This window comes from Leptosomus discolor, chromosome 1 (genome assembly GCF_034619465.1).
Source record: "Leptosomus discolor isolate bLepDis1 chromosome 1, bLepDis1.hap2, whole genome shotgun sequence".
NCBI classification, from domain to species: Eukaryota; Metazoa; Chordata; class Aves; order Leptosomiformes; family Leptosomidae; genus Leptosomus; species Leptosomus discolor.
In genome coordinates, this window is record NC_141391.1 from 163,612,501 (window position 1) to 163,750,353 (window position 137,853).

Consider the following 137,853-nt stretch of genomic DNA (forward strand, 5'->3'; position numbering starts at 1 on the left):
CTGTTTCACCAGGATCTGTTGGGTTGTGAGGGTTTGTGGGTTTTTTTTTTAAACAAACATGGCTGGTCTGCACATGTTTGTCACATTTGTATTACATGAGGGACCCAGGAACAAGTTTTCCCCTGTCACCTGGGAGGACCAGCGTCTGCCATCTCAGCAAGGAGCTCTGCTGCCAACGCAGCAGATACCGCTCTATCAGAACACCTCAACCCAAATCCCCAGCGTTTCTTGCTCTTCTTGTCCTACTTCAGGGAGCCTTACAAAGGCTCCTTTCTCCTCCGCTACAGTCGTGTCTGCGCTCATCTCGGCGCGGCACAGTTTTGCTGGCACACGTGCCCCATCCCTTGCTGTTCTGTCCTGGCCTCACGCAGGTCTGGCAGTGCGAGGTTTGACCTTTTGCTGGAGTGCAGGTTTTGCGGGTATCTCTACCTACTTTTTCAGAAGAGAGAATAGTTCCTGACCCTGTCCCTTTTCTGATGGCAGGGGAAGAAATAGCCTTGATATCACACACAGAGGTAGAAGTGAGACACTGTTGGTGTTGGCAAGGTGATCACTCTGGGTGCTTTTGTATATAGTAACGGTAAGGTTAAATAGGGGCAGGGGTTCAGGGGAATAGTAGGCTGAATACTGGGAGAACATGGGAGATGGAGAGAAGTGGACTTTGACAGAGTCATCTCAGATACATCTCCCTTCAGCCTGATCCACAGCCCCCCAAAACCAGCTGGGTGAGCAGCAGCTCTGCGAGACCTCGCTTCGTACTGCCTTGTGTCTTACGGTTGGGTCTTTGGTGTCTGGTAAAGCGCAGGCACCAAGCAAGCTCTTCGAGGGTGGGGACGTGCAGAATCTCTCTCTCCTGTATCGGCAGTATGATCGTCAACCAGGGCTGAATGCTGCAGGCTGTTCCTCAGGAACGTGACAGGATTCCTGTCCTCCACACAGCTCTGTATTTTGGTGAAGGTTGCAGGTACTTCGATACGACTCTGGAGAAACTGAATTGAAACGTGTAGAGAGAAAGCTGGCGATGGCAGTGTCGGATGAGCTTCATTGCCTTAGATACCAGGTTACGAACACCACCAGAGCTGAGCCTCAGCCTCCACCAGTAACACTGGAGGCTGTGGGAAATGATTTCCAGTCTCACCCTCTGCAGGTAACCTTCCACCGGGATCCCACGTGCTGCATGCCTGGGCCTTCGTACACGTGATGGATGTTGCCCTGTTGCCGCTGAGGTTCTCTCCCGGGAGGAATTCCGTATTTCATAAGCACCATCTCCAACGTAAAAATATAAACGCTGCCCTGTAAAACATGAGTGTTGTCTCAACTCAGCTATTGATAGTGCTCAGAGTTACGCTGTATTTAATGCTGCAGCTAAGGAGTCTTGGTGTTGGAGATTGTGTGAACAGCCTCATTTTGCCGAGTGGTCTCTTTTTGTTCCAGTAGTACTGACACAATGAATACCCACAAATCTGCAGCACCTGTACACGCATTTTCATACATAACCATAAAATCTCTAGAGTCTTTCTCAGCAGTATTGGAGCTTTTCTGACATTCAGGAGCATGCTTCTCGGTTGCTGGGTTTTTTGGAAGCTTCAGCTGCTGGAATCCAGGGATTACACAAGGGTCTTTCTGTCAGTCAGGGAAAATCCCAGAAATTTCTCTTTCTCATGATTGTACAGGAGAACTGGAAAATACTATTTGAAGTTACCTGAAGGCTCAGAAACTGGGAGGAAAATTGAAGTAATCCCCAAATAATTTTGTTTAAGATCTCCTCTGCCCCCACATCCCCATGGCTGTTGGGGAAAACTGGCTGGGGGATGTTGGAGGAGGTGAGTGGTAATTTGCATTTAGACTGTTTTGGCCCTCCTTTAACTGACTCCAAAGGAATTATGTATCTTCTCACGTACAAAGTCCTCCACGCTCCTGCCTTTGCTTCTGTCTCTGCAGGCAACTCCAGCACCCCCACTCCCACTCTCTGTTTGATCAAAGCTTCCCCTCTTCTCCTTTTATCACGTCTGCGTGCTTTAGACTCTCTGCCTCCTCTGCTGCAGCGCATGCCCAGAGCCACCTTCCAGTCAAACCTTCACTGAGTTCCCCACACCTTTTCCAGCAAGAGCCTTTAGTGACTATGTGGGAGCGTCAGGTTCTGACGCTCGTCTCCTCTGTTCGGTTTATATTGTTTAACACGTGCAGCTGGGCACACGGCTCACCCTGGTGTACCACGAATCCGGCAGGGAAGTACAGGTATTGATATCCAATGTACAAATGTTAAATGAATGCCCGGGGAAGAAGAGGGCATGCCTGTACCGCACGTCCCCAGCACTCTTCTGGCCTCCAGCTGTTTCCAGCTCAAGGCCCTCCTGGTCTGGATGTGTAAAGCTGTCCCTCAGGAGAGGATGGGCCATCTCAGGAGAAACTCAGTGTGAAGACTGAGAGCTGGCTGGGTTTTTCCTCGCCTTCTTTTGCAAGGTTTTGAAGGGTAGACTGCAGAGATGAGCCTTGCGGTGTCTGTAGGTGATGAGTGGGGCTCCTGTTTTGTCACGGAAAACTGCTAAACTGCTTGAAAAGCCACAAGCAGAGTGTGATGGACAATGGCAGAACCCACCGGCACTTGGGGTTTCTGTGCTTCTCGGCGGTCTTGCCATGGGCTGGTCTCTTCTGTCTATGGAGCCTTTTGCTGCACTATAGTTCATTGACAGGAGAGAAACAACTGCTTTGTGATCTGGTCCCTCTGCCCTGGGGCAGCCACGGATCAACACCCAGCTACCGGGATGGATGGATACAGCCAGGCGGAGCAGTCATGACCCTGTCTCCCAACTCTGCACCGTGCCTCACGGCTTCCCACACAACTTGTACGCCATCCTGCAGCCCCAGGGGACCATTGGTGGAACAGGTGTGGTTGGCAGCATCGTGTCCAGCCGCCTCAAAGAGAAAGGAGTCAAGGAAAGGGTCATGTTTAAGAAACCAAAACCAACCCACAACCACGCTGCGTCACAACACGCCTGTGACAGCTTCTTACAGCACTCACACTGTGCCATGTTTGTTTGGGTTTCTTGTAAATTTTATTCCAGGATCACAGGGACCTGCTTGGTCAGGTGCCAGCGTGGTCCTTCCTTCTGCTCCAAAATGAGGCCAGTATCATCTAAATTCCCCCCCAAAGGATGTCTACCCAGCCTGTTCTTAAAAACCTCCAGTGATGGAGACTCCGGTGCTTCCCCAGGCAATCTACTTGAGTAATTAACTCTCTGTTCTGTTAGAAAGTGTTTCCTAATGTCTAGCATCAATCTTGCTCCTTGCAGTTGAAACCCCATTACTCCTCACCCTATTCCCCAGCGGACAGAGCAGATGATTGTTTCCTGTCCTCAGCGCGTTGCCCTGCGCGCCCCCCCAAGAGAGAAAGTCTCGGGCCAATTTATGGCGTTGCCTCTGCCCGCGGAGATGGCTCTCCTGAGCACGGTCACGCTGGCACAGGGGAAAACAGAAAAGAAAGATCTTTTGGGGCTGGGGAGTTGGCATAGTGCGCTGCTAGAAATGAGACCCTTTTAGAAAGCACCTGGGTTTGTGATGGCTGTGACCCCAGAGCAGGGGAGCGGGGTGGTAGGGTGGATTTGTGGCATGTGCCCACCGTGCTCCCCTGCTGTGCTGGGGGTGCCCATGGCACCCGTGGGCGCTGGGTGGGGGGCTGCAGGCTTGGGCAGGCGGGGAGAGTGCCTGCAGCGGCACCAGTGGGACTCGGGGTGACAGGGGAGATGTTTGACCTGTCGCAGGGGACCCGTCCTGGTCCAGACCTGGCCTCCTGGCCCCATCCCCTGCTCCGGTGCCTTCCAACCCCCCTGTCCTGCTGTTCCTGCAGCCTGTGGGGCTGCCCCATTGCGTCCGGCCGGGCCACCGACGCGCGTCGCTTTGCGTAAGCGGAGCGATGCAGCCCCCCTCATCCCCTCCGTCCCCCCAGACAGACTTGCTCCTTTAAGCTTAGCTCAGAAATGACCAGGCTGATCCCACCCACCTGCCCGCTCCCCCTGGCCTGGCCCTGACGTCAGGGGAAGGCGTGCGGATGCGTTTGTGTGTGTGTGTGCGAGGCGCACATCATACACACATCAGATACCGCAGATCCATCAGGCAGGCAGCCGGCAGGCAGGCAGGCAGGCAGGCAGAGAAACACCCCTCCCAGAGCCGGGCTGCAGGCGAGACCACTGCTCCTCGCAAGGTAGCGGAGGAGCGTTCGGCCCCGCCGAGCACCGATGCTCTGCAGAGCGCAGCTCCAGGGAGCCCGTCGCTGCTAAGGAGGTGAGTGAGGGGAGGCACAATGGCCATCCCGCTTGCCCGGGTTATTGTAGCTGGAGGTTAAACTTCGCGCACCGCCTTTTTCTTTCAAAGCTCTTTTTTTTTCCCTTTCGACGACGGGCGAGGTGCGAGGGTGAAGCGCGACTTCCCTCCTCCGGTTTGGTTATTCCCCACCAGCCTGAGGAACAATAACTCCTCTGGGGGTGGCGGCGGTGGTGTCGCACGCTTGCTTTGGCTGGGGGGCAAATAGCCGGGGCTTTGCCAGGGAGGGCCGAGATCAGCTGGGACCCAGCTCTCAGATTGCCGGGGGGGGGGGGTGGGGGGGGGTGGGGTGTGATTTATAAAAAATCTGTCTTATTAAAGCAGGCTGGTAATGATGGGGGCTTGAACTGGGGTTTCTTTGGGACTGGCTGCACTATTCATTCCTGCAGACGGCAAGTTAGATCCACAAAGGAGGGAGGAAGGACGCAGACGAGGACATTTGCACCAAGTCTTTGAACAGACACTGTTCTAATTTAAAAAAACCCCAACCATAACGAAACAATGAAACCCTACAAACTTGCTATTTGGGAGTGATGGTTATGCATATATGCTTAAAAGGTAAATCAAGCCTCCATGATGGCTTCCCCCTTTGCTTCCCCTTTGCATCTGGCAGCCTGCTTGCTCTCCCCCATGGCCTCCCTGAGAATTGGGCAGGCCAGCACTGACTAAGGGAGCTTTTTATAATCAATCCATAAAGGTGACATTCATATTTTAGCGCTAAGCAGGCTGTATCGTAGGCGAGACTGTCTCAGCAAAGATCCCTGGAGTTGTGAGCGTGATTGGCTTAGCTGGGGAGGGGACGCTGTCAGTGTGTATTCCCCAAAAACCGCCTAGTTTATTTTTCCTATAGTAATTTGTCTCAGCAAAGGGGTTTTTAACATGCAGGGTGGGCAAGAAAATTGCTTTCCTTGGTTTTTAACTCTTAATGGCATGATCTGGTAACCAAAAAGGGAGCCGGGGGGGGGGGGGGGGCGGCTGAGAAGTCTTTCATTAGCATCGGACAGAGACAGCATTTATAAAAACCTGCCAGACGCTGAGGTTGTGAGCCTCCTCTGAGGAAGGGAGGATGGAGAAACGTAGCCCAGCGAGTGCAGCGGTGGCTTTGCTTGCGGTAACCCTTGCCTGGAGCCATCCTGGTTCCCCAGATGGTTCCTGCCCTTCATGGCACCCCCCCGGGAGATGCTGATTTGGGATCTCTGCTGGGCACTGCGCTGTTGGTGGGTCGCTCAGCACGTGAATGTGCCAAGCAGCTGAAAAATGGGATTTTTGTTTTTGCATTGAGCTCTGGGGACACGCTCACGCATCTGAAGGGGTGTAGCTCTTCTCTGTTTCAGCCCATGTCTAGACAGGCTGGGTCTGGGGGGGCATCAGCCTCCCCGAGGATGGCGGCGGGCCAGAACATCGCTTTCCCTGCTCCGTGGGGTGAGGAGATGGCTGCCAGCAGCCGGCTGCGGAGATGGGGTGTCTTTTTGACATACAGAGACCTTTGTGCTACTGGGGTGGCAGGAGCGGTGAGGTAAACCTGACTTCTAAACCGGGGCCACTGGCAGTCACGAGGGATGGAGAAAACGTGACGGCAAGTGGCAGGGAAGAGCCCATGCGGGAACTCGCTGGAGAAGGCAGCAGGGTGAAAATAACCTCCAGCTCCTCGCCTGGGGCAGGGGGAGCACTCAGGAGACCCGAGCGTGGTGGCAGACAGCACCGAAGCCAGGGATTTGCAAAGGGACGCAGTGGCGTGAAAGGAAACGGCCCGTAAGGGTGATGGCAGGCCAGCCGAAGGGTCACGTCCAGAGCCGGAGCGTGACAGCCGCCAGCAGAGCGGCCACCCGTCCATCCGTCCGTCCTGGGCAGCCCGGGGGTTCTGGTGGATGGGAATGAGCACAAAGAAGCGCCGTGCGGGAGGGCTGACTCGCTGAGGGTGATTAAGCCAATTAAATATGTATTTCCCCCCGCCTGGCTGAGGAACGTGTGAGGGGTTTTTCTTCGATGCCGCTAATGAACGGGGAGTGGCAGGCAGAGGCTGGTGCCTCTTCAAAAGGCTCCTTCCCCCCTTCTTGGGGACCTTGAAAGGCTGTTTAGTTAAACAAGGTCACAGCCAGCACCCAAGTCAATGTGTTTGGCTTTAAAGAGAGGGAGAGAGACAGTGATTTTATTTGATAAACCGCAGACCTTTCAGTCGCTGGTGATGAATGGGGTACTTGGATCTCGAGATAAAAGCTGATGTGTCTACTGCCTGTCTGCCTTAATTGGCCTGGGTTTCCTGCGTTCGCTTGCGAGCGCTCCCAACTGTCAGCTTGGCTCGGAAGCCTGCCCTCCGAAAAATATAAAAACAAAGCTGGCTGCTGCCGCCGAAGGAAGCCCTGGCACCAGAGGGCTCTGGGGTTTCTCTCTGAGATGGTTTCTTTGGGTGGGGGGAAGACGAGCAGGGTGAGGGGTGTGTTTTACAAAGAGCATCCTTCCAGGGAATACCGGGCTCGGTGCCTCTGATGTACATCCTTGGTTTGGAGGACTGTCACCACGGGGGACCCTCGGAGCAAAGCCACCGAGGGGAGACAAGGAGGAGCGAGGTGGAGGTCCAGCAGTGGTGGTGAAGGGGTGGTTATGCTGGAATGGGTTTCTGTGCCCCGTGGCAGAGCTGGGCTGCTGCTGCCTCTGCTTGCCTCAAGTGACCCAGATTTCGTCCCTGCACCGTCGGTGTGCCTGGGGTGGACACGATGTCGTGAGTGGTGTCTGCAAGGCCGGGAGAGACCTGGGGTGGGGAGAGATGCTCTCGGCCCCAGTGGAGGTTAGCACAACCCCTGGTGATGGAGGAGAGGGGGGAAATGCCTCCTGTGCCCCAGGTGCCCCCTCCTTGTCACCTTCTGGAGCTGCAGAATGGAGAAAGGGCTGGGGAGAGGATGGTGGGGTGGAGCACAGGGAGGGAAGGAGAAGGACAGGAGAGGGCTTCCCTGCTCTCTGGCTGGTCTGGAAGGGGAGGAGATGCCAGCGAGGACATGCTCATGTCACCACTTTTCTCTCAGCCCACTTTTGCCGTGAGGTTAATTTCCTTGGTCCCTTTGTTTGCTGTGGGGATTTAAATGAGGTGGGAGGCAGGATACTGCCCCAGACCCCCCTCCCTGTCATGCCAAAGCTCCCACTCGGCCTCAGCTGCACCGGCAAAGCCAGGCATTCAGCTGCCGGCCCCCAAGCCTGACCCACAAATTTGGGGTACTTAAGCTGAGCACTGGAGAGGGGCAGAGCACTGCTGGCTGTGGGAGCCGGCCTTGGCATGGCCGCAGGATGGGGGGTCTCTGCACCAGCCCCGGCTCCAAGCAGGAGTTGGGTGCAATGCCTCAGTCAGAGCAGGCTGCTCAGGGATGTGTCCGGGGGGGTGGGGGGGTGTGTGTGCATACCCCCGAGGACAGAGATCCCACAGCCTCGCTGTGCCCTGTCCCCGTGCTCATCCCGGTGAGCTGCCGCCCCGCTCCAGGGCTCTCCCCCACGTCACCATGGGCCAGCCAGAGCCCCCCAAAGTGCCTGCGGGTGATTGTGCCTGGCTTGTTCACCCACGTGGGGCAAGCTCAGCTCGTGGGGGCAAACGGCAGCCCCAGGAGGGCTGTCTGCCTCCTCTCCCCCAGCAATGCCCACCATGCTCCTGCTTCCCACCACTGCTGGTCCCACAGGCGAACCTGGGGCAAACCCTCTCTCAGTTGCCACTTCATCTGCCCACACCATTTTGTCCCTGCAAGGCTCCTCCTCTTGCCCACCCCTTCCTCTTCGCCTCTTATTTTTCTTTTGCCTCTGGGAAACTTCCATTTTTCCAGCCCCTTGTGGACCCGTCAGAGGAAGCTCTTTCTCCTGGTGCCAACCAACCCCCTCAGCATACTAATAGTTTGCTCCAAGCATCATTATTCAGGTTAAATACCCTCCATTGTCTCTAATCTGGTGGGGGAACCAAAAGGCCTCGTCAGCGAAAGCGTGAACAGAGGAGGCGCGCCGTGGTGAAGCCATTTTCATACTGGCGGCTCCACGATGTGGCGGAGAATGGAGGGCCGCTTCCCCCAAATCGTCGCACTTGTCCAGCCCTGACACCTCCTGGGAAGGTGCTGGATCCTGCAGCAACGCTTGGGGACCATTCCATTTTTTACTGCCCAAAAGTGGCCAGGCTGCTCACCAGCACAGGCAGGGTGGTCAGGCTGGGCTGGGAGGCTGGAGCAGACAAGCAGCTTGGTGGCTGCCCCAGCTTTTGGGTGGGTTGCTTGAGTGCTTCCTGAGCCTCTCTGAGCTCCTTGGGCATGGGGGAAGGAGATAGTGAGCCTGGGAACGGGAGAAGGAGGTGCTGAGCCTGGGCGTGGAGGCAGGAGATGCTGAGCCCGGCAGGCGGGGAGCCGAGCAGCCCCGGTGTGGGGTGGGCCGTGGAGCAGAAAGCAGGCGTGCGTGCTCCAGTTGCTTCATGGCAGAGAGGAGCCGCTGAAGCGCAATGAAGGGTTTGGTGCGGGGGCGGATGGGAAGCCAGCGGGAGGAAAGATGTTTCAGAGGGGTTTGCGGCCACAGCTGGAAGTTGTCTCGGAGGGCAGGAGGAAAGTGGTGGCTTCTGCCTTGGAGTGGGACTCTAGCGTGGCCTTGGCTGCCTGCAGCTCGGGGTGGAGCTCTGCAGGGCTGAGAGGGGGCAGCTGTTAGGACACCAGCTGAGGCGTGGATGGGAGCCAAAGCTGGACTGACAGCAGTCAGGATCCAGTGGCAGGCAGACCCCCTGGCAGGGGAAGCAAGTGGAGGTGGGTGAGGGGAACAGGAGTCACCTGGTCCCTCCACAAAGCTTCAGCTGCTCTAGAAAACTTTTCCCATGTCCTTGGTGCCTGCTAATTTCAGAGCGGAGGTGACCCCCTTTCACATGTCCCCCCAGGGCCTCAGCATCTCAAGGGGCTGCAGATGATTCAGAAACCAAATTAAATATTCTCTGGGTTTCCCGGTGTGTGCAGATGTCATCCCAAAAGATGCCGCATGCCCCAGCGGGGCAGGAAGGGATGGAGGGTGTGGCGGGGAAGGGGACAGTAACTCCATGGGATATGGAGCTCCTCAGCTCCAGGCAATGGGGGGGAAACCCCTGAGCCTGAGGGGTGATGGAGATGGAGGAGCCCCACACTGTGCCCCCAAAGAGCGGTGCCCCCAAGCAGCTGCTGGCATAGGGCACCCCAAGGCAGAGGCACCCGGCATCAGATGCAGCAACTGATGGGAATAGAAATCAGCAGAGCAAAGGCTTTCTGAGCAAGCAGCCGCAGTGCTGATCGTGCACCAGAGCACCTCTCTGGGAGGCTTAAAAATGGACAGCCCCCAGATTTCATGCTTGGGGTGATTTGGCGAGGACAGCCGTACCCATGCTTGCTCTGGGTCCTGCTCGTCAGCAGGTGACCTGCCTGTCAGGCCAAGTCTTGCACATCTTCCAGCAGCCAAAGGTTGTGGGGTTTCTGCGCCTTGGGGCTTTGACTCCTTGCAAACCGCGTGATGCCAGCCAAAAACTGGAGCACGATGACCGCAGCGGCAGGAGGTTGTACTTGTGTCATGGCTCGTCTGAGGTGCCCGAGGGGTGTGCGTGCTGCCGGCGGCACCTCAGTAGCCTCCTGGTGTCCCTTCCCCATAGGAGTGTGCCTGGGTGGGCAGCAAGCCACTGGCTGCGGCTGAGATTGGGTCCTAAATCCCTTAGTGCTGAGGCAACCTCCAGCAGTGAGGAGACCTCAGACTCCTGACCTTGACCTACCTGTTGTCTCAGCCTTTTTCCTTCCCCTTTTTAGCAGAAATCTTGGGCTGGGGGGAGATCTCAGAGGCTGGGACTGGGGGCCCAGGCGTGCTGGCACTGCATGAGCATCCTTCCCAAAATGGTCCCTGCCCGTGGCAGCCCACGCTCAGCTACTCCTTCTCCCAGGGCATGCTTTTTAGCAACTTCATCTTTAATAATTGGGATTATCCTGGAAAATGAAAGACAAAGCCACAAACCAGGCTCTTTCCTTCCCTTGGGATTGATTTGCTGGAACATCCCGGGTTGCTCCAAGCCAGGACGGGTTTCCCAGGGCGATTCCCAGTGCCAGGGGTTGGTGCCCAGTACCGAAGGCCAGTGGCATGCTGCCTGCCCCCACAGATGTGGGGCCAGTAGTAGAGGGGGCAATTCCTGACAGCAAACTGCCCCTCCAAAAGACACCCCCTGGAGAGCCTGTAACCACCTCCCTCTCTCCTCCCCAGGTTGCAGGCAGCAGACCCGCTCACCCGGGTGCTCTTTCTCCAGCCACCTGCCCGCCCATCCCCAAAACGGAGGAGCCCGCCGGCCCCACCATGTCGTCGGACCCCAGCGCCCCACCGGCAGTGCCACCCCTGCACTCCCCCAAGTCGCCGGTGTGGCCCACCTTCCCCTTCCAGCGGGAGGGCAGCCGCATCTGGGAGAGGGGCAACCTCCTGCTGCGGGACCTGCCCAGCCCCCTCCCCACCAAGAGGACCAGGACCTACTCGGCGTAAGTACCCGGCACGCGGCGAGCGGGCTTGGGACTGTCCGGCTGAGCCGAGCAGGGACCGCGGTCACCAGCAGCACCTGCAGAACCAGTTACGCCTGGTGCACGTCGCCATTGTGGTGCCCAGCATCACCTCACCCACCTGCCTGGGGTGCTGCGGGTGGGTGCCACGTGCTTTCCCGGGGAATGCCATGTTTTTGTAGCAAACCTTTTCCCGTGCTGCCCCCTGGGTGAGTGCCACTGGTGAGACATCTCCGTCACTTTCCTCCCTCAGGACAGCGCGCGCCTCCGCCGGCCCCATCTTCAAGGGTGTCTGCAAGCAGTTCTCTCGCTCCCAGGGCCACGGGTTCATCACCCCTGAGAACGGCACAGAGGACATTTTCGTCCATGTGTCTGAGTAAGTCCAAGGGTTGCACGGTGCCGGGACACCCTGGCGGAGTTATGCCATCAGCACGGGGCTGGAGACCCGTGGGCAGGGGTGGGAATGTCTCCATGGGGTGGGGATGGGGCTCTACCTGTCCTCTCCACACATACCCCCCCTTGTCACTGGGTTTTCTTTCCCAAGGCACATCTGGTGCGTCCGGTACCTTGGTGCTGGGGGGTCCAGGGCAGAGGTCCGGCTCTTGGCCCCAGCCCCACCACCTCTCCTCTCCTCTCCCACAGCATCGAAGGGGAGTATGTCCCGGTGGAGGGGGACGAGGTGACGTACAAGGTCTGCCCCATCCCTCCCAAGAACCAGAAGTTCCAGGCGGTGGAGGTGGTCCTTACCAACCTGGCACCCCACACGAAGCATGAGACGTGGTCCGGCCAGATCATCGGCTCCTAGGCGCCCAGGGGGGGCCGCCAGCTGCTCAGCCCCACAGAGCAAACCTGCCTGGCCGCTTGCAGGGGGCATGGGGGGAGCTGAGGTGGCAAGAGGGCTGGGGCTGCCCCCAAACATGCAGGCGTTTGCATTCGGTGTCTTTTATAAGGTTACGGTTTCCTTTCTCTGTGTGTGTTTGTAAGTGTTTGTCGAGGGGGGCGGGGGAAGCAGAGCCCTTCCCTGCTGCCCCCCAGCTCCGGGGGCAGTGCCGAGCCCCGTGTCCCCTTCCTTGTCCCTGATGCCATGGGGAGCAGGGGAACCAGTCCTACCCCGCAGCTGCCCCAGGCTGAAGCAGGTGCTGAGAGCAGGAGGGAGCCAGGGGGAGGCTGGAGGGGCTTGGCTTGTCCTCCTGAACCCCGCTCCGGCAAGATGGGCACCCTGCTTGGTCCCGCTACCCACAGCACGGCAGCAGCGGGGCATGCCAAGGGGCTGGGGGGGGGGGAAAGGGGCGGTGCGGGGCGGCGTATCACTGTGCGGGGACTGGGTGGCCGAGACCCATCCCCATCGCTGGCAGCTCACGGCACCTGCCCGAGCCACGTCCCTCCATCAAAAGATCTCAGGTCAGCGGTGCCACGGGGAGGTGACTGGCTTACAGAAAAAAAAAAAAAAAAAGTTTAGTTTTAAGGGCCAAACGGCTGCTGGCAGGGTGTTGGGTGCCTGGGAGCTGTGCCTGGGCGTGAGGCAGGGGTGCGCTTGGCATCTCTGTGCTCCCCACCGCCGCCGAGCCAGTAATGCACTTTTCTTGGCTCGGCGCTGACGTGGTTTTGGGGAGACGGCCGCCTTCTCCTCCTCCTCCTCCTCCTCCCCTTGTCCCCCCAGCCCCCTGGGGACCCTCCCCCCCCCTTCCCATGCGCGCGCGCGCGTGTGTGTGTGCGTGTGTGTGTGCACGTCTGTAGCTTGCCGACGGGGCAAGGGGCTGAGGGGTTTGAGTAGCCTCGGCCATGGGGCGAGCACAGCCACCTCCTCCCCAGCCCCTCGGTGTAGGCAGGGTCTCGTATACAAAGCACAAACTTCGTTTTTGGTCTTCCCCACCGTACCCTGGCCAGGTGGGCTCCCACAGCCCCAGGGAGGGACAGGGCAGAGGGCAGCAGGATGGGGACAGTGTGCACCAGGCTGGGCCTGAGCTGACCCCAGGGGAATGGTGTCTGCACCGACACTCTGGGAATTATCAGCACCTTAAAGGGTTTATTTGGAAGCGGGGTTGGGGACAGCGGAGTGCCAGCAGCCCCCCGAGCAGGGCAGGAGGTGAAAGCCAGCTCCCCAGGCACCCACTCAGCAGGAGCTGCCGGCGCTGGCGGTCCTCAGCACTGATGGAGATGGGTATTTTCCACCTCTCTTGCCGATGCTGTTGTGGTGGGGACAGGGGGTCTGCGGTACATGGGGAGGGGAGGGGGGCAAGGCTGGTGCCACGTGGGACAGCTGCAGCCCTGGGGACTCGGGAGGACCACCATGTGCTGCCCCAGCCCAGGCTGGCATGGGGACTGCCCCAGGACCCTGCAGCCCATCTCACTGCCAGCCCAAAGCCCAGCTTGCCCAGGGGCTGTGGCAACATTGGCTCAGGCCCCAGCTGTCCCCGGGACATGCAGTCAGCTTGGCCAAGGCAAACTTTGTTTGATTCTTCTTTTTTTTTTCTCTCTCTTTTTTTTTGGAAATAGACTAAAACCCTAGACTTGTTGGTGTTTTTACAACTCCGGTGTGGTTCCTGCCTGTCTGACCGTGTGTCGACCTTTGTAACATTGGCAATAAACCATTAAAGGTGACTTTCCCATGAGCCCTGCCTGTCCTGGCTCTTTGTCCTGTGTGCATGTGTGTGTGTGTGGCAGTAGTGATGCTGGTGGCTCTCCCGGTTAAAGGACCTTGAGCACTCAGGATTTATCCAGATGGCATGGCAGGATGGACTCAGCCACCTCTGTACAGCATGTCCTGGGGGATCCTGGGGTGCTCCAGCCTTGCTTGGGGCAGGGAGCAGACCCTGAGCCTGGGATGGGAGGCTGCTGCCCACCAGGAGGGGTGACCAGAACCAGGGCTGGTCCCCCACTGCTGTGGGGATGTCCAAATGCGGTCGCCTGCCATCTAGCTGTGTTTCACCCCAGCAGAGCCCAGCACAAAGCACACGCTGCCTCCAACCGCTGCATATTGTAGCTTTAGTATGATTTATTTTTATTTTCTTTAATATACATATATATGTATTTAAATATATTTGTTATTTAACAGTTGGTATCAGCCAGACAGGAGCTGCCCATCTCGGACAGGTACGGAGCTATAGGGCAAGATGGTCCCTGACGTGGGGCCTGCCACATCTGCTCGCTCATGCATACACGGGGAGAAACCCCCACTTACTCCGTGGGCACCCACCAGGAGAGGAGCATCAGGGCAAAGGGGTCTCAGGGACAGGCGTGTGCCATCCCCTAGGTGTAGGGCTCCCACTCCAGCGTTGTGCCTCATCCCTGCCTGCAAACACACAGGGCAGGCAGCCAGGGCTCTCCATGTCCCTGCTAGAGCAAAGGGGGTTGGACCAGATGACCTCCAGAGGTCCCTCCAACCTCAACCATTCTGTGTCTCTTGAGATCCATTCTGGGGCTGCCCCAGGTACTTCTGGGCAGGGCAGGGTCTCCTGGTGGGAGGTGCCCTCAACTAGCCCAGGCTCTATGTAAGACAAAGACAGGAACAAGGTTTCTGAACTTGATCTCACCCATGCGCATGTGAGCTCCTGAGCAGCGAAAGTGATGGCTGGTGCCTCAAAGGTCATCCCTGCCTCTGCCCTGCTCACCCTGCAACTCCCCCCACCCTGAGCAAGGGACATGCTGCCATCAGGAGCAGCCTTAGACAGAGCCTGCCCTTCCCTTCAAATATGCAAGGCATCTCAGCCCTCAAGGCTGCCACCACGGTGCCTCATTCCTTCAGGGTCAGGCCCTGCTCTTCACTCGCCACCAAGCTCTCTAGAGATCCTGCTGACTTTGTATAGACTTACAGGAAAAATAAACCCCCAAGACCCACACATAACCTGATCCACAGTGAAACAGAGAAGAAGGAACCACGAAACAGAAGATTCCTCCATAAAGGTTGCAGTAGAGGGCCAAAATGAGTGGCCTGTGGAATGGGTACCCTGCATCCAGGCTTCCCCAACAGGTCCTCTTCTCCCACACAGAAATTTTCTCTGGGTAGAAAGAGGAATTTGTGCATTTGTTGGGGATTTCTGGGTGCTGGGCAGACTGCTGCGCTCATGCAAATGTGATGCATTACAGACCTGATGTGTTGTAGAGTTAAGAGGTGCAGTCAGGTGGAGGAGACAGCACCCTGACAGTGCTGGTCACGCAGCACCCCTGCTCCTGCGCCTGTGGCCAGGCTGCAGTGCCAAGGTCCACTCTGGACTCCGCCCATGGCAACCCTGCCCTGTGTCTAAAAGCACCAACTTATCTCGCCTGAGGAACTTAACCCCTTGGTTAAGTGGCAGTAGCCAGCTGAGAAACTTCTCTCTGCAGTCCAGCTGCTAGGCGGGAGATGGAGAGCAACAGCGAGGAAAGCCAGAACAGGAGATAAAGAGGAGAGAAAACAAGACCAAGAGATGGGGCAGTGCCATATCAGCAGGGACGTGCTGAGAAAGGCTCTCAGGAAGCAATGTGGGGAGCTTTTGCAGGAACCTCTGGCACCTTCCAGGTCCACAAACACCAGACACGTGTGCCCTGGAAAGCTATAAGCAGGACATCTCCCTGGGGGGGATTCCTGAGCTCCTCTTGAGCACCGAGCTGTGACTAGCCTCACTGGTGTGGTCGCACACCTCAGCATAACGGCCAGGAATAAAGGGGCAATGTGAAGGAGGAGGTCAAGGGCCAAAGGAGAGACGTGGTTTTGCAACCCACGAAGACCCAGGAGAAGAGAGGAGCAGGAGGACACGTCACAGCTGCACTGGAGAACTTGCGTCCCTAAAGGCGACCACATAAATCAAGCATGTGGGACGAGATGGGGTGGAAAAGCAAACTTGGAGAGGACTGCTGAGTGTGTACCTCCATCAGCACTAGAAACCAGGTCTGGCCTGTGTTGTCCCTCTCTGAAAATGCCTCTGGCAGCATACTGGCAAGCCAAGCACTGGGAAGGAAGGGGACTCGGGCTGTTATGAATGGCCTGGGTAAGGTTTTACACTGACACCTCTGCGATGCCTAATGGACAGGTGGGTGGGAAGACTGCTGGGAAGCCATCTGCCCCCAACCGCTCCACAGGGTGCTCTGTACACGCTGGGCACCCAGGGTCCTCCGGCCGTGCCAGGCAAGGTCTAATTTGACAACTTCTGCAGAACATGGAAAATAAACCCACGGTAGCCATTCTTTTTGTAAGCTGAAGAGAGAATTAGTTTCTTCATGCATCCGTGCACAGCTCCAAGCAGGAGTACTCATGTAAAAACTGTCATTCCCAGGTCACCTGTAGGGACTGGCACGGTGTGGCACCAAGGTGAAGGACATGGTGGTCCTCTGCATTAGGATGCACAATGCTGCAATGAGCTGAGGTCACTGCTACTCCTTCCTAGTGTGGGCTTGCAGCAAAAAGCCTTCCTGGCCTCTCACTTCGAAGCAGCTCTGGTGCGAATGCCTGGGGCTTCAGCAGCCCCATCCTCCCCAGCCAAGGTGCAAGGGGGAGGGAAAGGTGAGACCCATGTTCACTTGTGCAGAAACGTTACGAGAAACAGAGTGGAAAGGAAGAGGGGAGGGAGCACAGGGCAGACACACACTCTGTCATGACTGGCCCTTTCAAATGCTTTCTGACCAAGAAAGCATCTGCATCGCTGCCCACCACAGCCTGAACTGTCAAGACAGAAGTTTTTCTGGAGACAAGGAGGGTCTGGTCCTTCTGGCACACAAGGAGTGCCAAAGGGCTGCTCAGCGAAGGCCCCCTCCTGCACACCCACCCACACTCACGCATTGCATCCCAACCAGCTCTGCAAAGTGTTTTTTTTTCAGTCTACCCTGAGCAGATTCCTCAAAAGAAGGTGCTTTTCCTGGCAGGGGGAGAGGGTGGGGCTGGGGCAGGGCTGCAGGGACCTGGCAGTCAGCACTCGTTTGCTCTCTCTGGAAAGAAGATTTCACGGCATCGCTGGACTGTATCCTGGGGGGACTGGACGCTGTGTCCCACCGTGCGGGGATCGTCATAGATTTCATAATCGTTCCCTCCCTGCAGGGGAATAGATAATAAGGAAAGGATTAGCAGGGTCTTGCCAGAGCATCCTCATCTGTGAATCTGCATCTTGCTCTGTCCTGTGAGGAGCTGGGGTGGGAGCCAGCGGCTGGGCAGGCAAGGACCTGCTGGGAAGGCACTGTTGGGGCTTTGCTGGCCCAGCGAGGCAGAAGAAGCTGGGCTGGGAGCCCTGCTCCTTCCCTCTTGCCTCCCCTCTTCTGTGCCCAGGAGAGGAGCACAGAAAGGTTGGGGAAGGTCCCAGGCCAGCAAAGCTTGTCCAGGAGCCTGGGGTTAGGCCCTGCCCTTCCTGTAGAGGGGCTAGCAGAAGGTGGGATGGGCACATTTGGGGAGCAGAGGTTATAGTCATCTAGAAGGAGCTGAGTGGATGGCCAAGCTGGTCTACAGCAGCAAGGAAGCATCATCCTCCACCGCTCAAAAGGGAAGGGGAAGCTGTTCCTGCTGTTGAAAAGTCCTCTCCTAAGTGCTGGGGGCTTGTGTTTTGGGTTCCGTGGGCCGCAGGAGTGGCTGTCCCCCTCCCAAGGGTGCCAGGGGGAGGAAAGTGATGCTGAGGTAGACCTGCTCCCCAGCCCAGTGAAGCCAGGGTGATTTTTCCATGGCCCAGCGGGCCTGCCGCCGTCATGAGCCTGCTGCAAACCTGCTCCGTGTAGGCCTGCCGGGCCGAAGGGGGGAAAGTGGCCGTGTGGGTGGCGAGCAGGGCATACTCACAGGGGTCGTCTCGTTCCCAAAGAAGTGGATGGTGTCGAATCTCTCGTCGTCGAGCACGTTGAGGCAGTAGCGCTTGTCCCAGCCCTCCGGGAAGACGTCAAAGCTGATCATGCCACCTGCCAGCAGAAGGGAGGGCATTGGGCTATGCTGGTGGGAGCTGGCAGGATGTCCCCTGCCATGGGAAAGGCAGGAGGAGGGGAGCCCACCCCACCCAAACAGTAGCCAAGGATCAGCTCTGCTTTGGTGTGCCTCTCCAGCATGTGGCTAGGACAGTGGCAGATGCTGTTCCTATGACAACAGGCCGGAGTGACATCAGCATGGCTGGGGTGACATCAGCACAGCTCTCCTGACTGCAGGCAGGCAGGCAAGCAGGAACCATCGGGCTGCAGTGGGGGGTGCTGGGGTGAGAGTCCCAAGAGATGCTTCTGTTGGGGGAGATTTGGGGTCACGCCTTGCAGATAGCATCAGCCTGTTCTGTGTCCCAAGGGGACAATGCCCTCAGAGACCGGCACCACTCTCTCTCTCCTAGGTTCCTGTGTGGATATCACTGGCCCTTCCATAACCACTCCGATGCTCCTTAACCCACCAGGGACCAGGGGCTCCCAGCACCCTGCACACACAGAGCAAACCCCATGCACCACACAGCTCAGGGGTGCCAGCTGGTCACGCTGCAGGCCCCAAGCAGGCTCTGCATGCTGGCCAAGAACTGAGGACCTTGCCGTGGAGCCACCACAAACCCATCAACACAATTGGGGCAAGACCCTGGCCTGTCACCTCTTGCCACAAGAGTCAAGTGTGGGTTGCCAACACCTAGAGGGGCACCAACGCAGACGGGGCAAACGTACAGAGGCAAGGGAGCTTTCCCAGAGAGCATGCATGCACGTGCATATGGACACTTGCAGCCACCAAGGGTTAACAAACTTCCTAGCCCTTGCTCTTAGACCAGGCAGAATTTACCCCAGCATTGGTGCTGCCTTTTGGGGGTGCTTGGAGGCAGCACCTCCCCCATCCTCTTGAGCTGTCCCGTTGCATGCACAGGCTGCAGAGCCAGACCCTTGTCCCAGCACTGACATAGGTGACATGTTCCTCCCAAAGCCTGCAACTTAGGGCACATGTATGTTTGGGTCTCGCTCAGAGCTGGGAGGAACGGGGATTTGGTTTCAACAGGACCCCTTGCTTCTCCAGGCAATCTACTGGGCTACCAGCAATGCTGGAGGTTCACGCTCTCCTTCTTCATAAATCATAACCTCACGTCTCTTAGGAATGGGGGTGAGTAGACACGTACCCTCAGGGGATGGTCCTGGCTGGAGGAGAGGCACTGATCCCCTGAGCTCCAGCTGGAGGAGAGGCACTGATCCCACTGGCTGTTCAAACATGCATGTCCTGATGCCATGCTCCTCTCCTCCCTAGCTGCTTGAGGTGTCCCTGTTGGCTTGGGGATCCCAAAACCAGCCCTCCGTGAAGCCTGAGGAGCCTGAGGATGGAGCCTGTGTGTTCAACTTGGGGCAGAGGATTCACTGCTGGACAGGATGCCCCGGGCAGGGCCCTGTGATACTGACGGGAGCAAGTACCCTATGAGCTCAGGGATCGGGATGTCCACAAGCTCACAGCAGGAACCAGCATCGGAACAGGAGCTAAACTCAGTCGACCCCATTAAAATCCTTCCTGGTTTTGCATCTAAAGCCATTTACCTGTGAAAACCACTGCATTTCACTGCGTTCTGGCCTTTTAAACAGAGCTGGGCAGAAAGAAGCGGCTCCTGATTCCAGCTGGAGAGGGTAGGAAATCAAAGGGAGAAGAGGTGGTGTGGAGGACAGCCAGCACTGCCCCTTGCCTAGGCAGAGCATGGGTCTGGGGGGGCTGCAGGGAGATCTCCTACCACCTCTGGGGCTTGTGTCCTCCACAGCCTGGGACAAGGCACATAGAGACAGCTTGGCAGAAGAGCCCCGTTTCCGCATGTCCCTGGTTTTGGATGCCTGACCTGAGACACCCCGCGTTTTCTTTGTGGAGGAGCGGGGGGCCCACAGCTCCCCTTGTCTTCATGCTTTTACACAACAGGCCCCGGCTCTTCATGGCAGCTTCCCAAAGTCAGAGGAGAAAGGCCCATTGTTCTGCTCTTGTCCCCTGTGCCTGCGGGGACACGGCGGTGGGGACCTTGTCTTTCTCTGCTGCGACAAATGGTGTGTGTCAGTGCTGTGGGCAGCACAGGATGCCCCTGGTGGGACGCTGAAGGCAAGGGGATACTCTCAGGAGGAAAGCCCTTGGAGGACCAGACCCTCAGTACTGGCCCACACTGGGTGCAAGAGTGGGGTGTCCCCTGCCGCCTCCCAGACTTGTCACCCCCTTGTCTTTTGGCTAGGCTACCACATGGCATCTTCCTCTCTCATACATAGCCACCGCTCTGCTCCATCCCCATCACTTACCCGCCCTCATTTTCCTCCCTGTCCTGGCCAGAAGCTCAGGATTGCTCAAGCCCCTCCTTTGGTTCCTCGCCTTCGGTAAGCTGTAAGAGCCTACCTCCACCCCATGAAGTGGCCCTGCAGAAGACCATGGCATGGAGCTGCAAACTCCCTGACTCTTGGCAGCTCTTCCTCCATGAAGAAAGATGTTTACCTCGTGGCCAACCTTCCCAACAAAACCCCACAGCTGAGACACACATGAGGCTCCTTTCTCCCTTACACCACGGCATTCCCAGAGAGGACTGCATGTGCCTGGAGCTCTGCTGGCCACCTTGCTGCTGACACTTGAGCCAGGACAGACCTCCTGGCCAGGAATGGGCTCCAAAGAGCTGACTGGAATTAAGGCAAGGATAACGTCACAGGACAGAAACCCGCCTGTCTGGATGATTCCCAGGGAGGCAAATCTGCAACACGGTTTATTGTCTGCCGTCACCCTGCTGTGAATGCCAACGTGATGCCCCCACGGTGGCTCTCCAGGAACAGAAGCTCCTTGTGCTCTTACCGGGATCTACAGGCCTCCGGAGGGAACAGCCAGGATTCCCGCTCCCCTTCCCAGCTTTTTACGAGAAACACGATAAAGAGGCCAGGGCAAAGCCCTCTCCGCTCACCTCGAGAGAAACGCAGGCCTTTGCCAGCAAATTCCCTCTGCAAGGCTGCCACAAACTTCTCCCGGATCCGCTCTTTCTGCAGAGGAGAAGGAGGAAAGGGAAGGAAGGAGGGTTTGAATAATTGGGTGTTGAGAGTCTTCCAAAAGCCACCATATAGCTATCTGCTGGGCAACTCGGGCTTATCGCATTCCCCCTTCCCACCTTGACCCCAGTATAACGCCATTCATCCAGCTTTCACCCAGGGTCCTGCTCAGGGTCTGTGTAAAAAGCCAGCAGCTCAGGGCAGCTCCAGGAGACTCCTGGGAAAAGCAGATCCCAGCCCTTCCTTGCCAATGAAATGCAACTGCTTCAATTTCCCCAAAGCCCAGTTCATAACCCAAACTCTCCAGCTTTGCATAAAAAGTCTTGCAAAGTTTTGAAAAGTCTCTCAACCCCAAGACTCCCCTCTCTCAGGCAGAAACTGCCTGGGGGATGGGGCAAGTGCTCCAGAGATCTGCCCAGCAGATACGCTGTGGCCCTCCCAGTCTGGAAGGCCCATTAGTTCCAGCTCTGTTGGGGCCAGGGAGAGGGAAAGAGAAGACAGCTGCTGGGCTGGCCTGGAGGGTTTTCTGACCCCCAGTCCTGCCTCCACCTTGCTGCATGTGTTGGCCTGGTGCACAGCTTGGAGCTGGGCTCCTTTCCACTTGGGAAGGGGGGAAGCAGGTAAGACCCAGATCTGTGGTGGTGTAAAACCAGCAAAAGGGGAGAGCGAACCTCAGTCTGGCCTGTGTACCTTGTCCAGCTCGGAGAACTCGATTCGCTCCTCTGGGGTGCAGCTCCGTCCGATGGGGGAGATGTTCAGCATCCCGTTGCGAAACTCAATGAAGGTTCCTCTGTGGGTGGGCAAGGGCACAAGTTTACTGGGGCAGGGTAAGAAAAACAGACCTTTCCAGGGGAACGGCTGCTCAGTGAGGCATGAGTCTCTGCAGGGACACGCAGCAGGAGAGAAGCCATGCCCACTCATGGGTGCTTCATGCCAGGCAGAGACCAGGCATCAACAACTCTGCTCAAGGTCTCCAAGGGGCTCATAGTTTTATAAAAAGAGACCGTAAGAGAAGAGGAACAAACAGTTCCTGTGTGGCCTAGGGACAGGCTGGAAGCAATGAGCTTAGGTGAGATGTGAGATGATAGGAAATATTTTCTAATGTTGTAATAAATGCAAGGACAGGTATTTTCTGGACTGGACCAACCGCCTGACAAGACTGTGGCATCTCCACCCCTGGAGGCTTTTAAGAAACATTGGGTGGGTTGGGTGAAGCTGGCAGTACCTTGGGCAGGGGGATGGAATAGGTCAGTGTAACTCACTGCTGATGTCTGGCAGCAGGCTGATGAGCATCAGGACTTCCTCGTGGGACACTAATCAGGACCCGCAGGGCCTTTGTATCTCCCATTTGTCCCCTGCACCTTTGACTGCCACTCTTACCTAAGCCTGCATGGGCAGGACCCAGTTCCTGCTTGCCACCCCCACCTTGCACTGGGATCACTACTCTGCCGCTTCCTCGGTGGGCTGGTTCAAAGCACTAAGCTGTCAGAAAACTGCGCCCTTCTTTTCTCTTTGCTATAAGCCCAGCCAGTTCTGTTTGCTTATCACCTTGGAACAGCTCACTGAGGGGTCAGACAGGTACCAGCACTGGTGGGGCAGAAACAACAGGGGACAGCAGCACTGCCAATCTGAAAATAGATTGAAACTCTTGTGGAAACCTGGCTGGAACAGGGACATCCCCTTGCCTGTGCAGCTGAGAAGCCCTGAGCTCATCAACCCTCTGATGTCCCTCGCAGCCCTGCCCGCTGTTTCTCTGTGATATTTCCCCCGCTCTGAGTCTGGGGGAAATACTCTCCGCCTCCTGTCTTGTAACACAGTGAAGAACATCATGGGGAACAGACGCATGGGCAGTCATGCCTGCACCCTGGGAGCAGCATCTCTGCTGCACCAAGGGTTTGGTGGCTCACACCCCAGGCCAAGACTCGGGAGATGTGGGTTAAAGTCCTTGCTTTGCTGGAAATACCATAAGCCTAAATCCACAGAGGCACTTGGGAGCTGAAACTGTTGGGCAACCAGACAGCAATGAGGCAACCAAAGAGCCTTGAGGCTTCTGGGTCCCAGCCCACACTTTCGGGGGCACGTTCAGCTGGCAGTCCTGTCGCAAGGAGCCAGCCTGGCCCTTCTCATCAGTCCTCTTATTGCCATTAACAGTGACTCACATCAAGCAACCAATCTGGATCACAGCTTAGCAACTTTTACCAGATTAATTTCAAACAGACAGGTCGCCTGCTCAGGTTCGCTGTACAAACACAAGGGGAGAGCAGGAACAAACCAGCCGGGGCGAGGGAAGGGCAGAGCCGCTGCTGTCAACAGCACTGCTGGCTCACGCTGGCTTCAAGTGTTTGTAACAAACTTTGGTCTGAGGGGTAGTTTGACACTGCACCCAGGCTGGTTTAACTGCAGGCTGCCTCTGAAAGAGGTGCTCCTGCTCTCCTCTTCCACCTTCATGCCACCTGTTCCCTCACTCTCCTTTCTGTGGTATCAGGGCAAGCCGATCCAATGGAAAACCACCCTTTCCTTTCCTGGCAGTGGCCTAGTCTTCCTTCAGAGGAGGTGCACCAACCCAACTCACCCTGTGGCTGCTGGATCTCATGGGGGGGAAGCAGACAGGAACACATGCTCAGGGGCAGAGCAGGGCCAGCCCTATTACCAGCGGTGCCAAGTGACACTGGGTTAGAAACAGTGTGAAACTGTGTGCTCAGGCACTGGACTTCCCATCTTAAGAGCCATTGTTTTTCTGATTGGAAACTCATACGACCAATGATGCCTGATGCCCTGACCAGTAACAAGCTGGTACCATTGTCCCAAATGAGATGCACGCAGTGGCTGTACCCTGATGTACACAGTGGCTGTACCCTGCTTCCCAGGGAAGAAAATCCAAGGGGCAAAAGAGCAGGCATTATGCTAAAAAATAGTGCAGACTGTCTAGAACAAAGACCCTCTTCCATTATTTGCCCACAGTAACCAGCTCGGTGTGGCAGTGATCCTACACAGGGCCTCTAGATGCTAAGGTAAAACCTGGAGTAAGACAAGCTCAGTAGCTCAGCTATTCTTAGGAGAGCTCTGGAGCTCAAATCTCCCTAGAAATCAGTGATACAACTGCCATTTGCACAGGCTTGGGCTGTTACCGTTTCTTGGGCAGCTTCAGCAGCGCCATGTAGTTGAGACAGAAGTTGATGAGATCCTGCAGCAGCTCTTCCCCCAAGTGGTCCTGAATGGCCTGCGGGAGGACAAGGGGCAGTGAGGAAGAAGCTAGACCTCCCACGAAGCCCACCCAAGAACATGACCTGGAGGAGCGGGACATTCAGATCTGGCATTTAGGGAGGAGGGGCTACCCATCTGCCTAGGGCCAGGCGCTGCTCCCCACAGCACACAGGGCACAGGGGTTGCACAGGGACAGGGAAGAAGAACTGTGGCTGCAAGGGGAGCAGGACCTACCTGCTTGGAGACCAGCTGCCCATTCTTGTATTGCACTGTGCCGTTCTCTGCGAAGACGTAGTCAAACTTATCAATGACTGATGGGGAAGGAAACAAAAGAGTAAACATGAGTACTGCCTGGGAAAAGGGGCCAAAAGGACTGGCCTCAGGACTGAGTGAACCATCCTCCTGGTGCCTTAGTACTGGGCTTTCCACATCCCCCGTGCTCTGCAAAGGGCCATTGACACTCCTCGCTCTCCACAAAGCGGGCAAGGAGATTATCTTCTGCTCCCAGGTGGGGAACTGACGCACGACGCAGGAAACGACCTGACCGAGGTCACGGGCTGAATCAGTGGCAGGACAAAGATAAGGGCTCCAAAATGTCAGGCCTTCAACCACGTGCGTGTTACTCCTCTCTCTCTCTCCTCCTCTCCCCGCTGCCAGGGTGCTGGGGAGATGCAGTTACTGGTTACCTAACTCTAGCCTCTCCTGCAACCCGGACAGACAGCACTGGCGACCCTGCAATCGGCCTCAGCCGGGAATTTCTCAGCCTCCCTCTGCTAAGGAGGCAGAGCTCGGAGCCGTGCTTGGCATCCATGCCAGAGAAGGAAAACACAGTGGAGGGAGCGGGGGCTGCCCCCTCGCCCTCCTACTCCCTCCTCTACCCCATGTCTGCGTTTGGACACGATGAGGAACCCCCTGGAGACCCCACCATGGAGCAGCAGGGAGGGAAAATTCGCAAGGGGTTCCTGCCCGCTGTGGGTGGGGGTGGCGGTGGTGGTGGTGGTGGGCGCGATGGTTTGGCGGGGGGAGCTGTCAGGGCCCCGATGAAGCTCCTACAAACCTGACGGCGGAGCGGGCGGCGCGGGTTGGAGCATCCCTGCCTGCAGCGGGAGAAGGAGCCGAGCAGCGGCTCCCGCCTGGGCACGGCCAGGCACCCCCAGGGCGGGCTTGGGGTCGGATTTAGGACACGGGTGACCCCCCCGGGAGACCTCGTGGGCCGCGTCTCACCTTCATCCCCGTCCCCCAGCTGCTCGGCTATCTTGGCATAGTCGGAGCCTCCCACCACGCCGATGTGCACCCTCTCCCGCAGCTCCCGCAGGAACGCGTCCACCTCCGGCTCGATTTTCTGGAGGGGAAAGCAGCGGGTGGGGGGCCGCGGCCGGCGGGACAAGCTCCGCCATGCTGACCTCGGCCCCCCCCCCCCCCCCCCCCCCCAAACCCCAAACCCCAATCCCCCCCCCCGCCCGCCCCCGCCCGCCCCGTGCCTTGCTACCTGCCGAGCCGGCGTCAGGGTCCCGTCCACGTCGAAGAGGCACAGCACTCGACCCCGCGCTGCCGCCGCCGCCGCCGCCATCCCCGCCGCCGAACCCCGGCCTCTGCGGGCGGGAGGCGGGACCGCGCCCGGGCGGCGATGGCGGCCGCGCCGCCCTCCGCGGGCCGCTGCCGCACCGACGTGGAGCTGCTGCCCGGGGAGGCCACGGAGGACCCTTGTACCAACCCATCGCCTGTCCCCCCGTGTCTCCGAAGGCCCCCCACCCACCCAATGGAGCCTTAACGTGCAGGTCTATGGACGGCTGCGCCGCTTCAGCTCTTTGCCCTAAGCAGGACCTGGGAGTTTGGGGGCGGGGGGGTGGGGGGGTAGTGGTGGTGATGGTGATGTGTCTTCACATTTGCTGTTATTACTGCATTTAGGGGCTGGGGGTGTGGACTGGGCTACCAGGTAAGCTCAGCTCCTCTGGGGGCTCCTGTGTCCTAAGGAGGGGGACAGGAGCAGCCTGCATCCACCCGTGCCTCCACCTTGCGTTTCTAATAGGAAATTAGCTGTTAATAGCTAATATTTTCCTTGAAGAAGTTCAGTTTTCAGTCTCCACTCCTCTGCACAAAGCCAAATCTATTTCTTGCAGTAACTTGTGCTTTGACCCACTTAGCAGTTACCCCATGAGTCTTTTAGGATTTAATCAGACCATCTGGTCAGATCGTATTCACACAGCTCTGTATTATGGTGGCCTGACACGTAATAGCGGACGGCCTGCCCGGCTGCCATCTCCTACAATAATTCCTGAATTATTTTCCAACATCAAAAACAGCCTACGTGGAACATTCACTGCCTTTTGCTTGGCACTTAGCTTGCCTTATTTCCTCAGGCAATGCTCATGAGTGTGCTGAGCTAGGTTGGAACTGGGGGGGAGACTTTTTTTTATGGTCCAGTTGTTTTTTTCTCAGTCTTATTTACTTCCAGGCCATTGTGCGACCCCTTTCCCCAGTTCTCGACCAGATTCTGGTTTTTGCTCATGCTTTTGATTTTCCTGCTCCCACTCAATGCAAGGGGGATGTACAGAAACAATGTTAATAATTTACCTCTGTGCCATTGCCTTGGACAAAGTTTACCAAAACATCTTCAGCTGCTTGCTGGGGGAGGGACTCATTGAGTCCACCAGTTAATGTCACTGGGATAGCTATTTCCACAATGTTTCTGTGAGTTGTGTCCATAACGTAGTGAGTCAGGCAGCCTTGGATGGGTATTACAGTTGTGTTTGCTCTAGCACCGATACTCCTGCAGAATCACGGCCTCTGCGGCCTTCTGGATCAGACCCTGGTTACAAGCTCCCACCTCTGGAAAGCTGGACTCTTTTCTCAGATGCATTGAAGCTCTCAGAACGGTTCCTCAGCACCCAGCTGCTTAGAACGCAATTGGATGCTGAATTTTTAGTTCAGTGTAGGGTTATGCTCATTTATAGTGCTTGTCTAGGTGTGATTAGATGTATAGCTCACCACTTAATGTGGTGATGCTTACTCCAGAACATGAATACTTCAGAGTGTGTCTACCATGGCATGCTGAAGAGTGAGTAGAGATGTCTTCATGAGTTCAGGTTGCTTGACTACCAGAAACCAAAGAGCTGCTCTCCCACGCAGCAGAGCCATGAGCTAATGCCCAGGACTCCCAAAAGGCAGCCACGGGGTCAGAAACACAGTGAAATCCCAGGGGTTCAGGAATGCAAGCCTTTATTTTTCATAAGCCATGACATGACACTTCCCACATCTGGGTGGAAGAGGCGTGGAAAACCTGCCAGCTCACTCCCGTTGCAGACCCGGCATTGCAGCAGCATTTGGTTATTGCTGTAGCCCAAGGTGCCCTATGGTCTTGTCTCCTGGCTGCTCCTACCCGCAGCTTTCTTGTCTGGGAGAGATCTTCCTCCTTGCCTCTTGCATAGACAGTACTCTGGACATCCCAAAAGCTCTCCCTGGGCTCAGGTGCATCCCTGCGCTGCAAGGCAGCAGTGCCACCTCGGGGCACTTCCCAGAATTGGAAAGTCTGCTAAAACACGGGCCAGCGTTCATATTTTTGCACTCCTGCAGTGCCATCGAGAGAGCTTTCCAAAACTTGAACTACCTGCTGTGCTTTCTCCAGCGCATTTGACACGCTCCTTCAGAAACTCTATTCAAGCCAAAGCACCTCTCCCAGCGCCCTGACTGCCATTCGGTATCAGCCAGCAAGCACTTGTGCCATCTTGGCTTCTCCGAGAGCATGAGTCTGCCTTTTGGTGAAGCACACAGCTGCGTACAGCTGTGCTCATTCCTTCATCTGGGTTAGCCCCGAGAGCAGGGCCGCTGCGGCTGTTTTGGTTATTTATTACTTTGCTCTTAAACCTCTCTTGGTATGTTCCCTTGATTGCTGCTCAGACAGGCAGCAGCTGTCGTCATGAATAAAATCTCTGTTACTAGTAGCAAGGGCAAATATTTTGTTTGAAGTTTAGAAGGTAAGTGGCTGTGAGCGCTGGCTTACACTCCGTCTAGGGCTGCCATTAAGCTTCAGGTTTTCCCTTTATACGTGTTCCCAGGTATTTTACATGGAGCTAGTACTGGTACTTGATAGCAAACCAGCACCACATCTGAATAACACAGCCCAAAATAACCACAACCATGAATTTTTGTTCAAGCCCCCTTCTGTTACAAGCCCTCTCCTGTATTACACTGATATAGACTGTTATACAGTGAACTGTGTGGATGCCACTTGGATGCCATTGATAAGCATTCAGAAGGCTGAACCAAGCAGAATTAATTTCTTCCCCAGAGCCAGCTATTTCCCCTGCTCCTTTAGAGCCCACTGTCAGAGGCATGATGGGCAGTGCTATGTAATCCTCACAGACATCCCCTCCACAGCTCTAGAAGAACTCAGACTACTTCTTAAAGCTGCTTTTTTCCTTTTGAAAGTGGTAGTATCAAGACAATCAGGAAAAGCTTAGAGCCTTTTCCACTGTTTAAGCTCTCTTGGGCCTCTTCTTCAACAGTAGACATTAGATATTTCATTCTTGCACACTTGGATGAGCAAGGGCTGCACAAAACCCGTGCTGACAGAACATCTACAGTCTGGCCTCCATTCGCCTCATCCAAGCTGTATCAAGCCTCAGGAGAGTTGCCTTGGTAAGATACCACAGAGCTTACAGGAGGAAAATTTTCCCAAACTTCAATAAGAATACTCCCTGTGACCAGTTCTAGCAAAGGGCAGAAGCCGCCGCTACTTCCAGCAGCAGTACCTGGCACAAGCTGCTCAGACAGTTTCTCATCTTGCACCTTCCAGCTGGGGCCAGAGTGAAGAAGACAGCTTCTGGTCAGGTGCATTTGTTGGGCAACTGTGTAGATACACACATTCAAACAAGAAAACTTGCTGTATTTCTTTTTATTGTAATAGAAAAAACCACAATAAATCAAAACATCACTTTCTGCCTAAAGACGTTATCAACATTTTTAAAATGGCACAGGGGAACTCCAGCAATGCAAGACAGAATAGTAAGTGTGGGCAAAAGGGTTCTGCTCCCTTTCAGGAGTTCCGTTTCCCTGCCCCTTTGTCAATCAGCTGGCTGAAGTTCGTCATCTATATGTACTTACATAAACTTCTCGGTCTAGTCTATATTCCTATGAGTAAGTATGGCTGGGTGGAATGTTTGGGGCAGTCCTGCAATTTACACGTTACCATCTTTGGAGAAAATGGGATTCCTAAGAGGCCTACAAGGTACAGGGATCTTGTTACCCAGTAAGACCAAGCAAATGGGATTCCCTCCTACGGTTCTTTTGCCATGAAACACAGAATAGATCCTGAGCCCAGGAGCCCCTCTAAGAAGAGCTCCTTGGCTATTGCAAACAGCGTATGGCCGAGAGAAATTTTACGCAGTGACCTTAAAGTAGCAGCACTATCTCTGCAAAGGGGCTGCTCAGGAGGGGAAAAGGCAGATTGAAAAATGCATGGGGTGAACAGCTTCCTTTTCTTTCCTGCCTCCTGAGAGGATGTAAGAAGTCCTGAAGTAGGCAGCCAAGCAGAAACCAGGCTCAGGACCTCTGAAGTGGTGGACATAGAGCAGATAGCCTCATTGTGCAAGAGAGTGGGGCAGAAACCTTGGCACCAGTGCTTCCACCGCAGGCAGCGGCGCCTGAAGTGACAGTTTGCTGAAAGACAAGCAACCACAGCTGCGCTGCCTGCAGGTACCCAACTAGCACACCTAGACGTTGGGCTGCACTGTATCAGCTTGAGTACACCTGTTCAACTGGGAAAGCTCTGAGATCTCCAACATGCTACAGCATTCTGTGGCACAGTCAGATGTCTATTAAGATGAGAGACTGGTTACTTCTTGCACAATAGGTATGGGAAAAGACTGGAGAGGATGTACATACTAAACAGGAAAACTAAGCTACAGCTTAGCAGAAAACAACACTTACCAATCCTTCCTCCGGAAGCACTAAAAGGCATTCATAAATGATTTATTATAGCATGCTTTCTGCAAACAGGACATTTTGATGGGGAAAGATTGAAGCCTTTTGTATAATCCAATCTGTACTGCTACAGTTGTCTCCAAGCCCAGTCCCTCAAATGAAATGCTTAAGAAGTTGATGGCACAAGTAGAGAATGACAAGGAAAAAAAAAAAAAAAAGTCTGGGCTGCAAGGGCCAGTGCTGTGCACTGAAAGCAGGTACACTCAAAACTGCAAAATGGATTGACAGTACCCTATACCCACTTGTGTAGTGACTCCACAAGGTGCAGGGCAACACAGTATTCGACAGAGTGCCTAAACTGCACTTTTCCTCCATTCCATCCCCTCAGAAATACGAGCCATTACAATCCACACTGAGTAACTGTGTGAGAAACTTATCAAACTGTATTATTCTGGCAGAAAGAGCCCAGCAGAGGAAAACCACCTCCTTTAGGCATGCAGGAAGTTTCCAGTGCAGGAAGTTTGAGATGCAGGACTGAACTTGGCAGCAATACTTTTCACAACAAAGCACTGGACAAAGGGCTATACATTTGCATAGATGCTTTTTCAGCAGCATCTGGGATGTGTAATCCACATTTATGGAGCATCAGCAATGTTTTGGGGTTTGTCCAATGTCTTTCTTGTGTTCCCTCCTAAATATAAATGCTAAAAAAAAAAATCGTTCGGGAAAATAGCGTATATACACGCATGAAAAGAAATCAGTGTGCCTATCCTTTCATTCCCCTGATCTTTTTCCACTGCAAATAATTGCAAAGCTGTAAGAATCTTAAACTAGAAGATGTAGTATTGATACAATCTAATGTCAATCTAAGGACAGGACTGCTTCTGCAGGTATCCCAATATACTCACTTGTTCCATAGAAAAGCTTAATTTTACACTTCCTCTTTTTCTTTACATTTGGGGAGACTTACCACCTATTTCTCTCACACTTAGGCAGAGCACCTTCTGTGATGTGCTTGACTGCTTTCGAAAGGACAGCAATATCAAAGAAAGTTGGGACTCCTACTGTGTCTGCAACTAGATACTGAAGGCAGAATTGGTCCACCTTATATTATCATGCAGTTGCCATGCTACTCCTGCCTTACCGTACTGTAACTCTGGCTTGGTAAGGAAAAAAACCAAAACGCAACAGCTCTTATGCAAAGGTAAATAGTTAACAAGGTTCTGTCTATCTGCTGATAAGCTTACATGCGAGAAAAGGAAATAGTTAACTTCATTTTACTTTTGTTTCCACCACTTCTGCTTATGAGATTCTGTTCTTTCGGCTGGTTCTTTCCCATAACTCTTGGATGTAGCATTACAAGGCTCTTGGTAACCTTCAGTTCCAGCCTCCCTCCCACACACAACTCATCCCATTGAAATTTTCAACTTTCGAGTTGAAACTCTGACACACAGTTCAGCTTGATCACCTTTCCCACACAGCTGTGCCACTGCAAATATTCTCATCAGATGAGTTCAGCTTTTCCCCTGAGCAAATAACATAACGTCAATGAAATATGCAGAAGACTAATCCCGGGACACCTTCACGTCCTAGGCTACCAATACTTCCTTTGTCTTTTTGCTACAGACTTCAGCAAATAACCCCATAATATAGGCAGTGACAGGAGAAAGAGATGCAGGCCTGCAAGGGATGGCTAGGACATCTCCTTATTTACTCCAAATTGTGTAATGGGACCTTGAATGCTCATGGAATGAATTCCCACTTACCAGCACAGGAGTTACTTAGAAAGTGTCAGCCTACTCGGACAAGACAGCCTTTATAAATTAGTATAATACTATTAGAAATTATGGCAATCTTTTTGGTAGCATCATCTTACATGCACCCTGATAAATCCTCTCCCTAGGAAATTTTAAAACTTGTCTTGTAACTTCTGTAGAGTTAATCCTGATGGGAAATTATAAAATAGAAATCTTGTAGAATCATGTTTAAAAAGGAAGAGGCCTGGTGAGACTGGGCACACTGGGTCACTCCTGTTAGCTCTGTCCATTATGTCTGCTGAAGGTATTTCCTCCGAGTGGCTGGATCTGGATGGAGTCCAGGAGGGGCCTTAAAGCTTGTCCAAAAGGTCTGAGAAGGTAAAGAAATGAACATCTCAAATAGCTTACTTGATGAACAGCTTTTCCCATTTACTACCACCAAAGTGCACTCACTTCCTAGGCTGCAAGCAAACCAACACTGTAGAAGCAAATTTGAAGAACAGACTTTCACTACAAACTAAAGCAAACTAATTTAACCTATTAAAGAGAGCTTACTGTTCAATAACTGAGAATCTTAAACATGATTTTACATAAGCTAGTCCTGAGTCCTAGCATGCCCAGACTGCTAATGTGGTAATACTGTGTTCGAAACTAGCTTTTAGTAATTCACTCTACTTAAGCGTGCGAATGAAATCCCTGTTATGCAACTGCAGTGCTCCATTAAGTACCACATCAATATTAAAGACTGGTAGAACAATAGCCTCTAGCTCCCTTGTAAGACAATGGTTCAACACTCACCGAATAATTTCTGTTGCAATCTGTAGCACCTGGCTTATCTTTCAACATGACTCACTCTGTTACAGACTTTATCTGATTTTGAGAGATCTGAAGCAATAAGAGCCCAGGGTAGAGGACGCGTCTCCCAAATAATGTGGTATATCATTGCTACAAGAAATAAGACCTAAATGATGGAACACGAATCATCCCACTGGGATCCCCACTAGCTGAGAGTTTAAAAAAAAAAAAAAGTTGCTCTGAACTACCAGGCAGGAATTCTCATTTCCTTTTTTTCTTTTTTTTTTTTAATCTAGTCCTAGCTTTCAAACTGCAGCGTTAAATTTTAAAATTACATCTCCCCTGCCGCTTCACAAGCAAAGCTGACACCTCCACTGCAATTACCGTGCTTAGAGTAAGAGAAGTGACCTTTAACAGATCCTGGTTTCCTAAGACAAAAACACTTGCACCATTTTCTGAAGCCTTCTGTGCTTGTCTGGTCTCATATAAGAGACCATCACAAAATAACTAGTTTAAGTTTAACCTTCTTTTGTCTCGTTAATAATGCCAGTGCCAGTCAGCACTTGTCTTTCGCTGGTTCTCAGAGAAAGCCAGCAGAAACTGGTACTGCTGGCTCTGTTAAATGTTTAAGCGTTAGCATGAAGCAATACGCTAAAGAGAGAAGCGGCATGCCTACTCACGTGGCAAGAACTTCAGCTGGAAGGTCAGTAATGTAGGAAGGGATTTTTCTTCCTGTCAGGAACTGTGCCACTTCATTACTGAAGGTGTTGCAGTTATGTTCAAAAAGGTTATAAGACTCTCCTCTGTGCACAGGAAAGGAATTGAAACACAAAAAGACAGACTTAGCCAGAAGTTTAACAAGCAGAAAAACTCAGACCCCTAATGAGGAACACCTCCTTACACCAGCCCTTTTTTCCCCACAAAAAATTCTAAGGCAAATAGGTAAAATGCAGACATCAATTCACCTTCAAATTCAGTTGAATCAGGGTGGGAAATGACATCTCTCTGCATCACTGACTTTATACAATGTTTTTTTTGGAGGATAAGTGAGGTCAGGTTTCTTCAATTAAAACCAGAGATGGAACAAGGAGAAATCACAGGAATGATTGACATTTAAATATAGCCAGAACACCAAACACTACTGTTTCCTATTCTTGTGAGAAGCAGATTAGTCTCTTAACAGTCAAGACCTTGCTTTTACTCATCTGAAAGTTGGCAGCTTTACTACAACGCTTTACCTGTGACTCATGGGGCAAAACACTATTTACTGAAATATTTCATACAGTGCCTTCACTTTCCCTGGCAATTCCCTCAAAGGCATTTCAGGCCTTACTCCATTTTACAGAAAACACTATGAAAGACTTCCTGGCAGAATGCTTTCCCAGCCTAGCTCAGGGCTGGCACACCAGAGGATTGCCTAACTGGTAGCTCCTTGTGTATCGGTGCATTAGGTCCGCTCTCGTATTTGGAGTACCAAGTAGTACACTAAGCAGACAAAGCTGCGCAAGCAGGATTGGTTTCTTAACACCTTCCTCCATTCTGCACCCCTTCCCCCTCAAGGCTTTTTTTGTTATATGGATTTTATAATACAAGCTGCTACTTACCGGAACATAGATTCCCCCAAAGAGGAGAGATATTCCAGAAAAATTTCTTCTGTGACTTCAGTGTTCCCCAGGTCAACAACTGAGTCTGGGGGGCCAAGAAGTGTCCCTCCCTGTAAAAATTAACAGCCAGAAGACAATGTTAAATGGACAGACTGAATTCTTCTTGAGGACTCTAGTGAATAGAGATATCGTGGCTTGTCCAGGCACAAGAGGAGGAACTTCTGGTATGTCTGTCAAGCAAAAAGCCCTACTGCCCCCCCCCCCGTTCTGTGCTCAGAGAATGAGGAATAACATGCAACTTGTATACTTGGCTCTTTGTGCTGAAACCTCTAAGCTAAGGCAAAATTCTGCTTTAGAAGAATGGCCCATCAGTTTTGCCTCTCTAAGAATGGAAAGGTCTGACAAAGCATCATGATTTTTTTCTTTTTAATTTTAAAAAGGATGTCTTGAGTTGCCAAATCTGCGTGTAAAACGGATCGACACAAAATTAGACAAGGCGTCACTGTGGCAATGCAGCTGCAGGTGTCTTGGATAGATAGACTCTACCAGCAGAAGCAACTCCCAACCTGCATTTAGTGGGGCTTAAACCCACTGTCAGTGCTCCCTTTTCCTCAGATGCCTTAGGCAACCATGGCAAATAGCCACATCTGGCTGAATTTGGAAGCCTCTTCTAAAAGTCTATGACACAAGCAATTCTGATCAGGTAACCCTACCGCAAAATCATCTTATCAGAAAATTAAGTTTAACTTACAGGTGCGCAGCTGGAGATTCCTCCACTGCCATAGAAGAACTCATCCTTATGGACTATTATGGAGGTGTGCCTGAGACAGAGAACAAAAACCAGGTGAAACAAAGGAAATATTTCACCTAGCACGGAAATCACTGGTAAATTTACATGCTCGAGGACATCATGAAGTGATTAACTGAAAGAAAAGGTCAATGTGTTTCTGTGAGTAAGAACAGGCTCCGCTGGGACATGAATGGATATGGAAGCAATGATTATCAAGCCCACGATAACTCTGTAAGTGGCTGGGAAAGAACTGGCTTAGCTAGGTGCCCAAGCATGAAGGAACATAGGAAGAGAGGGACTTCCACACTAGCACGAGATCTCCAGCAGCCTCTTTCAGCTAAAGGGTTGAGGGGTGAAGTCACAGAGATAGAGACCAGAGCTAGCCCAGCTACCACACTGACAGATGGGCATGTCTGATAGACACTGACTGAGAAGAAGGTCAGACAACCACTGGAGATGGATCAACAGAGAGGAAAATGGACAGACAAAGGTTTGGGGGTTTTTTGCCCTTTTTTTTGTAATTTTTTTTTTTTTTTTTAATACGAGTTACAGCAAATTGTGGGTGTTTTGTAACCAAATGTAGCCACCACTCTTATGTGTCAGAAGGCCTGATTCTGTAATACCTTCTTCCCACCTACTCTTTTACTCTCATGTTTAGTCATGCCTGCAATTAGAAGACAAAGTGCTTGGGACAAGGACAACATCCTACCCTTGAAAAAGTGTACAAGTGCACTAAAATGCAACAACTACTACCAACATTTTTTTTTTTTTTACAGGGTCCACTGAGCTTTGAATGGACACGTTTAACCAGCACCTGACTGTACATCATCTTATGGCCAATCTGCATTAAGGAACAGAAAGTGTCTTGGTCTCTCCTCAGCTCCAAAATGTTCTTAAGATCTGAAGCATACATAATCTCATATTGAAAATACTTCCACCACCACACAGTGTTTAACACACATTATGCAATTTAAATCTAGTCACTTACCAGATGCCATCCAGCTGCTTCCCTGTATGCAGAGAAAAGAAGAGTTATTAGCAACATATTTTCTAGATTTCAGCCTATTTTCTGTCAGTCACTTCGGAACCATGCTTATTATTTCACCATGACAGTAATACCAAAGATTTAATCCCAGAGTTGATTCTAAAGAAACAGAATGTCGTTCTTTCAAATGATCTATTCCATCCACACGGCTGCTGCTCTTTTTTCCTCCCGCATGCAGAGGCGGCAATGCCATCCTATCCTGCCAGTGCTTATCTTCCTTGGGCTTTTGTCTACAGTCTAAGAAAAGAAACCTTTTCCTAAAATTTGAGTCTTCAGTCAGGATCAGAAGAGTTGAATTTTACACTGATTCCACATCTGCAGGCAGTTAGCCAGCACAGAGTATTCAGTTTTCTTTTTCAGTAACTGATGAGAGAGATCTGACTTGAACATATATATGACCTGTGGTGATAGTCTCTATAATCATTCCATGGTCTCCTCCTTTCTCTCCCTCCCCCTGCCTTTGAAAATTAACAGTTTAAGTGGGAGTTGGGGGGCAGAAGTGCAGGGTTGAAATTTATACAAGTCATAAAATTGTGTGTTTTGTAGAACACAGCAGCAAAGACCTGCTTCAGGCACTACTAAACTGATAATATTGTGTCTTAGGGAAAAAACGCCTTCTGAAATGCTTTTCCAGTTCCCCAGAAGTGGGAGACCTAAACCTCTCTGTGTTCATGCTAGGATCTCAAGATCAAACCTCTCTTCAAAGGGTCACTAGCTTTTACTGATCTAAGCTCAATTATTTTATCTATCATAACCTAAAGGCTTGGTCCCTGGTATCATATCCCTTTGTAAACTTGTAGGCAGCAACAGCATGCTATGACAGGTGTGCTACAACTTTACTTTGCCAAACAAGGTGAACAACACCCAGAAAAGTGGATTTAGAACAGAAAAGCTGTGTGCATAACAACATTTGGTATTCTCCTGAACCCAAACAGTAAACTGAGTGCTCCTCTGCTGTAGCTTTTGCTTGCTTGCAGCAGGGTCCTGACCCTTTTAGTCAGCTTCCATGTATAAGTGCTCTCCCCCAGCAGACCACTTCCCACACCACTATCTTTTATATCTAAGCAGCACCTCTTCCAAGGTGTTTTGTTGTTACTGTTCAACTTTTAGATACCAGAATGTGAGGATCTGCCAAAGTCATCTGCAGGTTTCCCAGTGCTAGATAAAACCCACTGTAGACGTGATTAAAAGCCACCTGAATACAAGAGGCTCTGTTCTAGTAAAAATTTGTTCAGAAAGCACTGATGGATTAACTTTTGGCCAACAGGCTTTGCTCTGGTTTGGAGACCATCTGTCTGCATCACACTAGCCTCAGGCCTCCCAAAGCTGGCCACAGACCTTCTTGTTTCCTGAATTCTCAGCCATTATGTCTAGATATTATCCTCTTCCTTTAAATGCAGCCTCAGAGCTGTGGTCTTTGTTTTAATGTTTTATTCAAATACTTACAACATTCAGGCTTTTCTTTGCTATCTTGAGGACCACTGTCTTACCTGATCTTAACTCAGGATTTGGTTGCATCCCTCACTGCAGTGTCAGCCTTGCCTATCCCTAGCAACTATTCCACTAGCCACCCTGCTTGTATTCCCACAGCTTATGATGCTGAAAGTGCACTGTGACTGCTTTTCAAAGGCTGGAATCAGATGCTCAGAATAACGATAAATTAGTCCACTCATTAAGAAAAAAAAGCTTGGTAAAAATGAACCTTGGCTCAGCTGCATTCCCAAAGAGGAGGCAGAACGTTACACACTGGGCCCCAGTTACTGTACCAGGGGCCTAAAGCTAAACGGTAGTTTGACAGAGCAGTATTTCACCCCTCAGCCTCCAGCATGCTGGCTTCTCTGATGAAACTTTAGGGGTCACTCTTCTGCTATCAGTGTCCAGCTTCTTCTAAGATGCCTGGTGCAGCAACAGTGATGGGGTACATTGTCCCAGTTCCACTTGTCCTATGGTAAGACGTTCTCCAACTGTCTGTACTTAGAGCAGTGCCACGGCATCAGTGACCTACAGGGAGGCAGAGGCATTGCCCTTCCCTTTCTATAGGCAGAGGGTCTTGGGGGTATTTACTCTTTCCTACTCCTCTGTCAGGGGTGCTTTGGTCTGTGAGTGCCAGGAGTGAATACACTACTTTGAAGCAGCAGCAGTGCTTTACGAGTTCTTTCACTTGGGCAAAACCAACTTTCTGTCATCATCAGGACTGGGTAAAACAGAAGAACAAAACTGATGAGGATAATCCTTCAAGAGTTCTGAGAAAAGGGTATTTATGTGTCCAAATAAGGAATAAACAAGCACTACCGTGTTTTTTCTGCTCAAGTCTGAAGCAAAACAGGCACAGGGGTAGATACCTGCTTCGGACAAGGGTCATATAAGACTGGAGGCAGGGAAAATGCTGTTGTGACAAAAGAGACACCAGTCAAAGCGAGCACACACAGCTTTGAAGTAGGTGGACTGATCTGTCACTACCATGGATCACAGCCAGGCAGCAAGCATATTCACTGTCAACCCGTTGCACAGAAACGTAGGCATGGCATAGGAGGAAGGCCAAAAGATAGTAGCAACGATGACAGAAGCAGAGCAGTGTGTTGCAACACCTCAGGAGCCTTTGTTGCCCCTTTAGCATGACCCATGCTATTGTGGTCCTCGATCCTCTGAGCCGTGTTCCCCATCGTCTTGTGCTCTAGAGCTGCCAGAAACCAACGACACTGCAGGCTCACCAGCAACGCGCGAGGTAGGGCATAGTGCACTGCCCTAACTTTAGCAGCTGGCCTACGATAGGTTCTACCACTTGGCTTTGCATGGTTAGCGTTCTGCATATCTTTTAATAAATTATTACACATTTGTTTACAATAAATCACTGCTTTCCACTAGAAACTCGAACTTTATCCTTCAGAGCAGAGAAACAGTTTCAAAGGCAGCACATACTAGAATTGTATCTGCACTTTTGCACGCTAAATCAAAAACCAACATCTTAATATTTACTTTCACACACAATTCCAGCAAACAACAATGAAAGGCTTTCCACAAAGTTGCCACTTCGCACCTAGATTCTGTGTACAGATGCTGCCAGGAATCTGCCTATGCAATTACAACACCCACTTGAAAAGATCATTGCAGCAAAGGCTACCACACATTGGGCTACTCTAGCAAGACTGCAGCCAGCAGCTCAAGGGAGGTGACTCTCTCCCCCATTCAACACTTGTGAGACCAGATCTGGAGTGCCGTGTCCACGTTCAGATGCCCCCAGTACAAAAGACACTGACATACTGGGCTGGAGCACTTGCTGTACTGAAGAGTAGCTGAAAGAACTGGTCTGTTCAGCCTCAAGAAGAGAAGGCCAAGAGTCCTTATTGCTGTCTACAACTATCTGATGGGTATGGAGTAAAGGGAGCCTTGTTCTACTCAGAGGTGCACAGTGAAAGGCAACAGGTGCTAGTTTGAAAATGGGAAATTCCCAATTCAGTAAAAGGAGAAAAAAAAGATTACAATGAAGGTGGTCAAACACTGAGGCAGGGGTCCAGAAAGCATGTGGGATTTCTGTCCTTGGAGATACTCAGAACTCAGCTGCCCAGGACCCTGAAGAATCTGCTCTCACCAGATCTACCAATGTAATTCTCTGATTGCATGAACAAAACCCAAACTGAATTCAGGAAAGGGACTTTGCATTGGACTGCAGTCCAACCCTAGGGGGCTCCTCTCTGGCTGTTACACACAAAATTTGTAGCCAACATTAGGCAGCAACTGCTAGGGCAATAACAGAACAACTCTTGGCACGTGAAGCTGCTTATCTTCACAAGGCAGGTCTGTCTGAGGCTGCTCAGCTAGGTCAGTTTGTGCCAACCACTGGTTCGATGGTCTTAATGAAGCTGCTGACCTGCTATTTTCACTTGGCTCCTGTAAGACATTAACCAGGCTGGCATTGTGGAAAACACATGCCAGATCTGCAGCTCTGATGACAATAATGCATCCATGGTAGCTCTCCAACTTGCTGCAGACAAAATAAAACCCCTTTCTGCCACTGGTGGACTATGCTTGGTCAGAGGCAGTGCAAGCCTCTCCAATGACAACACTGGTGGGGAACGCTGTGCTTAAGAAATCTGACATTGTTGGCTACATACATATCACCCACAGACATCCAAGACCAAGAACTTTTGGTGTGCTGCTGTAGTTTCCCATGCTGCACAGCTAGCTGTTGTCATCTCAACTCCAAACTGACTGACAGAGGAACAGGTCAACGGCCACCAGCTTCTGAGGAACTTGGGCAGCTCCCTTTCCTGCTGCTCAGCAAGAATCTCAATGTTGTTTGTCTGTTGCATCATGTAAGAGGTTCTGTACAGACCTTCATGGACACCATCATCTTCCTCCTGAAGTTTTGCCTCTGTTGGTGATCCTCCTCTATGCCGCCTCTTGCCCTTCTCTCAGACGCAGACATTGCACAGAACAGGTGACAGCTCACAACCACTGCCACTCCTGACAAGCTCACATAAAGCAATCGGGGCAGCCGGCACCAAGGAGTTACATCTTGCCTTCTGCTAGACAGTGTCCGCTACATACAAAAGACGTTGCTCGCAGCCTCTGAAGGCCTGAAACACATACCAGCCCCAACAGTACGATCAAGCAAGGATTGGCACTGCACTGTTTCCACAGCCAGCTGCCCAAGTGACAGCATGAGCACAGCATTGCTGTAGCAGTGCTAAGGCACGAGTTGTATCCAGGCCTTGCAGTGACACTTTCCAAAAAAGCTGCTTCTGGCAGTGCTGTCCAGCTTAAAAAACAGAATGTCAAGCTTGCCAGGGAGGATCCTCAGGTAATGCTACAGTGCAACAGAGCTTACATCCTGTAGTCAATTGAGTGATCTAGAAGGGATTGCAAACACCATCTGGGACACTGGCAGAGATCATCGCGTTTCATGCTCTTGCACTCCTTGCCACAACATTTCAAACTCCCGTGGCACATCGCAACGTGGGCAGAACTATACACTGGTACTGCCACCGAAAGCAATACATTTACTCATAACCTGAGGCTGTCTATAACTATATAAAAAGTCTGATTCCCCAATAATTTCCATTCGACCTGCAAAAGCCTTTAAATTGCAGACATTAGCCTCCACTCAACACCTACAGCAAAGCTAATCCAAATGATGCACATGCATGCAATGCAGAACAGGAATGTCCTGATGGGATGATACTCTTTTGGGCATCTACTGTTCACCGTAAAACAGAAACAGCAAAATGCCCAGAGTTTAAATATTCCAAGGGACAGAAGGCAGTTGAGCAGGAAAGGGTGTTGCAAATTTAGATGTACAGACTTAATCATACAATAATTAGTGCACATGGTCAAGTTACCAGGTATCAGCTGTCCCACAATAATTGCCTGTGTGCAAGCTCAGCCTGAAGTAAGTGTGAAGCAAATTCATCTTAATTCAATCTGCTTTCATTATTAGCTAATGCTTGTGGCATTTGTCACAGACCATGAACATGGACATGAAAGTTACTGTGTTATATCTGTGAGAGTTTAGGGTGATAGTTTGTCAGTCTTTGGAAACCTGATCACATACCTGATCTTTAAGACTTTTTTTTTTTTTAAAACTTGCTGAGGTGCTTATATGGATCTTTCCTGAAAATACTCACTAGACCTCAGAAGGGAATGCCAATTCAGCATAGATCTGTGTGCTTAAGCATGACAAATTCAAAGATTCAAGTTGTTTGAACGAGGCAGAATATCATCTGGCAAATAAACAAGTTGTTTTTATTTGCAGTTATTTTGCTTTATAATGTTCATAGCTCAAGTACTTTCATGGTGCTTACATAAGCCAGAAACCTATGAGAAAAACACAACATTCAAATGCATTATACAATTCCAGGACCATCAGGTTAGTCACAGGAACATGGAGAATGGTAGTTAGATTTGTTTGTTGTACAACTGATTCAGGAGACTGTCATTGTTAGGACACGAGGGTATTTTGAAAGAAGCAAGCAAGCCTGTGTAATTTTAGAACACAGTCAAACGGGATTACTTCCATGCTTGGATTTATCTGGAAGGCCAAGCAGAAGGGAGATTAGATGCCAGTCTACTTTACTGGCACAGTTAATTTGCTAATCTTGAGGGCCACGCGATGCAGTTTATTCCTGTGCATTTTAAATACTAAATGAAAGTGGCACTTGTATATCAATCCAAATTATTAGACTGAAGGGTAGAAGAGTTCTGGGACAGGAAGGACTTATATAAGGAGACGTGCACTTAGTTTACCTCATTCAGAGCTTAGGCCATCCAACCCTCAGCCCAAGAGCAACACCCGTTCCTCAACCATAAAGTAAAGACATAATAGAAAGCTCAGTATTTTTAACATGTCTATGCTCTGCAATGGCTATGCCAGCCCCAGAAGACCCTAAAAGACCCCCCCCAAAGTGGCGAATTGGTCTTCTGTGGAACTGGAAGCAATGTAATTTGGTCAATCAGTGTGAGTATTTCTAGCAGTGCATTGCTTTGCGTATGGTTGCAATTTTCTTAGGCCAATCCATTAAGATTCCAGCCGTTTGTGAACTGAAAATTATCCTAATTAGCCAAGCACCTGCTACCCAGGGTGCTCAACTGAAGCAAAAAAAACTAACAGAGGGAGGAGCCTGCTTCAGTTCCCCTCTCCTTGGGGTGCCTAGACAGACCAAGAAGTAGGCTAGATTGGGGGAGGGTAATGCACTTGCTTTTCATAAAATCCCTAGCAAATGCTCTGGAGCAAAGCTGATGGAATCTCACACTGGAGCAATTCAAAACTCTTCAGAATAGGTGGAGGAGAGGCAGAGTAATGTGCTGAGTCTGGAAAAAAGGAACAAAGTAGAAGGCACCTCCTTTTAGCAGTTAATTTTTGCTCCAATTCCTTCTGAGCTGTTAACTCCCTACAGCTGAATGCACTACTTAAAAATTTCAACCGATACATACTCCCAGTCAACTCACCATTAATTTATACCACACTGAGCCAAAGCTGCTGTGGTAAACTAAGCTCCTGCCCATTCTGTGAGTCACATGAACAATAACCTCAGTTACAGGACTGGAGAACTTTGAAAGCTGCAAGACAATTTTCTTTAAGCCCACCATGCAATAGGATTTTAATCTTCCTTAAAGATTGCTCTGCCTTCGGACATCTACTTCAAAATCAGCACTGCAAGCTGAAAACAGAAATAGTTCCTCTCTACGCTCCACAGAATCAGGTGGCTTATGTTTTCTGTCTTGAAAACAGAAATCTCACTGCATTCAGGTTAACATTTATTATTATTAGATCATGTAGCTGGACAGACAAATGTGGTGTAACAGACTGAGATCAGGGGAGAGAGCCGGGAACAGTACCTCTAGAGAAGACTTGCACGTAGAGCAACAGCACACAAAAATTAAACACGCTTCTTCTGATATCAAAGGCAATTGAACTGCAATACTTGGTCATGCATACTTTAAAATAGAAATATTCACAGAAGAATTACAGGAAACTCACAGAAAATTAAGAACGACAAAAGTAGTCTGGGTAGAAAAAGAGTTGCCAAGAAAAGTGAAGATGTGCCCAAGGGGCATGACTAAGTCACTCTTAAGCCTGCTAGGTACAGTGCTGTATAGTTCTGCCTTCCAGGTTCATCATTCAACGCCAAGGGAGAGAACAGATACTGAAAAAGCCAGGATAACGTTCAGTAGCAAGGGCTGATCCCTGAATGTTGTACTGACATAATCCATAATACCTCTAGATTCTATTAGCACAACTGAAGACACCACATGGTGATGCTCTCACAGTGGTCAGCCCCATAAGAAGGGATTCATCCCCCTCTGGCAGCGGCATCTCAGCTTCTGTTTTCGAGCACTGTAGGAAGTGATTCTAGCACCATCAATTATTGTGTATGTGTCTTCTCTCTAAAACACATGTAGTTCAACATAGGGGATGCTACAGAATTATCACTTGAAGCAAAAGCATTGTTTCAGTCAAACTTGGCACCAATGGAAAGAATACCATAAGTAGAGATGACACATGTATAGCACTAAATCATCTAAGAAATCCTTTCCTCTTCAATTTCTATGACTTTCTCCAATGATGTACAGTTTATGAACATCACTGACAAAAAAAAAGGGAAAAATAGCTATTGACCGTCTGAAAGTTGATGAACAGAGAAGTAGCAACAGTTTTTGCTGTTCTTCTGGAAAAAAAACCAACACGTGTGTACATGAGGAAGAGGAGTATTCTCTCCATCACTTTGCTCTTGGGGAGGTTTCTAAAATAATCTGGAGGTATGACAGAGCCAAGTGCAAATGCATAGAAGATACTTAACTTGAAGGAAAAAAGGGAGACACTGATTTGTTTGGCGGACAATCCAGTCGCCGGACCCACATAAACCCAAATATCCTGCAGTCTGCATTGTCACTGTGACTACACAGGCCTAGCTGGCCCTGTTCCATGCACACGTCTGAACTCAGCTAGTTACCAGGAAGTCACCAGCGAGCGACACTTCCCACACTACCGAGACACAAAATCAGATTTTTAAGTTTTCATTTTCATTAGTCAGACTCCTAGAAATTTAGCATCCAACTGTATCGCAAGCACAAAGTTTTGAAGTTGTGGTTTGGATAGCATAAAAAGCACAAAAAATGAAGTAATATGCTAAGTGTTTTTATGTGGAAATTCAGAAAGGTACAAGAACCCAAGATTGACTTTGTGGGTAAGAAGAGAGCTAAAAAGCCTCCACTTGATCTATGTGAAGATTGGCATGGAGATACATATACTGACAACCTATTTCTGTACAAGTCTCTGCTTGGACCAACACTTTAAAATAACGCTGGTTAAAACCTGCTCACCTCAAACACAGGTAAATGATGCACACATGTAATCTTAAGATTTGTAACGCTTAGCACAAGATAAAACATGGCTATTATGAACTAACAGGTGAAAAGTTACTTCCCTGAGGGTTACAACAGAAGCAACTCTGACCACACAAAAAAGCCTCGAGGTTATCCTGTGAGATTATCCAGAGGAAACTCACATCTCCCAAAGTTGCTACTGCTGTCTGGCTAACAGAGTATATCACATATGATCTCTACAATATTTTTTTCCTCAACTTCGCAAGCCTATCATTGATGTGCATGAAACCTCAGGCTAAGAATTATTTGGACTTTCATTTTAAGCTTGCAGGAAAGCACAGAATCTCCTCGTAGGACAGATGAGCGAAGTGAATGCCAACAAACTGTAAAACAAGATTACACAGAGCCATCTGTTCACACACTGAGCCTGTTGAGAAGTCTCATCTCACACAGACTGCTGGTCTGACACAGGCCAGAGTCTACACGTAACAGGTATAAACCACTCTCGTTGCGTTCCTAATTCACACTTCCAAAACTTCAAGCAAAACCTAAGTCTCCTTCGTATCCCCAGTCCAAGGTTGAGTTGGAAACGCACGCATTCTTGATGAGGCACGTAACAAACTTTCACAAACTCCCTGGGAGAAGGTGGCTAGCTGCACATCGCAAGCCGTGTGACGCCTAGCCCAGTCCAGCCTCACCACAACATGGAGCCGTTTGAATTCAATAACCTTGCGAACAGCAGCGGGCTTGCTTCCAGTTCGGCCTTCCTGCCAGGGCATCACAGAGGTCGGGGTGTCTGGAACTGAGCTTTCCCTCGCTGCAGGGGCTAAGCAATGCTTTTCATTAGTAAGTAATGCCAACGAAGCGGCACAGGACAGACGGGGGGAAAAGAGCCTGGACCCTGTTCACCTGGAGCTGCCTTACATTCCAAGCCCGTCCTGCTGACAACAGAGACAAGGACGCTGCAGCTAAACCCACTTCGTCCCCACGCGTCGGGGCCCCACGCCAGGCCGCGCACTCGCGAGTCGCGCTTCGGCCACCGGCCACCGCCGCGGCCCGCGCCCTCAGGGAGCCCTTCCCCGGCGGGGCCGCTCCCTCGGCAGAGCAACACCGGGCGAGGGAAAGCCACCCCCGGGGCTGATTTCGGCCCCGTTTCCCAGGGCGGCGCGGACGGGCCGCGGAGGTCGGTGGGGGAAGAGGAGCCCCCGGGAGGCGGCGGCGGGAGGGGAGGGGTGGGCCGGGCCGGGCCCCGCGCGGAGGCGGGCCGGTGCCGGTGCCCCCCCCCGTGCTCTTACCCAGCATGAGGGGGCTGAGGCGCCGGGCCATGCCCTTGGACAGGTCGTACACATAGAGCTTCACGGGGTGCAGGGCCAGCGGCTCCTCCATGGGGGTGCGGGCGCGGCCGCCGGGCGGCACCCGTAGCCCTCGCAGACACCTGCCGCGCGGCCGGGCGCCGGGAAGCGGCGGGGAAAGGGAAAGGGCGGTCCCGGTCACACCGCCGCTCACCGGGTGCGGCGGCGGCACCAACCGTGAGGTGACAGACGGAACGGAAGGGGCGACGCTGCCTCTGCGCATGCGCGCCAGCCGGCTACCGGCCGGGCTGCCCCGTCACTGCGCCGTTATGCAGCGCGGAGGTTCCGGCCTAGGGCGGGAGTCGCCGCGGGGGCGGAGCTAGAGGTGGTGGGCGGGGATGGGGGAAGTCCCCCTGTCATTGGCTGAGGCTTGGCGCCTCTTCCGGCTTGCGAGCCGCAGCCACGCGGAGGGCGGGCAGAGCTCCCGCCTTCATTTCCCCTCTGCAACCAATCCACGCGGAGGGGAGGCGCGGCTTCCCGTGGGAGGGGCAGGGCGCGGCGCCCTTCCTCTCTCGCCATTGGTCAGAGTTACTATGGGAGGCGGGACGCCTAATGAGTGGCAGGCACAGCGTCGCGTGGCCGCGGCGGCTGGTTGAGCGTAGGTAGGAGCAGGCCGGGAGGGTTCCGCGGCCGCTGCGCCTGGCGCCGGGAACCATGTCGGAGTGGGTGTCCTACTACCGGAGCGAGGGGCCGGAGGAGGCGGAGGAGGACGAGCAGCAGGAGGAAGGGGCTGAGGCGGTCGGTAAGGGCCCACCCCCCCCTCACGGAGGGCAGCCCGGGGCCCGCTGCCCTCGAGGGTCGGCGGGCGGAGGGGCCCCCTGCTAAAACTGTGTCCGTCCCCCATTCCGTAGCGGACTACAGGTTCTCAGGGCGGGACAGCCTCATTTTCTTAGTCGATGCCTCCAAGGCCATGTTTGAGTCCGACGGGGACGGAGTGACTCCCTTTGACATGACCGTCCAGGTAAGGCTGAGGGGGGAGCCTCGGGGTGCTTCCCAGCCCCTCCGGGGATCGCCTTCGGCAGCGCCACGGGTATGGCGGCCGGGTTGCCGCTCTGCCTCCTCTGTTGGTGTAAGGCCTCCTCTGTGAAACTCCAGCAGGTCGGTTTGCTGAGCGGCTGTGGGTTTGGGAAGATCTGTTGCCTGATGGGCCGTGTACAGAGTTCGGCGAGGGAATTGCTTATAGAGCGAGCGATCAACCAGCGTTCAGGGTGGTGTATTTGTACTTAAAGAATGTTTATTTCGTTGATCTTGCTCGTAGAAAGGTGTCCTGGTTTTGGCTGGGATAGTTTGTTATTTAAAGTTAATTTTCTTCCTAGTAGCTGGTACAGTGCTGTGTTTTGGATTTAGTATGAGAATAATGTTGATAACATGTGGGGTTTTTTTAGTTGTTGCTATATAGCACTTATCCTCAGTGAAGGATTTTTCAGTTCCCCATGCTCTGCCAGCAGGCAAGTTCACAAGAAGCTGGAAGCTGGGAGGCAGCGTGGCCAGGACAACCAAAGGGATATTCCATACCGTAGGCCGCCATGCTCAGTATATCAGCTGGCCAGGAGGGGTGGATCACTGCTTGGGCATCTGTCAGCGGGTGGTGAGCAATTTCATTACAGAATCACAGAATGGTAGGAGTTGGAAGGGACCTCTGGAGATCATCTAGTCCAAGTCACCTGCTAAGGCAGGTTAGCCTAGAGCAGGTTGCACAGGATTGCGTCCAGACAAGGGGACTCCACAACCTCTCTGGGCAATTGTGCATCACTTCTCTTTTCTTGGGTTTTATTTCTCTCTCTTTTTGTTATATTCCTTCTCATTACAATTATTATTATATTTTATAATAATAATATTTTTATTTCATATTAAGTTGTTGCTATCTCAACCCACGAGTTTTACCTTTTTTTTTTTTCCTTTTTTCTGATTCTCCTCCCTGTCCCACTGGGGGCAGGGCGTAGGAGGAGTGAGCAAGTGGCTGCGTGGTGCTTCATTGCCAGCTGGGGTTAAACCACGACAAAAGGGAATGTTAATGAAAAATATCTAAGGCTGTGCACTGAAAAAAAAATCTGGAAAAACAAGATCCCAAATTCTTTCTCCTGGTGCAATTTAGCTTACAGCACATATTACGGTTCTTCTGTTTGCTAGAGTCTACTTGTATAAACTGCTAATTGTCAAAGACAAGACTTTTGCACCCTTACTGCAACTGATTTTCTTTGTATTTTGACCTGTGTGCATTTTTTTTTCAGTGCATCCGGAATGTGTATACCAGCAAAATTATTAGTAGTGACAGGGACCTGTTAAGTGTTGTGTTCTATGGTACAGAAAAGAACAAGAACTCGGCAGATTTCAAGCACGTCTATGTTCTTCAGGAGCTGGACAATCCAGGTAACGGCAGCAAAGTGATGTGAAGGTTACGTAGAAAGATGGAGTAAGGAAATCTGTGTAGTAGCATTGCAAGTAACTGGTGTCTGTGAAAACAGAGAGCTATCAGATGAACAAAAAAGTTCCTGTTACTGAGATGCATTGGTAGGGGGGAAAAGATTTAGGAATGTAATGTAAGCTTAGAAACTTAGTAGGAGCATAGCTTTTTCTGTTAATCATTGGTTCAGAGCCCTTTCCTATGTCTTTTCTTCTATTTTAACTTGGTGGTTCACTTGCTGTTTGCTAAACCTAAGAGGATCTCAACAGAACTGTTGAAAGCCCATCGTGTGTCTGCTGCACTTCAGAAAAGTGTGTGTACATGCTAAGGCACCATAGATTCCAGCTGATGGAGAATATCATAGAGTGGCCAAGGTTGGATGGGATTTCTGGAGGCCATCTTGTCCAACCCTCCTGCTCAAGCAGGGTCATCTAGAACAGGTTGTCCAATATGTTAATCTGTTTGAGGTGTTCCATCTCTTATTTTCATAATAAGTTTTGTGATTCTTGAATTTAGCTTTTCCATTTTCTTAGCATTTCTTAGAATTACCTAGCATCTGCTTGATAACGAGTGCCAATTGCCAAATTGGAAAAGGTAGTAGGAGGAGTGCAAAGAATATGTGCTAGTGGTGACGAATTCTGTGACAGCAGAGAGTCTTGGGCGGGGGGGGGGGGATTTTGTCTACGAGCTTCTATTAGCAGCCTTTATCTCTGAGGAGGTTTGATTTCGTTTTCTTAACTAGGAGGTGCAAGTTTAATAACACTGGGCTCTTCTGAAAGAACTCTGCCTTGTCCTAGTTTCAGAATTAATTACAACAGAGACCTAGCAAGACTGCCTTAGGTTTTTCTCCCTTTTCTGGCAGCAAGCGCCTTGAGCTTTTCACTCGTCCATTTTCCACCTCCTTCCCTGCTTGCCCTTTGCCCTGTGTTAGAGGAAGTAGCTTTGCTGTGCAGGTAAAAGGTGGATGTTGTTACAAAGGAAGAGAATTGTATATTTGCTGCCCCTGGAGAGCAGCGTGCTCTGGAGAAGAAATTCTGTAGCTAGTTATTATGTAGTACATAATTGTGAATGCTTATGCTATTAATTAAATGACAGCTGAGGAGATGAAAATAAAATAGTAAATGGGAGGGAAAGACATGTTCAGATGAGATTTCAAAAGCGCTATAGAATTTGAGTGAAGGACAAAGGAGCTCTGCAGAATGCAGTAGCTGAAAAATGAAAGCTTGTCGCCCTTTGTACAGTTGTGGGAGAAAACAGACAATCTCCTGTTAGAGAGGTGGGAAAAGGAGTTTTAGTTGGGCGGGAGTGATCTGCAGAGCTTTATAAAGGCTGTCAACACCAGCCCTGAATGTTGCTGTGCTCCACGTGGTGATCTATGGGCTGCGTCTGACCTCTAGGTTGATTCTGTCTGACAGGAGGGGCAAGGGAGCAGGAGGAATTCTCCACCTTCCCAACGCGCAGCGGACATGCAGGATGTATTTCAGGCTCATCTCCTTTCCCTGGTGGCGCAGCAATCTGCTATGCCTCTGCAGCGGGTTCCGTCGCTGCCTTCCCTGCCGAGCGCTTGTCCTTTCAGTGTAGAGGGTTTGCAACACTCTGATCTCTGCCTGTTTCCCTCCCCCAACAGAAAGAGCCCCGAATTGATGCCAGGGCACTTTGTGTCCCTTTGGCCCTAGTAGGTGCTTTTGAGTGGTACCCGGCTTGGAATATTGCAAATGTTAGGCTATGCTGAACAATTTTCTCAGCCAGCTGTTGGGAAAGCAACGCCACAGAGGTCGGCTGCAAGGGACCTTCAACGGGTATTTAGGAGAGTTTGCAGTACCTCTTTCAGTATTTCTAAGGCATGTGAATGCTGTTATCCCCTCTAGGCGCAAAGCGTGTTCTGGAGCTGGACCAATACAGAGGAGATGAAGGACAAGTGCTTTTCCGTAAGACCTTTGGCCACAATGCTGACTACTCACTGGGTGAAGCGCTCTGGGCCTGCTCTAATCTCTTCAGTGATGTCCGAGTCAGACTGAGCCACAAAAGGATCATGCTCTTCACCAACGAGGATGACCCTCATGCCAACGACAGTGCTAAAGCCAAGCTGGCCAGGACCAGAGCTGGTGACCTGAGAGACACAGGTCATTATTTCCCCTTTAATTTTAGGCCAAATAAAAGTGATGTATCCTTGCAGCAGATGTTAACTGCGTTGCAAGTTTGTGATGGGAAAAGAACATAAAATCATCAGAACTGGAGGATCTTTCTTAAGCTTTCTAAATTAGAAATTTGTTATCTAATCTATATTAGAAAATCTGTTATCCAGTCTGGCATCCAACAACTGACACTTATTTTCTAGGATCTCCTTTTCCTACTCTGATAACATCAATCAGGACTTGAGAGGGCCGTAGAAAACAAATACTACTTTATCCCATTGTTCCACCATTTTGCAGGAAGGGAATAATAACACTAAATTAACACCAAAAAAAGAAAATTGCTTTCATGGCTGCATTTTGAATTAGCTGAAGAACAGCAATCTGAGCTCAGAGACTACAGAGCAAATGCTTCATTAGTTCAACGATGTGGCTGAGATAACTAGTGGGTTTGGAGTTCAGCAGATGTCCTGGCTCTAGAAGCTGTGAGGCTTGCTTAATCCATTAGCCCTTGTAACTGGGAAAGGGGAGTTTCTGAACTCATTACTTCCCTCTATGCCTGAGCTGAAATTATGCTTTATAGGAGCTTGTCAGAGCTGTTTCATACACAGTTTTGTCCAGATTTGTAATTAGGGAGGAAACATTTTCTATCCTATGTTGTTTTGACTGACGTTGAAGAATGTTTTTTGCCTCTTTCCCTAGAAACTTTTGCATCTGGTGCAGATGACAATTTGGAGCTTATTCTTGCTTAAATTCTTTGCTTAGATAGAGAAATCTGAAAGTGCTGAGAAACATGCCGATGCAAGTAAAAAGCAGTATCTGTGATCCTCTTCCTATCCTTACTTTGTTTCTAGGTATCATCCTGGACTTGATGCACTTGAAGAAGCCTGGAGGGTTCGATATCTCTCTGTTCTACAGGGATATCATAAACATAGCAGAGGATGAGGACCTTGGGGTCCAACCTGAGGAGTCAGTGAAACTGGAACATCTCATGAAGAAAGTACGAGCAAAGGAGACAAAAAAACGGACTTTAGTCAGGTTTGTGCCTTGTTACGCTATTTCATTCAATGGAGGCACCAGATGTTATTTTTAGACTGCATCTCACTTTCCTCTTCTGGAATAATTGGTCTATAAAGGCATCAGTGCTCATATTCCTCAATCTTAATTCCTTAGGTCAAAATTCGTGTTTCTTCCGTAGCTTCCAAGGGTATTTGTCCTTGGTGGATGAGAAGAGTGGAGAGTGAAGCCTTTTTTCCTCTGTCTGATGTCTCCTGCATGGAGCTTGGCCAGAACTGATAATTTTTCAAAACATGACATCATTGCCAAGTAAAATACTTATAAAAAATCTGCAACATGTAAAATGGTTAGTTTATAGTGAAATCTGATTGAAATGAGGCTTTTCTTACTAGTGTTAACTTAGAAAAATTTCATCTCGCTGTGACTGGTGGGTATTTTGGCTTATTATTAAGCGGCCAGTCTGTCTAGGCGTTTGTTGTGGATTCACACAGCCTTGGTATTTCTAATCTCCTGCTGAAAGATTAGAGACACTTACAGAGAGATTAAAGGGATCTTGACAAAGCAGATAGAAAATATTTTTGAAATCATGTACTTCATAACAGTTGTTTTTTTTAATGAGTGAGTTCATAGCAGAATGGTGTGGAAGCATTGTAAGGGAATGAACTTCACGGCCGTTGTCACTAGCATTCTTGCTCCTGCTCACAGCTTTATTTTCCTCTTCTGGGAATGTTCCTCAAGTTTTCTAGTAATGGAGGGGGAAGAATCCTGTACCAGTGATATCTTTTAGAGGAGGGGACGTAACATTCACAGCAATTCACTGTTCAGCTCTCAGAACTTGAAGAGTACCTCCCATTTTCAACCCTTACTTCTGCATTTTTCTCTGTTTTGGATTTTTTTTTTTTCCCTTGAGGCACGGTGTTGTTTGTCTTGATGAGGTTCTTTTGGGGAATTTTGCCTTCTGCATGCACAGCTGTGTGAATTCAGAGGTGACATTGCATTGAGCACAAGGAAGGTGCCCAAATGTGAAGTTGTCCTGTGCACTGCTTGAGCATAGCTGCCCATCAGAGTGAAAAAAGGTGAAAGAAATATGCTAAATTATTTATGTTTAAATCATTTTTATGACCAGAAGTGACCAAGAATGTTTTTATACAAGTGAGATTATGACTCAAGTAATAATATGTTTCCAGAGATACATGTGATTTTGAGGGAGGAGAATAGGAGGAGGTCAGAGAAAATAAGTTATCTGAAGAGATGACTTTCTTTTGCAGAAGTGATCTTTTGGAAGTCTCAAGTCTGTATCTGCTTTTTTCACACAGGTTAAATCTGTATCTGAACAAAGATCTGTCGCTTGCTGTTGGTGTTTACAACCTTGTTCAAAAAGCTCATAAGCCCTTTCCGGTGAAGCTTTACCGGGAGACTAATGAACCAGTTAAAACAAAAACAAGGATGTTTAATGGAAAAACAGGCAGCTTGCTGCTGCCCAGCGACACAAAAAGGGCTCAGGTAACGTATTGATTATGTGCCTGCTTTTTTCCTGTCTCTGCGATGTGGTGGGGAGATGCTGATTCTCTTGTTGCTTTTGTTTGTATTTCACTTTCAAGATCAGATGCAGAAATATTTGCATCTGTATGCCCCTGGGGATAGCCTGGTCTCTTTGTAAACTACTCGGAGTGAGAGTGGGTTGTTTCTCTGGTGTGACTGTCAAGGGAAAGCACAGCTGCTGGTGGAAGTGCGCTCGGGTCATTTCTTCCTGTAAGGCAGAACCAGGTTGTCAGAGCCTGACCTTATGTGGCCTTGTGCTATCGCTGCTGGTGTTATCTTTTGATTCATTAGGAACAGATTTTGTCCATTTTATTGAACATAACAAGTGTGAATCGTGGGGTGGGGGGTTGGAGCTCTTTTCCAAACAAAAAAGAGCCATATTACCTTTGTTTTCTGTTATTTTGTTCTTTGCTTTGCCTTCCTGCTTGATAGTTAGGCTGATGTAGATTGAATGCCACGTTCTGTTCAGGCACAGCCTTACTTCATAGCAGGATATGCAGTTGCTAGGTATATTGTCACAAGCGCACTTTGTGTGTCCTTCTATGGCAAAGGCTCCTAAAATTGTTGTCTTAAGACTAAATATTAAGTTTATTTATACTGGACAGTAGTTTCTTGAAATAAAGTACAGGAGATGAGCAGAAAGCTGAGCATTAAGCCCTGATGTCTAACTTGAGCAGCTGGACTACAATATGTTTTCGTTTTTGTGAGGTATGAGTGATGCTTCAAAAGTGTTGTTTCTCGGTCACTGTTTCTGCTAGGAGTAGGTAGCTGATGTGCACCTGCTGAAGCAAGTTTAGAATCGGGCAGGACCTCTGAAGATGTATGGTCCAACCCAGCCCAGTGCAAGACTCCACAAAACTAGATCAGGTTGCTCAGGGTTTGTTTGGGACAGCTCTGAAGAACTCCAAGGATGAGATGTGACAGCCTCTCTCTGCCAGGGTTTAACCGTTGTCCTAGGAAAGTGTATTTTGCTAACGTCCTGGTGGAATTGCCCTTGGGATAATGGTCACAGACCGCAACTTGCCATTTCAGCGTGCACTAATGATCAGTTTGCTCTGTCTTGTCTATAACCCCCTTTTTCAGTAGTGGGAGACAGCAATTGCATCTCTTCCTGCCCCCCACCCCCCTGATTTTTTTTTTTTTTTATGCTGGCAGCACTATTATCTGCTTTTCTCTGATTTAGACATATGGAAACCGCCAGATTGTGCTGGAGAAAGAGGAAACAGAAGAAATAAAAAGGTTCGATTCTCCGGGCTTGTTTCTGATTGGCTTCAAACCGCTTTCAATGCTAAAACAGCACCACCATATCAAGCCTTCCCAGTTCATTTATCCTGAGGAGTCCCTAGTAAATGGTAAGTAAAGATGGCAAGAGAAGATTCACCACCTTACATTAGGGTAACCAGCTGATTCATAGACTGTCTGAGTGAGTGGGGATCATGGAGTGTAAAATCTTTGTCTAACTTAAAAATGTTAAAAATAGTTATGTTAAAAAGAGTATAGAATTAACTGTTACTGCCCCTCTCAGCTGCAGTTAATTTTTGTTTTCTTCAATAGCAGAAGAGCCTATTGGGCTTTGTGTTTCATCTGGCGTGACAAGCAGCTAACCGAACTATCTAGATGTAGTCGCAAAATATTTGGTTTTGTCATTCATGAAAGTGAAGGATCCTAGTACCTGACAAGAAGGCAAAGGTGGCTAAAAAAAACCCCAACGAAACAAACCCCAAACCAGTGAAGATAATTGCTGTTTTTAAGTCCGTATCAGCTAGGAGCGGAAACATAATACTCAGGAAGTGTGGTTGAATTAACAGCACTTTACAGACTTGTAAAGAGAGGAGAGGATGCTTAGGACTGCTTTTTCTTGCCTTTTTATGTATATATGTAAGGCTACTTATCTACAAATAGAGTATTAATCCATCTCAAGCTCCAATAGTAAAGAAAAGCACTCTAGCTCTTCAATCTACTGGTGGATAAAGAGACCTGAGTTATGACCAGATGCTTTGCAGTGTCTGACTAAAGAAGAACCTTTACATTAGCTTCTCCAGCTTAATAGTTTCCCGAATCAAACACCTACTTATATGTCTTTTCTTGACCACCGTATCTGGTAAAATACAAAGCAAATGCGTGCCTCAAGAGAGGAGTACCGCAGTCTGAATTTTTAGTGGGTTACTTCTGCAAAAGGTCCTATGATATGCTGCTACTATGGTGTCCCACCAGACCAGAAAGAGGCTTTGTAGATACCCATTTCCAATTTTCAACTGTATTTCATTGCTCAGGTGCTAGTGACTTCATTTCTTTCACCAGAACTTTCACTGCTCTGGTCAGGAGAGACACTAACACTCATTTTCAAGGGCTCCACCTTCCAGAAGCTGCTTTTTACTACTGCAATATCGCAAGCATTTCAAAAAAGTCACAAGTTTTGAAACTAAAATCTAGGGTTACATTCCTGAACAAAGAAACAAAGCTGTCAGTCTGACCAATACAGTCTTTCCTTTGCAGGGAGTACAACACTGTTTAATGCCTTATTGATTAAATGCTTGGAGAGGGAGGTGATGGCACTGTGCAGGTACACCACCCGCCGGAACACTCCCCCTCGCTTTGTGGCCCTGGTTCCCCAGGAGGAAGAGGTGGATGAGCAGAAGGTGCAGATAGCCCCTCCAGGTATGGGAAGAGATGCTGCCGTTCCCTGCACGATTGGATGCCGTCAGCATGACAGCGTCCTGTATTGTGGAAACATTCTTATTGCTGCTCCCCTTAAAACTGAGGAGAGTGCTTTCCAACATCCCTTTTCTTCACTTTTGTGGCTGTAAGCGTCTGGCGTTGAATATTTTTAAAACCTCAGTTGCATCAGTGCTTGCTCGGGTATAACGTGGCGACGGCATTTCCCCTGCCTCCTACCTCCTTTCAGCAGATTCAAGCACCTGACCTAAAAATTAAAAGCCCTTTTTTTTTTGTTTCCTGGCCAGAGAGAATGTCTTTCCCTGAAATTTGTTGTATCCTTGGATACATTTTAAAGTATTAAATAAATAATGTCACATGCCGAGCCTCACACCTTATCGGTTGAGTGGGGAATGATTAGGGAGCAAAGGCAGATTCTTGCTCTTTTGCATCTTCTCACCACTTTAACTGAAAAATCCTCTTCTGGGAGGATGTAAAGTATGGAAATAACACTGCTTGTGTACAAAGTAAAGCATTTCAGAAATAACGTGTGAGCATTAACTTAATTTTCAAACAAGTCTCTTTCAAGCTCATATCCTGTTAGAGGGGGGAAGGTGGACGAGTTGATCTCCTGCATAAAAAGCAAGGCACGAGTATCCAGCTCTTAGCTATGTATTTAGTTTGAATCTCTTCCAAAAAGCCATTAGCGATCTTGGTTATATACATTGAGATTGGGATTGAGTGTCATGCTGTGGGTACTAGGAAGTATTGTGGGTTGCTGTTGTTTACAACCAAATAGCTAGTGAGTTTGGAGTCATCAGACCTCGATAATAAGCATCTTGGTCTTTCCCGTAAGGTACTGTTTTGAGGCCCTGGTTCTGTATAATTGTTCTCTTGCTCCCTCTCTCTGTGTAGGTTTCCACATCATTTTCCTACCTTACGCAGATGACATACGGAATGTTGATTTTACAGAAAAGGTGCCGGCCAGTCAAGAGCAGGTGGACAAAATGAAGGAAATAATTCAAAAACTCCGGTTCAAATACAGGTACATGGAGATAAATAGTGTGCGGGGCGGTGGCATGGGGAAGAAAGCACGACACTGTTACCTGCTCTGTTGCACGTGTTGTTCAGCCGTGGTGTCCGTGAGATGAGATTTTGCTGTATTCTGATGCAAATTGCTTCCCTTTGCAGTAACTTTGTCCAAACTTTATTCTTAATCATTCTGAATACCCAAGCCCCACGTGCTTTATGTAGCACGTTCTGGAGTTCTTTGTAAAATTGCTCTTGTTCTCTGGGCTGTTGTCTTTTGTTGCAGAGGTATCACATTTTGTTGTGCCAATCTATTGCAGATCAGATGGGATCGTTTAAATTAGAGCACTTTAGAGAGAATAGTTAGGTCTTTTTCATTACAGCTAGGATAAGTTTCAGGAAGTGCTTTTATGGGAGATTTTTTTCCTAGATACGTGGAAAGTAGCGTAACTGTTATTAAAGTAGAATGCCACTGTCTCCATGTCTCACACAGCTCTTCTAAGTCTCACATAGCTTTCTGATGTGGTAGATGCCTGACAGGATAGTGATTCAGCAGGTAAATTGAAAAGAGAAAAAGCAGTTCTTCCGTTGAGATGGGTTGTTGTGTGTGAAAGAGGGAAGTTTTGCTTTGAAATAAGTTGGTGGTAGATCTTACGTGTCTTGTCTGTCATCTTGGCAGCATGCATTGACGCTTTGGGGGATTCTTGACAGGACTGACAGCTTTGAGAACCCAGTTTTGCAGCAGCACTTCAGGAATCTGGAGGCTTTGGCGCTGGATGAGATGGAACCAGAAAAAGCTGAGGATCTTACAAGTGAGAATTATTAGTGGGTGTGAAGGGAGGTGGGGTAGAGGGCTCTTGACTTTGTAAGTCAGAGATGTGCTACCACAAAACCAAATGTCTTTTAAAAATATTTCACTTGTGTGCAGTTCCAAGATGTAAAATTCTAGATGTGTCCACTCTGAAATACTGAAGCGTTGCTTTCTAATGCTGTCACTTGTAAGATAACGGAAAATTTGATCACTTTACCCTCCAAAATTAAAATTGAATCACCTTTTTTCTTTGGTGACAAATGTCTTCTCTCAAATTCTGCTCTTCAAGAATCTAATTAATATTTCAGTCTGATAAATGGGCAGAATTACTTAGAGAATTATTCTGCTAGGAGGCAACGATGCCACCTTGTGGCTATGATGGTTTCTATGTAAGAATATCTCATCAAAGGGTAGAAACCTACTCCTGAAGGGGAAGTTACTTTTTTAAAATTATGTTGTACTTCAGAAATAGCGTTAAAGTAACTATTTGTCTCTTCTGAAGTGTTACTTAACAAATAATCTAGGCCCCTGTGCTATATATCATAGAAATACATGACAGCAACAGGCTGTTCGGCCTCAAACTACTCACAACCTTAGAAGTAACCTGTTGTATTTTAAATGTCTGAGATTAGACCTTGGTAACAGTGCAACCAGGTAGGAGATCTTCTACATCACTTCCACCATGTCAGTTTTGTTCTGATCCATATATATTCATATATATTTCCCGTTCAGGGATATGTGTGAGTCCATTACATATGTATAATACAAACTCTTGATATTACAAAGAGCTGTACATTTTTCATTTGTGAATATCGTAACGTAGATCTTTGCATTGCGCGCGCTTGCAAGACGTTTGCGTGCTAGTTATTGCAGAAGAGCAGTTGTATCTGCTCATGGCCTTGTTTAGACTTGCCTGTGACCGCTCTGTTTCTGAGAGGGCAAATCTTTCTGTTTTGCCAGTGCCAAAGTCTGAAGAGATGAACCGCAGGCTGGGCAACCTGGTGGAGGAGTTTAAGGAGCTGGTTTATCCCCCTGACTACAATCCTGATGGGATGGCTGTAAAGCGAAAACAAGGTAAGTAATGACGGGGCAGACAGACAACACGGTGTCTGTATTCTGTTTAGAAGCTTCTCTGTTTTCACTTAGTCTCGTAGTTTAAAGAAGCCGCCTGTGCAACAACTCTCTTTACTCATCTCCACAACAAAGTGGATTTATATCCAGTAGTGATTTTTAGGGAGTAGAGGATATTGTGGTATCCAGTTGGAGAACTGCTGGAATGAGAAACTGTATAGTGGAGTATAGGAAGCAGTGTGGGTAAATGACTACAAATGGTTTTTTTAAAATTTTTTTTAGTAACTTTTTTTTTTTTACAAGACAGTAGTAAAATCACTTATGCTTTCAGTTTGTGTTGGTGAGGAAACAGACTTTTATGCATGGGCTATTTAGCAAGTCCAAGATGGGCATCTTTAGGGCTGAATGTCTAAAGCTGAAGTACACATGTAGTTTGGGACTCCGTGAAACTCTGCATAAAGTGGGAGTTTTAGATAGCTGAGCTCCCTGTGGATTCATTGCATTCTGCTGTCTCGATGAGAATCCCTTAAAAGTTTCATTTGGGGGTGATCTTTCCATCAGAACACAAAGTTTCATACTTGAGTTTGAGATCGGTCCTGTCAAATACTACATGACTTTTACACAGTGAGAGACACTTCTTAAAACAAAATGTGGAAACTAGGTCTGTGAGTGTGTAGGTAGCTGTTAAAGTACTGTGTGCTAATGGCCATTAACTGTGGTATGTATGAGAAACATTGATGACTTTCTGTTAAGAAACTTTTTAAAATCTTGGTGATCTAAAATTTATCTTTCTAGCTTCCGATAATCAAACTGAGAAGAGGCCCAAGGTAGAAGTCTCAAAAGATGAGCTGCGGAGCCATGTGCAGAAGGGCACTCTAGGCAAGCTCACTGTACCTGTTCTGAAGGACGCATGCAGGATTTATGGGCTGAAGGGTGGGGGAAAGAAGCAGGAGCTCATGGATGTGCTGACTGAATACTTTAGTGAGCACTAAGCAGGAATGGAAGGCCCTGGTTGACTTCCATCTGCTTAAAATTTTGGTTGTCTGATGTGGATGCTGTGTCTGTTTAATCTTGCTGTGGAAGAGAAGGCGGCTAAATGTTGCTGAATCTAGCAGTGGAGAAACCTTTTACTCTTAGTTGTGAAGCATCTCTGCAAAGTTAAATTCTGTTCACAGTAGCCAAAGGCAGAATTGAATTCCCTGCTAACTCAGGTCGCCCACTGCAGGGGAACACAGTTGTGCCTTCCTGGTTTCTTAATAAAAGTTATTTTGGATTTCTTACTTTACAACACTGTCTATACTGTCTTTGCATCATAAAGACGGCAAAACTCACTTCAGTGTGAGTACGAAAAGAGCCATCTGTGTTAACGGCACCACATGAATTCAAGCAGCAGGTTAAGTCTGTGTGCTAACAGAGGGTATAAATGTGGTGTATTACTCTCCTACTGTCCAAAACCGCCAGTCAACATCAGTACTTGTAATCAAATTGGGTTCTTTTCCACAATCAGCATTTTAAAGATTACTGGCAGACCATAAAGGAGAAAATCATTACTCGGAAGCAGTAGCCAATCCTTTCAGCAAAAGGCCAGCACTTCACAAAGCTACACAGCCAGGTCTTCCATTTTTAAATGATAATAGCAAAAGCTGGTTTAAAAATAGGAGAAGGAAAAAAAAAAAGTCATGTTCCCTGGAAGGCTGCAAGTACTTACCCCCAATTAAATTACTGAGATGGCACAGAGTTTTTCCACCTCTGTAGGGAGTATGAGTCACACTGTTGTGCAGGCTTCTGTACTCAAATCTGTGCTTTAAAAGTAGAAAAATAGCAAGTTGTGGAGAGCAGCCCTTGTTACGTCCAGTATTTTTATTTTTTTAATCATACTTACGGAGGCTGCATCTGGGGCTACGTTTTGGTTTTTAAACTTCCACCTCTGGCATGCCCCAGCTGTCTTGCAGTGCAAGATGACCAAACCCAATAAATAGTCATTGCCCTTGCTCTAGGAAACGGTACTAATTGTTTACCTAAACTGTAACTTTCTCCAGGATGCCAGCATGGGATACGTGAGGGGTCCATTTTGGTCTGTGTGGTGTTTTCACTGTTCAGGGATTCCTGCGTTTGGCACACAGCCTATTAGGCAACTTATTGAAGAATTAAGTCATGTAATAAAGCTGTGCCGGTGCTGTAGTGGGGCACATGTATCGGAGCCAGCTGTGACCGCTGTCTTGGCACTGGGACCACCCTAGCTGTGCCAGCACGCTGCTCACTTCCACAGCTCCTCTCCAAAGAGCCGCTAGCCCACGTTGAGCTCTGCAGTATTGAAGCTACATGGTCTATTACACTTCCAATCAGCCTGCATTCTAGTAGTTATTTTTAATAAAGATTTGTCTAAGCAATTAATTTATTTTGCCCTTTGGCAAAGAAGTTACTGTAAATGCTTGTCTTAGCAAGACTTGAATGCAATAAAATGGTGAGACTATCCTGTCCTTAATTTGGTGAATTTTCATTCCTCAAATGCCTTTGTTAACATCTCCCTTGGCTTGCTAACCAGGCCCAGTGTGTTTGAGGCTTTGGATGATTGTGGCAGTTTGTTCTAGGTTCTTAGATCTTCCTCCTGGCCTTTTTTTTTTTTTTTTTTTTTAATAGCAGACTCGCATTAAACAGAAGTTTAAAGGGATGGAGATGGAAGGCTTCAGAGTAGAAAACAAGACAGTTTTGCTTGCTCAAGAATCCTTTATTTCTGCTCCTTATGTACTTTTGTCTTACATCAACTGTCTTGGCATAGTACAACAGGGCAAATCCTTTGCAAAGTTGTGGTTTTAAACGCAACTAGCTCAACAGTCAGCATCAGTAGAAGGGAACAGCAGCCTTTCTAAACCTCATATAAATGAAAGGACTCTAAAAATCTTTGTATTATGTTCACCTCAGACAAGGATATTACTTTTACAGGCTTGGGGGTGAGTGGCTGGAAAGCTGCCCAGCGGAAAAGGACCTGGGGGTGCTGGTCAACAGCCAGCTGAACATGAGCCAGCAGTGTGCCCAGGTGGCCAAGAAGGCCAACAGCATCCTGGCCTGTATCAGCAATCGTGTGGCCAGCAGGAGTAGGGGAGTGATTGTGCCCCTGTACTCGGCACTGGTGAGGCCGCACCTCAAATACTGTGTGCAGTTTTAGGCCCCTCACTAAAGAAGGACATTGAGGTGCTGGAGCGTGTCCAGAGAAGGGCAACGAAGCTGGTGAGGGGTCTAGGGGACAAGACTTATGAGGAGCAGCTGAGGGAACGGGGGTTGTTAGTCTGGAGGAGGCTGAAAGCAGACATTATTGCTTCCTACAACTACCTGAAAGGAAGTTGTAGTGAGGTGGGGGTCAGTCTCTTCTCCCAAGTAACACATAATAGGACAAGAGGAAATAGCCTCAAGTTGCACCAGGAGAGGTTTAAATTGGACATTAGGAAAAATTTCTTTACCTAAAGAGCAGTCAAACATTGGAGTAGGCTGCCCAGGGAAATGGTGGAGTCGCCATCCCTGGAGGTGTTCAAAACGTGTAGATATGGCACTTTGGGGTGTGGTTTAGTGGGCACGGTGGTATTAGGTCAATGGTTGGACTTGATGATCTCAAAGCTCTATTCCAACCTAATGATTCTATGATAGACAGACAGGATTTGTCTTCAGTCCTTTGTAAGCTGACTTATCTGTTTGGGATGTACTTTTACTAAGGGTATGAAGTTAGTGCCTCTGTGGAAACATTACAGGAGAATTTATTTTCCCTTCTGCTGTTGTACCTGTTGGTCTTTCCACGCTAGCTGTGCTTGGCATCCTGCAATAGAAGACAGGTTTGATATGACCCATTCCAACACAGAGGTTTAGACTCTTCTGCTCAGAGCAGTAAGTGGGTTTATTATACAATATGCATTTAACTAAAGCTAGCTCCATAAAACCACCATTAATCCAGAGTGCTGGTGGTGCTTCACCCTTTTCCAGAACATGAGATTATCTAGCATTCTCTTTGAGACACAGGTTGATTTATCTGAAAAATTACTTGCTTTCTGTTTTGGCCATGACTTAAGGGGTTCATCTTCAGTCAGGTGACTACAGTACAGCAGCTTCCCTAAAAGCATGAGATACTTTTTAGAATTATCAGCCAGATGTAGGATACTTGTCAGCCACAGCAGGCTGCTCTCTGCCATGTGTATTGTACTTAAATTCCCTAGGAAGCCCAAACTCATTGCTTCAGTCCACACAAAGAAAACTGAAGGAGTATGAACTACAGCTCTGCAACAGCCTTTAGGCAGTCTCTGAGCAGTTTAGCTTTGTAACGAACACTTCAGTTAGGTGCAAATGCTTCCCAAAGGGAATGACAATTATTATTTAGCTTTGTCAGCAATTTTATTTTTCTTAAAAAGTCAGTATTTAAAAATAAGCGAGTTAAGATATTGGCCGTTGTGCACTGCCATAAGATTTCTGCTCCCCATACACCTCTTACAGAAGTCTCTTGTCTGGCTTCAAGAAGAAAAAAAAAAAAACCACAACAAAAAAAAGGTTGTGCTATGTGTACTGATGATCTTGGCTCTGTCCGCTGCCACACAGTAGCCACTGCCTGCCTGTTACACCGTACGTGCTGCTCAATCACTTCGAGCAACAACTTGGCAGGCTGCAGGCATGCCCTGTGCCAGAACAGACCTGCCTTATCCTCAGTAGACTAAACCATTCAGAAATTACACACACCTGTTAGAGGCTGAAGCTCAGCAGAAATACTGTAACGCAGAGGAAGCTTCTGGGGGGGTTAAAAAAGCCCTGAGCAGGCAGACATAGAGATAAGGGGGGATTTTTTTTTTTTCCTTCTCTTTTCTTTTAAACATCAAACAGGAAATACAGTTATACAATCACTTTTCAAGAAGTAATACAATGAGAACAAATGAGTTGGGAGTGGAATAAGATGAAAGAAGGGGGAGGAGAGGCAGAAGCACTAAGAATTAAGACATTTTTAACCAAAACCGTGGTGTTTTGAAATGAAACAGATCTCAAAACTATCATCTCCACTGAAGCTAGGCATTAATTCCCCCGACTTCGACTTCCTTATTCCACTTAGACCAACAGTCTTTCTATAGCTTGCTGGACAGACTGGATCTGAGGCTTTAGCTGTGATCCCTCCTTGATGGTGATGGAGCAGGCGATGACGGGCCGGGAAACGCCACACGCCCGGCCCAGGGCTTGCTTGGAGCGCACAAACACGTAAGGTACATTCTTGTCCTCGCAGAGAAGAGGGAGGTGCAGGATGATCTCCAAGGGCTCCGCATCTGCTGCCATCACAATGAACTCCGCTATCCCTCGGTTCAGCGTTTTGGTGGCTGTTAAAGAAACCGAAGAGTGAGGCTAGGTCCTTCTGGAAAGCACACGTAATGAAAATCAGCTTTAGGAGATGTGGAAATGGGCACGAGCAAGAAGGAGATCTAGTGGCAGCATAAGGACAGGCCAAAGGGAAGTGGCAGCTATAGGACCAGGGAGGGGGTTGCACTGGGGGTACCGTGCCCAGCGCCACAGTGCAGAGATTCACCAAGGGGGCCAGGTCAGACCAGGGCTGCTGACAGGTGGGGGGCTGGGGTGCATCACACATGAGGGGAGACTGGGGCAGGTGGGTTTGTTTAGCCCAGAGAAGAGAGGGCTAAGGTGGGGGGGGGGACACAGGATGTGGCTGCTGTCTTCCGCTACTTCAAGGAGATTGCAGAGAACATAGAGCCAGACTCTCCTCACGAGTGCACGGAAAAAAGGACAAGTTGCAGACTGTGATTGTTGCCTCAAGGAGATTCTAATGACATGCTGGAATTTTATATTCCCCCCCCCCTTATGAGGGGTTTAAGCCATGGGACATGGGTCCTGAGAGACTGTGGAGTTTCTATCCTTAGGGATTGTTTTTTTGAAAGTCTGACTGGGCAAAGCCCCAAGCAACCTGATCCAACTGTAAAGGATGCCACCCTCTGAGCAGGCTGCACTAGAGGTACCCTCACACCCAAATCTTACAGTTCTGAACTGGCTAGGCATCTAGTAATCCCAGTACCACACCACTAAAGCATGCATAATCACAGGAACACAGTTTGGGAGTCTACCAGAACTGCATCTAAGTGTTGAAAAGATTACAGCTTAGTCCTGTCCTGAACATTGCTTCAGCAGGAGGAGGGAGACAGACACTTGCAATAGCCAGATCTATATAAAATTAGCAGTCCACAGACAGTCCAGAAAAGACAATCTCTAGCCACAGCTTCTCACAAAATCCTTGCTACGTTTCTAGCACACTTTGCAACACACAGGTCTCACCTTCATTGGCTCCTTTGCGTAACTGCTTATAGTTGCAAGATTGCTGCACAAGATCCAGTAGCGTTTTGGTGAGCTGCGCATCAGCCAGCGGGTAAGCCTTGGGATTCACTTCTGCCTCACTCTAGAGAAAGGGAAAAGTACAGAGTATTACAACAGGAGCAAAGGGGGCTTTGTTCTGAACAACACTACGTAGGCTTCACGTCTACCACATATATTGGCTCCTGGAGTCACGTCCCTATTCTCATCCGCTCTGCACATATGCTAGACGTCCCACTGCGTTTTATTTCTCATAGTCAGAGTAAAGAGCATCTCTACTCACACAGACGACCAACCTACACCTTACAAACCAGCAGCAGTAACTTACAGGGCAGTCTTCAGGCATTTACTACCACAGACACTATGTAAAACGAAGCATTTCAGTGCACAAATCAACAAGCTCAGACACGATTTTTAAAGAAATCCCGAAAGAAGCACATACCAGGTTTATTTCTGCCAATCACGGGTAGCTTCTAAACATTAACACCGATGGCGCAGCGGAGCAGCAACCGACTCGCAAGCTGCGCTAACGACCGGCACCGGCGGAACGGCACCTTCTTCAGCTCCCAGCACCCGGCCGGGGCACCCCACGCCGCCGTGCTCTGCCCCAGCCCCCCGCCCGCCGCAACAGCGCTGCCCCGGCCGCCCTCCCGCCAGCCGACCACGTGCTCCCGCTCCCCGCGGGGCACAGCGGGGCCGGGCCGGGTGAGCAGGGCCCCCGTCACTAGGTGCCCCCCAGACCGCCAGCGCTGCCCTCCACCCCCCCCCCCCCCCCCCGGGGTGCTGTCCCTCCGGGGCAGCGCGCCGAGCAGGAGAGACCCGCAACCGGCCGCAGCCCCGCCCGGCCTCCACGTGCTCCCCGCCCCGCAACGGAGAGGCGGCGTCCCCCCGCCCCAGGCTCCCCCCCGGCGCGGACGCCCCTGAGGAGGAGGCCGGAGCCCGGCCCCGCTCACCATAGCCGCGGCCTGGGCTGGGCGGCGCGGCCCAGTCGCTCCGCTCGGCCCGAGCGCGCTGACGGAGAGGTAGGCGGGAGCGCTCCTGCGCGCCGCGTCGCCGCCGGAAGTCAGGCGGCCGCGGGCCCAGGGGCGGGGCCTGGGGTGAATGGGCGGGACAAGGGGGCGGAGCCTCTGCGCCCCGCCTGGTGCGGTGCCGCCTTCTCCCCGCCCGCCAGAGGCAGCCGCTCCGCGCATGCGCAGGCTGCGGCGGCGGTGGAGCGATGGCGGCGGGCTGCGGCGGGCACGATGCGCGCTGGGCCCTGCCGCTGCGGCCGCCGCTCTGCCTGGCCTGCGCCGTGGAGACCCTGGGCGACGGCAGCGCCTCGGTGGGCAGCGTCTGCCCCGCCGCCGCCCCTTCCCGGACGGAGCTGGCCTCCGCCGCCGGCCGCGGAGCGTTGGCCACTGACGGCTGACCCTGAGGCACGCCCTCAGCGGTTCCCCGCCACGGCGCCCTGGCTCGCCCCTGTCCTACGCGGAATTTGGGGCTGGGGGCTGGCCAGGTGTATGGTGGCGCTTAGCCAGGTGTATCACCTCGGCTCTCGGGCCCTGGTGGTGCTTTTTGCCCCCCCTCCCCCCACCCCAGGGTGGTGGGAGCAGTGGGGTGGCTCAGGCCCAAGGGCTAACGGGTTGTTGTCTCTGATCCGTAGCTGGTGCGCAAGAAGCACGTCCTGTCCCGTCTCCACGATGCCCTGGCCCAGCAGGCGATGCCAGTTGTCATGCTGCTGGCACCAAACGAGAGGGTCTGCGTTCATTTGATAGGAACTCTCTTTGGTAAGAGCTCTGGTCTGGCCTAGTGCAGCAGCAGGGAGGAGGCAGTTACCTTTTTTTTGAGTAGATGTGTGGATGTGAAGCTTCCCCACATTTGAAGCAAAAAAAAAAAAAAAAAGGCAAAAGAATATTGAGGTACCTAATTCCATAATTCCATGCTTCCACTGTTCTGTGCTAGGTGTGTTACTACTCCCTGTGGAAAACTGTCATCTGATATAGAATTGGTTAATTGATTTCTTTATTCCCCAAGAAGCAGGATCGGCATGCTGATAAAGCTCTTGCAGTTTTCCAGAGTATCTTTTATCCATAAAGTCTTTCTGGAGAACAGGGAGTGCCTGGTGTATGACTCTTCCCTAAATGCCCTCTGTTCTGATGTCATGCTTCAGTGCTTTCTCATCTCACTGAACTGTAGCATTATATGAAGATTCATACAGCAATGAGAGTGTGAGCTTCAAAAGGTGTTGCAAGATTTAGTGTCAAATGTATAATATAAAAATCTATGTAGTGTTTTTTTCACACCATCACTTTACATGTGTAGAAATCCCTGTAGCCATGGGACTAATACCTGCTTCTTTCTGGTGGGTCACCCTCACAGCAGAACAGTGTTCAGAGGAATGTTGGAAAGTGCCTTTCCAGTAAGTCTGCAGAATCTTGAACATCTCTTACTGGTTTCTGTTTGCATAGCAGTGCTATGGAAAAGGTCTTTGAAACGTTTAAAATCTTGATAGAGAAGAAATAATGGTCTAGATGAGGGCACAGTAAGGCAGGAAGAGAAAGGTGGAGAGCATGAATGCGAGTGCCTTCAAAGAGCAGATATACTGGGTTCCTTTAATTCCATGATCTCATTTGCACATCACAGATAATCATTGTTTTTTGAGGGAAAGTGACTTACAAGCCCCTTCCCCTGCCTTGATGCACTGACTAGTTCAAACAGTGTTTGCCGGTGATTTCCCACCACAAATAGTGTTGTGGATGTTTTGGAAGCAGCTTTGGTTTAGACTTTGTGCAAGTTTAGTTCTCTCCATTGCACAGGTTTTTACTGAGCGCTGTGTGGGCAGGTAATCCTGTACGGCCGTGGAGGGAGCGGTGCTTATGGCCAGTTTGGTCCTAAATGGTATGACCCTAACATGAAATACCTGAGAAGGCAGGGGAGCTGTGCTTGCATTTCGATGCTCTTGTCTGATTTTAAATAATGATTATCTCTCTAAGGAGCTTCACAGTTGGATAGTTTGGGGACAGCTTTGGGATTTTACTGTATTTGGTGTAACTATAGAGGAGCTGGAATCCACGTCTAAGCTTGAGGCTACAAATGATGACATGAACCAAGGGTCATTTGCTGTAAGAGTGTAAGAGGGACCTCCAAAGATTTAGGTAATGCTGTGGAGGAAGTATTAATAGTAAGTTCAGGAAAATATATGCTTTTTAGGAGACAGAATATTGGGATAAGCACAGGCAGAGGAGGTTTAAGAGAACAGAGGTGTAGTGTGGAGTGTTCTGTATGAGGAGATGGTGAATTTCAGGTAAGCCTGAATTTCATGCAGCAATGTTCACTAATGCTGTATGCAAATCTTTTCCAAAGTGTGAGGAAGTTACTGAGGACTGGGCAGATGAGGCAAGGAATAAGTAATTTCCTCACCTGCAATGTCATAACATTGCTTTAGTTGGTCAAATTTCTGAGAGGTCATTGAGTCTCCAGAGAGGAGGTAATTTGATTGGTTATGTTGAAACAAGTGGTTTGGTGTGGCAGAAGTGGGGGTCTGAACCTGAACCTGTGGGTACCTGGAGTTGGAAGGAGCTGGGAGGTAGAATTTCTTGTCTGTCGTGGTGTAGCAGAATGAGGCAGTGGCTTATTTTAACAGATCCAATCTTACGCTCTCATCGTACAAATGACTTGTGAAGTAGTGGCTTCAGGTTCAGTTTAACGTTAGAATAGTTTCCGTATGCTTTAAACCTGGTGTTCAGGTTTGGTCTTGGGATTTTCAGTACTGTGGAGGGAAAAGCCTGTTCATGGTAATTGGTATGAGTGGAAGATAGAAAGGACAACTCACAGCTGAGCTCTAACTTCTGTCATTCTGGAGTATTTCAGGTGTATAATATTGGATAGAGGCAGGGAAATGTGGTGTTGGTAGCAGTTACATATTTACTTACATAGGTGGAGCCATTGACTTCAACTCTAAAGTACATTAAAAATTCGCAGGAGAACTGAATGCCTTCATGTCCCTGCATCCTGCTTATGGAGGCACCTTTTGCAATGTGCCCTGAGAGCAGCCACCTTCCTCTGACAAAGTCAGACTGGTGTCACGTGAAGCGGGGAAAACAAAACTGTTCTGAAAAAAATTTGCAGCTCTTTTTACAAGAAGGCTTTACAGCACTGATGATCACAAGCAGGAATGAGTTCCTTGACCGATTGTGGTTTATCTTTTAGGGATGTTGCATACTGTGGAAGACAGCGGTGCCCTGGACCTATTTGTAGAAGGTGAGAGGCAGATGGCACATCTCAATTACTGACAGTTTGTGAAGGGAAGCTCTCTTTGATAGCTGTAGTGAGATGCTCAGCTTCTACACAGCTGGAATTGGGAAGAGCGTCTATTTTTTTGTCAATGCAACAGTGACGAGCAGACTACTCCAGTATTTGGGGGCAAGGGAGTGTGTGCAGATTTAAATATTTAGCATTTGTCTCACAGGTTCTATGTGTGCCATGAATTTAGTGTCAGATGGGTAGCAGTGGTAAACAATGCCTCATCTTTGGAGCTGACTGAAGTCTCAAAGCAGATGGAAAACTTCCTGTAGGCTTCAGTGAGCTTTGGGATCTACTGCTTTCTCCTCAGGACAGAGAGTGTTTGGGATTTACTTGTACAGGCTGCAGATTCCTCTCTGTGAGCAGTCCTTCATTTAAAATCTGAAGGAAATGCCTGCAGGGCTGACAAAAGAATTTTTGCAGTCCAGTTAATCTTGGGCATCTCTGCTGAGTCTAGTGATACCAGCAATGCAATGATTTCTTCCTGTCCAGACATGAAAGGTGAAAGGAGGTGTGACCAGCTCCTTCCAGAGGAGTTCAGTTTTCAGGCACTTGCTTGAAATGGTCTTGAAAAGGTGAGAAGTCTTTCTGTCATGTTACCAGTCTGTTGAGAGATGGATACTCTCAAACAGAGGAATTTTAACTTACTGTTACATAAGTCTTGAAAGTTTTTAGAGATTCTGTGAGTTCGAGGCAAGAAAGGGCCATTAAACCATCTATAAACTACCTGTCTCAAGATATGCTTCTGCTGAAATGTGTAGCTCTTTAGCTAAAGTAGGTCTCCTAGATAAACCTCCAGTATTGCCCTGGATATACCTGGATAGTAAGCCTACAAGTCTCTGGTTTTTGGTTTTTTTTTTTTCATAATGCTTTCCTAGAATACAAATCAAAAGAGTGTGTTTTCAAATGAGTCATGCCAAGACAGCAAGATACATCCAATATGGCCTTACCAAATCCTGTGGAACAATGTTCTGCACAGTGTCTCAGTGAGGGGGCTATTGTGGAAACTTTATCTGCGGAACGTTCAGGTGCCCAGATTCTAAAAATACCAGAAGAGGAGCTTTGCTTCCTGAAACTGGTCCACTGGTACACCTGTCGAGGCAGGGGCAGCCTGCCCGCATCAGGCCACTCCCTTGTGATTTTGTTAGGGAAACCGCAGGTGATGTGTGTGTGGATTCCTCTTACTAGGGCAGAGCGGACAGGGTTCTTTAAGTTGCAGTGAACCAAGAAGAGCAGCCTTTACTTGGGGCTGAGGAGGTGAACAGTACCTCAAAGGTGACTGGGGTGCCTTGCTTTCTGGCAAGGTGTATGGGATAACTGCAGTGGGGAGGAATGGCTGATAGACTGCACTGTTACCTCAGGGGCAGCAGCAGGTGGGGGAGGAGCACTCAGTGTGCACCTAAGGATCCTCAGCAGTTTTCATTCTGTTATCTTCTCTGGAAAGTTATGTTTTTAAAGGCCAGTTTTCATACTGTAGGGAGCCTGCTCTGTTCAATTACGAGAAATTGTTATGCTTTTAAGCTAGGGCTTTGTTTCCTTCCCTTCCTGGTTCCTTATGTTTGTTTGGTGTCCTGATGCTCAGTTTGTCGCTTGCTGTTCATTTCCATGCATGGTTTGTAGAGCTGCTCGAACAGGACTGCTGTAATGCTGCTGCTCAGGCTGGGCTATCAGAAGTAATAGTGCTGGGAATGCTGATTCTACCTTGCTCCCTCAGCACCTCCATGCTCATTTAATTTCTAAGCTCTTTGCTCACTGGTCTGCTAAAGCCCTGTGGAAGATGGATTGTGAGTGCTCTTGGATGTGAATTACTGATCCTGTTTTTTCTGCTTAGTTCTGGTGCGGCTTGTGGTGGAGCTGAAGTCAGAGCAGTACTTACGCTGCATTTTGGATGAAAGCCAAAAAGAGGTCAGTGAAGATGAATTCCCTGGCCTTCCTCTCAGTCCTTCAGAGGTTGAGGGGATGGGAATGAGTGGCCCTGCAAGACTGCGGCTACTGCACTGAGATGCAGCCTCTGCTGCGGTGGGATGTCCTAGTGCCAGCTCCCCTGCTGTGATTTTGGCAACGTTGGTGTCTACCCTGGAGTTTTCCTATTGTTCCCATGATGCCTTGCAGCCATATGGCTTTATGATGCTCTTGCGAAGCTGCGTGGCTTCCTCAGATTCTTCTTTTCTATGTTACCATTTCAGTGATATGAGGAGCTTTCCCAACCTGTGCCGTGGGCTCCTGCTCTCTTCGTTCCTAGGTTTGTGATGGTCCCATGGGGTACAAAAAATTGGGAAGTAGCAAAAGCGGGGAGAAATTCAGCTGGTTCATCTGGTCATGTAAGAGCTGGAGGGGAGAGAGAGGAAAAGGAGCAACAAGCAAGAGATTTCTTGGATTAATTAAAAGACATTTTGGAGACTTAGTGGTATGTTCAGGGTTTTCCTATGGTTTGTCCTAAGTGGTGAACACAGCCCATCTGAGGAAAAGATACTATTCTGGAGGATTGTGCATCACTGAGAGCTTGCTGGTTTGGGTGCATTTCTGCCTTTGGACTGTGTTGTCACCAGTGAAACGTTTTCCTCCTCTGTCTCCTCTACAGCTGTGCAAAGCAACTACCATGAGAGGCAGCCTGCCCACATTCACTCTCTTGGGCAAGCTGGCAGACGCCATCCCAGGCTTTGCTGATATACTGGTGGCAGAGCACAGTGAGTAACGTGTCATGCCCCACTGAAGGGTTGTATTCACAGCCCAAATACACATATGTATGCATGCACTCCCCATCCCCTGTGTGAATTCATGAAGGTCACACAAGAAGCCTGTCCAGAAGTCAGAGTGGCATTCAGGCCTCCTGGGTTGAAGGTCAGTACCTTCATAGCACACTTGTCATTGCGCTCTTAGCCAGCCTGGCAAAAACAGCCTCTGTGAACTGGGGTTTGTGGGTCTGCCTCACAGGCAACATACAGTCAGTTTTCCTTTCCTTGGTCCAGCCCCTGGGGGCCTGGTGAGCAAGCTTAGCTGTTTGTGGAAGTAGCTGGGATGATGGATCTTCATATGGTGAACAGCAAGCTCCTCTAGCCATTTATTATTGTACCTCTGCTCAGAGGGACAAATGGTGGTGACCATGTCACCTAATTGTGGCATTCATTAATCTGCAGTCCAGCCAGTGGGCTTTTGCAAGTTTTCAGGGGAAAGAGGTTGGTGCTTCTAAAAAGTCAGTTCATTGGTGTGAATGTTTGCCATTTCTGTTCCTCACACCAGGTAATTTAGTGGATCATCTGCTGATGGGCTTGGCGTACCCAAATGAAAGTATAAAGGCTGCTGTCTGTTACTTGTATGGCAAGCTGTACTCCTCTCCTGTTGGCACAGAACGGCTCTCAGCACACTTCGAAGAAAGGCTGTGTGGTCTCTTCTTGAATACCTTGGGGCGGGCACAGACAAAGGAGCTGCAGGTTAACTGTTTGGGTAAGGCATTGCTGAGAGAAACTGCAAGGTGCAAGGAAAGGCTTGGAATGAGGAAGAAATCCCTGACTGGTTTAGACGCTGTAACGTGGGTTGTTCCCTAGAGCAGCTTTTTGCTGCTTGTCTGAAGCAGTCAGTCCTTTCTGTTACTCCATAGCAATCAAATGGCCCAGACCTGCTGCTGAGCTCCCCCGTTGTCCCTTGAGCCCCATGTTTGCCTAGCACTGACTAATCTTCAGAGTCTCTTCAGAGCTTGCACCGTGGCCTGGCCTGTCTCAATTTGATGTTTCATCCTAGGAACAGACCATCGCTCTGAATGCAAACACTGTGCGCAGGCAGGTGGGTTTTGCAGAGCAGCGGGGTGGAGTCTAACAAATATGGTTTTCAGATGTGGGGCATCATGTTATTTAGGATAGAAAGCTGATGTGGAATTTGTGGAATTGGCGCTTCCTTGTACTTATGATTCCCGCTGCAGGTATCAGCTGTTGCTTGGGAGCACAATTTCAGTCTTTCTGACATTACTTGTTTGTAAACCACCCAGGGAATTCCTTTTTCTTGTAGGAGGCAAGAAGTAACTGGAATGCTCCTCAGATCATCTACTCAGCTACTAGAAATGGATGATGATTCCTTTGAAAGTAGAATTCTATAGCTCAGCCGATACCCTTTGTGAACTTGTACTGACATGTACTGGTGATTTGCATCAATACCTGTCGCAGGGCTTTATACTATTATACTAAGGGCTTTTTTCTGTGTGTGGATATCCTTTAGCTAAACACAGCTGTTTCAGTAACAGCTGAAGTGAAAGTAAAAGGGGAAGATAGATGCCAGTTCTCTAGGAAGTATTCCAGGGAAAATGTCTAGTTATTGTTGGGTCACTGGCTGTAGCTTGAAGAAAAATACAGGTCAAGAGCTCTCCCAAGAAACAGTTCAAGGGGTAGATACTGGGGCACCAAAGATGATGCGAGTAGAGGGCTCCTGTGATCATGTACCAGTGCACATGCATGTCTCTGAGAAGGAAGAGGGAGCAGATCAGACCCAGCAAAAAGCATCATCCACAAGGGGTTGCAAGACATGGGGCTCATGGCAGTATCTGGGGACACAGTGAGAAGAAACTCCCTAAACTGGAGGTGAGGGCCTTTGTTAGGAGTGCAGGAAAGGGGAGGAAGTTGGCAACAAGCCTTAGGCTGTAAATACTCCTGTGTTAATATAATCCTTGCTGTGTCTGTATGGTGCTCACTCTTGCTCCCCTTTTTGCAGGTTTGTTAAAGGAGCTACTGAAATCTGACCATTTTGTATCCATTCTTATGAATAATTCAAAGACGGAGGAGGAGTCTGAGAACCCTGACTTTTTAGAAGGGGAAAATCCGCTGCCACTTGTTCTCAAAAAGGTGATTGCTGAAGTAGTAGTGAGTTGTTGGTAGACAGAAAGAATTTGCTGGCCTGTATAGAATCTTGATCTGAGGCATGCTGTTGCCAACACCAGCAATAGAGGCTGCAGTGGAAATGGGGACACCCTCATAGATCACTTCATTGTTCATTCCTGCATCCGGGAGAGGGGAAGTTTTACTCAGCTGATCTTACTCACTCACACTTGAGGTCTGATAAAGCACTTGTAGTGCCAGCATGATCAAGCACAGAGACAGAGCTATTCTTACTCATAATCTTCTCTGTTGTGGTTCTCGTTTTGCATTTTTTGAGTGTATTTGGTCCAGTGTTTCATCTTGCCTTAGCAAGTTTCATCCATGAAATACATGCCAAAAGAGAGATCTTCATTTATGTTTTAAATTGTAAAATGTAGAGGAAACTGTTTCCTGCTCATACCTGCATAGCTGACTTCCTCTCTCATTTTGATTTTTGTTTCCCAACAGCTTTTGTTGACCAGAGATGAGATGCTACAGGCAGCAAGTTCTCACTGTATGGCTGCAGTGCTGGTTCACTCCCCCAGCAGATATGCTCCTGCTTTTATCCATGCGGATGTCCCAGGTGAAGAAATGCAGTAGCATCTTATTGTTCATCTCCCAATATCAGAGCACTCCCTGGCTGTTTGTTTCAGTCTGGCTGCATGAAATCCACTGATGGCATAATGTGCGTGGTGACCATTTTATACCAGTAAAAATGGCTAATACGGCTTTAGGAATAGAAGGGGAGATTATGTTTTCGACTGAAAGTATGGAAGCAGCTGTCAACAGGCAGAATGGAGTTTCCACAGCAAGAATTTGGACAAGTCCTTGAGGTCAATGTCCTTCTTGCAGGACCTTAGGTGCAAGTCTAAACAGACTGGGGTTCCATTTTATCACACTAAATATTGTAAGTTTGCACAGAATTTGGTCTAGAATTTAGCTTTAGAATGCAGCTGTGGGAGATGGTTTATTATTTCTCTGTAATCCCAAAAGACAGAAATGCTTTCATTTTACAAATTCTTTCGGAGATGTAAAAGTTCTGAGGAAAAAAAAAAAGATCGTTGCATCTGTGGAAAAGCTTGCTTTGTGGCTTTTCATTTGTGCCAAAGGCTAGAGCCACAATTCAGCTCCTGCCTCTGAGTTAGTGCTGGGAAGATGTCTGCCTGTGGGACTCTGCTCTCCAGTCACCTTGTTTTGAAGACTAGCACACCCCCAAGCATCCACTCTGTTCTCCATTCCTGCCATTTCATAATACAACCGTTCTCCCTGTGGCTGTTGCTATGCTTCCTTGTTGCCTCCTCCTTCCTCTGCTGTGTTCTAGGAGCAGCTGTGCCATGCTGTGAGCCGACTACCTCTTACCAGGGTGACCTTATTTGTGTGTGTGTGTGTGTTGGCAGAATTCCTGTTCGAGTGTCTCTTGTGCAACAGTGAAATTCTCATCTGGTCAGTGTATTGCTGCCTGCTCCTCCTAACTGAAGAGCGCCTCTTCTTCTCGAAGTGTCACACAGTCTATGGTGAGTCATCAACCTTTCTGACAGAGTGACTGCAGTAATACTGTGGGCATTTGTTGTGCCGCTAGCTGAATTTCAACGCTTTGCACACAATCGCAATTTCCAGTCAGGATGGATAAAAGGCTGAAAATGAGTATGTATCAGACGTGTTTGTGATGTCCAGCATAGCTTGAATTTACAGTGTCACTGTCCTAATAAGTTCCTGATGAGCATGCATTCATTATAATAACCAGGTATCATGACTGACACTACCTAAGTTACTATTAGGAGTTTCTGTGGACATGCCAAGAGTGGATTTAGGAAGAAAGGCTAAATTCCTTCTGTTCTTCTGGACTTACCTCCAGCAGTGGAGGCTGGGGCCTGTTATCAGGGAGCTGAGTGAACACTCAGCAGTTTTGGGAAGTTATTTCTGTCAGTGGCTCAGAAGAATAATTGTTCAGATCTTCCTTACTTTTAAAAATTAATTTTGCTTCCATCCTGGAATTTGGGGTGTTAAAAGCCCTCTCTGTGACTTCTCTTGAACATGTGCAGGCATTGAATCTCTGGTGAGGAGCCTCCAAGATGTCCTGCAGCTGAACAATGTGGAGTTGCACAAACAAGGGCTCCTGCTCTTCACTGAAATACTGAAACGGTAAGGGAGTACCCTATCAGGCTTGCACAGGCAGAGTTCGGTGCCCCAAAATGGAGGCTGTGGTGCTTTTGCTTTTTAAGGTTTTTGTCTGAGACCAAGTATCTACACCCCGAGAGTCTTTGTGTCTGAAAGATGTTGCTGAACAAATGCATTTCCCTTACTCTTGTGAAGAAGGGCCTTATGATTGTTTCCAGACCTCCCAGCTTGTCCTCTCTGCACATGCATCCACCAGTATATCTGCCTCTTCCTGCTCCCTTGCCAATCCAGGAGGTGAAATCTCCTTTCAGCTCTAGATAGAGCAGAAGGGAAGGCTGGGAAGGTCCAGGCGTATGTGAGCGGGCCAGCTCCTGCTAAGTGCACCTCTGTAGCAAAACTGAGCATGCAAATTCCGTGGCTTCTAGTCTTGTACCGTCATCTGAGCTAAATTCAAACAGCAAAACTAAATTCTAGGCTGAAATATTAATGTCTTTTGTCACTTTTTCCCTCTTGTTTTCTGCTAAGGAATAACATGCCCTGCCTTGTTTTTCTTCTGTGCTTCCTGCTTTTGCCTCTATGATCTTGTTCCCGTCCTGTCACGCTAGTGACAGAGTCTTGTTTTTGCCACTTAGTTCCCCCAAGAGAGCCCTTGAGCTGAATTTTGGAAATGTCATAGTCAATTTTGTAGCAAGTGGCAGGGTAAAAAGGAGGAGAAGCGGCAGTGCTAGAACAGTGTGATGATGCCAGTGTGGGATCTGTCAAAAAGAGAAACCAGGATGTGGGAAACACTAATTACAGCATTTATGCTTGTAAAACAAAGAGAACACTCTGTGCAATTACTCTCATTTTCTAGCACACCCATTCTGTTTCTCTGAGCCTTAGAAATGATGTTTTATTTAAAACTATCTCATAGTGGGAAAAGGGGTCTCATCCTGGCACCTCTCCTCTTGCTTTTGATTCTCTTATGTAAGCGAGCCCTACACTCTGGTGTTGCCCAAGCAGGAGCTACTGCTCCCCTTGGCAGTACGTCAGGAATGGTGGGTAGGTCTCCCTGGAGTCCCCCTTGTCTCTCCTGGTACAACTAGGGTGGCAGGCACGGTCTGGGTCTCAAAGACAAGAGGCTGCAGGAAGCTGTAAGAGTGCTGTCCATCACACCTTTCTCGCAGGCCCCGGAGACATCATAGTGCACCATATTGCAAGTGGGTTTGTGCCTCTTGAATGAGTCAGCACTACTCCTCCACCCCTTCCTCCCTGCATGAGTCAGTGAAGACTTTTTCTTTTTTCCTGATGTGTTTTACTTCAGAAGGTCAGCGATTAAAGAAAGGAAATACGGGGGATTAATAGAATTAAAGTATAAGAGAAACAATTTGGAAGTCCAGCACATCACTTATGGCTTGGGCCAGAGGCTGCTCCTGATGCCTGAGTTCCACCAGGCCTTTTCTTTGCCTCACCCACCTCACAGCTTTTTCTCACAGCAGAACGTGAGGTGACTGCCAAGCTGGGCTTCATCCTACTAGGTGACTAAAATGAGTGGTTCTGCCTCTGCTCACTTTTTGCCCTGTAGCTGGGCTACTAGTGTAATTTCTGCTGAAGCTCACTTTCCTCTCCCATTTATGCATGGGAGCGTGTGCTCCAGGCTTGCTTTAGGTAGGCACGTCTGTGAAAAATTGAATAACAGTGAATACTTTTGGCTCCCAAGTCTGGCTCCTGTCATGCAGTGCTGCTTTTCTTGCTTCACTGTGGAGAGGCCCCCTGGCAGGCTGTTAGTGCCTCTTGTCCACATGTAGCTGCCGGTCTTCCCTCCCCCTTCCCAACGGTAGCTGACTTGCCAGTCTGCCATTTACACAGCTCTGTCCAACAGTGGGATTAATGGGGCGTCATCCCTCCATGCTCTCGGAGGTGTTGAGCCCCAAGGTGATGAGACGCCCCAAATGCTCACTATCAAGAAGAATTGTCATAACAGTTGGATTGTGTTTATTTTCCTGATTGCTTTTCAAGTTCATGAAAGTCCTTGTTCTTCTGGCAGCGTCTGGCGTTAGAAGTGCTACAGGACTGTGAGAGAAGCTATTCTCATGGCATTGTCCTTGTTCTAGGATGATGGTGTTTGCTTGTTTACTCAGAAATATGAATTTCCAAATGAACCTGCAAATGCCAGAGCAGATGGCCTCAGCATAAAGTCCTCGGCAGAGAGATCACTGTATTTTGCAAAGCCTGTTTTTCTTGTGCTTTTCATGTCGGTGTTCACTGGTGCAGTCACACCGTTATGCAGGCTGTGGGGTTTTTTCATCATAGTAGGGCTCCAGACTTGCTGAAGTTCACTCTTTGTAGCAAACCCTCCACCTGCTCAAGCTTGAGACTACCTCCTTGAGAGTAGCTGGCTCTCAATACTGAAAAGCATGGCTGGAACCACACGGCTTAGCTGTCCATTTGGTGAAATGAGGAGAGGGAACAACAGTTACTTGACTCTGACAATATTCTCCTTGCTTGCACTGTTTCCTCTTCACAGGCAACCAGTGGAAATCAAATTGTTCACAAACCGAGGTGTATGTATAGAAGCCATTGATGTTTTGATGGAGACAGTGAACTGCCCGGTGCTGGAGGTGGTAGTGGAGGCTGTAAGAGCTGTGGCAGCTTTCCTGAGGTAGGCAGGAATGTATTTGCAGGCTTTTCACCAGCTAGATCTGTTGATATCATGTTGGTCTCTGCAGCTCCCCTGTGGCTGTGTGGGTGAGTGTGCTCTGCAGTGGGACTTCTGCCTGAGACAGGCGTGGGTACAGCAGCGCTAACTTCCCACCCACCTCGAAAGGCTGCCAGGGCAGTGAAGCTGCGGTAGGCAGCAAGTCGCTGCAGCAAGGACTTGGCGTCCCAGGCAGGCTTGTACTGTGGCTGCTGTGGCTTTGTCATTCTGTGCCCCGTCCAGATAGATAAGAGCAAGCATAGGACTTTGTACAGTCGTATGCTTCCTGACTGTGGTGGGAGTGGATGGTGAATGCAGTGGGGGTGTGTTTGGGTGCGCATGTGGATGAAGGCACTGTTCAGACGTTGTGACCTTAGTGTGCTGTGCTGGAGAGAAGTGGCAACGGCATACTGCTGTCAGAAAAGCAGTTATTTCTGCTGATGTTGCCTTTCCGTGTGGAATGTCCCCAGCAGGGAATGTGCATGCTGTCTTTCTCTCTGCTTGTTCAGAAAGGACCATCTGAGCTCCCCTCCAGTCCCATATGAAGAGCTGCAGAAGCTGCTGGAGGCAGTGCTGAAGCGATGTGCTGACCTTTCCCCACCACAGAGTAGTGAGAGGCAGGCAGTAAGTCAAAAGATGTTGTTGCTTGTCGGTAGGACGAGGCAGGACAGGGATGATCCTCCTAGCACAGTATGTAGATGTTGTATATATGTTCTGTCCCCTTACCCTATGGCTGTTGGGTTCTGTGGTGTTTGTTTTGATCCTCATGCCTTGAGATGGTACCAGCCTTTGTCTCTGAAGTAGCTGAGGACGGATGCTGGTGGATGTCGTCTTTCTAAATCAATGAAAGATTTGTAGGGCACCACTTGAGCATGCTGCTATCTTTATGTGTCCAGTACTCCAAAGTCATTTGAACTTCCCCTTCTTCAGGGGACCCATAGGCAGATGTTGGTCCATCTGTTTGCACACATACAGAGCTTGATGTCCCATTCAGAATAAGGAACTTTGCAGGAAGGAAATTAAGCAGATAGTAGGGACGTCCAGGCTGTCTTTAAAGGGAGAAAAAGGGAAATGATGGTACCTGCACTAATGTGTCTCAGCATCAAATGGAGAAGGAGGAGTTCTGAACTGCCAGGCACCAGTGTGATGCTGTGCCCTCCTCTGGTAGCATTCAGAGAAGACCACCACAATAGGTTAAGGCTTAAGGGCAGATTTTGAGTTCCAAGGGGTTCCCAGTTTGGGCAAATGATCAGCTCTGATACTGCAGTTGGCTTCTGGCTGAGCTCAGTGGGATGCTGTGTGGGAACAAGAGCTAGTACATGGAAAGTTGCTTACAAATCTGAGCCAAAGTAGAGAACTTCTAAGATTTCAGTGCTGAGCAGGGAAAGGAACTGTTCAGCGTTGTCTGACGAGTAATTGGAAGAAACGAAATTAAAAGAAATACCAAGTTTTCCCAGAAGGGTTTGAAGCTCCATTAGCTGAGCTGTTTAAAATTCAGATTAGACCAAAACATGGCAATACAGACTGTAAAGACAGGACAGTGCAGAACTAGTAGCTCTGTAACTCTGTCCTCCCTAGCGAGTGCACAAAACCTCGCTAACTCTGCCCTACTGGGGAAAGCACAATAGTAAAAGAACCAGTTATGTGAAAGAAGTGAGTGAAGTGAAATCTGTTGTTCCTTCTGCTGCTGGTGTCAAGGAAGAAGGCTATTTTTTCCAACAGTGAACATAAGATTTTAAAGACTTCTGTCCTTTAACAGGGTGATCTCCTATTCTCAGTGTCTCAGAGTCACCCAGCAAACAGAAATCTCATCAGACTTCCTCAGAGACAGGGCCAGTTCTTGCTCAACACCCTGGAAAGTTTCAGAAATGCTTGCAGGTGAGGACAAGTCAGGGAGGTGCAGGGGTGCATGGTGTGTGTGTTGATGTCTGTCCGTCCTTCTGTCCTTGTAACTGAGTTGCTCTGCCCACCCCTACCACTGAAATATCACAGATGAGTTCAATGCATGGCACTTGTCAGTGAAACGACAGGAGGAGGGGTATGTCGTGATACTGACAATTCCGTGACACCTCTATACAACTCCCAGGAAATTTGCCTGGGACCTATCAGTTTATTTCATGTCTTTGGACCTTTGAGGAACTGCTTGAAAATTAGCCAAAACTACTGATGGTGTAAGAACTTTTGGAAGGTATGTGTGAAACCATATTCCTCTGCCCTGGGGTATGAGGTCTCACTGCCAGAGGGGATTACCATCTACCAGATGTGTATCTGCTCCAGATCCTGGCCATGGGTTTGCTCACATCTGTGACCTGTTACTGCAAGTGGGTTTATAGGCACCGACTTTTCCTGTTTTGCTGGATGAGAGCTATCTCTCACCCTTAGCCGCACAGCAGACGGTACTAGATGAATTTGTGTATCGATCTGGATCTGTTGTTAGGGAAGTCTGGCTAACTTAGTTATTTTGCCTTGCATCACTTGCATTTGGCTTGGCTGAGGTAACTCAGTCAGAAGCAGGTGTCCCTGTCTGCACTGACCCAGTGTCTTGGGGTGCTGTTAGAAGGCACTTGGGTTCTGTCATGGTTTTTAGATCAACTGAATGGTCCCCTGGCTGATTTTCATGCTGTATTGTGCTCCAGGCACACTGGCCTGGCTGAGAATCTTTAGTCCTGCCACACTAGGGCTTCCCACAGCTGATACTTTCTTCACAGAAGCTGAGTCTTCCTTTCCCAACTTGAACTGTTGTGCAACATTGCTGACTTTTAATAGCTTGACTCAAGAGGTAACTCTGTGTGATTTCCAGATTCCTGTATTTCCAACCCATCAAGTGTTTTTGGGGTCCTTAATGGTGAAAGTTGTGGTGGAAATGTAGTTTCTCCTGACTTCCTTTCCAGAGTGAGGAGGATTCCTCTTTCCTTTGGTATCCACTTTGTGCTTGTAGGTTAGCAGTGGAATTCCAGAGTGACCCCATGGCCCAGGAGAATGCTTTCACTGCCCCCAACTCTCAGAGCAAGGACACACTGAGAAACTTCTCTGAGTTCCTGTTGAGGATTTGTGACAATCTGTGCATCCCCATGGTCATGGTAGGGTTTCTTTTGAACTTGATCTATCCCTTGGTTACCTGGAAAGGTGCTTTCAAGCACCAAGAGTGGGTTGCATAAGTGTTTTTTTTTTTTTGGGAGGAGAGCATGTAGAGTAAACCAAGAACAGCTGTGGCTTTTGCCACCTCTCCAGAGCCAAATGTGGCATTATACAGTTAATGCAAAATGGGAGTGTACGGTCTCAGAGGGTGGAGAAATTCATAAAGCTTCCATGTAGGTGGCAGTGTCTTTCTTCAGACTGTGCAATCCCCACAGCCTAATTGCCATGCTTTCGAATCCGTGGCAGCAGCTCTGGATGTTGCAGAAAATGAAGAGTGCCTGAACTACTGTTTCTCCTTCTGCCACTTTTTCAAAACTTTCCTGTGTCCTGGAAAGCAGCAGTATTTTGCACCTGCAATTTAACTTTCCTGCTTCTTTCCAGAAGGTATTGAGGAGACTGCCCAATCGACACAGCAAGGGCAGTACTAAGCATTGTGCCTCAGTAAGGCCAGGGACACGGTTTAAAAAGCAGCCGTGGAGAGTCACCTGTGCTGTAGCGCTCCATGCAGGCCTCTCACTAAGGCACTTCGAGCAGAATTGTCAAAATAATGGGACTCTGGTTGTGGTTCTAACTGTTGAGTAAACTTTGCTCGTACTTTGCCACAGGTTCAGGTGTATGGATTCTTGCAGATGTTGGGAGCTTAGAGATGTTTTGGTTTGTATTTTCTTAACCAATCTCTTGGTAGGCAGCTGCAGTGGCTTTGATGTTCTCCTCCCTGAAAGGAGGGTGCAGTGCATATCCAGTTTGGCAACACTGGAATCAGTGTGCTGTTTCTTGCTCATTGAACTTGGGTAAAAATTAATGGCCTATGAGGAAATTGTCCAGTGACCTTCCACAGGAGTGAGTTGAGTTGTTCTGTTCTAAACGGTTTAGGGCTGGACTCTGCAGAGAGCTTGAATGCCTGTGTTTGCTGCTACTCAATAAAATGATGGAGCACAGGTGTTAAGTGTTACTGAAGTCAGCTGCACTTAAGCATATGTCCTACCTTGTATGCCACGCTGGAGAATTAGCCATCTGACCTGTAAGAGCAGTTACTTCCAGGGCAATATGGGCAGTAGTGTCAGTCACTGTGCGTTAAAAGCTAACTGGTTGCCAGCTGAAATCAGGAAGAAGTTTCTTGTTTGATATAATGTCTTGCAGAGTTAGCAGAACAGCTCACAACATTGGCAGAGGGGAGTGTTGGTTGCTTTCAAAGTCCTCTGTAAGCCTGTGTACTTGCTGCCAGGCATTTCAGTAGAAGAACTGTTAATCCATTTGTCTGGATTTAGAAATCTAACTTTCTGGATGGGCAGGAGCTGGAAGAAAGCTGCTGCTTTCAGTGTTTATTGCATATCATGCACCTGATCTTTTCTTCTTTCCACAGAACTACCTGAAAAGAGCTGTCAGCCCGTCAGTGATGGAGGTTTTCATCTCAACACTTAATACCCTCTTCACAGTAGTGCCAAACATGCGGAATAAGTTCTGCAAAAAGCTGGGTATGGGGGGGTAGTGTGGGATCATGTTCTCTGTGCTCTTAACTGATGGAACTTGCTGCTACTGCATACTACTGAGGCAATGAGCTCAACGAGACTTTATGTGGAGGATTACATTACATGTTTATATAGGTAAGAATAGAGTGCGCAGTCATGTTCAGCAGGATGAAAAAGTTATTTGGTCTAGCGATGATATGGGACAGATTTTATTTTAGATAAGTAAGTTGTGTCAGCTTTACCCTTTCCCCTGGAATATTCAGAATTGGCTGTTCCTGTAGACAGGATTATGCTGGAATTGTTGGTGGGATTTTACTATGTAGAAATCCTGTTTACTCTGTGTATTCCTTACTGTTCGCACGTCAGAGAGGTGGTGTAGAGAATTCCTCTATTCTAAACACGTGAAGCAGGCAAATCTTCCCTTCTCCTCCAGAGAAAACAAATGAAACTCAGATACCCCCCTCCAAACCAAACTCGGAGTAGTTTGCTTTGGGAGAGAAAGCCTAACAAATGAATTCTTACTGAGATGGCCTGCCCTGTTCACCAGGTTTGCGTGGAGATGTGTGGGGATGGTTAGGGGACCTGCCTACTCTTTTCCCTTATCATACACATTCTGTGCTCCTTTGACATTTTTTGTCTTGCTTTCTGTCTAGCATCCTCCTCCTTTATCCGCCTGACACTGGAGCTGAAGGCCAGGTTTTGCTCTGTACAAAGGTATTGTGCTGTGTGTATTGTGAGCGAGGCAAAAATTTCCAGGTGGGGAAGCAGATTGCGCCTTTCTAATGCACTTGATTAGGCAAGATGGGAGGCTGAAAGACTCAAGAGTGGTTGTAACTTATTGCAAAATGTAAATGGTAACTGACAATGGAAAAGCTGGTTGTGGGAGAAGGGAGAAACTGTCGGGTAGGGGGCGGGTGGATTTACACAGCGTTGTGAGAATTCTGTGCTCTGTCGTGAGCTGCGCAGATAGAGATAGAGCAGCCTGACTTTGGAGTAGTCACATCAGTGGGTGTTTTGAAAAGAAGTAACAGTAGCATCAGTTCCATCTGAGCTCTGGCTCCCTAGGCACATATTGCCACTATCTTTGTTCCTTACGTTGTGATAACGTATAAGAAACGGGAGGGAGGAGGAAGACTTCAACAGCAGACATTGCAAAGGGTCTTCTGTAGCAGAGGCTATGATGTCTGGGTTGAGGAGTGCTTGGGGAGACTCTCTGTGGGTCTGCAGAGATGTTTTATGTCCTCTTTCCTGTGACTGCATCTCGTTAAAAGAGTAAACAAAATACACAGCACCCCTAGTCCAGGTTACCACTGTGGACCGTAGAGTGGGGATGTTTGTGCCTGTGAATCGGGGGTTGGGGATGGGAGTGATCTAGCCCACTGAATACAGTAGTGTGGGGCACCCAGGATGGTGTGTTACAGTGCAAAGACGTTTGGCTGTGTCTGTTCTCCGAGGAAATCACTGGAGAGAGAGAAATACTGGAACTAGAGCTGTTCTTACCCTTTTAGTTAACCTTCTGGCGTTCTTCATTCTTCATCCCTGGGAACACCATCGCTACAACATCTGCTTCCTGGTGTTTGCCAGTGGAATCAGGTGTCTGGAGCCGCCCTCAAGCACCTCCCATTCTGTGCAGCGTTAGGGGTCCTGCCCTTACAGGACTCCCTGTGTATACCAGGGATGAGGATTGTGAGAGTACCCCACTCACTGCATGCATATTGTCCCGAGCTTTGCGAACACATTCACTGTCGTTGCCTGCACACCCGCCACATCTGTGAGCTGACTGTCCTTTGGGAACTCCTCATTTTCCTGGAAGCCCAGGTCGGCTCCTGGGGTCTTGTTGTGACAGGGCAGGTGGTTGTATGTGATCATTCAGTAAACTGAGGTTCTAACAGACAGCGGGTGATATTAGAAGTATGAAAAGGATGTTTCTGGCCTTCTTCACTGTATCTTTCTGCTCTCCTTCACAGTAATCCTGCCTTGAATCAGGCCTGTTCCAGCTTCCTCTGCAGCTTGTGCCTGAGCCTTTACTCTGCCACAGAGAAGGAGAGAACTTCTGCTCAGGAGGGCAAGTCTGGGGAAAGAGACAAATTGCTTCATTTAGTTTGAGGACCTGCCACCCTCTATTTAGGCAATAGGTGCAAAAATAAATAAATAAATAAATAACAAAGGAGGAGGGAAGGGAGGACACACATAAGCTCTATTCAGAGATTTTTTTTTTTTTCACTCAGATTTTTTTTTAAATAGCCCAGTAAGGACATAACGCTCAGAGAATGTCTTTTGAAGAGTTCGGAACTCTACCTGAAAGAATGTGTTTCATTTGCCTGTGGTTTTGTTTACATGGTGACATTTATTAGCACAACTGTGCATGGCTTAATTGAAACAATATTACTTGCCACTTGTAGTCACCCATATCTGCAGATTAAGGTCATTTTTTCCTCTGGCATACTCTGTAAAGGTTTTCTGTCTGTATTGTAACTTTCCGTAATAGATAAGTCCCAAATAAATGAGATGAAAGTTTCCACATCACAAAAGCCACTTTTCCCACTGGCAGTGGCTGGTTGCTGTACAGGCAGCACCAGTGAAGATCTGGGAACCTCAAACAGAAGTGTCTTTTCATCCTCAAAGCCAGCTGCATTAAATCAGGTCTCATACCTCTGTTCATGCCAAATCATAGAGGTGCACTTGCTGTATGCAGACTGTGGGGTAGTGGGTTGGCTTTCATAGTTCTTACATCAGGAGCTTCCCCAATTTAATGTGCTTGAGTTAGGGCAGGCAGATGCTTCCATCCCCCTGTTCCACTCTGCTTTGTTGTAGACATTCCTTATCACTGCATGCCTGCTCATATTAGTTTTATTTCTAGAGCAAGAGATATCTGAGCTTCTGCAGAAGGGTCTGCCTCAATTAAACTACACTGTTGCTGAAAGCCTTCTCCTCCTGGCTGAAACCCCTGAGCCTTTCTCTTTGGATCAATCTCTTTGCAGCCACCAACACTGCTTCATACTACTCTTGTACTTTGCCTACACCCTTGGGGACAGGTGAGCCAAGAGTATACGAGGCAAGTGGTTTTGTGGCCATGTATTGGTGGGTAAGGCATGTCTAATGTTATTATTTCCACTCCAATCTCCTTGAATGCAGGTTTGTCCCGGAAGCAGAATTATTTTTAGCCATAAGAAATTTCCTTCTATCAGCACAGGACCATGGAGACTGTCCCCCTCCATACATACTCAGAGGCGCACTTTACCTCCTTGCTGTCTGTCAGGACAAAGGCAAAGCCCTGGACTTGGTAAAAACAAATTTCATTCCTACCTCTTGGACCTTCGTTGTTGAAACTAAGGTTTCTCCCCGCTTCCACCAAGCCTCTTGCAGAAACTATGTTGACATAGGTGGTGAGTGGTGAATGAGTGAAGAGCGTGCAGTGCATCTGCACTCTGGAAAGTTAACTGTGAAAAGCCACTAGGGAATATAGATTTGACTGAATAAACTTGTGTATGTGTGGGAAGTGTAAATGCGTTGGATAGGCTGTGAATTCACATACAGAATATAATAAATTTCATAGCTTCAGTCTCCTGAACACATCTACAGCCTCTGCAGCAGGCTTTCTAGTGTTCCCATATGGCTTTTTGCTGCTGCACAGCTTTGAGCACTGTATAAAGCCTACAAGTTTCTTAGCCTTTGTGATGCAAATGGGCTTCACAAAATGATGTTTAACTGATATATTTGATTGTCTACTTAAAAGGCAGTATGACTGTTTCTCACAGTAAACTCTCATCGCTTCAGCTTTTTGATATTCAGTCTTTAATGATTATTTTGTTCTCTCTCCCACTCCTCCTTTCCCTCCCACGCACTTACCAGAGGTCACTGTGTACCATAAGGAGGATCCTGGATAATCTTCCAGATCTGAGCTTGATCTATGTCCATTGTCCTCTCCTGCTGAAATTCGTCCTGCGCTACCCTGAACTTATGGGGAGATTTGGACACCAAGTCCTCCAACTCTGGTTTTCCTGGGGAGACTGGAAGCGAACTGAGACTGAAGAAGGTGGTTTTGGCGTGTCTGATCAGCTGAACAGTGCTAACCCGTTACTTCCCATTCTGAAGATCAATTCCAGCATTTTACTTATCCTACTGGTATGTGACACTCACAAGGACAGGCTGCTATCCTGGCCCTGGTTTAGGGGGCATTTTGGTTCTTAAAGCTCTTAGTGCTGTTACGAGGCCAAGGATTCTGCTAGAAGGGCCTATGTGTGTATACACAGACTTCTACCTCCCAGGGAAGCCTGATATGGAAAATGGGACTGTGTTAGCACTTTCTCTGTCATCCATCCACTGTGATAGAAAGGGATCTTTTGAGAGTTGGCTAGAAAGGGACCTGAAGGGTGCTGCTGAGGTACGCCATGAAAAACCCCATTCCTTTCTCTATCCAGATACACAGCTGGGTACTCCAGATTCTTCTGTGGCTGCCTTTCAGGAAGCTGTTTTGCCAGTTTGGGAGCAATGGTTTATTACTGATAGATGAGAAGGGTATGAGGAACAAAGAACTTGAAAAAGCAGTGTGCAGGGAACAGGTCTTGAAGGCACGGCTTTCTGTTTGCTTGAGAGTTTAATTTTGTTTGTTTTTGACTGGAGAATCTTGTCAGAGATTTTTGCAGTACTCTTGAGTTTTCAGGACTGCAAATAGCACGTTTTATTGCTCTTAAAAGATAAAATAAAAATCTTGGGACAGGGAGAACTAATCACTGCAGGGGAGAAAGGGGCTGTGAAGTAGCAGGACTAGTGTGTTTGTCTTTAGCTGGTGTAATGAGCTCTGTTAACCTACGTAATCATGAGAGAATCCAGGTCCTGGTGGCTACTCAGAGGCCTTCTCTCACTTCCACCCCTCCCACCTGCCCTGTCACCTCTCTCCATCAGTGGCCACTTGTCCCATGACAGTTCAGCCAGTCACATAGTAAATACTTGCTAACATTTCCACAAGAGAAGGAGATTTGCCTGTAAGGGCAAAAGCTAAGAGCTGTGATGTTTCTTCTCCAGCCTGTTAGGGAGATTAAAACTATGTATCATTGAGAATAGAAACCCCTGTCAGCAGACAGTGAAGCAGGTTTGATTCTGAGTGGGCACCCGTCGGCCATTACAGACTGGCATGTATTTGTCCTGATGTAAGAGGCTATGAAGTAAATTTTAGTATCCCTGGTTACTAAAATGACTGGCACTGGTTGGGGTGGTATTGCAGAGTGGGTAGCAACATCCAGGCATTTGATACCATGGCAGAGCATTAGTAAAAGCGATCAATGAGTTGACATATGGGTGCAAATTAAGGAGAAGTGTCCCATGAGGCTTGCCCACACTGTTACCTTTGGCAGTAGTTCTAGAACATGTCACTCCATAAACTAAAGCAGATGTATACATCACAGGTCTATCAATAAGGAAAAGAGAAACAGTGGCTCCTTCCCCGAATGGTACAGCATTCCTGCTTTCCCTCTTCTATCTTGCTGTGTGCTCTTGCAGAGATAAATTAATTTAGCTCTGTCCTGGTCTTTAGAGTGAGTTGTAATAAATCACAGGCTTTGACAATTCACCTTTCAGTTGGGGAAGAGCATAATCAATCTGAATTTAGATGGGCTGATAAAGCAGTGCAATATCCTGGGATAAATATACTGTCAGATGTAAACAAAACTTATGAGGTGAATAATCTCAGCCTGAGAATGCACTAGTGAAATAGAAAGGCCTCTGCATGGTACAGGGAAACAAAAATGAATGTCCTTCCAAGGATAATTTCTTTGCATATCTGCTTTTACTAATTATCTGGATTAGATAGAACAGATGGTTAGTGGTTTCATCTGAGACCTTGAGCTCCCAAGTAGGAAGGAAGATGTTAACATAGTGATACATTTACCAGGACCAGGAAGGCTGTGGCCCTTGGTTAGTGCCATTTTGTGCTGTGTGTGTTCATCTGAGGGTGAATGTGGTTGTGATCACGCGCTGTCCCACTTGTCTTCTCCACGTTCCAGAGCTGAGCTGCTCTCTCAGAGCGTGGAGATAGGCTGACTGACGTTAGATTACATTCCTGAATGTCATGTGGAGCAGATCTATGTCAGCAGAACCAATTCTGCAGACAGCTCTCTGCCCCTTATTCTTGAAGGTCTCAGATATGGGCAGGAATCAGGCTCAGAACTAGAGATTTTTCTGGCACAGACAGCCTGCTCTTACCTTAACTACTTTCCTTGGGTCTGGGGTCCCATGGCCATTTCCTCTCCATCATCCCAGTCTGGATGCATGACTGCTGTGTGATAGGGGAAGGCATCTGGAAAAGGCAGTAGGCCGTCCTGGCAGGCTGCAGGCTTGGTTGCTGAGACTGGTTTTCTGTGTACCTCTTTCAGCTGTACCATTTGCAATGCAGTAGCCAGGACTACTGGGGGAGGAGAGGAAAGGTAGTGCTGACATAATACATGTTGTGATGATCCTATTATGTTAGCACTAGTAGGCATTTTCTGCCTGATCTTTATGGAACTGCATCTGTGCATGCAATGCAGGTGTAGTTAAGCACCTTAATAATAGAAATATGACCAAATTAAGGCTCCTGGCTGTGGGATTCAGCTCAGAGACTCCAGACAGAGCTCTGTAGGAGAGCAGGCTCGTGGGCTGAATGCTGTGTACATGACTCTTCCATTTTCTGTGATTGAGTGGTTGCTTGTCTGGTTTATGTACGTTTCATGCAGTTTAGCTGTTATACTGCTACTGCAGATACAAGGCTGCCAGCCTTTTGAAAATGAGTAACTGTGGACTGACTCATAAGCTTGACTTCAGGTAAGCAGCTTTAATATGCAACCTGATTTTTCAAAACACCATGGGAGCAGAAGTGCCAGAGGCTCTGTGCTCTTGGAAGAAGGGCTCTGACTTTAGGATCTCGCTTGTCTAAAATCCTGATCTTAAATGTATGTTACCTCTGCACTTGCGTGCTGGACGGGAGTTGCATAGCCAAATGCATTCGTTAAACAGGATATTACCCAGAGGTGCCTATCAGATGAGAGTCCAGCTGCTTTATTCAGTTCTCTATTTAATCAGGACATACTTAATCTGAACGGTGCTTTATTAGGCTGTTTCCCAAGGCACCAGATTAGCATAATGGTATTAAATAGCAGTGACTTCTGCCTAATCAGGGCAGAAGGGTAATGTGCGTGCTTCTTCCCTCGTAGGACCTGGTGTGCTCAAGCTCTGTGGAGGTGGCTTGGAAGGTGTTGATGACTCTAAGGACCTTCCTGGAAAGAAATGAGGATGTCCTTGTCTGCGACCTCCTCAGGAGTCAGTTCCTACAGATTCTGCAGCAGCTGCTAGTAGAGAGCACCTCGGCCTCCTTACAAGGTGACTCCTCTCTGCGACTTGGTCTTGCTGTAAGATCAACTAGCAGGGTGGACGGCTGAAGGGATGGGGTCTGGCATAAAGTGTTTTTGAACTGGGTGTGTAGCTTCAGTACTTGTCTGCATGAGGACATTTATGGACAGAACTGTGCTGATTTAGTTTCCTTCTCCAGAGATTCTTGTTTTGAAGTGAGAGAGTATTTTTCTGATTTAGGTTGTTCTGGCTTCAGACTGTGACTGTTAAACCAAGGCAAGGTTTTCTTATACTGTCATAAATTTTCAAGTGGAGACCTGTGCTGGTAAATCTCCCAGCTTGAACAGGGGCTCAAGTGGTGACTGAAAGACATCCTCTTTTTTGCCTCTTCTCTGTGCAAAACAGCTTGGTGTGCCTGAGCACACTCAGACTGGGAGCAGAGATTGTTTGAATTATTCATGATATCGATCTCCAAACAGGAGCTGTGGTATAACTAGATCCCATAATTCTATTAAATCTCACAAAGATTTAGCAGGGTTGTGACTGGGGGAAATCCCTCTTTTTTCTTTACGAGCCCTGGCTGTGGAGTTGGAACTGTTTTCCCATTGTGAAAAGCAGTCTGTGAGCTTGAGCTGAAAGAGGGAGCAGTTCTCCGATGTCCTTGGTTCCCCTGCGATAGGGGCCTCTCGCAACTTTTGCTTGTTCCTGAGGGGGCTCCTGACACTCGTAACAGTCCTGCTCTGTTCGGGGTGTTTTGGTATGGAAGCAACAAGAGGGAAAATGTTTTTGCCTTACGTCCAGCAAAGTCAGTAGGCTGGAGAAGAGGGAGGTTGAAAGCAGGAGTGTGGTAGAGCATGAGGCTACAAGGTTATGAATAAAGAAGGCAACCTTGGCATCTGCCAGATCTGATCTTGTTTGGAATAGTGCGCATCTGGAGTTGTGGTGTCCCTCTGTCATTGATCTAGGGGTGCCAGGGGCTGTGGGGAGGTAGATTGTCCATTTCCTGTTGCAGGAGTCAGACTTGTTTGTCCAAACCACTGTTGATGGAGACAGGACACTGGGCTAGAAGGGCTTTTGCAAGATTCGAGGCCTTCTGCTCGAATATCCCCACTAATATCCCCAGCTGCTCTTCATACTGCATCTTGAACTTGTTAACTGAGTTCCTGGCAGCCCCATCCAGGAAGTCAAGCACCAGATGTACTCTAGAGACATGACTTCCTTGTCTCCCAGCACACAGGCAGCTCTCTGTGAGGTCTGGGGCAGATAAGACCAGGAGATCTGCATCCCTGTTCAAACAGTAGCCTGTTCTTAGACAAGAAGGCCCCACAGTGGGACTCCATGGAGAATACGTTAACCTTAAAGACACTGTAAATGTTTCCTCCTCAAAACTGAAAACCACTGAACCTTTGTGAAGGCATTTTTTAGAGGTGATAGTTGCTCGCTGTAGGTATGTCTGTATACCATACAAAATCTTTACCTATTTACAGCACTGTAGAAGAGTGAATATACTGGGGAGGGGGTTGCCCTGGGGAGTTGGTGGTCTAAGCAGCTCCATTCTCCTCACATACAGACCTGCTGTGTGGGGCTCTCACTTCTTCTGTCTCTGCTCTGCCCCATGGGGTGGGATAGAGAGCATTTTCCCGCCTCGCAAGATGGAGGAGAACAAATGCTGTGCAGCCGAGCGCTCCGAGGTTCTGGGCTGCTGTCAAAGCATGGGCTGCCGGTGATGGTTGAGTAGATGGGAAGAGGGCAGGCTGCAAAGGGCTGGGGACTTCTAGCTTGTCAGCGGTGTCCATTTGAGTGTGAGGTGAACCTTACATGGTTCACTAAGGGTGTAAAACCCTAGCCTCCTTTTTGCTCCCCTTTTCTAGCTGTTCCTAGAATGATGTTGGCAGGATCCAGTGTGTAACTTAGGCAAATCAATGCTGGCAGAAAGGGGGCCTGATCCAGAGGGGACTGTAGAGACAAGAACTAAGTTGGGATCGTGTGTGTGTATCTGTGTGTGTTTAAGGGGGAATACTTCTTCCCCTAACCCACCCTCATTCCTGAGCTGGAAAATTAACAGTTCTTGGCACACTTTAAGGTACAACAGTTTAGAGTTCACTGACAAGCTAAGCTGTTTACACCCTTCTTAGCTAACAGGAACCTGCCTGTTTTGCTGAGCCTCCTTTTCCTGGTGCAGCTGCGGAGCAAAAGTGTGAGGGAGCTGGACAGCACAGATTTCAAGTTACTTCACCAGGGTGAGTCTGTGCATCCATCTTTTCCCAGGGGGGGTTGATGTGTGTTTGCAAATTGTTCCGTATGGTGATGAGGGGCTGGCTCTTTGTCCTTTGAGAGAAAGTGTACCGTGCATTACAGTTACAGATGCTTTGAGATACTTTCATAGCCAGAGCATTGTAAAGAGCCCTGGTTACCAGTCAGTCAACAAAACCCAGGTTCTCTGCCTCTTGCTTTTACAACACATTTGTTGTCTGAAACCTCACAAGGTGGCCAAAGTATTCTCCTAGCTGTGACATGATTTCAGGGTCTGTGACTGTTGTTGACTTGGCACATGACAGTATTGCTGGTGTGCTTCCTGAAACATCCTTCCCCATCCACACTTGCTAACCACACTCCTGTGGGCTTCAGGCTACAGGGGTGTCCTGTGAACCGGCCATCAGGGACCACCAGCCTAGTGAACCTGGGCTCTTCCTGGAGTGCGAGGGCCAGAGTATATGGGTCCCCACCAGCTGCAGGACTTGCCCACTCCACCCCAGAGAGAAGAGCAGGCTGTGTTTGTTCACTCACCATACTGTGACCTGCTCTCTTGTCTGGTGATCCTTACTCAGTGACTTCTCCCTTCTTACTTGGCTATTGGAGGTTCATGCAGGCTGTGAAAAAAAGAATAGATACTAGAGGGAAGTTCAGGTGATCCATCCTCTCATTGAGGATGATCTCTCCAGCAGACTTTGAAGCACTATCCCCTTCAATTTTAAATGTTCCGTGTCTTGGGGTTGCCTGTGTTGCCCTTGTGAAGAAGCAGTATTTCTCAGACGTTCATTAGCCAAGGGAACTGGGGGTGTGGAAGAAGCATGTCCTCTTTATACCAGCCCTTTTTAGCTGCTGTGATTTCAGAGCACAGCTCAGCTGCTCCCAGGAGTCACAAGCTCCTTCTGCTCTTGCTTTCTGCTCTGTATTTTTCAACACAACTCTCTGCCTGCCCCAGCCACCCCCTTCATTCCCTGCTTGGCTCCCCAGGCTATGTTCTTCAGGGGTGGGTGTGCAGGGCACTCTTCTCTGAGGCCTACGTGAAAGCAGCTCATAGATGGAAGGGGTATGGGGAGGCGTGTTGGTGTGTGTTTTTTGAGAATTGCTTACTCAGACTTCAAGCTCTTCAAAAGATCTCCTGTGACAGTTTTGCTGAGCCCTGCAGTCCTGGATTTCCCTCACAAACTCTTGCTAAACGTTGTTCCTAAGTGTTTGGTGTGTACCACCGACATGGCGCATTTATTCCTGGTGAGAGCAGAGAGCACAGCTTTCCGTGCCATTCCCCAATCTGATAATCATCTGAGACAGGCACATGGCTGTTGATGGTTGACCTAGTATTAGGATCAAACTCACTCTGTAGAAATAGGTAATGTATAGTCTGTTGCTCTTGGATTCATTGCTGCCCAATGTGATATATGCCCTTTAATATACTTTTTTCTGTTCCCCCCTCCCTGTTGTCATCCTTCACTGCACTGTCTGGTCTAAAGCAAACACTCTAGGGCAGATGCCTGTTTCTTTGTCTGTACCATGCTCTGTTTATTTTCACTTCAGATTGTGTCGCTCTTGTCCGAATTCTCTCCCCACTGACTGAGTTCTTTCTTGTGCTGAGGTGCTCTGTTATGTTGGGGTCTGTGTTATGCACATGCTTTTGTTTCCAGTCAGTAATCTCTGCGGGAGATGCAGGCCAAGGGACACTGACCTCCTGCAGCCATCCTTGAATTTTCTGTACTGGAGCCTTCATCAGACAACACCTTGTAGTCAACAGAGAGGTGAGGCAAGATCGTATTGATTGCTAAGGTAACGTCAGCGAGGTTGTAGCTTGGCCATCAGAGGCCGTATTCTAACTGTCTCAGCAGGTAAAATGGATTTTTCCTCCTCTAGATGCAGCATTACAGTTAACAAAGACCATTTTGTATTTGGGATGAGGGGTTTGGTTTAGTTTTGCTGCTTTCTGATGATTCAGGAATTGGCTGCCAAGAGACAGAACCACTGTATTTTTCTTGTTCTTAAAACACAGCAGTGGGGCTTTGGTGCCTTGTTTGAAATATCCTGGTATTGCCATGGTTCAAAAAATGAAACAATCATAGAGAGCAGCTCTAACCAACCTTCCAGCTGTGTTAGCTGAAGGCTGGTCATTTTATTAGCTGGCCAAGCAGTTGCTTGTGCTGTGGGAGATGAATACCAGCGTAGCTGGGCAGCCTTATTCTGATGAGCTGTGGCAGCCTCACTGCAGCAGGGGAGTGCTCTGCACTTCTTTTCTGCTTGTCAAGCTGGTTTAACCTATGCCATCCCATCAACCTCCCTGGTTATGTTTCTCCCACACAGCAGTGGCTGTGCTGCTCTCCAACGTGTCCTTGCTCGAGCTCCTGCAGAAGGTTTTGGAGTGCACCTGGTTGCGGTCCCCTCCCTCTGAACCTGCTTACCTGTCACCTGGGGATGCCTTGCTGTGTTCTGGATGGCTGTTGGTTGCATCCCTCTTACTTTATCAGCATCGCTACAATACTGAGGTTAGAACCACTCTAGTGCTTAGATCCAGGGAATGGCTAAGTCTTGCAAGAAAAAAAAAGGTCTTCATTAGAAGAGGAAAGTGGTTTGCTTTGGCCTGGAATCTGCTTGCCTTGGTTGGTCTTTTGTTATTGCCCTCAAGTTATTCCCTGCTGCACTTCTGCAGCAGGACTGGAAGCTAGCATGTTGCTGAAGGCTGACACTTGAATCATTAGAGAGTTAGAGAGGGGCAGAAATCCTGGGGGAAAAAGTGCATACCCAGTGCTCCTCGTCTAAATCACTTTCTTCTTCAGGACAGAGCAAAATAAATTGTAAAGCCTTTCTCAAGGGAAGGCTGGGGGTGGGAGACACAGCTCTCGTGTTGTAAACTGCTGTTTTGATACAAAAGTGATCAACTGTGGAACAGTCACAATCCAAACCTATTATTGGCAAGTAAGCGTTCAACATTAGCAAACTCTTATGAATGTAGGCAGCTGTCATTGTATTTGATGCTTTGCAGTCCGACAAGAGAGCTGAGCTGGAGTTGTCAGCTGATACTGGATTTGCAACTTCAAGGGAAGCGCTGTCTAATGCCAGCAGAAGGGGACGACGTTTCCTTTTGAAGTATCTACCCAGGCCTCTCTCCCTCTCTTGATACAGAGTTAAACAGCATGTCATGAGTTGTCAGTTCTGCTCTTGCAGTTATGCCCAGCAGAGTGTTCTTTGGGACTTGTTGCACCTATTTGCAGATGATAAAATCACATCAAGGACGAGCGTGCATCTGCACAGAGAGGCAAGGGTTGGTTTTCTAATGCTGAGGGAAGATATTTTCCAAAAGGCCAACGCAGACCAAGTCTGCACCTGTTACTTCATGAGTGTGCTGCCTCTGCTTACGAGCATGGGGCTTGTAGGGACTGTCAGCTGCGTGAATGCATAGCAAGACCTGCCTGACCCAGCTCTGTTATCTGCTGAGCACAGTTTACCTTCTCAGTTTCCACATCAGGACTGTGGGTGGTCAGTGTTGTGCTGGTCCCAAAGGGGATTCAATTCTAGTGGCTAATGTTGAGCTTCATCTTCTGGGAGTGTCTCTCTCAGCTGATACTAATCCTTTAAGTGCAATCATTTAGTGGCTTATAAACCTGTTGTTTACTTACCTTACCGGCTCCAGGTGCTATGATGTGCAATCCAGAATCCTTCTTGCACCAGAGATGGGGTAAGAAACTACAGATACGGGTGGCAAATGGAAGTGGTTCAAGGCTGCTTCAGTGTTTCTAATCTTCAGTATTTCTAAGCTTCAGTGTTTCTAATCTTTTGCTGAGGGGGAAGGAGAGGAGATAAGAGGAAGACTCACTTCTCTTGCTGCTTCCTGCTGCTCAGCATAGCTGAAGCTGCACAAAGCATCCTGGAGGCTCTTGTAAGACAGCCTTTGGCCTTTGTGGCTATGAATGTGGCTGATGCCATGCTGTCTCCTGGAGCCTGCAGTTTTTTAGAGGGAAACAATGGCTCTGAGAAATGGCCACATTCATCTCAGGCTAATGTTAATAGTGAGGACTTGTGTGGCCATAGCAAGCTTCTATCTTAACTGTGTTACTGCTACGGGCTTTAGCAGAAGCCTGTGGGTAGACGTGGGTCATGGATAGCAGGCTGTTAAAGGCTTTGGCTTGTCAGTTCTTAGACAAGTAACCACTGCTGCCCTGCTGCAGGAGGTACTCCTAACTCTCCTGTTGAACATTTCTCTCTTCAGAAGATTGTCTGAAGGAATCAGCCCTGTGGTCCTTATGCCTGCCCTCCCATGCCAACTGTCTGCCTTAACTGAAGAGCTTGAACCCTCCTGGGGCTCTGTGAGGCTTCGTGCCATCACTGCTGGATGGCTGCTCTGAGGGAAACGGTGTATTGCAGGCTGCCCTCTCAAGCCCATCTTTCCTGTTTCCCCTAGTTCCCAAGTCAGAGTCATAGAATAGTTGGGGGTTGGAAGGGACCTTTAAGGGCCATCTAGTCCAACACCCTGCAGTGAGCAGGGACATATTCAACTAGATCAAGTTGCTCAGAGCCCTGTCCAACCTGACCTTGAATGTTTCCAGAGATGGGGCTTCTACCACCTTTCTGAGCAACCTGTTCCAGTGTTTCAACACCCTCATTGTAAAAAATTTCTTCCTTTTATCTAGTCAAATCTAACATTTATCTGTCTATTATAGTTAGTCCCTAACCTCCTCTGCCTCCTTCACCCGTGCCGTAGCTCCTAGCCCTGGGCTCTCTACAGGCTTCCCGGCTCAAGCAGGCAGAGACAGATTCTTGGCACTGCTGGCTTTTGGCTGCCTAGCTCTTCAGTCTTGCTGACTGGCTGTGTGGTGATGGCTGTTCCTGCTACTCCATGTGCTTGGCATTCTGACAGCCATGTGCCAGTGGGCACTCAGGGAGTAGCGAGAGCGAGACAGGCAAACAAGTTGCACTGGGGTTTGGAAGTTGTGTGGGGCTGGCAACTCGTGGTGAGTGAAGCTTGAGGGCCCAGTTATGTGAATCTCCCTTCTGGGTCAGACTCCTGAAACCCTGTTGCTGCTACCTTGTTTTTCAATGGTCGTCATGGGGTAGCATCTAAGGACTGAAAGTATGTAAGGGAGCTTTTTAGCTGGTCCAAACCAGCACAGTTTTTTTCTCTTCTATTTCATTGTCCTCTAGGTTCACCAAACACTCTCTCTAGACCTAACAGAAGTCCTGAATGTGGTCATCTTCAGGAACAAGAAGCCGATCCTGCTGTTAGGTATTTTGCATCTGTTACAGGGATTTGACTGGAAGAAGCTGCTAGTACCACGTTACAGGCAACAAGGGAGAAGTGGTGACTATGGAATGGGATGGTGGAGGTGCTGGTGGGAATCTGGAAGCTTTGGGAGTATGTAACTGGTGGTGAGAAAGGGCAAAAGGGAACTGTCTGGAGTTCTGCTGTGTTTGGACAAATCTTCCTTGGAAGTTGTTAGTGACATCTGGAACTCAAGTGAACTGGGATAGGGTTTCACAGGGAGGAGGCGAACAAGGGAACTCACGTTGCCATTCTTGTCTGCAGCTGTCAGCAGCTGCTGGGCAACTCTGGTGGACCCTTAAGACCAAGTTTTCCCTCCTCACCCTCTCCTGTGCCATTGCACAGGCACCAACACACAGGGCAGGGGAGAGGAAAACACTGACACACACTAATAAGCGGCTCCCTGTCTAGTGAGCATCATGCAGTTCCTGAGAGCTGTCCTGCAACAGAACTTCTCCTCTCTGCTGGTGATCATCGGCCAAAACACAGCCCAAGGTGCTACGCAACCACAGCCATCATCACTGCAGGATGCTGCCTTGCACCCCCTTGCCACACGGCAGGTCTTCTCGCTTGTTGTCAGTCTGCAGAACCTTTTGGTGCATGTCCAGTTGCAGGTATGTAAAATAGGACTTTTGGAACAACACTAGTGTTGGGCTTCAAGCAGGTACACTAACCTGAGGAGAAACCACCCTGTTGCAGAACCTAAGAGGCTGCCTCTTTTTTTTTTCTTCTGCCTACATTTTCCACCCCTTTCAGACATGTGATGAGGAGAAGGGAAAGTGCTCTTGCTGCAGCATGGCGCAGCGAGAAAGAAGGTAAATCAAGCTATGTGGTACTCCCTGCTGCTGAACTGGATAGCTGAAATTCTGTGTACTAATGACAATTTCTATTTTCCTATCTCCTGCTCTGCAGAGACGCCATACCCATAGGGACAGAGGTGGGAAAACTGTAACAAATCCCAGTCCTTCCCCCACGCCCCTGGCAAGGTGCTTTGGGGGTTCATACATCACTGTACATTTAACTTGCTGAAGTGATGGTGGGCTCCAAGGGTTAACTCTCTCAAGTAATGTTGGGCTCCCATCTTTTTTATTTGGAGGCTGTTACTTAATTTTTTTTTTTTTAGACTCAGAATAAGTAGTCGTGCCTTTGTCTGGCTCCTTGATGTGACAGATAATTTGCAGCACGTGGCATCCCGTGAAGGAGATGAAGGGTGTTATTTTCCTGTGCTGCGTGCTCTTCAGATCCTGCCACTTTATGAATTTTCCTCTTGCAATAGCTGTTGACTGGGGTTTTTTTTTTACCTTCTTTTTTTCCCCCCTCTTGGTGTTCCAGAAAGACTTGCTGCTCTCTCAAGCCGTGGTTGCCTGCCTGGAAACCTTATTGGAATACCTGTATGTGAAGAACCAGGATGTTGGTAAAGTGTTCCTGCTCTTTCTTCTCCTGGGTTTCCCTCCTGCAGTGATTTTTGAGCTCTTTGATCTCTATCCAGTAGCACCCTGGAGCAGATGCTTAATAAGTTTATGCCCAAAAAGAAAAATTATTTGTATGTCTAAAGCTAATCATGTGCTTTCTGGGATGAAATCACAGTGCCTGGCTCCCCTCCAGGCATGAGCCCTCACTTTGGCTCTGGACACCAAGATACTTTCCAGAAGGAAGAAAGTCATTCCCCACCCCCCGATATGGTAAGAATGAAAGGTTTAGGAATGGAAAGAGTATAGGAACAGTCTTTCACTTCCAGGCCAATTATAGCAAACCTTTAGATCATACATATAGGGGAGGGAGGATCTGAATATAATGTGTCTTCTGCACAGACAGTGTTTGTCACAGTTCGGCCCTGAGGGAGGGGAAGGGAGAACAGGGTTCTAGCAGCCTTAGGGAACGGAAGCTGGAAATTCTAGATTTTGGTTTCCAGAGCCCATGTCAGACCTAATATACCGCGTTAGCAATGTAACATGGTATGACAGCGTTGTACAGTTGGGGGGAAGAATAGATCCTTCTGCTTATTGTCAGCCTCCTGCCACAAAGTCCAGGTGCTGGCTCTGATCTTAAAACAGAGAGAAAGTTCCCTGTACCCTGACTGTTCAATTCAGTCATTTAAACACTAAGAGAGAAGGGGACAGAGTGAATGACTACCAGACAAAAGGGACACTGGTGGGAGAGAGGAAGCAGTTGAATGAAGATGTCATACTGCAGATAAATGACAGCCCGTAGCTGAAGGGAGGCTATTAAAAGGCTGGGTTAAAAAAAAAAAAAAAAAAAAAAAAAAGGTGGCATGTTATGGGGAGGTTATGCTGATTTGGGATTAAGCTAATGAAATGCTGCTTCAGCAGCAGCTGAACCTGTCACTTTGGCTGCCTGAGTTCTTGCTGTGGTGCAGAAGTTCACAACAGCGGTAACAGGAGTCTCCTTATTCCAAGCAGAATGAGAGTCATAGCTCTGTTTGACTGAAAGATGCGAGAACACTGCAAGAGTGTGGCCTGGACTCTGCCTCTAGGACTTGCCTCATTTGAGGCTTTCTAAAACCCTCTCTCGGTCCAGAGGTTTTTCCAGATGTGCAGAGCAGGCTCAGTGCACAGTGCTGGTACTTTCTCATTTCCACCATCTAAAAGATATCCCCCAAAGATTTTATGCTATTTTTTAGTGATGTTTTCCCATAGAAAAGATTCTTGTAGTGGCAATAGGGAGGTTATGTGGCTGCCAGTGGGAGAGGAACCTTTCTAAGACTCTGGCATGTTGCCATGGTGTAAGAAGTTATATAAACTGACCTGTTGTAGTTGTCCATTGCCTGCTCCTAACCCGCACTGAATACAAGCTAATGACACTTAGCATTCAGTGAGAGGCTTCATGCTGTCACAGATGGTGACCTTGACCCTTACCTCTCTCTGTTTATCATATATGTTCCTTATTAAGAACATTTTCTCTACTGTTGTTTGCATTGCTGCCATCAGACTGGCTGGTCCCCATAGTATACTCTCTGATGCAGATCCAGGCTTGGTTTATGCAGCTTATGTTATAGGGCTTTCTTCATTCCCCAAAGAGTATTCTGCAGCTAAATAAAATCCGTGGTCAGGAAACTTGTCCTCATATTGAAACCAGAGGGTATTATTTTTAAAACCCTGGGCTAAAGATATCCCCATACTATTTTATGACATGCACCCCAGGAGAAGGTTTCTCTTCCTGTACCAGCACAAAGATGGACAAAATGTATTTTCTGCTTTAAAAAGCTGTTAAGCTTTTGTCCTCATGACTAAACTCTTGCCCAAAGAGTGACAGATTAAAAAGAACAGACCAAAATATCCCCTTAGTGTTTCACAGCATGGGGTCTGAAAGAGAAAACTTTGGGTCAGTGTTGAAGACTGTCCTTATCCGGGTCCAGCCTGTCACTTGGCCAATTTTAAAGCTGTCTTTGATTGGCTTCTCCTTCTCTCCCAGCTCTACATGTTGCTTCACAGCCCTGGCACCGGTTCCTGCTCTTCACGCTACTCAATGGGGGCCAGAAGTCTTTTCTGCAGCCAGAAGTTCTCAGGCTGATGACCTTGGTGAGCAGGGGAAGGGCAGGCTGTTCTTCATGTTTTCCAGTACGTTGGTACAGTGCACGTGGGTCGGTTATTGGAGCTTACTCCCTCTGCACACACCATCTCACTGTGTTTGTGCCTTATAATAATGATTCTTTCAAGTGAACTTCCCTTCCACGCCCTGCAGAAGCTGACCACTGTTAGTAAGCACGTCCTGTTCTTCTGGTGTTTGCAGCATTTCTTTTTATCATCTAGGACCCCTGGGGAGGAGAGGGGAAACCTACAGAGAAAATGCAACTGCTGTTACCAGTCAGGGAGCATGCTGTGGCTCTCCGGAGAGCGGAGCTCTGCTTGGCATCACAGCTTGTCTGGCCATCTTTGACCTTATGGACCTGACTTTTCGGGGCTGGGAGTTAACTGCAGTCTGCTGCCCTGCTTTACGTGGGAGGGGCCTGTGAGCAAGAGAGGGGATGCAGTCCTACCCAGCAGAAATACTGAAGATAAAGCCCTCATGGCAGTGGATGAGAGGAAGGGATTATTAACGTGAACTTTCCCCCCCTCCAAACACAGGATGGGTCTGTGCATATTTGCTATTCTTATTTCACTTTTAAAAGGTGACCTGGTTTATTTTGGTGCCTTCCTGACCTGAACCAAAGTAAGTCTGGTTACAAATCAGAGCACTGTCAACACAGGTGTTTGTTTGCACTGGTTCTCTTAGAAGTGGTATAAAAATCAGGCCTGTGGTGAAGGTGCTGCGGCATCCCATTACGTAGAAGAGGTCTTTGCAGGAAAGGAGTCACTGTTGGAGTCTGTGGGTCTTTCAGTGTTTAATGCCTCTATTTTTTCCTTTGTTCAAGTTTCTGAGATATCAGAGCAGCAATATTATTTCTCAAAAAGAAATTAGCCAGATTCTCCAGGAGGCAGCAGAAGCCAACTTAGCTGAGCTGCCTGAGGTCACATCTCGTGCTCTTCGCCTCTTCCTTTGTCAGGTGAGAGAGTGGTGACTGGCTAGGAAAATGAGAAGGGAATCCCTAGGGGTTTGCTTTAGCCTTTGATGAGGAGCCATAAACTTCCTTTGAAGAGGTTATATTAAGATGAAGAGGAATCCGGTAGCTTGGCCTAATGCCTTGAGGGTTGTACAGTGAAATCAGAAAGGGAGTGATGCCAACAGCTGCCTAAACTATGTCATCATATTGGATAGCCCCTTGGTTCCCCCCAGATCAAAGTTTGAAGGTCTCATTGCTTTGTGTGGGGATGAGGGAGGGAGGTATGAAGGAACAAGCCCAACAGTTTCCCAGTGGTCTGGAAATCCTTCTTTCTTCTGACTGCTCAGGTTCAGAGCAGTCACTGCCAGCTGGAGCCAGTGCAGTCAAGGACCATTCAGACATTGCTGGAGCGCCTCCTGGAACAGAGGACCACACGTGTAAAACATCAGGACATTGTGTATCCTTTGCTGGGCAGATGCCTTCGATAGGTGATGTGAGAGCAGTAGGTGTGACAGAGGTGGAAGGGATGCTTAATCTGCTGCTTCTCCCCTTGTTCCAGCTGAAGGCAAACAGAACTGGAAAAACCCTGGGTGGTAGCTTTGGGATAAAGACTTCATCATCCCCAAATTTGAGAAGACATTTGGGTAATGAGGAGAGATTTGGGATTGCATTCATCTATATGGCAGAGGTGGTCGACTGAGTGGAGTCTGCGAATTTTGTTCTGCTTGGCCTTAGAATCCTCTGCTGAGAACTGAATCCTCCTCCAGGGATGGAGGCAGGGACTGCTCCTAGATTACCTGTGGAGAAAGAGGGAGCCTGATGCAGTATTTGTTTATTTCTCAAACTGTCTGCTTTTGCCTTCCTGTTTTCATCACACTGCATTGCCTCAGACAGGTAGCAGTGGTGCGGTGGCCGCAGCAGAGATTTCCTGTTGGGGTGGGGACTTCCTCCACTGTGGGACACTGACACCAGCCACGTGCAGGGTATGTGGTGGGTGAGGTGTTTGTTTTCTGTGAGGAGTAGCTTGTCCTCGTGCTTACTTGTGAGATGCTCAGAGTGCAAGTTGTCCGGGTGGAGACCAGCCAGCCCCGTGAAGCTCCTCTCCACTGCCTTTGCGTATTTGTACGGGGGTGAGGGAAGGTGGACAGGAGGTCTTGTTACATTGCTGAGGTTGCTTCTCATTTCTGGCTTTTCCACATACGAAGAAGCCTTCAAATCTTTGTTGTTAGGAAGGGTTTTGGATGCGCTCAAAATGCAGCCGTGGTGGCTACCTGAATATAAGATAGTCGTGAACATGGAAGACATCCTCTGGTCAAAACCAAGCTTTTGACATGGGTTTTGTTGGAACTTTCTGCAGGTTCACCTACACTAGTGTTTCTTACACATGGAGGGGTGGGCGTGGTGTTTCATGGCTTGGGGGAGGGTTGGTTTAGTAATGAAAACCTCCTGTCAGCAGCATGTCAAATGTGGGAATTCCCATAGTGTGCTGGAGTTTCAGCCATGCCTTCCCTTTGATTTCTGCTCATGCCGTCAATGACAGATGTCTGGGAAGTGTGGCAGTGTCCCTGTCACACATTGGAGACTGAAATGAGAAGAGACTGTGCACGTGGCAGAGGACCAAGGCAAGGATGGAAGAGAAGACCCCACCCTGCCTTTTATTCCCAGTGAGTAGTAGAGAGAAGACGGACGAAGGAAGTAATTTGTAGCTCATGTTCAGAAAAAAAGTTTGTTGAAAATCATTTCTAAATCCCGGTTACTGAAATGGCTCCTTGTTTCCTTTTCTGTGTGGGAGGAACCTTGGTTGATGCACTTAGGTTATCAAAATACAGAACTGCCTGCTGAAAACGATGTCACGCGTGGGCGGCAGGTGCTGTGGAAGAGGCGCTCTGCTCACCTGCCGTAGCTGGTGGTGCTGCGGGATGGCCCGCTTCCTCTGGGCTGGCAGGGGTGCTGGGGGGCTCACCCAGGACCCCCGGGGAAAGCAAATGTGCTGCTTGTCCCGCTGGGAAAAGGAGACTTCTCCCAGTTCACGAGTGGTCCTTTAGGTTACAGCCCCAGCCCCCGCTTCGCCTGCTGCCTCCAAACCCCTCCAACCACCCCTTTCTCCTCGGGGCTTTAACTACCGAGGGTCCTTCCCTCGCAGTGCCGGGGGAAACCCTCCCGCCGCGGGGCCCGGCTCCCTCCAGCCCCGGCTGCCCCGCAGCGGGCCGCGGGAGCCCAAGCAGCCCCGGCGGGGCCGGGACCGGGACCGGGGCCGGGGCGGGGCGGGAGCTCAGGAAGTGACACCGCGGGGCGGGGAAGCGGCGGCGGCGGCGGCGGCGGCATGGCAGCGCGGCGGGCGTGAGCGAGCGCCGATCGCCGCCCCGGTACCGGAACCCGGCCCGCAGGTGAGGGGAACCGGCCCCGCCGCGCCCCCCCCCCCCCCCCCCCCCCCCCCTCCGGCGGGGCAGCCTGCGGGAGAGGGCCGGGGCAGCCCGGTGTCATCCCCTCCCCGGGGGTCTCGGCGGGGGCTGCCCGGCTGTGGCGGGGCGGGAGGGAAGGGCGGAGGAGGGGGCAGCCCGGGGAGCGGGGGGGGGGGGGGGGCACGGGCGGGCAGAACGGCGGGTCGGGAGTGACCGCTGCCGGAGGGAAGCCCGGAGCCCCGCGTTGGGGCTGTGCGAGGAGCAGAGCGCCGGCAGCACCGGGCGGGGGGCAGCCGGCCCGGCCCGGCCCGGCCAGGGGGTTTGCACCCCGTCGTGTGCCGCCTCCTGCCTCCGCTCTGAGTGCGTTTCCCGCAGCGTGGCCGGGGTAGTCTCGCCTGATCCCGGTTCCACGCCTCCGTCCCCGTGGGATGGCCGTTACTTTCAGCGGTGCTTGAGAGAGAACCCCCCATCTCCCTGTGCCCGAGGCCGCCCGAACCCCTTGGGGTGCTACTGACCCGCTCCAGCAGGGTGGGAGGCACGGAGGTGGGTTGGGATGCAGTGGATAATGCAGTCCTGTGCAACCTGCCCTAGGTGAACCTGCTTTAGCAGGGGGGTTGGACTAGATGATCTCCAGAGGTCCATTCCAACCCCTACTGCTCTGTGATTCTGAAATCACAGCAGCTCGCTGGCTTCGGCCAGGGCTGCCTAACCCCGGCTGGCGATACACGAGGGACTCTGGAGGCAAGCGGACATAAAAGGCCGTCATTGTTTCACTGAAGCAGCTGATCCTGTAAGCCCTGTATAGAAACATCCTAGCAGAAGAAGTCTGAGCAGCCTGTGTTTCACTTTCAAAGCTTTTGGTTCAGCTGCGACAAAAGATTTAATCCTCATCTGCTTGTCAGAGGAGCGGCTCAGGGATGGATTCGTGGGGCAGGGAGTTTTCATTCCTTGTTTTGCCACTGCGTGCTCCTGGGGCAAGCTGGCTGATGATGCTTTTCCCGCTGTGTTTCAGTGCCCTGCAGAGAGGAAGGGGGGTCCTGTGAAAGTCCCTCCTGGGAACCGAAGCGTGGCAGCGTGGCTCTGCCTTGCGAGCTCATTAAGTGACTAAATCCCAAGGATGCCCGATTCAGATGGGGCTCCTGCAGGAGAATTTATAAAGTCATTAAAACCATTTTAATGAAAAGTACTAACCATCTATAACACAGCATCTGTTGTCGTGTCTTTGGAAAAACACATCTAAATTAAGAGGATGGGAGACAGTGAGACAGACTGGTGGGCTTTCTGCTGAAACAACCAGCTGGCCAGGGCTGCGAGGGAATATTGGTGGAAACTCCTTCCCATCTGTAGCATCAGGCCGGGCCCTGGCTCCCTGGACTGCTCTGGGAGCACCAGGCAAAGCTGGCTTTGGCAGGGATCAGTTCAGGGAGGAGCAGGGAGGGAAGAGAGGAGCAGCTCTGCAGTGTTTCCATCTCATCTCATCCCTCAGCGGGTGTGAAGGCACGAGGGAGGATTCATGGGGAAAGCATGAAGTTTGAAGCTTTGAAATAAATCCTTGCACTTACAGTCTGGCCTGAAGAGGAGAGAATGTCCTCTGCTATTAAAACATGGTGAAATGGTCAGGGCAGCAAAGGGAAATAAGCTCAGGCTGGTCCCACGTGGCACCAGCAGCCTCACTTTCCCTACGGGTGAGGGCATCAACTGACTCCTGCTTCATTTTCACTGGGGTGTTTCAGCCCTGATGGGCTATAGTGGTCAATAGCTTCGATGTGAGAATGAGTGTCAGCAGGGAAGGGGTCAGACAAAAAGGTGATGGGCTTCTGGTATGGCATGGTTCTCCAGTCCTCCTCTTCTGACCTTGTCCCATGGTACAATCTACAGGGCTGCTGCAGGAGGATTTGTAAAGTCATGAAAATCATTTTCATTGAAAACACTAACCATCTATACCGCAGTATCTGCTATCCTGTCTCTGGAAAAGCCCATCTCTGTTTTGAGACTCAGGGGCAGCCAGGCAGGCTGGTGGGCTCTCTGCAGCAACCAGCTGTCCAGCAGCCACTTCAGCCAAGAGCCACACTTCTCTCTGCTGCTGCCTGAGCGGGTTTTTTTGCAGCTCAATGTCTTCCTCCTTGGAGTGGCCTCTAGAGGCCACTGGCTGCCTCCAGGGTCTCTCTCCGAGAGCGCCCGCCTGGTCCTTAGGGCTGTGTGTCCGATCCGAGGAGCAAACAGGACCCTGGGTCCAAGGGCAGTCACAATTTCTGCTTTTAGGTTGCTGCTCTTCCTCCTCCCCAAGAACTTGGGAGGGAGTGAGCAGTGGTGGGGGGCTTTGTAGAGGATGGACCCGCACCTCCTCGCTGAGCCATGCCTTGGGCCCTTGGGTTGTGATTTTTGGCAGGGTGAAGCAGTCTCTTGGAGGCTGACCAGGCTGGTGGGTCCGGCAGAGCATCTGCTTGCCTGGCCTGGAGAATTTTTCCTTGCAGCCTCAGCTTGTCGGCATGTTTTGTGGCCTTCAGGGTGGCTGGAATATGCATTAAACCTCACGCCGCAGCGGACAGAGGGAGACAGACCCCAGGCCTGGTGTGGGAGGCTTGTGCTGCCCTCCTGGCTCTGCGTTGCAGCCGAAACATGGGGCATGATGCTGAGCCCATGCCGGGGGCGGCCATGTCTTCCTCTGTAATGCTGGTTGTAGTTGCTCTGATCCGTTACTTTCCAGGGGTGCTGCCTTTTACAAAGCACAACAGCAAAATAATGCAGAAGGTTTCTTGTGTTTGCCTGACAGTTTCCCTGCCCCTGCCGAGGGTGTGAGGATGCTTGCCTCAGCTTCGACAGGAGGTGCATGGCAGGAGCAGGAGTTGCTGCTGCTCCTTGCAGGGCTGGGAGAGCTGCCAGTGCTGCGTGCTTTGCCTCACTCCTGGGCCTGAGGTTGAACAAATTGTATTTGTTTAAAAAATGAAAAACGAGTTGTTTCTGTTCCAGTGTTAGGGCATCGCAGAGAGGGACTCGGCCGGGCAGGCGAGCTCAGGCTCAGGAGGGGAGCGGGGTGGCAGGGTGAGGGCAGCTCTGGTGGCCTTGCACATCTGCCTTTCCCTTGGGAGCAGGAAGTGGCTCGGGGGATGCCTCTGAAGGAGCTGCTGCTGCTTCCGTAGTTGCCGGTGGCCACTGCTTGGCTCTGCGGAAACCTCGTCCCTGCAGACAGGCTGCCTTGCGTCCTGCTGCGTGGAGGCCAAAGTACTGCTCTCCTGTTCGAGGTCTAGGCTGTCCCAGGGACCAGAGTCCTTGTTCTTAAGGATCTTCTCCTCTAGCCTCTCTTTTGCACGTTGGCTCTGTCTGAGGGACCCTCGTGGCCATGAGCAGCTCTGCCGACCGCATCCCTGCACAGCCTAAGGCTCCACCTGGGGAGAGATGCGAGGATGCAGTTACCACCGCGTCACCCAACTGCTGCTTTTTGGCGTGGGGTCCACAGCTGGTGCCTGGCTTGTAGCAAGGGGAAGGGTCCAGGTACCAGCACCCCAAGAGGTGAAGTGAGGTGGTCAAGCCTGGTGCTTGAAGGAAAGGTGGACTTCAGCCCCTCGGTGATCCTCCTCTTCCTCTGCTTGGCCCTGCTGCTTTGGTCGCTGGGCTGCTCTAACTCGCAAACCCAGCAAAAAGCTATCTGTTATTTTTGGGAGAAGGGGTAGGACTTAATTTTTCTGCTGAGCCAGTGCCCAGTCAGATCCCTGGGGGCCCAGCCGGTGCCCAGCTGTCAGTGGAGGCAGGTAGAGAGCAGGGGGTTCCCTCACAGGGGGGAGCAGGCCAGCTGCAGCATTGCCCCATGGCCCTGCTCTGGACCCTGTCTCCCTCAAGCCCCTCATGGGGACAAGGGAGAGGTGGGCAAGGGCCGTGGTGCCAAGGGCAATGTGCCATCAGTCCTGAAACTCGTGTGACTTCTCCGTTTGGTAAGTCTCCTCACTGGTCATTGGTTTTGTTGGTCCATTTTGTTCCAGGCCACGGCGGCTGACATGGATTTTCTCTTCCTCTGCCCCTTTCTGCTGGCGCTGCTGCTGTCCTGGGGCAGCTCTGCAGACCTGGAAAAACAGAGGGTGGACTCTGGCTTGGAAATCTGTATCCTTCTCTGCAGCCTGCCCCTCGTGTCCTGTGTATGCATTCGTGCCTGCTGACGCTGGAGGGACCCTGTGTGCAGGAAAAGGGTCAGAGACCACGGAAAGGGGCACAGCAGGGTGGAAGAGAGAGGACCCAGAACCGCTGGGCAATTGCCTCTTTACTCTTCTGTAGAAGGGCTTTAGCCGAGCTCCTGGGTTTGCTACCCAAGTGCCTGGCTCAGTGCAAGAGCAGAGGAGGGTTTTCCGGCGGTGCCTGGCATTCTCCCAAGCATGGTGCTTTTTATTTCTGCTCCAGCATGCTGGGTGCCAAGCATGTCTCCCAGTCCGCTCTCGGGAGCGGTGAGGTCAGCCGGGTGGCAGAGCACACCTGCGGGTCTCAGTGCTTTGGGGTCACCAGCTGGGATGATGGGAGAGGGCTCCTGGGCTTGCGGCACTCAGTCTCCTCTGTGCCGCGGGCATTTGTTGCCCACCAGGAGGTGGGCTAAGGCAAGCCTTTCCTAGCATATGGCAGCATCCCCTGGCAAACAGGCAAATTAGGAAAAGATATTTAATATGTGTGCTCATGGAGACACATATGAGGAAGGTGGGATTGCATGCTCATCCTCTAGCCCATCAGCCAGAGCAGGGGCTGGTGAGTAGAAAGCTCCCCACGAGCACCCAGCATTGTTTAGGGGCTTGCTGGGGTATCTGGGCAAAGGGACGCGCTGGAAACCCGTGTTTCATCCCAGCTTGGGTGCTGCCTCCTGGCCCTCAGGCACCCTGTGGAGAACTGGGAGGACTGGGATGGTGCCAGGTGCCTGGCAGAGGGGGTGAGCAGGAGCATGGTGGGAGCGTGCCAGTGACGCCCTTGACAGCGGTGCAGATAAGAAGCTGTTTGAGGTAAAGCGCAAGGACCAGATGAACGCGCTGAAGAACCTGATTGAGCTCAATGACGTCAACCAGCAGTACAAAATCATTGACATCATGCTCAAGGGACTCTTCAAAGTGAGCCACAGCGCGGGCCACCCTCCGGGCTCAGTGTGCCATGGAACTGGGGAGGGTGGGCAGGAGAAGCAGGGAGGGCTGAGGGGCCTCCATGGGGTCAAAGAACTGTGTGGGCAGGTGGGCTTTGGGACCTGAAGGGAGGATGCTGTGGGGCTTCAAAGCGGGGTGGCTGGGGCAGCACCCTCAGGGTACAGGGAAGGACTGTCAGGACTGGGCAGTAACCGGTAACCGAGGGCTCTGGCAGGTGCTGGAGGACTCCCGAGCTGTGCTCATCGCTGCTGACGTGCCTCCCGACGGGCCTTTCCCTCAGGACGAGAAGATAAAGGATGGTAGGTCCTCTCCAGTCCTTACCCCCCCTCCGTTTTCTAGTGCTCTGGTGCTGGTGCATCACCAGTGTTCCTTCTGAGAGTGGTGCTGGGGTAGGTACAAAACCCCTGTGTACCCTGTACCAGAACTGGGCTTGTCCCTGTCTGTCTGGGACCCTATTACTGACTAGTTTGTACTGGGGAGCCTACCCGTTTGCCCCCAGCCTCCCCCTCTCCTGGTGGGGACGCAGGCACTACATGTGCCAATGGGGCTGGGGGCTGTCCCCACAGCGTACTCCCACGTGGTGGAGAACACCGCCTTCTTCGGGGACGTCGTCCTGCGCTTCCCCAAGATCGTGCATCACTACTTTGACCGCAATTCCAACTGGAACAGCCTCATCCGCTGGGGTATCAGCTTCTGCAACCTGACGGGCGTGTTCGAGCAGGGACCCCACTCCCAGGTCCTAGGGCTGGTATGACTCCTGGTCCCTCCCTGCTGTGTCCCCTCTCTGCTGCTGGGGCTGGGGGGTGAGGTTTTGGGGGTAAAAGGGGGACAGGGGAGCATACCCCATGTCTAAGGATTGTCCTTGGGCTGAGGGATGGGGGAAGAGCATGGAGGGGGCTGGTGGGGAGGAGGGGACCCTGGTCACAGGGTGGGTGTGGGTGGAAGGCACGGCTCCCCGATGCGGTCTCCACTTCTCTCTGCAGATGGCTCAGGAGCTGGGAATCAGTGAGAAATCACCCGATTACCGCAATCCCTTTAAAACAGACCACTCTGAGGTAAGACGGCAACGCCGCCAGACTGCCCTGTGGGCTTCCCCATCACAGCTCCAGGCAGCTGGCTGGGGAAGGAAACTCGTGGCTTGGTTGGAAACGGACAGAAACCCCCAGTACCGGAGGAAGCGTGGCTGGAACACGCACGTTGAATTCCCCGGCAGGGCTGCAGTCAGCTTTGGGCACCCGGTGCCATCTCCCCCCTCCTGTGGCACCTGCCCCATGGGAACGTTGGGACCCCGTTTGCCTTGTGCCACATCCGATCTCAAGCCCCCTGGCACCGCAGGGCTGGCATGTTGGCTTCAGTGGGTTTGGGGGGGAGGGGGGGGGTTGTGCCTCTGGGAGCCTGTGGGGGCTCCCCCATGTTGACCCCCCCGCTGTCACCCCGCAGTTTTTCCCCAGTGCCGACACCTTCCAGAAGGCACTGAGGGAGGAGGAGAAGCGGAGGAAGAAGGAGGAGAAGCGGAAGGAGATCCGCAAGGGCCCGCGCATCTCCCGCTCGCAGTCGGAGCTGTAGCGCACGCGGGGCCTCGTGCCTCGCGGCGGGGACAACGTCACCGGGATGCGGAGCGGCTCACTCCCTCTCGGTGGCCTCGGGCCGGTGCCCAGCGGTCCCCTTTCCGTTTGTGCCATGGGTTTTGTTTTGTTGCCTTTCCCTTTCGATCAGCGGGGGCCGGGTGGCGGTGCCGGTGCCGGTGCGTTGCCCCAACGGGGCTGGGGGGAGCTGAAGTGGGGTACCCCTTTCCCAGAGCCAAAGCATAGATGGGAAGGCAGCGGGGCCATCCCCTGGGCTGGTCGGGGTCTGCCATCCGTGGTGGGGTAGGGCGAGGGGGACACGCTGTGGCTGAGCCCCACGGGGAGCCTGGGGAGCCCTCCTCTCCGCAGCACAGGGTGCCCTGCGCTGAACACGCCTCCTTCATCGTGGGTGGGCCAGGGAGTGCGTCACACCAAACAGCCTCATGAGCAATGCTGCTTCTCTCAGTTTTTGGGATTTTTTTTTTTTTTTTTTTTTAAGCCAGTGATCTCATTGGCACCTCCCACTCGGTTATACCTGGTCTCTGCCCAGCCGCTACCTCTGCCGGATCCGCTCTCTCCTCTCCAGCCAAGCAACACGCGTTTCATCGATCAGCCGTAGGCTGATGGTGCCAGTTCCCGGCCCAGTGGCATCCCAGTCTCCCGGGCGGCTACCACAGGACATCCCCACAGGGAGGCAAACATGCAGTGAATTTTTGGGAAGGAGGGCTTTCAGCTCTTGGCCCTCTTGGCAGCCAACGTGTGCCCGTAGTGCAAGCACCGCTGCTGCTGAAGGTGCTGGGGAGCCACCCCTGAACCCCTGTGAGCCTGTCCTGCACCCCATACCCTGCCCACGCCGTCCTGCCCCCATCCATCTGGTATGGGGCTGATCCTCTCTAATTCAGTTTTCCCCAAACCCTGTTCTCAGGGGGACAGCCAGCTGGAGGCGCGTGGGGACGGCAGGGCTGATGCAAGGAGGGAGCCAGCCGGTGGGCTGCGACCCTCTGTGGGGCGTCTGGGCTGCAGAGGCGAGGGGCTGGCCCCAGGACCTGGCACCACAACCCTGCCTTTTCTCGTGGTTGCTGCTAAGTCGCACCGGAGGAGGCTCTTGCAGAGGGACCGCGGGTGCTCTGTGCCGGGCTCGGGGAAAGGGGAACGGTCCTGAGTTTTTAACTGCGGAGCCAGGTCCGTCCGGCGAGGGGTTTACAAGGGGCACGTGTTTTGTTCGTCTTGAATAAAATCGACTTTATTTTATTTATTTATTTATTTTTTTTTAAAGTAAGAGAAGCCTGCCTCTTGCTGCTGCTGCTGTTCCTGGTGGGAGCAGGCGTCGGGTCTGCCTCCCCTGGAGGTGAGGGTCCGTGGGGAGCTGCGGAGGGACGCAGATGCGAACGGGGGGAGGGCCTCCGCCGCCGCCTTCCCCCTTGGCCCCCCCCTCCCCCCCTTCAGCCGGGCTGGGGCCCGGGGGGGCCAGCTCTGCCCCTGCCGCGTTTTCGGTGGGCAGAGGCCGGGAGGGGGGGGGCGGCAGCGCCTGTCCCGCTCCCACCGCGCTGGGCGTCGGCCCCGCCCCACCATGAATATTCCAATCAGGCAGGCGGGGGAGAGCGGGGCGGGGCGGCCTATGTTAATCGCAGCTGCTGATCGCTGACGCGCCATCACACCACGCGCAGCCGCGGCCGCCGATTGGCCGGCGGCGACCTGGTCTCATTGACAACAAACCGCGGGGGGCGCGCGCGCCGCTGCCGTGGCGGCGGGCAGGTGGGGGCGGGGCTGCCGGCCGGCCGTGGGCGGCCCAAGATGGCGCGGGGTCGGCGGCGCTCGCCGGTAGCCTCCGCTTGAGCGCCCGGGGCGGCGGCCGGGGGTTCATGCGCCGGTGGCGGCGGCGGGCCCCTGCGCGATGGAGGGCGGCGAGCTGGGCGTGGAGAACATGGAGACCCTGACCGAGCTGGGCGACGAGCTCACCCTGGGCGACATCGACGGTGGGCGCCGCGGGGGAGGGACGGAGGAAGGGGGTGGGGGAGGTGTGCGTCGGCCCCCCACGCCGGGTGGGGGTCCCTCTCCTGCCTCCCCGCGGGTCCGGGGTTGCCGGTGCCGCCCGAGTGGTGGGGGGCGTGGGTGGGGTGGTTCCTGGATCTCGCTGCGTGGGGTCGTCGTCCCCCGTCCCCCCGCGAGTGGGGAGTGGGAGCGCACGGTGGTCGTACCGGCTTGGTCTCGCTGCGTGGGGAGCGCTTCCCACCGGTACGGGCTTCCAGCGTGGGGTGGGGGGTGGGGGGGGATTTCCCCGTCCCGGGTGGGTAAAGGTGGGGGTGCGGGGGCAGCGCTTTTGAGCGGGTTTCGTGGGGCTGACCCACGCCGTGGGGGCGTCGAGGCAGCAATCGCAAGAAGCAGCGTGGGGGTCCGAGCGCCCGCAGCTGCCGAGCCCTGCCTCCCACCCGCGGCACGGTTGGAGGAGGTACTCCCCTCCTGCCTCGGAGCCGCGGGGCTGCCCCCGTGTTTCCTCGTGGTTCCCTTAAAGTCGGAGCTCGACTCAAGGCCGTGCCTCTTCGCCATCCTCCACCAAAACAGGTGTAACTGTTTAAATTCCCCCCCCCCCCTCCCCTTGTGTCATCCTAAAACTTCACTCAGACCCACGGGAAAATCCCCGTTTCCCACCAAAGCGCTGGAGTGCGACCCCTTATTTACCGTTTTCCAAACAGCTCCTAGAGACCCATTAAAAATGTAATTTCTCGGTAAGCTCTGCTGGGGGCTGGGGCTGGGGACCTGGCTCAGCTCCCCGGCTCTGCGCGGCTGTAATCCCACGCAGAGCTCAGCTGTGAGGGTTGATGCCTAAAGCATCTTTGTTTAGCAGCTGGGAGATAAAACTAAAGTAGTGCTTTTAAGTTTGTAGTTGTGATTGATGTGCAGTGTAGCTAGGGCTGAAATTCACGCTTTTTTTTTTTCCTTTATCATATGTAGAAGAAGAATATACCTTATGCGAATGTAAGGGGCTTAGTTGTCACTCACAAAGTTGCTGGTGCAAATCAAAGGTGGTGTTTGCTCCTGTTTAGGCACCACGTAATGACTTCTCAGGATCCGTAGGGAAACGGAGAGGAGTTCCGATGAACCTGGACCTGGCTCTGAACCGCGGTGTGCCTGGGAAGGTGTGATTCAGAGTGATGAGTAACTTAGGAGAAAGAGCTTCGCCTTCCTCCCTGGCTCCCGGGGTGGATTTTCCTGAGGGGAGGGTGGGGAAGCGTATGACAATCCTTTTTTTGTGTTCTGACATGGATTCATCTCAGGGTTTGAAATGCTGCAAGGGTTTTGATTTGGTTTTTAAGTTGTCTTGTTGGCGGGTCTTGGTGTTCCTCTCCCGTTCAGGCTGAGCGTCCCTCACCGCCTGCTGCACGGCTTTTCATTTTCTGCTGTGGAGGAGGAATGATGCTGGTCGGTCCGGCGGATGCGCCGACTGCTCTGGGATGTCGGTGCTCCCCGGGGTCGTGCATCAGGTCGGGGGTGGGAGGGTCCTGGTGCTGAGCCAAAGGCATCTGGCTCTGCCTCCTGCCACGGCCCAAGCTCCTCTGCCAGCACCTCCCTGGAGTGCTAGGTCCAAGTCAGTTGTGGGTGTGAAGCACATCTGGGTTTGGGGCAGAGGGGTTGTTTCTGTCAAGGCGTTTCTCAGAGCACGGTGTCTCCAGGAGCATGGAGGAGAGCTGAGGCACTGCCTGGGAGCGGCAGCTAAAGCCCAGCCCTTGCCTTGCTGCCAAGATATTTGGGTGCTGGGCTAGTGAAAGTAGCAGAATTCCTCGGTGGGCTCTGTTTTGTAATACCTTGTTGACGTTCTTTTTAGCCTTGGGCTGGGCTGGGATAGTTTTTTGCAGTGACATCTCTCTCTGTGTTAGGGACTGAGACCTGTTCAGCGCAGAGGGTGCGGGTGATCTGGTGACGATGGGTTTGTCACCGAGAGCTGTCCTCCAAAAGCACCCGAGCTTTGTAACAGTTAATGTAGGCACTTGCTCTGTTCTGTGTAGGCAAAGGTGTCTTAAAAGGCAGAGATTTGGATTTTGGATGTTGCTGTTTCTTCTGCTTTTTACTTTTCTTGTGTTGCTACTAGGAAAGCTCTTGGGCACTTGAAAAGAGGTGGGTTTGATCACCTGGCTGTCTAATTCTTTAAAAATAATCTTTAGACTTTTTGCATTTAGTCAAAGTTAAGTCTGTGATAAAGATGTGACTTAACTTGAGAGAGCAAGAGTAGTTTTTTTTAATACAATATTAAATCTGCTCTGTTGAACATGCTGTTCTTTAAAACACAGTACTTGAAATTTGGCTCTTAGACTGGAATTTACTTTTCCAGAGCAAATCTCGTCCGATTTATGTTTATTCCCCACTTGCAGTAGTGCTGTCTGATACTGAAATAGCAGTGCCATCAAATGAAGAATTTGAGAAGTGCATAGTTGGGATTGTCAAGTTTATCATGTTGAGAGTTACTTGGGATGGTCTTAGCTGCAGTCAGCTGGAGGGTGGAAAGCTGCTTAATATCCATCTAGATGTTATGCAGAAGTGTTAATCTTTAAACAACTCTCCTTGCTCGAGTAATGTTTTGTGAAAGTTTACTGAGGCATTGCATTAGAAAACAGTAAATAAATCTTTTGTTCATCTAGTTAAAAGCAGAGAGAAAGGTTTGGTCTGGCTGGTCCCCAAGGGTGGCCACTGCTCCCTGTGCTGGGACAACCATGCGTCCCCACTTAGTGTTGGAGTATAAACAGGTCAGGAGAACGCATCTGCTCCTAAGCTCCTCCATCCGACAGACTTGAGTTCTTAAGAGCAATGGTCGTGGTCAATGCTGAAGTGCGCATAAAGGTGTGGAGAGATTGCTGTCAGAAGGGAAGGAGAGTAGTATCATAGAAATATGGTGAAACATTTGTTGAGGGAGCGGGAAGCTTGGAGGACAATCCCTTTGCTCTGTCTCAGGAATGTCAGGCAAATTAATTGGGTAACGCGTGGGTGGCATTTCGGAGAAACAAATTAATAGCCCTCTTATTGCTGGGACAACTTCCATGAAAACATTTTGTGAAAAGTTTTCTTCTTCAAACCCCCTTCAATAAACCACAGCAGCGACATCCTTCAGGTTTGTGGATGAGAAAGCTCCTGGCCTAAGGAGCCCTTTGCTGTGTTTTCCCCTATAAATCAGAAAACTATTTTCTACTTTCTAAACCCAACTGTGTTATTTAGTTACAAACCCTCTGTTATGTTTGTGTGTCCCCTCCCTTTTTCCTACTTCTAGAAAAAAAAAAAAATAGGACTTTCAGAAAGCTGTGGAAGAGCTGGTGCAGCATGGGCAGATCCTGGGGTGGGGGTGGAGGTCTGACTCCTCACGCCACTGCCCACACACGGATCAGGGGAAGTGTTCAGGTAGTTTAAGGTGTGTGATTGGATTAAACTGGATTAGACAGAGGGAAGAGGAAGCTTCGCTTATGGACAATGATCTCTCAGTTGTGATTTTTTTTCCTCTGTGGGAGAGCTACAGCGTTGTGGTAGGAGCCTCTTGATGTGGGCTGATAAAATCCTGGAGAAGGTGGGGTGGAGAGGAACTGCTGTGCAGTGATTGCAGGCAGGGGATAAATAGGCAAAAAATTATTCTGGTGGTTTAAACACATGTGTGGATTTCTCCTGCTGCAGTTCTATAAAGTGTTGTTTCCTTTAGTGTCTTTTCCCCAGTTTCCGATATGCTTGAAAGTAAAGCAAAGTTGAGATGAATTCTTATCCCATGTCTTAATTTGCCAGGTACTCAGTGGGGTGGGAGGGATATGGGGCTTGAAAGCACCCTAAAAGTTGGGTGAGAGAGCAGTTAGTGCTGGAATTGCAGAGGTGCTTGGTTTCTTCCTTCTGCAAGGATTAGACTGGAGCAGTGATGGAATGAGACTCTAATATTTTAGATATATTGGAGATGGCTTTAAGTGCTGGTCTGTGCTTGGCTCCTGTGGTCTGGGAAAGTGTTGTAGGAGAATCCTACTTTTCTCCCTGAACAGTGGCAGCAGTGCCCCGCCACTGGCCACCTCTTGGTTTCTCTCTGGAGATGTTAGGTTGGTGTGGTATGTTCTCTGGAGGTTTTGAAAGACCCAGAGCTCCCTTCTGTGCACACACACCATCATTCGGGTCCTGACGTAATGGCGGGCGTTGAAGTGTATGGGCAATAAAATATCATCGAACGCTTTTTCTTCTCTTTTACAGAGATGCTGCAGTTCGTCAGTAACCAGGCAGGGGACTTTCCAGATCTGTTTTCGGATCACTTATGTGGCACCTTCCAGGGCAGCAGCAGCAGTGGCAGCAGTGGTGGGACCCTGGAGCCGCAGTTGCAGAGGCCGTACAGCCAGGTGCAGCTCCAGCCCTTCCCGCCACCCCCCACCTCCCCCCAGCTCCAGAGCCTGCCGGTCAAAGCGGCGCAGGCAACACCTCCAGCCCCTCCGCGCTCGGCCCCTCTCCTTCAGCCCCGGCCCCCGCTCCAGCCTCAGCTCCAGCAGCAGGCCGTGATGATTACGCCGACCTTCAGCTCTGCTCCCCAGACCAGGATTATCCAGCAGCCGGTGATCTACCAGAACGCGGCCACGAGTTTCCAAGGTAGGGGCTGGGGGGGCTCAGGCTACAGGTGTGCCCAGTGCACTCACAATAAACCATGTCAGTGTTCAGACTCCAAAAGCATCCTTGTCAACGACAAGCCTGACGATCGTTTTCTTGTGGTGCTGTCTGTGAGGTGTCCCTTCCCCTGCCTGGATGGCTTCGGAGTTGGGGGAGCATGAGAAACCATCATAAAGGAGGTCCTAAATCTGTTTGTGTGACCTCTTGCAACAGTTGTCTTATTGCTGCTCACCTCCGTTATGGCCTTCTCTCCTATGGCTGTTGAGAGGCTTGAGAAAATTATGTCTAAAAAATAGTTTTCGGCAATCCTGTCGAATATTTAACTACCAGACTCTCAAGTACAGTACTTGCATTGAGCAGAGACATTTGTAGGGATATCTAATGGTGACTGGACCTTCCTTTGTGAATGCCAGTTGTCTTGATCCTCTTCAGTAGGTGTTGATTCTTTACATGGTAAATAGGATCCTAGGGTCCACCAAGATCAGCAGGAGTGGGCAAGTTGGATGTACCGCGTAATGTCGCTGAAGTAATGAGTCCTGTGCTATCAGACCAAAGGTTTTTGACTTTATTTTCTCTTAGCTGTTCTTCTGTGCTTCCTGGAAAGCTGCTATTCTAGGTGCAGTGTCCTCTTGCAGGAGGCACCAAAGGAGCTGGAAGCTTCCCAGTGTGTGGGATGTGTTAGATGAATGCTGCCTACCAAGAAGCTCTGGGAAGAAAAGTGAAGCTAGGAGCACGTACAGGCTCCAGAATGGAGACCTGTGTCTCTGGACTATTCCTGACATCTCTTCTGCTTTTCAGTTCTCCAGCCTCAAGTCCAGAGCCTGGTGACGTCCTCCCAGGTTCAGCCGGTTACCATCCAGCAGCAAGTGCAGACTGTGCAGGCCCAGCGAGTGCTAACGCAGGCTGCCAACGGCACCATCCAGACGTTAACGCCAGCCACCGTCCAGACGGTTGCTGCACCACAGGTCCAACAAGTTCCAGTAAGTGAAAATGTGGAGTGATACAGGGATCCAGCAGAAGAAGAAATTGATTTTGTGGGTTTGGTCTCCTGGCTTGCAAGGGCAAAGGTGGCGAAGCTCATAGGGCTGGTGGTCCTGGCTAGGATCTCTTTTGCATGAACGTTTTTGTGTGAGATATTTCTAGGGTTCTAGAAGCATTTTACTTCATGCAAGTCATGTGTGAGACTCCCTGTTGTGAGCCGCGATGTGACTTCAGGTAGTGGGCAACATTCAGAAACCATTTTCACTAAAACACCTGCATAACTAAACTTGGCCTAAAATATTTTTGTAACCTGATGCTGCCAAACCGGATTGGAAACCTTACTTGAAAAAGTTTTCTTTGACTTTTGCCTACTTCTTTGCAAGTCCACCACCTCCACCATGTCCTATAAGGGCTGGCTGATATGGGGATGTTTTCTTCCAATTCTTCTGCCAGTTTTTGTGATCTTTTCACTGCTACGGTGATTTTGTTTTAAAACACACAAGAGTGAAAAGGGCTTGTGTGTCTTTGTATTAGATAAAAAAATGTTTATGGCTAGGGGACCCTTACTACGACAAAGTTGCTCTGGTTCAGTTGTACTGTGCCATCTATAGTGCTCTCTGTATTTGAAAGTCAGCAAGGTATTTGAAAAAATAAGAGCAAGCTGTGTTATGGCAAAATAACTTAGAATTGCTTTTGATCTGCTTGATATTCATGGTACAGATCCTTTCAGTGAAATTGGAGTGGGGAGGAAGCTACTACAGGCATTGCCAAAGCAGGCTGCCCTAGCCGTGTTACACTCTGAGTACTCAACCAGCTAATATAGAGAGCTAATTATAGATGTAATTGCAGAGGGGAAGGGGGCTTTTCCGTCAGCTCTTTGGTGTTTTTACATACTGGTTTACCTCTGGTGACTGATTTGTAAAACAGTGTCCCGGAGATTCCTCTGCTCCCCTCCCTCCAGCGCTGTTCAGACTGTCTCGTGGTCCGAGTTTGCATCAGGGGCCGACAGAAAGCATCCAGGTGATGCAGGGCACAAGGTGAAAGAAATACTTGCCCTGCTCTTCTGTCATCCGCCGAGATGTAAAGTTACAGCTCTGTCATCACTCACCTCTGGTTGCTGAGATCAGCAGGGAAATACGTGCCTACTCTCCCCTTCACCTGTAACTCCTTTCAACCTAGGTTCTGGTCCAACCTCAGATCATAAAAACGGACTCCCTTGTCTTGACAACCCTGAAAGCGGACGGTAATCCCGTTATGGCCGCAGTACAGAACCCAGCGCTGACAGCACTCACTGCTCCCATTCAGACCACAGCTCTGCAGGTACCGTGCGGATGTTCTTCCTCCTTCCCTCTCCTCACTGACATCCTTTCCTCTTAATGCAAGGAAGGGATTTGGGCTTTGGTATTCTGCAGTGGTGCAAATGGGAGGGTTTTTAAGGGCTGCCCTAGGCACGTCTAGGGTGAGTAATACCCTATTTCTGCCAAGGCTAAACACACAGATTGTACTTTTCTGGCAGCCTCCCATGGCCAGTAAGCGAAGACCAAGGGCACGTTTCTGTTTGCTTTTTTCCCGGTATTACAAGGAGAGAAATATGACCTAAAAATTCCATCCAGTTTTTAACCTCTGGAGGATACTTGAAACTGAAAGCTAAGTCACTCAGAGTACCTGTGGAACTTTCTTTTCCCCCTCAGCGGTGTCTAATAGCAGTATGTTGAATGTAAAAACTAATTAAGTTACTTTTCAGAGAGCATTTGCAGTGAAGATCCGGTATAATCATTGGAGGTGGCAGCTATGCTTCATGGCCTCCACTTCTTATCAACTCTGAGAAACTTGTGCCCCCAAAGACGCAGTTGTTACTATCTTGTACATTCTGAACAGATATCTCTGTTCAGATATTTACTGGGGGAGATAAACTTGCAAGTCTGGACTTAAGTTTTGACTTCTTTTGCATAGCATGGTAGGCTTCTTATGTAGTTGTTAGCAGTCAGGCTAAAATCTTCAATTAACCTGCTTGCTTTTAGGTGACATTTTCACACAGAGGCGAGGCTTATGTGATTGTGTCTGTCTGAGATGCAATACATAAAGCATTTTGAAGATGTTGAAATTTGGTGGAAATTAGCCAAGGAAAGGTGTAGGATTTAAATTCACTTATTTGTCAAGTTCCAGCTTGAAATGAAACTAAACTAGTTTCTAATGTCCCAATTAGAAGATTATTTCAGAGTTGAAATTGTTGCTGAAGTTGCTCATGGCTGGTTTATTCTCATTTATGCTAGTCTGTATTTTGACAGAAATAAGTCTTCCTCCCCCTAACCACTTCCCTGATCCTTGGTGTACTTCAGAGAACACATGTACCCTTCTCAGTCTTGTTTTGCTGGGTTAAGCAGTCTAAACTTTCTTCACTCCAGCTGTCCTAGAAGGCCGTCTGTGCAACTGTTCTGATGGGATTCATCATTTATCTCAGATTACGTACTGCTTTAGTTTGGTGTAGGTGGTCTGTCCTACATCTGGATGTCCAAGTTTGAGCTTTTCATGTCACTGTGTATCACTTATTGCCTTAGTTCCTCACCTTAAGGCATTTTTATAGCTTACAAATCTATTTTTTTCCATTTAATCAAATTCAAATCAACTGCATTGCTCAAGCCAAGGTTTATTTTTCCATAGTTGGGTCCTTTCTAACATGGCTGTTACCAGTTTGGAAGTGGCATCACCTGTTGCTGATTTGATGGCCTTATTTGCCCACATAAAAGGTGGATTTGGACACTTGGGGTATAAGGATTGCAGGACCAAGGAGGAGCCTTGGTCTGTTTCTCTATGTAATGGATGAACAGAGCATGGTATGGGCAGAAAAGTATTGATGGTCTTAGAGAACAAGGGTTCTTCTTATCCACAGTGACCAGTGTGGGAGGCAGAGTGGCAGATTTTTCCTGTGCTGCTGTGCCAATGCTCATTCCAGCTAAGGACAATGGGAGGAAATTGGCGTGTCTCTCTTTTTTCTGAGCTGTACAAACTTTTCCCAATTCTTCTTATGTTTACTCCTTTTTGTTTTACCATCATAAACCTTATCTAATTGGCTGATTGCTCGTGACACTTGTTATGCATGGTCTTTGTAGACCCTTGTTGGGAGCAATGGGACCATTTTGACCACAATGCCGGTGATGGTGGGACAAGAGAAGGTGCCTATCAAACAAGTTCCCGGTGGTGTCAAGCAACCAGAACCACCTAAAGAAGGAGAGAGGAGAACAACTCACAACATCATTGAAAAGCGTTACCGATCATCCATAAATGACAAGATCATTGAGCTGAAGGACCTTGTGATGGGGACAGATGCCAAGGTAAATACGTGGAATAAGAGCAAATCTAGCGTCATAAATACTTTGTCTTCAGGTGCTCATTGCTCTACGGAATGAAGCAGTTGGGTATATGTGACTGTTAGTAGTATGCACACATGTGTTGGGGTAAGACTGGTGAGAAACACTTGTGTGATGGAAAGCCTGATAATTGTATTCAGGGAGGGTCACCTGTAAAATGTTTGTTTTACTGTGCTAGTAGTATTGTTTCTTGACAATAAGCTTTGTTATGTGTCTGTTCTTATGTTAGGTCTAATTAAATAGGCCCTGTAGGTAGAATATCCAAGTGGATGTTTTGATAACTCTGCCAAACCAGAGCTTGATTTAAGTTTCTCTTTCTGTGTGACTGCAGTAGGGACAAGGGCCTACAGAGCTTTCTGATTTGTTTCCTTTAGATATTGAGTTGTAAAAACTCCTGCTTGCTCTAATATTAGAAGCTTTCTCGCACCATGTATTCAGGGTTGTCCTGTTCACTTTACCTTATGCTGGCAGAGCAGGGAGTAGGTTTTTTGAAACATTGCATGGTCTCCGTACAAATACGTGCACTAGTGACGTCGCCTCCTATTGCTGGGTGGAATTTGAAGCTTACGTTTTAAAGATGTTGGTAACGTGCAGTGGAGTCATAGTTGTTTGGGCTTGTGTTTACAAGCTAAACTTGTCCACTGTTGCTGGAAGCAAGTATTTTCATGGGGATGGCCAAGGGAGTGAGGCAAGGAGAGAACCACTTATGTCAGAATTAAAGTGAACGATGGTTAACAGGCAGCAGCTCATTCCATCCCAGAGGAGAGCCACTTAATTTCAAAACTGTGGCACTTTCAAAGGACTATTTCTGGCTGAAACCTAGATGTGAACTCTGTTGTAATTCGGATGTTAGACTGTTTCCATTTTACTATTTTTGTAAGATCTTTGAGAGACCCCAGTCCTTGTGTCTTTCAAAGTTTGATACCTTGCCTACAGACGGTGCCCCGCAGTTAGTTTCTTTGTGGCTGCTGAGTGGTCCTTTACACCCTTTTCTTTCTATCACCACACTGTACAAAGGGTGGTGGTATCCCTACAAGCAGGAGTGACCCTTTGACATTCTGCATATAACCTGCTTTCTGTATGGCTTAATTCCTTGCAGATGCACAAGTCTGGAGTCCTGAGAAAAGCCATTGATTACATTAAATACCTACAGCAGGCCAACCATAAGCTGAGGCAAGAGAACATGGTTCTGAAGTTGGCTAACCAAAAAAACAGTAAGTTGTGGAGGCTGTGCAGCAGTGGGGAGGCAGTTAGCATGAATGTAGGATGCTTATTGCAGTTTCTTATCCTTGACAGAGGTAAATAACATGCGTGTTGCATCGATAGTGGCCACTGTTACTCCAGGTGACAAAGCCAATCTGAGCGGCACTGGCAGGATGGAGAAACACGTACATAATGCACTCTGATTTTTGCAGAGCTGTTGAAGGGCATTGACCTAAGCAGTCTGGTTGACAACGATGTGGATCTGAAGATAGATGACTTCAACCAGAATGTGCTACTGATGTCTCCTCCAGCCTCTGACTCGGGATCCCAGGCTGGCTTCTCTCCCTATTCCATTGATTCAGAGCCAGGAAGCCCACTCCTTGATGATGCAAAGGTATTTGTGACTTCAGTTGTCAAATTCAAGTAGGGGTATGTAAGGTCCAGAAATTCTTCTAATTCTCGAGAGCAGAACCAACGGACATCTGGCAGGCAGATCTGTAGGGGTCAGATCCTTTGTAAGGATGAGGAAGGTGCATGGGTGTGTTTTATCTTTTCTTAAATGATTGAGACTGCTTGCTGAGCTATATTATCTGAGCCATATCTTACCTGCTAGAAGAACTGTATTTATCCTTCAGTGCCTGTAGAGTCTCTGTGGACTTACAGTGCATGTTCATGACCCAAAGAGCGCATGGCTTTCCAGGGGTATACATGTCCATTGAATAAAGGAGAACTTGGAAATGGATGATGACGTCAGCTGTGGTTAATGAGACCGTAGGTAACCACAGTAACAGAAGCTCTTAGCTGTCTTTGGCTGACAGGTTTGTTTTGTGGATATCACAGAAGTGGGTCTTCTGAGAGATCCTCAAAAGAGCGAGGGCAGCAAAGGTTAGTCCTAGCCTAAACCAGCAGTCTGGTTAATGATGACTGAAATGACTGGGAGCAGAAGGAAGGTGAAGGCAGTCAAATACTTCAGCCTTATCTTACTAAGCTAGGCAAGGCTTCAGTGGAGTTCTTACTGATCTTGATCATAAAGTAAATTTTAAAATGTGTTCTGTTTCTCCTTCTTCCCTACCCCTCCCTTGGCACAAGCATTTTTTGTTCTACAGAATGGTAAGGAGTTTTCTTCTCCTCTTAAGTTTCTCTCCACTCCTATTCCTTTGAAGGTTAAAGATGAGCCTGACTCTCCTCCTGTGGCCCTTGGTATGGTGGATCGCTCTCGAATACTCCTCTGCGCTCTCACATTCCTTTGCCTTTCCTTCAATCCTCTGACATCCCTCCTGGACGCCCGAGGAACCCCGGAGTCTGATGGCTTAGTGCACCATGGCTCTGGCAGGAACGTGCTGACCATCGAGTCAGGTAACGAACTAGAATAATTTGGATCACAAAGTGGCCGGGCTTACATGGTCTCCCTAAAGACCGTCTCCACTGTGACGTCTGCGGGTCACGAGGTGGACCGTCACTGTGATTCAGTTGAATATTTTTGTGTGTTCAGGGAGTTGTACGACTTTTGTTTAATGGTTGGGGTGGGGTAGTAACTGCAGGGCTGGGCGTGGGAGGAGAGTCAGCCGAGAGTGCTTGGACACGGTTCCAGTTTACATCCACATACAATGGTGTTCTTGCACAAAACCAGCCATTTCTCAACTTGGTGAGGTAGAAGGGGCGCCCGTTCATAGCCCAGCAGCCTGGGCTCTCGAAATAGACCCTTGTAAAGTAGTTCAGGGTAAGGGGCGTCCTGTCCTTGCCAGCCTTTGAGACGTGTTCACTTTGTATTTGTTTTTCAGGTAACTGATTTTTGTAACAGTAATAAAGTAGTATGTGAAGAATTACTTCAGAAAGACTGTTGCTATAGGGACTTGCAACTGGCTTATTCGATACACTTACTCTATAATATTCACAGTTTAGAGTACAGCCGCTTAGGGGAAGGCAGAGGATTCTGTAGGCGTGTGGTCATTTCCCTGACTGGTAAATATGCTTCCTCGGTGTCACTTTGTAAACTGAATTAAGATCAGAAAATGACACTGAAGTATTGAGCACCCATGGGTGTATCTGATAGAAAAATCAGACTACAAGATACTCCAGGAAAACTTTTAAGTGCTGACTCAGATTTTTTTATAAGTCAGTCTTGTAAAAATACCTGTTTTTGTTTAGTTGGGAATGTTGTGGCTTAGAGTTTGGATGAAGAGCTGTTGATTCAGGTGTTTCCTGAATAAAATGCAGCCTTTGCAAAAGTTGATACCACATGTGGCAAGTGTAGCAAGATGTCCTTCTGTGCTCAACCTGTTGGTATGTTTTCAGTGTCCAGACCAACTTTTAACTTTCCTTTTGGGATATCCATTGCAGATGCGGGTGGTTGGTTCGGCTGGATGATGCCCACGCTGATCCTGTGGCTTGTGAATGGAGTGATTGTACTGAGTGTGTTCATAAAGCTCCTTGTGCACGGAGAGCCGGTGACCCGGCTGCACTCAAGGTCATCGGTCACGTTCTGGAGGCATCGCAAGCAAGCAGACCTGGATTTGGCACGAGTAAAGTTGACTTGTTGTTTTGCACCAAACGTGTCTTCTAGGAGGGGATGTGGGTAAATGTGGCCTAGCAAGGCAGTGACTTGGCACTTGCAAAAGCGTGGGATTCCTCAATTGGGTTATCCTGTCTGATTTCAGAGAAGCTGGTGCTCAGTTGTCTTGAGTGGATTGCCATCCTCGCTCAGCCTAAATTAGTGAGGCACAGACGTCTCCATTGGAAGAGGCTCCTAACTTCTGTCCGTGTTCCTTGCTGCTGCATCTTGTAGCAATCTTTGGCAGCAAGGTCTTGTTTTTTGTCCAGAATTGGGCCTCTACTGTGTCTGTTTGTCTTCTGTCCTGCAGCCTCTTAGAAGTCTTCTCCTTTGTTGAGGCAACATTTGGCTTTTGATATGGAGACCCTGAAACTTCCATGTTGTTTGAGAAGGCAGTAATCTCCTTTCATCTAGTGCTCATGTGCCTCACAGGCACTGCAGGATCAGAGCTGTATGTGGAAAGACATGCGTAGGGCCAGATTTGAAGCTGGTGTAAATTTTCTTCACATTTACTGGGACTATGTTGACTTCCCTCAGCTAAAGATCTTGTCCTAGCTTGCACATCAGTTTGCCTTGCTCCCAATTCCAAGGAGGTCCCAAAGTGTCTCTGTGATGGTGCTTTTTGTTGTTGGACCTTTTGTCGTGTTACTTGCAGGGGGATTTTGCTGCAGCTGCGTCAAACCTGCAGACTTGCCTGTCGGTACTCGGCCGAGCGCTGCCAGCTTCCCGCCTGGACTTGGCTTGCAGCCTGTCCTGGAACGTGATCCGCTATAGCCTGCAGAAGCTGGCGCTGGTGCGGTGGCTTCTGAAGAGGACTTCTCATCAGTGGCGGGCAAGGGAGGCCACTGCAGGCTTTGAGGACGAGGCCAAGACCAGCGCTCGGGATGCGGCTCTAGCGTATCACAAGCTCCATCAGCTCCACATAACAGGTGGGAGCGGAGGTGATGGATTTGCTGTCCTCTTTTTGCCAAGTGAGGAGGCTCAGAGGTGATCCTGGGGAATACAGGGAGAACACTATGGCCTCCCTCTTCTGGGAGGGCCGCTGTTGGAAATTAGCTTGGTGGATTTTAGGAGCTGCTTACTAAAACACTACGGGTTCATGCAATAAAAGAGCTCTATAAGAACGGCCGAAGCAATGGCGCTGTCTTAAGTTAATGTGTTCATGAGTCTGCAGATGTGGCTGAGAGTGTTTCCAAAGCAGCAGTTGACTTGAGCCCAGTCACTTTTTGCTGTTCTTAAGGGCTTGTTTCATCCCTGTCACTTGGGAATGTGATGTGGAAGCAGGGGCTGGGGTTAGTTGCTGGAAGAATTTAAATTTCCGAAGCTGTGTAGATCACAGATTGACAGTTGGTGTTGATATGCTTTGAAAACCTGGGTGTGCACACATGTGCAAAGGAAGTGCTTGAATGTTCCTTGTGAACGGTTGGTTTTGCAGTTTCCTTGGCAAACCAATCTGCAATGTTAATAGGCTCTGGGCACATCAGAAATACAAGCTAAACTTCCTTCTGCCTAATCATGCTGTGTGAATTGCAGCCATGCCACTGGGGATAAGTACTTGTCCTTAACATTATCTGTGTAGGTACAGGTGTGGACTGCAAAGGAGTTCAGTTTTAAGATAGTGATGAATGTAGTGAGACAAAATTTGCTGATGATTTTATCATAACTGGTTTAGCCATACAGGGCTTTCTCACAGAAGCAAAGCTGTGGATGCTAACCTTGGTATCTGTTACGGTAGCTCTGCCTGAATACAAAGTAGGCGTATGATGTTGACATGAGAAGTTTACAACAGGTTCTCGTTGTCTCTGTAGGATAGTAGCCCTGAAAATCATGGTAATACTTAGTAGCTGGTAACTACTGCATTAAAAGTTAACACTTTCCCTTCTGGTGCAGGTAAACTTCCCTCCAGCTCAGCTTACTCGGGCTTGCACATGGCCCTGTGTGCTGTGAACCTGGCTGAGTGTGCAGAAGAAAAAATTCCACCGAGCACAATGGCAGAAATCCACCTGACGGCTGCAGTTGGCTTGAAAACCCGCTGTGGAGGCAAGCTTGGCTTCCTAGCGGTGAGTTCTTGTCTCCTCCAAGCAGAGCTCTAGGAAGGCCTGCGAGCTGGCATTGCCATAGCTCAGTGCATCTGCTAGCACTACAATTACAATATGGCCTGCAATTATGATTCGAGCTGTAATTATGATATAACCTTTGTCCTCGGTGGTGTGTCTCTTTCCCTGGATGCTGTTCTCAATCTTGGCGCCTCTTTTCCCCAGAGCTACTTTCTAAGCCAGGCTCAAAGCCTGTGCAGCTCAGAGCGGAGTGCCATTCCTGACTCGTTGCGTTGGCTGTGTCACCCCCTGGGACAGAAGTTTTTTGTGGAGCGGAGCTGGACGGTGAAGTCTGCTGCGAAGGAGAGCCTGTACTGCACCCAAAGGAACCCTGGTGAGACCCGCTTCTGTCCTGAGTGTGTGGCCTCCCAGCACTTCGAGCCTGGCAGCCTCTCCACCTCTAGGACAAAAGCGGGTGTCTTGTTTGAGAACGTGCTGGTTTATGTCTGCCCTGCTTGTGGTCTTGGTGGGCGAGAGGGGCTGTGGAGCGAAGAGATGCCTCCTCAGCCTGCAGGAGCTGTGTCTCTTCCCTTTGTATACTGTGCTGTGTCATCCCACTTGTGTCTTTGTGTGCTGGAACACAACCTGGATGTGGCCCTGCATGTCTGAGGGGTGACTTTGGGGTGACCAGGGGTTATCCTCTGCAGAGCAGTGTCATCACTTCTGCTGAGTGGCTGAAGTGCCAGAGGGATGTTTGGCCAAGGGCTGCAGCTTTGTAAATGGATTAAAGGGTTAAAAAGGCCCTGAAAAACTAGTATTTTGAAATCTTTGCATTAATTCCACAAGAATGTCCCTCTACTGCTCGTCCTCTTGCTCCTACATTTTGATTCTTGTTTTTGGTTATATCGGGAGGTGGCTATCGCCATATGCAAATGAAATGGTTTGGGTTTTTTCTTCCTCTGTAGCGGATCCTATTGCACAAGTTCATCAGGCATTTTGTGAGAATCTGCTAGAGCGAGCAGTGGATTCACTCGTAAAGCCTCAGACTAGGAAAGAGATAGTGGGACAAGAGGAGGAGGAGCCATGGTAAGTTTACGTGCTGTGCTGGGGACTGCTGGCTGCAGATGCAGGCTTTGAGGCAGAGCTCATAACCCTTGACCAAGCGCTCTGGGGCGAACTGGGTGGCTAGTCCTTATTAAAGACTTGGAAATGACAATGTAAGTCTGGCCACCACAGCTTATTAGAAAAGCGGGCTCTGCCTCTTCATATTAAAACCTCTGAAGTCAAAGGTGAACCTGGGTGTGGTAAGGATTTCTGGTGTCAGCTGGCATAGTACTGTTTGATTCCTGAACTGGATGAATAGCACTTTCTCTGCTAACAAAGGTTAATGTTTGGGAGCACTAAAATTAGTGTGCACCGACGACTTTAATAATCAGAACATATGTCCAGGGCTGTAAGAGCGTGAAGGTCTGGCATATCGGAAAGTGAGCCCACCTTATGCATGAGTATTCTCTTAACTGAAGTGCCACATTTACCAGCAGTGAAAAATCAAACTGACATGTGGCAAGAGGGGGAGAGATGATGTTGGCCGAAATTGTCATTGCCCCTAAGCTCTGTGACCAATCAAAAGGGGCCGATAGGTGGGAATCGGAGCAGCTTTTTGTACTGAACTGTGTCCAGCTCTTTCCTGGACACCATGGGAAGCGGAGCCCCAGCTTTTGCCAACAGCTCTGCACTGTTTCTAGCTGATCTCCAGACATGCTGGTGCCAGGCAAATACTATGTACGTATATGGGAACCTCTGTAAGGATCTTGTCCCCAAAAACTGTGGGTAAAAGCTTCAAATGGGAAGATAACCCAGTTTCCTTACGTGTGTAGGGAAAGTATTGCACGCTTAGCTTTTTTTTTTTAATCTCCTATCTGTTTTCTAGCATCATTGCAGAGAATGAGCAGCAGTTCAGTCTAATTGCTTGCACCAATACAAATGTTTGTGATCGGAGGCTGCTGTTGATGATGAGAGAAGGCAGCAGGATTTGTATAAATGAGGTGGATTGTCAGTATACTTGTGGGAGTCTTGTCACCTCATGTGACGGACTAGTTCTAGTACTACAGCAAGCCTTTTTGTCGCCTTCTAGGGCCAGGAGCTCAAGATCTTCCTCTGTAGTGTGTCCCATGCTAAATTAGATCATTGCTGCATATGCTACTTTCTCTGACCAATGCTATGAATGTGCTGTCACTTGCATTCATACATAGTGGCTTGTATGCAAATGGCCACTTGCAGAAGTGCAGCTCGGCCTCTTTTGGAGGCAGTGATTGAAAAGGAGTCTGTAATCAACTTGTAACATACATTGTGTCCAACATTTCTGTAGTTGAGGTGAGACTCCTGGGGTTGACTCTAGTTCTGTGTTGATCTCCGTGCATGGGGAGATGTGAGGCTACTCCTCCCTGTGCGTGTGTCTGTGCACTTCCACTCTCAGGGTGGTCTCTTCAGTCCAGCAGTGTTGTGTCACTTGTAGACCTTGAACTTTCTGCTGGCCTAATGGGTCAACGCTATTTAAAAATGCCTTGTGACTGATGAGAAATGCCTTCAGGCTTTGGTATCTCCTGTTTGACAGCATAGTGAAGGTCTGCCTTGCTTCTTGTTTCAGCGAGTTCTCCAGTGCCATGGAGTACCTGAAATTGCTCAACTCTTTCTTGGACTCGATGGGAAGTGGAGCCCCACCCTTTGCCAGCAATTCTGTACTTAAGTCTGCCCTAGGTAAGTCCAGCAGAACCCAAGCTCTCCCAGCTGCAGGAACTACTGCTGACATGTGTTCCCTCTCTCCCCACCACCTCTCAAACTCCAGGCAAGGAGAAATGCAGTCTTTGGAGTGAGATTTTGTTGCTGCCCCGCAGTACACCGCAGTGTGCTACGGTGCTCAGAGTGGAATAGGGTTGTTGGGAAGTCTCGTAAATTTGGCCGTGTGTCATAACGTTGGGTGCCCAGGTGGGACTGCTGCTGTTTGTATTGCCAGGCGTGTTCCAAGCTGAACCACGTGCCCTCACTTGAGAGCTTGCTCCTGGCAATGCAAAGCAAGAGGAAGGGTGTAGCTTATAAACAAGCATAGCAGTGTTGCAGTTGAGGTACAGGAAGTTGGTTTTTTTCCCACTTAATTACCTATTGGACCAAATACAGGTTGACCTCTCTTACACAGCAGCTGTCATGTATATTCCTCAGTCTCCAGAGACCTGCAGCCCCTGCTGTAGGCAAGCTCTGGGTGTATATTTGGAGGTGTGATTGTTTTGGTCCCTTGATGTATATTTAGTGGGACAACGAGAGCTGTAGACTGAGTCATGCACTCATCTGGGCTTGGCTGGTAGCAGGCTGCTGGAGTATTCATCTTGCTTGGTGTTGGTACAGACAGTACCTGGCAGCTCACCTGGATGCTGCTGGAGCTTTAGACACAGACTAACTGTGCTGTACCTAAAATGCATAGAGCAAACATAGAAGAAAAACTAGGTATTTCTTTTTCTGTGGTTTATTTTTTGGTATAAAGGGAGGTCTATGGGCCAATATTGTAATGAAATTTAAAAGCAGGTCAGTGTAGTAGAGCATGTGTCCTTTGGCCCTAGGTAGGCTTTGGGAAGTTTCTTGAGGGGATGTTAAATGATGGAGGAAACCGTACAGGGAACCTGATTTACTGGCTTGATGGTGATTCGTGCCAAGGCACGGTATATGTGAGTGGAGTTGTTATTTTGGGGTGGTGAGTGGAGATCCTTGTTGGGAAGGAAGCGACCAGATTTCTGGACAAGTAGACAGAGTAGGTTCTTGTTGACAAGATCCGAACGCAACATCCAAAACTCCACTTGCAGTCAGACGTAGGGTGTCTGCCTGCTGCCAGGTTCCTTTGTGTACCTGCAGCACGTTTCAGTATTTATCCGGGTGGCCGCGTTCCCATGGGATTGGTTTGGGCTCGTTATCATCGATCTCAGCAGAAGGCACTGGTGAGGGCATGTGACACCTGTCGCCGCCTCTGAGCAGGACGGAGCCGGGTGTCCTCTCCTGGGCTGCAGCTTATGATTCTGTTTCACAGGCCCCGACGTGGTGTGCAGATGGTGGTCAGCAGCGGTGGCTATGGCGATCGGTTGGCTCAGAGGGGACGATGCGGCTGTGAGGTCACATTTTGCAGAAGTGGAGCGCATGCCGAAATCCCTGGAGATGTCAGAGTGCGTAGGCCTCATACGACTTTCAAACCCCTGCCCCTTCTACACGGGGGTGGCTCTTTCCCTAATGCTGTCCTGTAGGGCTACCCCTACCTGTGCTCTGCAGTCACCCCTCCTGTGCTCTGGGATGCAATAACATGACATGTGAATGTGCTCAGCAGTTCATGGGTAGGTCAAGACTTGCAGGCTGGTATTAGGGCTGTGGACTGAAAGTGTCAGATTTGCTTCTTTAGGGGTGTCTTTTGGCTTTGTTCTAATTGCACAGCCTCCCACCTTCCAAAATCAAGCAACAAAACTCATGCAGTGATGGAAAGGCTGGTGTCACCATCTTGGTTCTTTTGTGGTAAAGCATCTTTTCCAGTTCCCTTGCATTTCTCTGTGTAGGTGAGGAACAATTTCCATCTCTCTATCTAGAAATGATGGTATCTCTGCTCTTGAAGATGGGAGGGTGAGAGATGATGCTCGTTGCTGCTTGAGCTCAGTTCCTGGGGCTGCCCTGTGGCAGCATGACATGGTACTGCTTGAAAGCAGCACTCTTTCTCTTTCAGGAATGCCCTGGTGAAAGCCACCTTCTATGTGTGTAAAGCCATGCAGGCCTCACTGTCTGGGAAGGCAGATGGACAGCAGAGCTCCCTGGGTCACTGCGAGAGGGCCAGCAGTCACTTATGGAACAGCCTCAACATGAGCAGCAGCGTTTCCAGCACCGTCCTCAACAATGTAAGAGCTATAAGCCCCGAGATAACACATGGTCTGTCTTGGTTGTAAGGTTGGTCTTGGAGCAGGTGTATCACTTCCCCATTGTATCTGCCTTCTCCATCCATCCCGTGTCTCACGGGAGTAGAGGGGAAACTTCCTCCTTTTCCTTGCAAAGGACACTGACACCTTCCTGCCTCCGCTATACGGAGCAGCAAAGCTGCAAGTACAGCATTTTTCCCATAGGCATGGCCTTAGATAGCTGAGCTCTTGCTCCTCTTACTGCCAGTACCTGTCACCCCTTCCTGGTGCTTTGACCACCTCGAATTTGGCCCATGGAAAGCATGCACCTCCATCCTCCAAATGAAGTTGCTGACACCTGTAAAGCGGGACCTCATTAAGTCAAGTCTGTTCTGTTTCAGGCAGCACTTAGGAGTGTTTGAACCCTCTACCACAAAAGTGAGACTGTGCCATGCTATTCTTGAGTTTGTGTGGGGCTTGTTTCTTTTCTTCCCAGGATTACCTAAAGCTGGAGCTTCCCTTCATGGCATATGGGACAGAGTTCTGGTCCCTTCTGTCTCTCCTGGGTGGCAGCTGTAGTGCATTGTAGTTGCATTGCATGTTGTAGCAGTAATTGTGCAATGTTTCTGCAGTGCAGTACAGAGGCGCTCTCTGCTTCGGCAGTGCTGGTAGAGTCCCCCAAGAGCAGCTAGGACACTGAGCAATGCTAGGGGGCAGCAGCAGATGGGGAAAAGGAATTAGCAGATGGGGAAAGGGGATTTGGGCAGCCACTCTGGGCTGTGTGAAGACTCCCCCTTTTTAAAATTTTTTTAATTAATCATCTCTCTGCAAGTAGCAAAGCTGTCTTCGCTGTTTGCCACTAGTTAATATCACCATTTGGGCAGGAAAGCCTTTGCAGAGAGGGCTGGGGCATTGCTGGTGCAATATCCCCTTGGCATGTCTCATCTGGAGTGGGGTCACGGTCAGCCTTGCGGAGGTGTTGGCTCTCCTGGAGGGGACAGCTGCTCCTTGGGCACAGCCTGGCGCTTGTTCCGTAGGCTGGACCTCTCCATGCCGGGACCCAGAGGTGCCAGCTGGGCAAAAGGCAAAGTCCTGCTCCCTTCGGTGCATTGTGGGTGGGGGCGGCTTGGCTAGGAGGGCTGGGGAGCACCCCCTGGGTGGGCAGGAGGTGCTGTGGCCACCCTCCTGTGGGCCCTGTTAGCAGCTGTGTAGCAAATGGCCTGTTCCTTGCCTGATGGGTTGTGTTAATAAGCATGTGTGCCTGGGCCCCCCCGGCTCTTGCAGATGATCCAGCTGCTGGCCTGTGACTTGCTGCTCTCTCTCCGCACCAGCCTGTGGCAGAAGCAGGCGAATGCCAGCCAGGCCCTGGGTGAGACCTACCATGCCTCGGCTCCTGAGCTGACGGGCTTCCAGCGTGACCTCGGCAGCCTGCGAAAGCTGGCCCACGGCTTCAGGCCCGCCTATCGCAAGGTGACAGCTTGCCTCCCTTTCCTGCTCCACCTCTAGCTTAGCTATAGCCCTTCCAGGGAGGTGACAGGGAAGCTGCAGCCCTTGGAAATATAGGGGGTGTGTGGGCTTGAGCAGTTTGGATACCTGGGGTGGGAAGGTCTGCCACCAGCAGCCTCTATACTGTCTCTTGGTGGGTGATGAGGGAGGTTCCCATGGGAGTCCAGTGCATGTGGGTAGGGGTCTGCCTTAGTTTCTACCTAGAAAACCATCAGCATGTCCATATTGCTGAACAAGTGTCATGGCATCCTGTCCTATAACGTGACTTCAGACTAGGTCACTCCCTGCAGGGAGGGTGGAAGGAGCTTCTTTGGCCATGTTGGTTCTGTGGGTAGCTGGGGGGTCAGATGCCTTCTCCACCTGTAGAGCACCAGGTGCTTCTCTGGGGGTTTTCCCCCCTTCTGTTCTATTTAGTCTGTCTAGTTTTAAGCCCCTGTAGAGGAAGTGCAGTCTAGTACTTGGACAAGAGAGTTGTCCTGGTATCGTCTGAACTCTGGATTTCAAGGTTTGATGCTGTTATCGGAGCACTGCACTAGCAGCCTGGGATGAGATGCTCACCTAGGCTGCAGTGCCAGGGTTTGCTTTCCCATTTTCCGCCTCATTCCCTGCTTTCGTTCCTCCACCTTTCCAGGCCACTCAGTTACGTGTCAGAAGCTTTTTTTCCCCCTCTTCACAGCTGCCCTGACCTGCAAATTCCCCAGAGACAGGTGGGAGGACCAGGAAGGAGCAGGGAAACGGGTCTGTTGTTGTCAAGGTGTCAGAGCTCCGCTCTCAAATTGTGGTGGCTGAGAGTTGACGTGAGTTCAGCCGCAGCATCATCCCCATGCCGGCCCACCTCTCACCCCTCCATCCTGCCTTCCCTTCCAGGTCTTCCTCCATGAGGCCACCGTGCGCCTGATGGCGGGTGCCAGCCCTACCCGCACCCACCAGCTGCTGGAGCACAGCTTGAGGCGACGCACACCCCAGAGCAGCAAGCAAGGTCGGGCCTGGGGCCCAGGCAGTGACCCACTGCCCGTGGGGCTGGGAGGGGGGCAGCATGTGAGCAAGGTGGGGGGGCATAGCTGCAACCTGCAGCATCTTCCCCATGTCTGAGGCTCAGGATAATGAGCTCCAGTCAGCCTATGAATCACGGCGATGCTTTTGCCAGGCTCTCTACAAGCTGGCTAACGTCACCTGCCAGCCCTGGGCTGGAGCTGTCAGTGAACAGGCTGGAAAACATTTGCCTTCGTGTCGCCACGCATGCACAAAATTTGGCAGCCTGGAGTTTGGGGCGGTCAACGCAAGGGCAGAAGCCAAGAATCCTAAAGGGGAGAGCCAATAGACATAGTGCTGGTTATAAAATCCCTTGGGGTTTAAGGAAATGGGCAGATGTGCATGCTGGTGCTGGGATGAGCCCTAGGAAGTGAAGTGAAAGGGACTATCTCTGTAGAAGACAGGATTGCCGGTCCCTGCCTGACTTCGGCTCAGACCGTTCTCCTCTGGTAGCCTAAAGGAGCTGCTTGAGTGCCCGCAGCACTTGGCACAGCTAGTGAGGCTTGTGCTCACTGGTGCCTGTCAAGGGCCCGCAGGGTGGGGTTTTGTCATGCAGGTGGTAGCTTTGTTGTCAGCTTTCTCTCTCCTCTTTGCACATAGGTGAACTGGACACCCTGCCAGGCCAGAGGGAGCGAGCCACAGCCATCCTGTTGGCCTGCCGCCATCTCCCCCTCTCCTTCCTCTCCTCCCCAGGCCAGCGAGCGGTCCTGCTGGCTGAGGCTGCCCGCACCCTGGAGAAGGTGGGGGACAAACGCTCCTGCAATGACTGCCAGCAGATGATCGTCAAGCTGAGCGGGGGCACAGCCATCGCCGCCTCCTAACGCCGGCGTGGGGCCACCTCGTGCAAAGACAGCCCGGACTTCCCTTCTGGAGCTTAAAAAACACAAAAAAGAGAAGTGCTAGGTTAGGGCTGTGCTGGTGGGATCGTGATGGGGTGGGCGAGGGAGGGAGGGTTTTGGTTTTGTTGTATTTTTTTTTACCTTGCCCCAGGTGTAGCTTTATTTAGCCCCCTTGCTTGTTCTCAGGCACTGCAGCAGGAATCTCTTTAGTTGTGGGTTTTGCGACAGTGCCTGGAGCTGTTGGGAAGTGCTGCCCTGACCTGGAGCCCCCATCCCTGCTGGGTGGAGAAGCCCACAAGCCCAAGGCATAGAGAAGTGGCACATCCCATGTCTGTCCTCAGGGGCATCTTGCTCCTTTCCCAAACACCTCTGCGTAAAGAAATCTCTGGGGAGGGCAGAGGATCTGCTCAAGCCTTGCCGCACGGGGCTGCTGGACTCTGGGGCTGTTCCCAAGAGAGGGGAAGGCACCAGCTTTCCTTGAACTGTGTGTCAGGAAACTGAAGCCCCCGAGACCCAACTTGCAGAGGTGCTCTGGGAGTATCGCTTGGGGCCAGTACTGCCTGGCAAATTTCTCTACAGTTTTTATACAGGTTTTTTTATAGGAGTGTTTGTGGCTTTACAAAAATGTAGGGAACGATGCAGCAGATTTCCCTTCCTCTCCACTTCATGCGTCTCCTTCCTGTGATAGCTGCCTCTGGTTTTCGGCAGGGAGCTGGGTTTGTGGCAGCTTACAACAAGCAGAGCCTCGTAGAAGGTTGGGGCATCCCTGGTTGTCTGGTGCTGGGTGGCAGCAGAGGGGGACACGCAGCACCCTGCATTTGGGTGAGTGCTTCTCTGGTGCCTTTTTGTCGATGCAGAAACAATTTTTAGAAA

General features: G+C 49.7%; 7 protein-coding genes across 9 annotated transcripts; 4 read left to right on the forward strand and 3 right to left on the reverse strand.

The window, feature by feature from the left end:
- Positions 1-10,623: 10,623 nt before the first annotated feature.
- Positions 10,624-11,622, forward strand: CSDC2 (cold shock domain containing C2). Its single transcript, XM_009951712.2, has 3 exons — positions 10,624-10,799; positions 11,071-11,193; positions 11,460-11,622. The coding sequence occupies exons 1-3, from the start codon at positions 10,624-10,626 to the stop codon at positions 11,620-11,622; spliced, it is 462 nt and encodes a 153-aa protein (XP_009950014.2).
- Positions 11,623-13,880: 2,258 nt separating this feature from the next.
- Positions 13,881-25,473, reverse strand: PMM1 (phosphomannomutase 1). Its single transcript, XM_086469585.1, has 8 exons — positions 25,393-25,473; positions 25,128-25,245; positions 24,138-24,214; positions 23,828-23,919; positions 21,390-21,489; positions 20,618-20,693; positions 17,551-17,666; positions 13,881-16,821 (listed from the first exon to the last, which is right to left on the reverse strand). The coding sequence occupies exons 1-8, from the start codon at positions 25,471-25,473 to the stop codon at positions 16,699-16,701; spliced, it is 783 nt and encodes a 260-aa protein (XP_086325711.1). The 3' UTR covers positions 13,881-16,698.
- Positions 25,474-28,782: 3,309 nt separating this feature from the next.
- Positions 28,783-46,214, reverse strand: DESI1 (desumoylating isopeptidase 1). Its single transcript, XM_086479920.1, has 6 exons — positions 45,935-46,214; positions 35,760-35,781; positions 34,733-34,802; positions 33,982-34,091; positions 33,058-33,180; positions 28,783-31,952 (listed from the first exon to the last, which is right to left on the reverse strand). The coding sequence occupies exons 1-6, from the start codon at positions 46,212-46,214 to the stop codon at positions 31,859-31,861; spliced, it is 699 nt and encodes a 232-aa protein (XP_086336046.1). The 3' UTR covers positions 28,783-31,858.
- Positions 46,215-46,645: 431 nt separating this feature from the next.
- On the forward strand, positions 46,646-59,766 carry XRCC6 (X-ray repair cross complementing 6). The gene is made up of 12 exons (XM_086469595.1): positions 46,646-46,733; positions 46,843-46,952; positions 48,223-48,361; positions 50,264-50,518; positions 51,382-51,565; positions 52,861-53,047; positions 54,270-54,438; positions 55,583-55,744; positions 56,657-56,786; positions 57,482-57,582; positions 58,542-58,655; positions 59,448-59,766. Exons 1-12 carry the CDS (start codon positions 46,646-46,648, stop codon positions 59,642-59,644), a joined length of 1,836 nt encoding a protein of 611 aa, XP_086325721.1. The 3' UTR covers positions 59,645-59,766.
- A 2,754-nt stretch (positions 59,767-62,520) lies between these two features.
- On the reverse strand, positions 62,521-66,181 carry SNU13 (small nuclear ribonucleoprotein 13). The gene is made up of 3 exons (XM_086461731.1): positions 65,945-66,181; positions 64,956-65,076; positions 62,521-63,991 (listed from the first exon to the last, which is right to left on the reverse strand). The coding sequence occupies exons 1-3, from the start codon at positions 66,179-66,181 to the stop codon at positions 63,729-63,731; spliced, it is 621 nt and encodes a 206-aa protein (XP_086317857.1). The 3' UTR covers positions 62,521-63,728.
- A 26-nt stretch (positions 66,182-66,207) lies between these two features.
- On the forward strand, positions 66,208-111,940 carry MEI1 (meiotic double-stranded break formation protein 1). The gene is made up of 34 exons (XM_086469608.1): positions 66,208-66,312; positions 66,634-66,757; positions 69,180-69,230; positions 71,104-71,177; positions 71,854-71,959; positions 72,513-72,716; positions 73,971-74,101; positions 74,582-74,696; positions 75,511-75,627; positions 76,156-76,255; positions 78,738-78,872; positions 79,418-79,532; positions 80,668-80,786; positions 81,847-81,988; positions 83,410-83,521; positions 84,169-84,229; positions 85,483-85,580; positions 86,376-86,550; positions 86,651-86,798; positions 87,368-87,640; positions 90,703-90,868; positions 92,974-93,078; positions 94,744-94,854; positions 95,411-95,592; positions 98,246-98,327; positions 98,775-98,977; positions 99,696-99,777; positions 101,796-101,902; positions 109,244-109,361; positions 110,223-110,344; positions 110,589-110,673; positions 110,941-111,122; positions 111,358-111,429; positions 111,815-111,940. The coding sequence occupies exons 1-34, from the start codon at positions 66,208-66,210 to the stop codon at positions 111,938-111,940; spliced, it is 4,248 nt and encodes a 1,415-aa protein (XP_086325734.1).
- Positions 111,941-113,833: 1,893 nt separating this feature from the next.
- SREBF2 (sterol regulatory element binding transcription factor 2) lies at positions 113,834-137,045 on the forward strand. 3 transcript variants are annotated; one of them, XM_086469629.1, is made up of 20 exons: positions 113,834-113,915; positions 118,144-118,530; positions 118,725-118,727; positions 119,347-119,528; positions 120,709-120,849; positions 122,640-122,861; positions 123,997-124,111; positions 124,313-124,494; positions 125,264-125,456; positions 126,441-126,622; positions 127,307-127,580; positions 128,542-128,711; positions 128,913-129,081; positions 129,653-129,773; positions 131,335-131,444; positions 132,760-132,892; positions 133,438-133,606; positions 134,888-135,073; positions 135,977-136,088; positions 136,742-137,045. In XM_086469629.1, exons 1-20 carry the CDS (start codon positions 113,834-113,836, stop codon positions 136,960-136,962), a joined length of 3,354 nt encoding a protein of 1,117 aa, XP_086325755.1. In that variant the 3' UTR covers positions 136,963-137,045. The 3 variants fall into 3 exon arrangements, with proteins under 3 accessions (XP_086325755.1, XP_086325764.1, XP_086325746.1); XM_086469638.1 differs by lacking the exon at positions 118,725-118,727 and adding an exon at position 120,957 and having other exon boundaries at positions 120,709-120,854; XM_086469620.1 differs by lacking the exon at positions 118,725-118,727.
- The last annotated feature ends 808 nt before the right edge of the window (positions 137,046-137,853 follow it).

Bases quoted from the DNA above. Each gene is read 5' to 3' on its own strand.
- PMM1 (XM_086469585.1), bottom strand. From the start codon at position 25,473: ATGGCGGCGGCGGCGGCGGCAGCGCGGGGTCGAGTGCTGTGCCTCTTC. The intron at 20,694-21,389 runs GTACACAGGCCA...TCTCCTCTGCAG, and splicing joins AGTTCTCCGAGCTGGACAAG to AAAGAGCGGATCCGGGAGAA. The intron at 16,822-17,550 runs GTGAGTATGCCC...ATTCCCCTGCAG, and splicing joins TTGGGAACGAGACGACCCCT to GGAGGGAACGATTATGAAAT.
- SNU13 (XM_086461731.1), bottom strand. From the start codon at position 66,181: ATGCGCGGAGCGGCTGCCTCTGGCGGGCGGGGAGAAGGCGGCACCGCA. The intron at 65,077-65,944 runs GTGAGCGGGGCC...CCCTTTCTCTAG, and splicing joins CAGCCCAGGCCGCGGCTATG to AGTGAGGCAGAAGTGAATCC. The intron at 63,992-64,955 runs GTGAGACCTGTG...TTTCTTTAACAG, and splicing joins ACGCAAAGGAGCCAATGAAG to CCACCAAAACGCTGAACCGA.
- SREBF2 (XM_086469638.1), top strand. From the start codon at position 113,834: ATGGAGGGCGGCGAGCTGGGCGTGGAGAACATGGAGACCCTGACCGAG. The intron at 128,712-128,912 runs GTGAGTTCTTGT...TCTTTTCCCCAG, and splicing joins GCAAGCTTGGCTTCCTAGCG to AGCTACTTTCTAAGCCAGGC. The intron at 135,074-135,976 runs GTGACAGCTTGC...CTTCCCTTCCAG, and splicing joins TCAGGCCCGCCTATCGCAAG to GTCTTCCTCCATGAGGCCAC.
- MEI1 (XM_086469608.1), top strand. From the start codon at position 66,208: ATGGCGGCGGGCTGCGGCGGGCACGATGCGCGCTGGGCCCTGCCGCTG. The intron at 66,758-69,179 runs GTAAGAGCTCTG...TTTATCTTTTAG, and splicing joins TTTGATAGGAACTCTCTTTG to GGATGTTGCATACTGTGGAA. The intron at 109,362-110,222 runs GTATCCTTCTCT...ACAGCGGTGCAG, and splicing joins GGACTCTGGCTTGGAAATCT to ATAAGAAGCTGTTTGAGGTA.
- XRCC6 (XM_086469595.1), top strand. From the start codon at position 46,646: ATGTCGGAGTGGGTGTCCTACTACCGGAGCGAGGGGCCGGAGGAGGCG. The intron at 48,362-50,263 runs GTAACGGCAGCA...TATCCCCTCTAG, and splicing joins TCAGGAGCTGGACAATCCAG to GCGCAAAGCGTGTTCTGGAG. The intron at 51,566-52,860 runs GTTTGTGCCTTG...TTTTTCACACAG, and splicing joins AAAAAACGGACTTTAGTCAG to GTTAAATCTGTATCTGAACA.
- DESI1 (XM_086479920.1), bottom strand. From the start codon at position 46,214: ATGCGCAGAGGCAGCGTCGCCCCTTCCGTTCCGTCTGTCACCTCACGG. The intron at 33,181-33,981 runs GTAAGTAGCAGC...TCCTGTGCACAG, and splicing joins TTGGGGGAATCTATGTTCCG to AGGAGAGTCTTATAACCTTT. The intron at 31,953-33,057 runs GTGAGTAGGCAT...TTACCTTCTCAG, and splicing joins CCAGCTGAAGTTCTTGCCAC to ACCTTTTGGACAAGCTTTAA.
- CSDC2 (XM_009951712.2), top strand. From the start codon at position 10,624: ATGTCGTCGGACCCCAGCGCCCCACCGGCAGTGCCACCCCTGCACTCC. The intron at 10,800-11,070 runs GTAAGTACCCGG...TTCCTCCCTCAG, and splicing joins AGGACCAGGACCTACTCGGC to GACAGCGCGCGCCTCCGCCG. The intron at 11,194-11,459 runs GTAAGTCCAAGG...CCTCTCCCACAG, and splicing joins ATTTTCGTCCATGTGTCTGA to CATCGAAGGGGAGTATGTCC.